Raw genomic sequence first — 116,596 nt, 5'->3', positions numbered from 1 at the left:
CGATGGCTTTGTGGGTGTACACGTATGTCAACCATCACGTTGCACACTCAAATGTGCGCATCGAGCGTGCGTCCATCACCCCTCAGCAAACCTACAGGCCGTAATGCCCCAGACATGCGCAATGGCCCGTTTGCAAATGGCAGCTCTCGCGGTATGAATCACGTGGCTGCACCTAAACGATTCCTTGTTGGAATTCATCTTCTCCGCTGGAATACAGCCTCAGCTCAGTTTTGCTAACTGTGTTCCCGGTCCCTGGCACTTAGTAGGTGCTCATTAAATAGTTGTGGCTGGAAAACGAAGAGTCTATGGCCCTGCTACTTGCTCCCAGGCCACTTTCGAATTCAGCGGGTAAACTAACCCCAAGCAGGGTAGACTCAGGATTCCGAGTCCCGATGAATGAGAAACAGACAAGCCAGTCCCACAGCACGGGGCAGTCACTGTCTGCACCCCAGGGGGGCGGGGTGGGGTCAAAACAAGGTATCGGGACCCGTGATGAAATGCGGTGGACATTTGTCCCCCACCCCACTACCAAGAGAGGGGTTGGGGCCACACACAAGGCCGTGGTGAGAGTGTGGGGAGGATTACTCGTGGTTGCGGACCGGCTGGCGCCTGTACCTGCGCATGCGCACGGAGCACCTGCTGTGCATCAGATGCTGTGCCGAGTGGTGGGGAGACGTTGGAGCGCGGTGCCCCAGGCCCCTTTCCTTGTGGGCTTTGCATCCTGGTGGTGACAGTTGTCCGGTGGTAACAGGGTGACAGTTGCCCTGCTCAAGTTTCAGAAACTCTGATTTAATTGGTCTGGGTGGCGTCTGGGAGTCAGGGTTTTTCTTTTAGAGAGAGAGGGGGAAACAAAGGGCAAGAAACAGTGATGTATGTGCAAAAGACGCATGACTGCCTTCTGGACCTGTAACCCAAGCATGTGCCCTGACTGGGAATTGAACCAGCAACCTTTCAGTGTGTGGAACGATGCCCAACCAACCGAGACACACCGGCCTGGCTGGGAGCCAGGACTTTTTTAAAGCTCCCAGGTCATCCCATTGTGCAAGTGGAGACCCCTCCTGGTGGAGGGGTCCAGACTTAGGACCATCTCCATGTACACATGGCAACGGTGGCCCAGGGAGGTGAGGTGAACTGGCCAAGGCCACACAGCCAGGAAAAGGTGGAGTCATCATTGACCCCCACGTCTCGCTGCGGGGGCCCATCCACCTTAACCACCCCAGAGGGCGGAAGGTGAGGTGCCCAGGGCAGAGCTGCTGGCCAGGGACTCGTGAGCTCCATCCCTCATGCTCTGGCCCTGGACAGAATGCCCAGCCAGCAAACGCCCAGCCACTAAGGCTGACCAGAGCTGGGTACAGGGAAGGGGGCTCTTCTGCACCCCACCCCCGCCACACACCCCCAGAAGCCCCCATGCCCACACTGAGCTGGGGCCCCTGTCTGGGGGCAGTGTTACTCTCTCTCTCCCCCTTCATGGCAACAGCCGACCCCCCCCCCCCCCCCCGACAGGCTTCCAGGCCGGGGGGCAGCTGTGCGGTTTTACAAGCCCTGGGACAGTGGGGAGCTGTTCAGGCCCTGGAAGGTCTCTGGACCCCTGGGAACAGGGAACCCCTCGCCCCTCCCCACCCTCAAACCCCACTGTCCCCGCTGGCCCAGCCACAGCCACAGCTAAACACGCCCCCCAACCGCTGTCCCCCTCCGTGGCTCACTCCCCTCTGGTGCCCAGACCAGTGAGTGCCCGTAAAAGGCTCTTCCTGGGTAATTCTACCGCAGATTGAAGGAGCCCTACGCAGAAGTGGGGCCCTGCTGTTTCCTCCCCCGAAGGCTTCATTCCTTCATCCACTCATTCATTTGGAAAAAAGCAGTAGAGCCCCGTGCGGGACTCAGACTAGGGAGTCAGACACAGGGCTGGAATCCTGGCTGTGTGACCGGGGCAACTGACTTCACCTCTCTGGGCCTCAGTTTTTCCATCAGTGATACTGGGAATAATAATAGTTCCCGTCTCATGGGGGCACAAGTCTCAAATAGTTCATGATGTCCAACCAGAGCTTAGAGCAGTGCCTGGCACATGGCAGGTGCTCATCGACTGTGGACAGTCATTATTACCCCTAGGGAAGGGGCTATCAGGGAGGACTCCCCGGAGGAGGGACATCTAGGTTATAAGCTGAAGAGTGAGGAGTTAGCAAGGAAGGGGTGGAACGGTGTTATAGGCAGAAGGAATAGTAGCTATAAAAGCTCAGAGGTGAGGGAGAGGTGGACTCCTGCACTGGGGCTCAGACCACAGTTCCAAGGGACACCAGCTATGACGAGGGCCCAGGGGAGCCACTGACCAGGGAGCAGCTGCTGGGGAAATGCACCCCTGCCTGCCCCAGAATCTCCGATGCCTGCTCCTGTCTTCCTTGGGTTTCCCGGTCCCGGGGCAGCGTAATGCCCTTCCCAGCCACAGCCGCCCAGGAGCCTGGGAGCCAGCGGAGAGCTTGTCACACCCAGAGAGGTTGAGTGGTGCGTTCAGAGCCACACAGTATCTGGGTGTCCAGTGAGGGTATTGGATGCTCCCTGTGTTCTTGGGCGGAGCCGGTCTGGGCTTGGAGGGGGCGGGCCCTTCCCCACTGAGCGAGACAGAGGCGGTTGTGTGCTGTGAAACCCAAACAAACCCCAGCCCCCTCCGGACGGACGTGGGGTCGAAGGAGGAGAGGGGAGGCAGGGGGTTAGCCTCCCTGCCCCCATCGCCTCGGGGATCTGGCATGTGCCGGGCCCAGCCACATCTGGATTCCAGCTGGCAGCTCGGGGCAGTGGCCACAGAAACTTGCCATCAAAGGCGAGGAGGAGCCTGCTGGTGAGCAGACAAAGGCCAGGGCTGCCTCCAGCCCCGGCCCCCGAGAGGGAGTGGTGCCGAGACCCACCCCATCCTCAGCCACCCTGCGGGGGCACCAGACAGAAGCCTCAGCTGGGGGCCCCTCCACCGCCATACCTCCTCGGGGACACAGGGAGTGGGTGGTTCCCCTGTGGCCACAGTGAGTGGCAGAGCTGCCACAAGTCAGGGCTAGAGCTCAGTCTTGGGGACATGAGTTACCACCCCCGCTCCCCTGAGACATCCCATCCGGATTTCAGCCCCTAAGGCCTGGATGAGGTGTCTCCCCCAGAAAGTCGCCCCACCCCCATGGAACAGCCCAGGGGAAATGCCCCCATCTCTCAGAAAACCAGTGAGACTCGGGACAGGATAAAGGTTTATTGTGCTGGTTCCTTATAGCTCAGCACCGGGGGGAGCTGCACAGAGGTGGAGTGGCCCCCCATGGAGGGATGGGGAAGAGGACCCCCCAAGAGCCTCCCCAAGTCAGGACGGAGCTCAGGCTCCCTGGTCAAGGACTAAAGAATCGGGTGGACACAGGCTGCCGGACACCAGTGTGCAAGCAGGGGGCAGGGACCAGCACCCGCTGCTCCAGGCCGGGCGTCAAAAACCCTGCGCCCTCCCTCGGGTTCCCTGAGAGCACGCTGTCCCCATGCTCACCCCAGGGCTCCAGGCTGCTAGGGGATTCCGACCAAAAGGTATAATTCATTTGCCCCGTCTCCACGGCCACGGCAGGATGAGAGGCAGTCCTTGGGGGGCCCAGGCCCTCACAGCCCGCACCCAGGACCAGCAGACACTGGGGGCACCTTCAGGAGAGCAATAATTTCCAAAGTGTGCTCTGCAGCGTTTTTACACTAGCTGCTAAACAACAAAAAATACTGTACGGTCAAAAGCAGTTTGGGAAAGGCTAAGTGAAACCAGACTCCACGGCCCTTTGCTGCAGGACTTGCGAGAGCCCCTGGCGCTCCGGGGGTGGGGGGCGGGGCGTCCAGACACAGTGCTTCTGCACCTCCCGCTGGACTCCAAAATCTTTTTATCCACAGGGGACCCCAGGGGACCCGGTTTGGGAAATGCTCGTGGAAGGCCCTGTCGTGAGCGGTGCAGGGGCCCCTCGAAGAAGCCACTTGTTGCATCAGGCCCATTTCTGCGTCCCCACCGAGGGCACCAGCCCCGGACATGTCTGTGTCTCCCATATAAAGTCTTCCAACGCTGCTGGTTCATCTGCTTTCCTTCGCTACCTCAGTGAAAAGCGCTGGTGTTGGCCCTGCCACGAGGGACCCTCGAAGCTTGTTTGCTAATGGACGGGATGTAACGGGGATACCCGCCCCAGGCCCTGCCTCCCCAGAGGAGCTGTGCTTGGGGATGGAGCCCTTTGGGGCTGCAGGGACAAACGTTCTGGAACATGGCGGGACTCCGGGGGTGGACCGGAGACCATGCCCACTGTAGGCTCGGGACATGCTGGGATTTGCAGCTGGGGGTGGGCAAGGAGGGGGCTTCAGGGAGCGTTAAGGGCCTTTCTATGCCCAAGGAGGGGACCCCTAGGGATCCGATAGTCAGGGCCACAGCTCTGGGGGCCCATTAGACGCTAGGGGTGGCACTGCCACAAGCACAGGGGCTTTCTGGGGGGCCAGCTGGGTCCCCAGCTTCCTGGGCCGCTGAGGAAGCTGCTTCTGGCTCCCCAGGGCCCTCGCTGGCCCCAGCAGCCCCCTCTACCGGCACTGATGAGCACAGTGCTTCCTCCGGTGCTTGTGGGGTCTCTGCTGGGGCCCCAGGGCCCTGGGCCTCCGGGTGCCCCTCCTGGCCGCCTGCCTCCTCTTCCTCTGACTTGCCCTCTGTCATCCTGGCTCCGTCTCCACTGCCTGGGGCCGCCCTGGTGGGAGACTTGAGGTTCTGGGTGGCGGCAAGGATGTCCGCCTGGAGCTGCTGGGAAGAATCCAGGGCCTCCTCGGGCCGGCCGTCGGGAGCCCTGTCGGGGACCTCGCTGAAGGCCTGGGGGCCTCCGGCCCGGTCCCTCTGGTCCACATACTTCTTTTTGGGGAAGGATGAGGGGTAGTAGGCGGAGGCCTTGTGCTTCTGGCGGGTGATGAGGGCGGCACAGACGATGAACATGACCAAGAACACCAGGGAGCCCACCACGGCGATGAGCATCACGTACTGGCGGAAGAAGTCCACGATGCCGTCCAGGAAGTTGGTGGGCGGCTTGGGGCCCGCCAGGGGCGTGGGCTGGGGCCCCACCGACGTGGGGCTGAGGTCTGGGGTCTGGGGTGGCGGGAGGCTCGGCGAGGAGGCCGAAGAGCCGTCAGCCTCCCCGCTACCCCCCAGGTCCTCCGGGAAGGTGTCCTGCAGGGACACAGAGTGGACCACCGAGGGCAGGACCCTGGGGAGCAGCAGCAGAGACAGGAAGAGGCTGGAGGCCGTGGCAGAAAGCATGTTGCCCGGGACCTACGGGGAAGCAAGGCCGGAGAGAGGTCAGGGAGGGACTCCAGGGTCTCGGGGGACCCCGAGGAGGTGCAGGAAACACACAATGTATTCTAGCAAGTCGCCCCCCTTTCCCAGGCCTGAGACTCCCCACCATACAATGGACCCCGTGCCTTCATGGGTGGGGTTCACGCCTCCCCCCTCCGCTCCACTCTGAGACCCTGGAGAACAGGGGCTGAATCTCATTTATCTTGGCATCCTCAGGTATACAGTAAGTGCATGTATCTTGACTCAGTTCACTGAATTAATAATAATCATTTACCCTTTTCCTGCTTGTGCTTTGCCAGGTACTATTTTAAGTTTTTTACATGGAATTTCTCATTGAATCTGGAGAGCCACCCGATGGGGGAGGCCCTATTATTGTCCCCATTTTCCAGGTATGGAAACTGAGGTTCAGAGGGGTTCAGCGACTTGCAGAGAAAGAGCAGGCTTTGGAGATGGTGGGGCTGAGTAAGTGAGAAACCAAGTCAGTGTCGGCTGAACGCTCTCCTCTGGGGAGCTTCCCCAGCAGCCCCCAGCCTCTCTGTGGCCCCCTTCCCTTCTCCGGAAGATTCCGGGGCCTCGACGCCTGCCCACTTTCTGAGCCCCACAGAGGCCCGCCTGCAAGGAGTATGCTGGGGGCATCAGCCCCATGGATGGGGCCGACCTCGCCTCAAGGCCCGAAGCAAGACCTGGAGGCCGCAGGGGGACCCGCCCCCAGGCCGGAGACAAAGCTGGAGCCCGAGTACCACCACCACATGCGAACCAGTGCACCCTGCCCCCCTCTGTTGGAAAGCTGCTTGCAGCGTGAACCCCCAGACCCGAACTGGCCCAGAGAGCCGTCTGACTGATAAATTCCTCACGGCCCAGGTTTACGGAGGAGCCTGGCTTCTAACACAGAAACCCTCCTGGCCAGTCTGAGTGGGCCTAGCGCTCTGATGAACCCAGGACCACTTCCTGTGCCCCCCAGGTCACCCACAGATAACCCCATCCTGACCCAGGGGAGGGCCCAGGACCCTGATAACTGGGTGAGGCTAGAATCTCCAAGACAGAAAGGCCTTAGGGTCCTCAGGGGACTGAGATAGGGAGACCGGGGCCCAGAGAAGGCAAGGAGCGGGCCCCAAGCCACACAGCAGGCTCCGGGCCGGAGAAGGAGGCCAGGTGTCCAGCTCCTCAACTGCAGCTGCCCCCGAGTGCCTCGGCCTGGAGCCCTACTGTGTGCAACGGGCAACTCTGGGACTCTGGGGCTGAGGCAGGAGTAGCACTAGGTCATTGAGTGACTTGTTCCAAGTGCCCCGGGGCCTCCCAACCAAAGTGCCATGGATTGAAATGAACTGTACCGACATGAATTCGGACAAACGGGCTCAGATGGCAAGAACAAAAGATAATTCAGGACATAAAAAGAGGCAACACTACTCAGGGGTTCTTTTTTTTTTAATCTTCACCTAAGGATATATTTTATTGATTTTACAGAGAGAGAGAGAGACAGAGAGGCAGAGAGAGGGGGAGACAGGGAGAGAGAGCAAGAGAACTACCGATCAGTTGCCCCTGCACACACCCTGACTGGGAATCGAACCTGCAGCCTTCTGGAGCACGGGATGGCATCCCAACCAACCGAGCCACCTGGCCAGGCCTCGGGGGCTCATTTTTAGTGAGCTGGCCGCTGTCCCTTCATCTCAGGCCACTCATCTGAGCCCCCCTGAGGGTGCCGCTCTGCAGAAGCCCTGGCATCGTCTCCAATTTTCAGACCAGAAACCGAGTTCAGAGACGAACAGTGATTTGCCCAAGGACACACAGATGGTGAGTGTCAGAGCTGGGATTCGAACCTTCTGTGTGACACCAAGTGTCTGTCTCTCTCTCTCTCCCCCGCCCCTTCCCTCCCTCCTGCCCTTCCTCTCCCTCTTGCCCAGGGCTGGCCTCACACCCCCTGGTCGATGTCACTTGTCAGCTGGAAAAAAGGTTTGAGATGCCACATGATCTGCAGGAGCCGTCCCGGCCCTCCCCTCCCTGGCACTTGTTGGCAAAGTTTCCACAGACAGCTTGGACCTGGGGGTCTTTGTCTCACGGGTCCCCACCCTGCCTTCTGCCTCCAGTCCAGCCTCAGGAGAGACCTTTCCCGGTGGCCGTGGAAGCTTCTCACGGCAGACTGTGACCAGTGGTGGCTGAAGATCAGGGGGCTTTCCCAAGGGGTCAACTGGGAAGTTCCCTGCCGCGGCAGGGTCGGGGGGCCAGGGAGGCCGGGATTCCAGTCCTGGCTCCATCTCGGCCCAACTCTTTTGTCTGGCCCTTCTGGGCCTCAGTCTCCCCGTCTGTAAATTGGGGACATGCTGGGGAGGGGACCCCGGTCCTGCTTGGTATAGAGTAGCTGCTCACAGAGGAAGCATCTTCCCACCAAAGCCAACAGGTGAGCCCCCCACCAGAGGTGTACATTTGGTCAGCATCGCCGCCCCCCCCCGCCTCCAGCTTTCTCACCTCATTGGGTGGAATCTCTTCAACTCTGATCACACATACGTGCTTGCACACACACATGAACACACACATGCACACACTCATGTGTGTAGGCGCAGCAGACAGCTGGACGGAGAAAAGGGCCCCCTGCCCCTGAAGCTTCGGGGCGAGGGGACAGCGGATCAAGATGCCACACGAAAAATCTCTTGCTCCTAAAGACCAAGACCCCAACTCTCAGAGTCCCCCATACCCCACACCCCATCCTGGCTCCCCAGAAAATGTTCGGGCAAACTGAGGAGCTGGCCGGGCCCCGTGGGAGGTGGCTGTGTGACCCTGCATGGCCAGCCCCTTGCCTTCCCTGGGCCTCAGTTTCCCCAGCTGCAGGATGGGCACACTAGCCCTGCCCTACCTCCTTTCCGGGACTAGCTCTTCCAGGACTCGGGAACTCACAGACCACTGAGAGCTGGCATCAGGCCACCGCTCTCGTTTCTCCCAGAGGCAGCTGGGCTGAGTTGGGGTCGGCCTGCCCAGGGCCGCACAGCCTGTCAGCGTGGGGTCCGGAACGGGGCCCTGGACAGAGAGGCCACTCAGAACGCCCTGCACAGGAAGTCCTGTGTGTCTCCTCCGGGCCTCGGTTTCCACGTCTACACAGTGGGGATGGGGGCCGCCCCCTGGGCTGGTGTCAGGACGAGAAACAGCAGGGCCTGGAGCACGGCGGGTGTCGACTGGTGGGCACCGGGTGACGGTCCAGGACCCCCAGCCTGGGGCAGGGCCTCTCTTTAGGGCCCATCTCACTCGGGGAGCGCGTTGTTGTAAAACGTAGGGGCCCCAGATGAGGTCAGGAATATGCATATGATGCAAAATCCACCCCTAAAACCTTGGTACCCCAAGTCCCGAGGCTGAGGGGCCGTGGCAACAGCTCCACCCCCACCCAGAGACTGGCAGCCGAGGGGGAAGGGCAGCCGCAAAAACCTGGCTTCAATTAGCGGCCTTGGGGGGAGGGGGCCCGGCTGAAGCCCTGCACCCCCTGCTCGGGGCAGCCGAGGACAGGGCCCTGGGTCCCTTGGAGGGCAGGCCTGGGGAGGGATGGGGGTCCCGAGGGCTCAAAACACACACACACACACACAAAGAACAGCAGCTGTGTAGACACACAACATACATTTGCACACACACACAACATCCAGACACAACATCCAGACACCCCAGAGGGTGCACACTGCACTGACACTCAGGCCACGGACACGAACACACAGCGGCCACTTCCCCGACCACACGTGCACACATGCAACCCCAGGCACACCGCGGACCCCCCCCCCCACAGGACAGGACAGTCCGGGTCACGCCACCCTCCCACTTGCTGGAAGTGACCACCCCGGCGTCCACTTTCAAGAATGACATGTCCCCTTAGAGGGAGGCCACCGTGGCACCCAGACAACGCTCAGGCACGCAGGGCCATTGACGGCGCCCGCACCGTTTGCCCCTCACCCTCGGCACACATCACACATACACAGCACCCAGCACACCGTCGAAACTCGCACACACTTAGAGACGCTCCCACAGAGCTCTCCCACCAGCCCGGTGCCTAAACTGCAAGGCACCCTCAGGCTCCCAGGACAGAAGAGGGGACCCCAGGACTCACCAGTCCCTCCGCACTCAGGCCTGGTGCTCCCGCCAGGTGGAGCGAGAGAGAGACGGTGCCGTGCCCTGCGCTGCTCTGGGCTGGCCGCCCCGCCCTCCTCCCGCCCCCTCCCTCCCTCCCTCCCTCCCTGCCCGGCTGCGGGGGCCAGCTTGATCTCATTAAGGGGTTTGGGGTGGGGACAGGGGAGGGGTGGGGCCGCGCTTGGCCACACACATCCCGCCTCTGCTCCCACCCTGGCAGGCGCCCCCTCGAAGCTCGGGGAAGCCCAGATGGGGCACTTCCTCCCTGACCGCAGGTCCCCAGGGTAGGTCGCAGCATACAGACAGACAGACAAGGTTGTCCCACAGTGCCCCCCAAAACAGCAAGGTGGGGTCCTACCCTTTTTCCAAAGAAGAGCAGGTCAGGAAAGCTCGGAATACCCCAGAAGTGAGGAGGAAAGTGCCCGGTCCTTGGTCTGCACTGTGACCCAGGTTTTTCGGGGCTCAGGGTGCGGAGTGGAAGCTGGGGTGCCTGTGAGGCCCAGCATCAGTGGTGGCCTGACGGAGGGTCCAGGGCTGAGGCAGAGAGCACGTCTGGCACCCACTGAGCAGCCCTAGTTGGGCCCTTGCCTCCTCAAAGCCTCAGCTTCCCCACCGGCAGGGGCGGGCAGGAAGCTTTCTGGGCTCTCTCTGGTTCTGATGGGGCATTCTAGATCAGTGGCCTCACTCTACCCCAGGGGGTGTGGCCAGCGTAGGTGTCAGGGAGCAGCCCGCTCAGGGGCTGTGGCCCTAGGGCACAGATGGGAACACTGATGAGTCCCAGGGGCTCAACCAGGGGACTGAGGCAGGTCGGTAGCGGCCCTGGAACTGGGCCCTCTGGCTGGCCCGAGGAATCCAGGGGGTCAGTGGCCCCTGCATCCGTTCTTTCACACACTCATTCATTTGTTCGTTGAAGGAATGTCCTAGGTGTCCTCCATGAATTCCTACAGCGCACCGGGCGCCCTGCCAAGCAGGCCTCAGAGGCGAATCAGACTCAGCCCAGTGCCTGGGGGGCTCAAAGACTTCCAGGGAGAAGGACACACACAAAAATTACGCTTTCGCAAAACAAAAATGGGCTCGTGGCAGGAGAGCGGCCAGGCCAAGGGCTCAGGGGCCCCGGAGCAAAGAGAGGCCCACAGAGAGAGAGGCAGGGACGTGGTCCCACAGGACTGGGCTGTGAACGAGCACAGCGTGATGGAGAGGAGGCCCGAGAGGCGCTGCAGGGGAAAGTCCCCGTGTGCGTGGAAGACCCCGTGTGCGCAGGGGCAGAGCAGCTGCAGCGGTAACGAGGGCTGGGCAAGTCTGCAGGAGCTCGGCTGAGGTCTCAGGATGCCGTTCATCCAGCCTAAGACAGGGCCCATTCTGTGCTCCCGCTTTGGGGGCACGGCAGCTCCCACAAGGACTATGGGACCCAGAGGCAGATAGACCCACGTTCAAATCCTGCCCCACGGGATTTGGAGGCCTCGGGGCCTCTGAGGAGAGGGATGGAGGGCGTGAGCATGCTGGGCGGCAGCGGCCAGAGGTGGGGTGCCTGGGTTTATCCCTGCTACCGCTACCAATCCATCACCACGCACCTGTCGGCTTCAAACAACACACATTTATTCTCCCACAGTTCTTTTTCTGAAATATAGTTTATTGTTATTCTATTACAGTTGTCCCAGTTTCTGCCCCTTTGCTCTCCCCCACCCAATCCACCCCCTGCTCCCGCAGTCAGTCCCCACCCTGTTGCCCATGTCCGTGGGTCATTCGTGCATGTTCTTTAATCAGTCCCCTCCCCTTCTTTCTGCCCTTACCCCTCAGTCTGTCCCATGGCCCCATGCTTGTAGTTCTGCTTTCCTCATTAGTTTATTTTTGTTCATTAAGTTCCTCTTTATAGAGGAGAGCATAGGGCATTTGTCTTTGACTGGCTTATTTCATTTAGCACAATATTCTCCAGGTTCCCCCGTGCTGTCACGAAGGGCAGGGCTCCTTTCTCTCTGCTGCGTGGTATTCCACTGTGTGAATGTGCCACAGTTCTTCGATCCACTCATTTACTGATGGGCACTTGGGCTGTTTCCAGCACTTGGCTGTTGGAAATAGTGCTGTTCTGAACATAGGGGTGCATGGGTTCTTTTGAATTGGGGTTTTGTGATTCTTCCAGGATAATCCCAGCAGTGGGCTCGCTGGGTCGTAGGGCAGATCCATTTTAAGTTTTTTGAGGACACGCCACACCGCTTTCCACAGTGGCTGCACCAGTCTGCATTCCCACCGGCAGAGCACCAAGGTCCCCGTTCCTCCACGGCCTCTCCAGCACTTGCTGTTTGTTGATTGACTGACTGACTGACTGATTGATTGATTTTCATGGTCGTTCAGTTACGGTTGTCCCGTTTCCCTCCCCCATTGCTCTCTCTCCTACAGTCCGGCAGCCAGAAGTCGACGATGGCCAACAGCAAGGTGTCGGCATCACTGTGTCCGCCCAGCATCCTCGGGGGCAGAGTCTGCCTCCTTGCCTATTTTCTTTTAAATCCCCACCTGAGGACATCGTTTTCATTGTTGTTATGTTTAGTTTTTAAAGATTGTATTTATTTCTTTTTAGAGAAGGGAAGGGAGAGAGGGAGAGAAACATCAATGTGTGGTTGCCTCTCGCACGCCCCCTACTGGGGACTTGGCCCACAACCAGGCATGTGCCCTGACTGGGAATCCAACCAATGACCTTTTGATTCACAGGCCAGCACTCAATCCACTGAGCCACAGCAGCCAGGGCCTGTGTTTCATTGCTTTTAGAGAGAAGAAGGGAGAGAGAGAGAAACACTGCTTGTGGTAGGAACATCGGCGGTTTGCCTCCTGTACGTTCCGGACCAGGGATCGAATACGCCCAGACTGGGAATCAAAGCCACGACCCTTAAGTTACGGGAGGACGCTCCTGGCAATGGAGCCACTCCGGCCAGTGCTGTTTCTTTGTCTTTTTAAGCTTCTAGAAACCACCTGCATTCCCCGGCTCACAGGCCTTTGCCTCTGCCTCACCGCTGGCTGCTGTGGCCCGCGTTCCTGTCACTCTGCCACCTCCGGTTCTCTCTTCCAGTCCCTCTCCCACTTCCAAGGTCCCTCGGGATGACATCAGCCCACGTCGATCATCCAGGACAGTCACCCCGTCTAAGGACCTCGATGTAATGCCACCCACAGATAAACCCTTTTTGCCATGTAAGGTGACGTATTCACACTCAGGTTCCAGGGACTGAACCTCTCTGGGGGAGGGGCAGCATTCTGTCCCCCACACTGTGGTCAAATACTGTCACTCGTACCCTGGGGAGCCAGAATCGTCCGCCCTCCAAACCCTGGGGTTCCTCCTCCCATCCAGCCTTCCCCTGCGCAGGCTCCGTGAGTGCTTTGGGACAGGTGGAAGATTAAGGGACGCCCAAATGACAGGTGCAGAAACTGAGGTTGGCACCAGGGTGACCTACTGAGTTCCGACAGTGCGGCGAGGATCACACCCCTTTCTTCCTCCTCCAGCCCCTGGGTCTTACCTGGAAGTGAAACTCCAGGCCAGTGACCCCCACCACCAGGGGCTCTGCCCCACGAGAGGGCTGTCTGACCATATTCATGTGCACGCCCTGCTTCAGCCAACCCACCACCTGAGGCTAGAACAGCAAGTACCTTGGACACAGGCCCAGCTCCCTCATCCCTGTGCGGGGTCGGGGTACAGGACTGATCGCTGCTCCTTCTCTGCACTGCTGCTAAATGCGGGGTTGTCTGCCCCGGGCCCGCCAGCATGAAGCTCCCCACACGCTGACATTCTACATTTTCTTCATTCTACGATCATTTCTTTCAGCATTTACTTTGCAGCCAGGCCAGAGTCAGGCCCTGGGGGACGGTGATGAGCAAACAAAGGCACGGAGTTTACAGAGTAGAGGGGAGACCTGCTGTAAGTAAGGAGACAAACGAGTGAATATCTCACCACAAACCGGGCTAAGAGTTGAAATGAGACGTCTTGGGGACAGAGGAAGGCTAGACTTGGGGGGGCTGGTTTGGTCCCGAAGGTCATGGAGGCCGCCGTGAGGAAGTGATTGTAGAGCTGAGGATGAGGAGGAGGTATTTAGGAAGGCAATGATGCAAGAGGACCCTCAGTGGTGAGAACAGCCCGTGCAAAGGCCCTGAGGTGGATGGGAACCCAGCAGCTTCACGGCAGCTCCTAAAGATTATCATTGAGTAAGAGATGAGTCAGATCTGCGGGGACCACAGACTTTGCCCATATTGTGCACTGCCTTCCTCCAGCATCTAAGACAGTGCCTGGAACACAGTAGGTGCTCAATAAATGCTTGTCGCTGTGTCAGTGGCTACTCTGACCTCCACTCTGGCATTCCCGTGTTTTGACAACCTGACACTCTGAGATTTTGCTCCAGCCACTCCTGTCCTCTCCGAGGGTCTCACAACCCCTGTTCTCTGGTTCCAGGGCCTGCTCCCGGGCCCAGCTGGATGGTCCCTGTGGCCTGAACTGCCACGGCTCCAACGGGGCACAGGCAGGCCTGTGGCAGGCAGCGGGCCCGGCCACCCGTTTGCAGCCTGTAATTTCAGAGGCACAGAGCAGCGGGCCCTCTGCCCAGCCTTCGGGCCTCACCCTGTGCCTAACATGCAATTAGCAGCGGTGCCCCCCGCCCTGCTGAGCAGCCACAGCCGAGGGGACAGGGAGGGCGAGGGCCAAACCCACCCGCCTCGAGCCTCTGCCAGGGTCCTCCCCGTTGAGCCTAGGGCGGGCGCCTGGTCCACCACAGCCCCCAGCTCCAGCCTGTCATGCACTCAGAGCCCCCTCTAATTACATAGCTCCTGGGGCCACTGGGGCCTGCACTCTGGGAAAAAAATAGCCCAAGCCTTTCATGTGGCCTGAGAGGCCGGGGCTGCAGCCGCACAGGCCTGGCCTTCGGAGGGACACCCGTGGAGCAGCCTCCCGTTGGGTGCTCCAGGGAGGCATGGCGGGCTTCATCCAGGCAGGGCAGAGCTCCAGGTGTGCTGTGAAACCTCCCTGGGCCTCAGTTTCCCCATTTCTAAATGCAGGACGCTCCCTTATTTCTCAGCTCTGCCCAGCTGCCAGGCGCAGACAGACCCATGAACAAGACGGGCCACACCTTGGCACGGGCTGTTCTCTCTGCCTGCAGCACCATCCTCCGTGTTCCCACGCCTAGCCTGACCACCTCCCTGCACGTCTTGTGGCTCAGTCATCACCACCTCCAGGAAGCCCTCCCTGAGCCCCAGCCTCTGGGGAGAGAGAGCAGTGGCCTCCTCTAAGGTCCTGCACCCCAGACTTCGCACTCAGAGCACTGAGCAGATGTGGCTGTAACGGCCTGTGTGCATGTGTCTCCACACTATCCACTTCTCCGCCCAGAATCGGGGACTTTTCTGTCCAGGCATCCCTAGCACCAGTGCCTGGAACACAGCAGATGCTCCGTAAATTTCCTCCACCGGCCGAAGGACCCTGGTCCAACCCGCCCATGTTACAGTTGGGAAAACAGAGCCCCAGGGAGGGGATGCACTGACCCTATTTTGCTCTGCACCAGCTCCTGCCTCAGGGACTACTTGCAGGGGAGACAGATGAGAAACAACTCAATGGGCAAATTGGGAAGATAATCTAATACTGCAAAATGTTATCGAAAAGGCAAAAAGGATGAGAGACAGGACGCAGCGTTAGAGGGGCATCTGAAGAGGCATTGGAATGAATACCTGCAGAGAATAAGGGAAATCACACAAGGAGCAGGAGGAATAGCATCCGGGGCCTAGGAACCAGCGCATGCAAAGGCCCTGAGGTGGGGAAGGGCGTGGTGTAGGTCTCCTCCCAGGAAACAAGACTGGGTGCTGATGCGTTCTCCCGAGGGAGCAGTCAGAGCTCGGAAATGCGAGCCTTAGCTCCGGGTTCTGCCCCTCAGGCACGGTGTGCCCAGGGCCTCAGTCCCCTTCCTGGTATCAGGGGCTCCTCCTCCAAGTTCTGCCATCCTGGGATTCTAGGTAAATGTTCCACCTGGTTTCCTGCCCCCCCCCCCTCCCAGCAAAGTACCAGATGCTCGGCCACTACTGTTGGCGGAGAGTGCAGCGGAGCAGGCTGCGCAGCGTTATGCACAGGTTTCCAGGAAGACCCAGCAACCTGACCCCCTCGGTCTGCTTTCCCGAGAGACGTGAACACGCACAGACATTCAAAAAGCGATGTGCGTGGTTGCTTCCTCCACCCCAGGAAAAAAATAAAACGAAAACTGGCGACAACTCAAAAGCCACCGCAGAAGGCCGGGTGGGCAGGCTGTGGCGCCCCGACCTGGCGGGACTCGTCTGGGCAGGAGCAGAAGAGGCGCTGCCGCCGCTGGGGTGAATCCCGCAGGCACCCCCCCCCCCCCAGCAGAGGAACCAGGCCCCAAGGGTCGTTTTCACCACGATTCCAGCTACGTGGTTCTAGAACGAACGCAAAGCTAAGCTCTGGGGACAGAAGTCCAAAAAGCAGTCACCTGTGGTGGGTACGGAGCAGAAGGGGGAACAAGGGGACCTCCAGGGCTGGAAGCGTGGGACACCGCACCTCGTGGTGGTGACGTGGGTGCGTGGAAAAACCAGGGTGCCCTCTTCAGACGTGCGCACTTCCATAGGCCGGGGCTCCCCTAACAGTTCTCTTAGGAGCCCCGGCTGGTCTAGCTCAGTGGACTGAGCGTGGGCCTGCAAACCAAAGGATCGCGCTTGGATTCCCAATCAGGGCACGTGCCTGGGTTGCAGGCCAGTTCCCAGCAGGGGACACACAAGAGGCAACCATACATTGATATTTCTCTCCCTCTCTCCTTCCCTTTCCCTCTAAAGATAAAGAAATAACATCTTTTTTTAAAAAAAGTTCTCTTAAGAAAGATAAAGAACCCTGCATCCCTCTCTTCTGGGCGGGGAGGGTAGTGTGGGGGACCAGATCTGATAGGATCTCTGGCTTGCTGTGGCGTTGGTGGCCCGTCCAGCTGCGCACAGCCTTGTAAACATTTACATTCCCCAGGGCCTGTGTGGGGAGGGGCTTCAGCAGCCCTGAGTGGAAGCCGCTGGTAGGGGCGGGAATGTAAACACGCACCACCCCCGCAGACCTGGCCTCCGGCTCCTGCCCCACCAATGCTCCCTGCCCCCCGGGTGTCCGGGAGCCTCCACCGCCCACCTCTTACTCCACCTGACCCCCATCAGGAGAAAGAATTGAGATGATGCTCTGAACTTCCTTTGCAGGTCTGTTGGCAGTAGGGGGGTCTCTCCCCAGCTTTGAGGATCGGGGCTGGCCAGGAGTGAGAGATGGGGAGGGACTGGAGATGAACTTCAGAGCCCGAAGTCCCCGGAACACTGGGTCTGCCCTCACATCTCTCCTGCTCTCCTCGCTCACTGTACACGGAGACCTTCTGTCCCATCTTTTCCCTTCTCCTGCCCCCTCCCTCATTCCTTTCTTGTACCCTTCCCTTCCCTCCCCTTCGCTCCCCTCCCCCCACCCAAGCAAGGAAGACGATTACAAAGATAACTCGGCAGTGTGTGTAAGACATGGCCCATGGTGACAAGGGGCAGGGAGAAAAACCAAGTGGGGAAAGGGTGGTATCGGAGCAAAGGGTGGACGGACCTGAGATAGGGGTCAGGGAGGTAATGAGAGGAAGAACTTTGCAGGCACGGGGAGGGCCACTCGAAGTCCTGGGGGTGGGGGGCGCCCTGCTCTTTCCAGGGAGTGGAGAAGAACCATATGTGATGTGTCTGGAACCCAGTGAGCGAGGGGAGAGTGGGAGGAAGTGAGGTCGCCCCCGCCCCCACTGCGGGCACCTACAGGGGTTTGGCTTTTCCCAGGAGTGGAGAGGGCCGGCCACGGTCCTGCATCTGCGACCCCCTTCGCCACGGCCCCTCTCCTTGCATCAGGCCCCTGTCCTCTATGCCCATCAACCCCTTCTCTCCGGGCCCTCGACCAAGAGACGGCTCTGGGTCTCATCTCTGGAGAGAGGAAGGGGCTCCACGGGAGGCCCCCAAGAAGGCCACACAGATCCCCAGCCCAGAGCACCAGCTTTGGACGCAGCAGGAACCAGGAACCGGGCTCCCAGACACTGCCAATGAACCACCACCTCTTGGCGTGAATCGGCCTTCCGTACCTGGGTGGGGGGCCCCTCACAGCGCGGGTCTTCCGACACCCAGATCCACCCACCACGGCAGGGAGGGAAAGGGCCATGTGGGGGTGACTGCGAGGGGGTCCAGCCCACCGAGGAGAAGCCAAGCCCACCTGGCCTCCAGGGAGCTCCGGGTTCTGTGGCTGTGGAGCTGCGTGACCTTGGGCTAAGTTACTCAGCCACTCTGGGCCTCAGCTTTCTCATCTGAAAAATGGCAGTAATAATTACACCCCTATGCCTGCACCACTGTGAGAAGACAGTGAGCCTTGGCACCTGGCATTAAATAATAATAATAATAACAATAATAAAAACAACAGCAACACAAGTGACATCTGGGACTGGGACTCTGTCACGCCATCTGGAAAGAGCACACGCAAACCCCTGGCACAGAGCAGGCGCCCCCCAAGGTGCTGGATGGAAAGGAGCAGAGCGATTAGCAGCCCCACCCACCAGCAGGTGGGTCTGCGGTAAGGGAGGGGCGCCCCATCCTAGGAGGAGTGGTGTACCTGGGGCTTCCCTCTACCACCCTTAGCCCCGCCTCCAGCATCCCCCTCCCCCGTCCCCCCCGTGCCAACCCCCGGGCACTCTCTATGCAGCAGCGCAGCGGGGGCTCCTGCCTGCGCTCAGTGGCCGAGTCCCGCCTCCCAGAGCCGGGATTCACGTGGGTGCTGACTGGGGGGGGGATGGGCCCCAGCAGCTGGAAACATCTGGTTTGAATTGTCGGTTGGAAGCACCAGCCAGGCAGCCGAGGAATTTGTGAGCTAATTTTAGGCTAAAAGACAGAGAGCTCGGCGGCAGGGCTGGCTCCCCAAACCACAGGGGCGGAGCTTGCAGGCGAGGGGGGCGTGGAGCCTCCGCGGCGCCCCTCAGCGGGTCCACGCCTGCCCCACGTAGCCAGGGGCTGTCTCCCCGAGGATGGGCACCCACTGGGCAGCTGCAGCATGCCAGCCACTGGAAGGAGGGTGCTTGTTCCACCTCCCACAGCCCCCGGAGGAGAGAGGACGCTGCCCCGCACGTCACAGGTGTGGGAGCCAGCAGGTAGAGGGGGAGGTTGAACCAGGTCTGCTCCACTCCAAGCCTTAAACGGAAGGTCCCCTTGAGCTCTGTCCCTGGCACGCAGATGTTGTCGGCCCCATGTCCTTGCAAAGCCTTCCTAGCACGTGTTTATCCAGTCAGTGTTTCCTGAGCCCCCACGGTGCACCAGGCCCTGTGTGGGGGCAGACAAAGGGCCCATCGCCTGCGTAGCAAGACTCATTGTGTCCACGGTGTCACTGCAGACAGTCACCAGAGAAGAGTTGTGAAGGGTGACTGGGGCAGGGCTGCAGAAGGGGCCTCTCTGAGGGGGTGACATTCAAGCAGAGACTCCAGGGATGAGAAGATGCCGGCCATGCAGACATCTGGGAAGAGAGGACCAGGCAGAAGGAACGGCGAGTGCAAAGGTCCTGGGGCAGGAGCATGTGGCAAAGAACGAGCATGAAGGTCTGTGGGGCCAGAGCAGAGTGAAAGTGAGAGGTGGTGGGAGCTCCCTTCACTTGCCCAACCAACACGTTTGCCAACAGGAGACGTGGGAGTCTGAGGGGGCAGGAGCTGGGGGCCAGAAGCTTTGGCTGGGGGATGAGGGGACCCCCATCCCATTGCACCTGCTGAGCAATTGTTTGCTGGGGTGCTGCTGAAATTCTGGGGGAAATCGCTTGAAGCCTATCCCTCTTGGGGACCTGAAGGCTGGACACGAGTCAGGACAACAGCATCTCCTGAAAGAACTCCTCTTAGAGAGCAGGGCACAGCCAGAAGGGCTGAGGCTGGGGCGGCACACAGGTCACCGGCAGGGTCCACGAGCCTGGGACAGAGGACTGTGCCGGCGCCACCTTGGTGCTCTGGTCTCCTGCCACAGGCTCCTTCTCTCCTTTCTTGGCCAAAGCAGCACCAGGTCTGTCCCACTACGAGGCTCGGTGGCCGACCTTGGTCACGAGGGCGCCGGCTCTGCAGGGCTCTGGGTGGCAAGAGCTGGGGCCGCTATGGTTACAGCCTTCCCCCCACCAAGAGGACAGACACTCCACAACCAAGCCCATGGCCACACAGACGCCGCTCCGGGTTTCCAGATGCTTGGAGGAGGAGAGCTCTGCAGGGCTCTCAGTGCTGGGGGGGGGGGGGTGGGGGGAGCAGCGCCGCTGATGTGTGGGGTCAGGCACCTCTGCGATGCGGGCGGCCGTCCGGTGCCCTCTGGGAGGTTTAGCACCTTCCCCGACCACCTACAGAAGCCCAGTCCCTCCCCACAGCAGGGACAACCAGAAATACCTCCGCACATTGCCCAATGTCCCCTGGGGGCCCAACCCCACCCCACCCCAGGTGAGGACCACCGGCTCAGAGCCCTGTGTGGACGTTAATGGCCACAGGAAGGTGGTCCTCCTCACCAGCTGGGGAGGCCGGGGACCCCCAGATTTCTTAACACGTTTGGGTTCGTTCTGTCCGAGGAGGAGCACCAGGAAAAGACAGGAAACTTGAAAGGAGCAGTCCTCCACTTGGCGGCTGACCCCTCAACAGTTGGGTGTACTTCCTTCTAGTCTTTTTTTGGCATCTGATCGTCCTCACGCGTAGCTCTGGCTGGTTGGGCACTCAGCCCCGTGCCAGGCACTGGGCCAAGTGTTTTCTGTGCCTCATCTCGTCAATCCTGCCAGTGCCCCTACCAAGTGACACTATTATGATCCCGTGTCACGGAGTAGGACACTGAGGCTGAGTTCACTTGGCATCCTCCACACTTCCTTGGAAAACACCATTTTCAGCGGCTGAACAACGCTCTGTGAGAGGCTGGGTGGGCTGTGCCCCCTAAAGCCCAGCAGTCAGCACCTCGCCCACCTGTGCCCACTAAGTTGGGGGCAGAGCGGTACTCATGTCCTCAAGGTCAACCCTGTTTGGACCCTGAATTCACACATGTGCCTCACACACAGTTTTTGGCCCTCCCCAGTTATGTCTCCAGTCTGTGCTTTCTTTGCATCTCCTCTCCGGCCAGGGCCCCCCTCATCCTCACACAGCCTCGCCCCCCTCCCTGCAGCCAGCCAGGCCCGGTCCGTGCCCCCAGCGCACCTCCTGCTCTCCACGCTGTTCTCTATGCCCCGAACACCCTTCTCCTTATACCTTCCCTCCCACGTCAACAGTTCTGCACCTTTCAGGTCTCCAACCTTCTCCTGGCTCCTCCGCACCCCACCCCCAAGGTCTGGCCACATCGCACATGCTCAAAGCCACTAGCCCCTTTCCTCTGGACTCTGGGCCCAGCCACAATCTGGGTGAGTACGTGCTTCATCTCTCTCTCTCCCTCTAGACTCGTGAGCCCCCAAAGGGCATCACCAGTGCTGATCTGCTGTCCAGGCATCCGAGGACCTAGCATGAGGCCTGGCACAGAGTGAACATGCCGCAGCCATCAAGTTGTGGGCTCGGCTGAGTGCCAGCGAGGGTGGGATGGGAAAGATGAGTTTGGGGAGCCCGTGCCCAGATCGGCCGCTGAATGAACCAGCCAGTGCCCGGAAGGGAAAGGGACCTGGAATAAACTTAGCATGCCCCCCAGACCCACTTCCTGTCTACCCGCCTTCCTTCCCCGCCATCGGAGCTGAAGTCAGCAGAGTCTGCTTGCTCAGCGGTGTGTCCTGGTGGAGTGAGCATCCAGCTCTCTGCACCCCAGTTCCCCTGCAGTAAAATGGGGTGATCATTGTACCACATCACAGGGTTTTTATGAAGCCAAATGAGATCACCCAGATAAACGGTTAGGCACGGGGCTGGGCACGCAGTCACGGCCCAGGAAAAGCCAGCTTTTTGTCCCTGAACATCTTGTCCTGGTGTCCTAGGCCCCGGCTCTGCTGTGTCCTGCTCTCAGCAAGGAGGGTGACTGGGTTCAACTTTGTCACCCCCCCCCCAAGTGCCACTGTCTTCCCTTTAGCAGCCAGGAGCTACAAAGGGCAACTGATGGGGACTTCCAGGAGCCAGGGCTGCTCAGCAGGGGTGAGCATTTGGGACATGGGATTCCCCTAGAACCCCACTGAGGACTCCAGGATGGGGTGACACAGCGGTAAGAACGTGGCTTCCTGATTCAGGCCCGGGTCCCAGATCCTCACGCATGACCCTGTTTTCTCCACCGTAAAGGGGGGAGGATGCTGGTGCCTCCTCCCCAGGCTGTTTGCAGGGACTCAGGGGGGATGCTGCAGGTGTCTGCGCTCAGGCTGTCTCTGCTCATTCGGGTGCCGCGGGAGGGCAGGGCAGGAGGAAGGGGGCAGCGGCATGCAGGAGCCGGCCTGACTCTGAGAGCCAAGAGTCAAATAAATGTTCAGAATTTGGTGAGCCCGTTGTCTCCTAAGTTAAATCATATTACATTGAAAACCAAGGTCCTCAGTACTCAGAACTCATCACATCCTACTTATCTCACTACATTCGACTATTACCTATGCTCTTTGGGCGATTCGCTCATAGTGTATCATCCATCTACCACAGGAAGGGCTCATTGCTCAAAATCGGCCATGGGACATTTTGCACCAAGGAAATTAATTGGCAGGCACTACACAACATGGTTTGGGTGCTAATCCACCAAGGAAGCCAGTTGTTAAGCCTTTACCTGCACCCCATTGGGTTTGCAGCTCCCACAGTCCCTTGTCCTTCATCCTCAAACCCTGGACCAAGGTAGCACCAGGCTGCCGATGGCGTCAAGAGCTGGTACCGGGTGCCCCCTGGTGGCTGCTTTAAGCACCTGTCGTCACTGACTGACAAACTGTACATGGAGAAACAGATAGAAAATCATTCCAGGATGTGAGGGCGATCTGGCTGTGACATGTGTCACCCCATTGATGGCCAGGGTTGAAAATCAGATGTTCCAGGACCCCTAGGACAAAGAGAAACCTGCTCCCTGCCTGAAAGGATGGGATAGCAGGACCCCGGCAGAACTGCCCAGATGTGTCCCAAGTCCCCAGCCCCATGATGGTCCCCCAGCTGATTTTTCGGATCCCTCCCTAGGGGGAAGTGACTGCCGTGTTGCTCCTAATGTGTCAGGTGTCCTTCCCACGGGCGGGCAGCCCCAGACCACCACCGACACCCCTCTTCCATCAGAGCGCCTTGAACACACCTTCCCTGCATTTCACGCTTGTTCTAGAGGCTCAAGGTGGGGGGGGGGGGCGGGGGGGACAGGCATTCCTCCTCTTCCCACTGACCCTGTTGCTCACCGTTCTCCCTCCCGCCTTCCCCAGTCCCTCCCCTTCCCCCCAAGGCCCGTCTACCGAGTGGCGGCCAGTACCTCCAGACAGGCCTCTCTGAACTCTCCCTTTGGAGATGATGTCCTGGAGTGGAGGGGTCCTTCGCTTCCACAGAGGCCATTGGAGACATTTTTCTGCAAGAGAAAAGTCTCCCGAGAGAAATGTTATTACTCTTCTGGAAGGTAGACCAGTGCGCCCTTTGTGCAGCAGCAGGTTTGGGGGGGGGCGGGGCTGGGGAGTGGGGGTGCTTTTCCTGCAGGAAAAAGGCTGCAAGGCTCTGGGAGGCAGGGGGATGGAGAGCTTGAGGCCCCGCTCAGCCACTGTTGGGGGCCGGTTGCCTCACCTCCGTAAGCCTTGGCTTTCTGCTCCGATCCTCAGGATCAAGGTGGGCTTCCAGAGCCGCAATGCACGCACGTGGTAAGGGCTACGTAAAGAGGACAGCCAATGTCCTGATTTGCTGGGGCTGCATTTTTCCCACGATGTGGGACTTCCAGGGCCAAAATCAGAAAAGTCTCAGGCAAGCTGGGACCTCCGGTCACCCTGCACTTACATCAAATCAGGGGTCCGCAAACTTACAGAGACTCATTCAGCCAGCCGCCTGTTTATAAATAAAGTTTTATTAGAACTCAGCCAAACATATTTATTCATGACATATTACCATCACTGCATTCACGTGCTGCAAACAGAGTGGAGAAGTTGCAACAGAGACCGTGTGGCCTGCAAAGCCTAAAATATTTACTGCCTGGCCCTTTAAAGAAAAGTCTGCTGGCCCCACACTTTAAATGACAGAGCCCCAGCCCTGCAGCTTGGACACAGGGGCAGGCAAGAGAGGGCAGAAGGGGGGTTACTCTGTCACCGGAAGGATGTTTGCTGGTCCCCACGGCATCAGAAAAGTGTGTAGCCTTCGGCTCACCAAGCCTGCCGCAGCCTTCCAGGGCAAGGCCTCACCCTGGGCTCTGTGGAGGGGTATCTGGGAAAATTCAAGCTGCCCTCCAGTGGGGCAGCAGCAGAAAGTGGCCTGGGGAACCCAACACCACTCAGTACCTGTCCCCAAAAATGCATGATGAATGTGGCCACTAGGGGGCAACAGTGGTGGGGCGAGGGCAGGGGCCGGAGTCTTCCCTGGGCTCAGGAGAGAGAGGCTCCAGTGGTCAGGAGGAGGGGAGACCGTGGCTGCCTTTGGGCCTGTGGGAGTGGCCAGAGGCCGGGCCCTGGATGTCCCTGTCCGTGGGGGACTTCGATGATGCCCAGATGTACGGCCCAAGCCTGGTGCGTGGCGGTGGCTGGTGGCCTGAAGGGCAGCCGGAGTGGGAGATGGAGGTCCTGCTCCAGCGGCCGGGCAGGGGGAGCTAAGGGAGAAAGCTGTGCAGGGTGAGGTCGTCCCCTTCGCGGTTCTCCCCAGACCCTTCCTTTAGGCCTGGCTTCCTGATGGCGGGCAGGCTGCCATTGGCGGTGACCACAGGTCCCTCATCCCCCTCGGGCAGCAGGGCCGAGATGCAGACCATCTCGGTGGGCGAGTAGCTGCGCACGGGGTACATGTGGTTCTTGCGGGAAAGGCGGACGGCCAGCACCACGGTGCACACGAGGAAGGTGGTGGCCACCAGGGCCAGCACGAGGATGGCCAGCAGGCAGTGCTTCACCGGGATGTAGTCCAGGCCACTGGTGGAGCTGGAGGACACAGGGCTCCTGGGGGAGAGAACCTGGCTGTTTTCCTGCTGTTTGATGAAGCCATCGGACGAACTGCTGACTGCCACGGCGGTGCTCCCGGGGGGATCAGAGGGCACAGGACGGGCTGTGGTTAGGCCCCGGATGGTAGCGGGTTGTGTGGATGGGGCCTCCGTGGCCTGAGGTTGTGTGGTCAGGGCCTCCGTGGCCTCGGGCTGTGTGGTCAGGGCCTCCGTGGCCTGAGGTTGTGTGGTCAGAGCCTCCGTGGCCTCGGGCTGTGTGGTCAGGGCCTCCGTGGCCTGAGGTTGTGTGGTCAGAGCCTCCGGAGCCTCGGGCTGTGTGGACAGGGCCTCCGTGGCCTCGGGTTGTGTGGTCAGGGCCTCCGTGGCCTCAGGTTGTGTGGTCAGGGCCTCTGTGGCCACAGGTTGCGTGGTCAGGGTCTCCGTGGCAGCTGGCCCCAGGAACAGGGCATTCACGGAGGCCAGCTCTGTGGATGGAGCCCCCTGTGTGGATGGAGCCTCCACGATGGGAGGGATTGACGTGACCAGCTCTTGGGGCAGAGAGACCGGTGTGATGGGAATCCCCGCTGTCACAAATTCCGTGCTGAGGTCCCCAGTGGCTGCCCCTCCTGCATCCAGGCCGGCAGAGACGCCTCCGGCCACCCCCGGAGTGGCTGGCTCAGGAGTACCAGGTCCTGTAGAGTCCCTCTGCCCTGGCAGTCCCGTCGCAGCCTGGAGGTGGGGGCTCCGGGTCACAGCCTCTGTGCCATCACTTTCCAGCATTTCTGGAGGGTCTGTGTTATAAGACACATCGTACACGTCGACGTCCTCGTCCCCGAGGTCCACCTGCCTCCGGCCCCGGTCGAGCAGGTGGCCTGGAGCCTCTTTGGCCTCATTCTCCCAGACGTCCCACGGCTGGAGGCTGCTGCCAGGGCCCAACAGGGTCAGCAATAGGAGGAGTGGCAGAGGCATGGCACCTGGAGGGAGACACAGACAGAGGGGACATCAGTACAGCTTGACCCCTGGGCTTGCTGGGTGCCCTGGACTGTGGTTCTGGATGGCCGCAGCTGGGCGTGTGTCTGGCCTGGGCAGACGTGTAGGTTTAGGCTCCTGGCGACCAAGCCCGTGCCCGCAGCACAGCAGGCCCTCAGCAACTAGCAGCTGCTGCTGTTTATCACCATGAATAAACCCTCGTTGGGGAGCTTCCACCTCCTCTCTTCCGTGCACAGAAACCACTCGCCTCCCTACCGTTTTCAATGAAAGCTTTTTATTTGTGGGCAAGGCAGTCCACAGGGGTGCAGGCAGAAAATATTAGATCTTCTAGTTACGTGAACTTTTATGGCACCCCTTCTTGGTTTTCATGTGTGTATGTATGTATAATATAACATGAATAGAGTAGTACCTGTATACAACTTATAAGGAGATCCATGGACTCATTCACTGATGGCGTCTTAAGAGCAAAAGATTTTGGAGACCACAGATCTTCAGCACAAAGCTGCTTGTTTGGACTCCTGAGGCCTCTCAGGGTCTGATCCTGTCTTGGATCAGACTTCTACTTCCCCAGTCTTGGCTCCTGCCCCACGCAGCCCTGGCCTGTGCCTCAGATGCTCAGTTTTTCTCGTCTTTCTCAGGATCAGTCTCAGCTGGGTCTGGCCCCCCTTGGCTATGCCTTCGAGTCCACAGTGGGGAAGGCAGCCCCCACCTCAGGGGCTGCAGTGAAATTGAAATGAGGTGATACCCACGAAGCCCTTAGTACTTTGTTCCCACGAGCTCCAGCCAAGGGCAGCCACTTCCATTCTTTCAGAAACCCTATCCCATAAGTCCCCCAGGGCCCAGAGCCATTGGCTGCACTCTCTGGGGCCAGAGAAAAACCTTCTCAGACCAGCTCTGCCCTCAGGGAGCTGACAGCCACCTCATTTGCCTGTGGGTAGGTCACTGTACATTCTGGTATTGCCTTCCGCCTCCAAACCAGGTAGCCCAAAAGGCCAGTGCCTCTCCTCCGGGCCGGCTCCCTGGTCTTTCTTCTTGGCATTGTGACCGCCTGTGCTTTCTTGTTTTCTCTCTCCCCACACTTCCCGGTCCTGGCTGGAGTTTGTGCAATTCAGAATCTTGCCTTAGAGGGGTACAGCTTTGTTCCAGGGCAGGCTTTGGGTATTTCTGCGTCCCCGGACATAAGACCTTCCCACAGTGTGTCACCCCTGACACAGCGCCTGGGGCGCAGTGAGCTGGGATGACTTCCAGTACCTTCCCTATGGAGCAAGGAGCAGTTGCCTGGAGCCCCATGAGTAACTGTCACTTACTCACAGTTCCCTCGGTGTCCAGCCTCAACCTGATCTCTTTCATCTGTTGCTGAGAATTACTTTGGTTTCTAAAATGCCAGTCTGAGCATATCTTAAAATAATTTCTTAAACCAAACTTCACCATCTTTGCACTAGACACACCTGGTGCTTGCAATTACCGGTATCCTCATTTTACTGAGGAGGGATGAGGTTCAGAGAGGTGAAGCAATTTGCCCAAAGACACACAGCTGGAGAGTGGCAGAGCTCAGCTTTGAACCCAGGGAGGGTACAGGAAGGCTGTGTGTGGAGACCTAACCTAGCTGTGGGGGCAGATGGAGCGAAGGCTGAGCAGAGAGCGCAGCTCACTGGGTTTGGGACTGGGGTTGGGAACCCAGCTGGGAGGGGGAGGGCAGAGTAGGGATAAGGAGGACCTTGAAGGCCAGCTCCCTTTGTACTGGGTGCTGTGCAGGGCACAGGATTGGGGGCACGGACTACGGGGTCCGACGGAAAGGCATTTGAGTCCTGGCTGAGCCTCTTACACTCTGGATGACCTTCACACAGATCTTTGCCTCTCTGAGCCTTGGTTTTCTCATCTGTAAAATGGAACCACAAACAGTCCCTGTCTCATGGGGCTGTTGAGAGAATGCAGTGAGATGATGTGGATTCAAAAGTTCCAGGTTCACAGTCGGCGCTTAATAAATGTGTCGCACACACATGCACACAAACGAGCGCACGCACGTTCTTTGCCCCCTTGACCTCCCTTCCAGAGGTGCAGTTCCTACTGGGGGAGGAGTGTATGGCCTAACCTTGGCCCCACTTTCCCAGGGGTAGAGGAATTTAGGAGGAAGCCACCAGCTCAGAGCCTTGCTTCCTAATTATGAAAAGACTCACTCCCCACCCCCACTCACACAGTTGTCAGTTCCTGGAAGGCTGGGCTGTCAGTCACTTCCTGGAGGCAGAGCCAGAGGGGGCAAACACTCGAGGCCCAACCCGCCAGCTCCGGGCTGGGGAGAGGTCTCTGATCGAGCCAGGGGCCCCTCTTTCTGCAGGCTGGTGGCTGGGAGGATACCATGGAGGGCGGGGGTCTGTTCCCAAGGTAGACCCTCAACCTTGCTCCCATCCTCACTGTCCCCTGCATACAGAGGGGTGGGGGGGACACCCCTTAGCTGCTGTGTGACCCGGGCAGGTCACTTCCCAATCTCTGAGTCTCAGTTTCCTCACCTGTAGAATGGGTACAATTGGTTCAAACAATGGTCGCAAGAATGCGATGGGGTGCCGCAGGGCAGGTCCCCAGGGCTGGCATCCAGCAGGGGTATTTTGTTTGGGGGCCTCTCTCCAGGCCTGTGGGCAGAGAAGCAGAGGAAAGGTACACCCAGGGAGGGTAGAGATGGCAACCTCCCCCTCCCCCACAGAGAGTTAGGGAAGCTTCGGGGTCCGTGTGAGAGCCCAGGCCTCCCCCGCCAGGTGGCTCAGCTGGTTGGAGCATCATCCCGTGCCCCGAAAGGTTGTGGGTTCGATTCCCAGTCAGGGCACGTACCCAGGTTGCAGGTCCAGTCCCTGCTCTTGGGTGCATACAGGAGGCATCCAATCGATGCTTCTCTCTCACATCAATACTCCTCCCCACCCCGACTTCCTCTCTCTTTACTAAAGTCAGTGGACTTGTCCTCGGGTGAGGATTTTTAAAAAACAGGTAAGCCCATATCTCCCCGCCTGGGCCTGTGTAGGGCCACCGTCTTGTCCTGGGTGTCCCTCACATGAAACCCCCCCGTCCTGGAACCCACGCCCCAGTCCCAGGCAAGCCAGGGCAGCTGGGCACCCCATCCTGGGGCCTGCTGTCCTGTCCCACAGGCTTCAGAGGGAAGGGGCCGCACCAGGCCAAGGCTGGGCCAGCTCCGGCCCATGGAACGGGAAGAAAAGCAGCTCCCAGGGGTTCTGTGGGTCTGAGGGGCCGCAGGCACTGGGTGTGAAAGTAACTCAGACGTTGGCTGAAATAAAGTTAGTGTAATACAACGAAAGCTGTATTACGAAGCGCTCACTGTGCGGGGGGGTGGGGGAGCTCTGTTACCTTCTTACGGTCTGAGGGGACCTGGTCCCTCCTCACTCCACCCTGGGGGTGAGGGGGTACGCCCATCAGGCAGATCAGGAAAACGAGGCTCCAAGCCACTCCGTCCAGGCCCCGCCTTCCACCTGTCTGTCTACAGCTGGCAGGAAGCCGGCCACTCACCGAGGGAGGGGCTGGGTGGGGCTCCTCCAAGGCGGGCAAAGAGCTGTCACATCTTTTTTGTCTCCTACTTACCTAGGGGAGGAGGCCAGACTCTGCCGCCTGGTTCCTATCTTTTGCCCTAAAATCAGGTTGGGCTCAGCAAGGTGGGCAGCCTGCTGGGGTACCCACACCCTGGCTCCAGGGACCCACACTGTGCAGCCACCCTGGGCTCAGGAAAGATGCCCATGGGACTCCCAGACACTCGGGAGCTCCCATTCAGAACCTTGGACCCCAGGAGCCCGGATGTTCAAGTTCTTGGAAACTTAGGATCTGAAAGATGGAGGCTCTCGGGGTGTGGGCTGAGCAGCTTCAGGAGAGGGGAAGGCTCCGAATTCACAAGGCGGCCAAACCGAGGCCCAGGTGACCCCCCACCCACCAGACCCCCAATCCTACTGCAGGTCCAAGCCTCCTCAGACTGGACGGGGCCTGGCCCAACTTGGGATCAAATCCAGTATCAAACCAGATCCGATCCCAGCCCTGTCGCTTACAAGCTGTGTGACCTTGGGCAACTGAACTCACCTCTCTGAGCCCCAGGTTCCTGGCTGGAACACGGGGGCAACGGCAGCACTTGCCCCACGTGGGGCTGGGGGTTGAAGTGAGCAGGTGCAGGCTGCCTGTTTAGCACGTAGTAAGTGCTCAATAAAGGCCAGCTTTTCTCATCGTCATTCTGCATTTAGGGTCACGTCCCTGAAAAGTCCCCAACCCTAGGACAGCTTTGCCACAAGCCTGACACTGTCGGTCAGAGAGGGCCAGGAGGAAGCCCTGGGTGCAGGGTAGAGCCTCGGCCTCCTCTGGCTTGTAAATCACATACAGGTCCGGCACAAGTGACACCCCTTTTTTATCCCAACATCATAAGCATGTAATTCTGTAACATAACAACAGCACACTCAATCACGCGCTATGACATTTTAGGTGACATATTCAAATTCAAACTACGAAGTATTACACCCACGTTATCACCCTACTGACCACACTCAAGCAGGACTTGCTCCTGCTGGACGCTGCCGGTGTCCGTGGAGTGTCGACCCCTCACCAGGCCCTGGTCTAAGAGCTCTACATGAATTGTTACCTCACTGGGGCCCTACATCCTGAAGCAGCGGCTTGTCCCTTCTGAGCCCCGGTTTTCTCATTGCTAAGAAGGGGGGACGGGGTTCTCAGACGGCTCCTGGGCCCCTCTGAAGGCCCTGCTCTGGCCTGGCCAAGGTTCCCCGGGGGCGCGGCCAGGAGCCTGGCAGCCCAGCCCTCCCCACATCCGGGTTTTGCTCTCCTGAGGCTACTGGTCAAGCCTGGTGAGGTGGCATTTGCCACTTGGGGTGTGGCCAGCCCAGGGAACCCCCTGAGAAAGCCACTCCTGGGACTCGAGGCCGGGGGGCCACTTCCTGAGCCCTCTGCCCAGGGATGTAAGGGGCTTGGCCTGGGGAACTCAAAGTCAGAGGTAGGAGGGGAAGCAAGCAAGAGGGTGCGGGAAGGAAGAAGGAGAACCCCAGGTAACCAGGGCCCTGACCCTCGTCCATGGCGTGCGTGCACAGGGGGCCCTGCTTTGGCCACCAGCCCCCCATTTTCCTTTTTGTCCCTAAGGCACCCCAATATAAGGGTTTTTTTTGCTAGCAATAGTATCCTAATTCTAATATTTAAAAAATGGGCTATTAACACATGTCATTTCCTCGATCTTATTAAGAACACAGAAAGCGCCAAGAGCCCTGGCCAGGTGGCTCTGCTGGCTGGAGCGTCGTCCCGGACGCCAGGAGTCTGGTCAGGGCACATATAGAAAGCAGTAGTTCGAGGTTTCTCTCTCACATCAGTGTCTCTCTCTCTCTCTCTGCCTCCCTCTCTCTCTAGAGCCAAGGCACACATCCTCGGGTGAGGATTAAAAAAAATAAACAAACACACAATTAACATGCAACAGCACGGAGGAGCCTGCAGCCCTCCAAGGAGTCGACCAGGCCCCACCCCAGCTCCACGTCTGAGCAAATCCCTTCACCTGTCTGGGCCCTGGACTCCTACCCAAGGGAGGGGGGGTAGGATGGTTTTTAGGGAAATGCTCCCCGTTTCCCCAGTATTTTGAATTCAGAATATTCCCAAGCCATGAGGGCAGATGGCAGGAGAGGGTAGCAGGCCCCAGTGGAGACAGCAGAATGAGACCACGCACTCCAGGGAGACCTCGGTCCCACGCGCCCTGACTTTTGGGTGGCCCTCCCTCCCCAGGGGCCACAGCTCAGGGCCTGGCCCCACCTGCCCTCAGCTGGCAGGCAGGGCTGCTGGCTCCTGGGGTCCCCCCAGCCACTCCCTGTGGTTTTAGAAGCCAGCCAGCACTTACCGTGCTCAGTAGAGCATGGGACAGTTGCCTTGTGGGCCCAGCAGAAGTGGCTTCTCTGTTTTAGCGACAAGGACCCAGCGGCACCCCCTGCCGTGGTCCTAGACCCTGCCAACGCCCAACGGCCGAGTGTGAAAAGAGGAAGCGAGAATGTGGTTACTCAGAGCCACGTGACGGCCCATACCTCCTTGTTTGTGACAGCTCCAGTGACACTGCTGACTGCACAGGGTAGGGGTGGGAGGCAGGGCCCTGCGGGCCTGATGTCACATCTGGGTTCCAGTAACCATGCAAACACTGAGGACCACGTGGAAATCTGGGGAGCAGAGGTTGAGGGGACCCAGCAGTGGAAGGCCACAGCATTACACCACAGCTGAAGGACAGCGGTGGTGACAATGGACACCGCCCTTGTAGCCAGAGGCAAAAGAGGGCGGGTGTCGCTTTTGGCCCAGGAAGGGAGTGGGCGTAGAGAACGTATGACCCCAGGCCCTTCCCGAAGTTTGTGAACCTAATGGGGTCCCTCTTTTGTGATCCAAATGTTCTGAGTGCACAGGGGCCCCCTCTGGCTGCAGCCCAGAATCTCCCTGTGGACTTACACTGCCAGGTCCCCAGGGGCCAGGCCTGCTTGTTTTCTTTTCCAACTTGTTTGTTTAGGCCGCCCGGGCACCCCAGGCTGCATGCGCCCAGATCCAAAGCCAAGCCATTTCAGACTCCCACCCTCCCGTAGCTGTTTGTCGGGTGGGGAAGCTGTCAAAAAAACAGACCACAACAACACTGTGTGATGACAGAGGCACCCTGTGGCGAGCCAGGGAGGGGCCCCACCCTAACCTGGGTGGGTGGGGGTGTCAGGAGACTCTTCCAAGGAGAAGTGGCCCTTGAGATGACAGGTAGGGTGCCCTGGTGGGGGGCAGCCCAGGCACAGAGCAGAGCACAGGCTGGGAGGCCTCGGAATGCAGAGCTCTTGAGAAAGGGGCTGCACTTGGCAGCAGGCGGGGCTCAGACCGCGCAGAGAGGCTCACTGGCCGCCACGCACACGGCTTGTTTCCACAGGAAAACTGCAGCCCCACTGGGTGGGGTCCCTGTACTGACCTACCTCGCTTGATTGTACCCGCTTTAGGGAGCCCCACTTTATTGCACCTCGGTTTATGGCACTTCCCAGACACACTGAGCAGGGGGTTTGGTTTGTGTGCTTGTTCTTCTGGGCGTGTTACCAACGAAAGCGAGTGGTGACCCTGCAGTGGGCAGGGATCTCGGTGCCATCTGCTCCCTGCTTGTCTCCGTGTCACATTTCTGGTACTTCTGGCAAGAGTTCAGACCTTCTCCTTATTGTATTTGTTGTGGTGCTTTTGTAACCAGTGACCTTTGAGGGGTCGTTCGTGAGAAGACTCGGTGTTGTCTTATTTTAAGGCACCACCACGGCCGCCTCCCCCTTCAGCAACCGACCCCCTGATAGGTCAGCAGCATCAACTCGGAGGCCAGACCCTCCAAAAGATTACAATTTGCTGAAGGCTCCGATGGCTGGCGTTTTTTGGCAGTGCAGTATTTCTGAACTAAGACATTGTTATTTATTTATTGATCCTCCCCCGAGGACATGCTTATTAGCTTTAGAGGAGGGGTAGGGAGAAAGAGAAGAAACATTGACGTGAGAAATAAATATCAATTTGCCTCTTGCACACACCCTGAGTAGAGACCAAATCCGTGACCTTTCCGTTTACAGGATGACACTCCAGCCGAGCCACACCAGCCAGGGTGTGTTTTTTAAACACACTTAATACACGACAGTATAGTGTAAACGTAATTTTTACATGCACTGGGGAATCCCCCAAATTCGTGTGATCTGCTGTATTGTGGGGGTCTGGAACCCAACCTGCAGCCCATCCGCGGTCTGCCTGTATGGGGACACACCTAATGGGGGTCACCCGTGAGCCACACGGTCTCACCACAGCACCTGTCACCACGGCCTGCCCAGCTGTGCTTGTGCAGTGTGGTCTGTTTGGTCGCATGCTGCTCCTCTGCGGTGCCTGGGTGGGCAGCGGACTGGGGAACTGTTCACACCAGTGACGAGAATAGTCCTCAAAAACTTAATACCGTAGAGCAAGACAAAGAAAGGAAGCATGAGGTGGCCAAAGCCAACCAAGTTTAGCTTCCACCACCTGGCATTTACCAGGCACCAGCTGGCCACGTATGCCTTCAGTTATTAAGGAAAACGGGGTTGGGGGAATTAAACACTTGTGGGATCCTGCAAATTTGTGCCTGGGCCAATTTGTGACGGGCCGGGTACAGGTGAGATCTGACCGCCTATTCGTAATTCGCTGGGAGCACTCTGCGGCTCCTTCCCCACGATGCCCACTTCCTGCGGCCTTTCTGCTCATCTCCCTGAAAACTGCAGGAAAACAGGGGCTTTCACAGGGCCACGCCTGCCTTCCCCAGCGCGACTAGGAGGCTGAGGCCCAGGGAAGGGCCCAGGGCACCCAGCCGGCCAAGCCTGCCTACACTTTCTCCCAAACCAGAGTCCAGCTGGCCGGACAGCCCCAGCTATGCAGCCCCTTTCTACAGGGCAGCACTTTCTGAGTTTGCCTGCCAGCCATGGGACCTTTGATCAATGAAAGCCAAGGTCTCATAGAGAACCGAGCTGCTGTAATGAAAGGCCCAGCCCCGGGAGGGAAGGGAGGCCTGATACCCAGCTGTGGCCCCCTATCCTCCTCTGCCATTGAAGGGAGAGCTCCCAGGCTGAGATTTGTGTATTGGAACCATTTAAAGGGGAAATAGCCACGCTGAAGCCACTGCAGCTGGGGTGCAATTCCTCTTCTGAAATGGGAACAGAACTGCAGGGAGTTTCTGTTTGGCCCAGCTTCTGGCTGTCCACCTGGGGCTGCCGGGTTCTGGCTGTCGCATCTGGGATGAGAGCTCGCGGGGTGAAGCCGGCTCTCCAGAGTGAAGAGCAGGGCTCCTCAGGGGTCACTGGGTCAGCATGGGCACCGAGGGGTGGACCTCAGGGACTGCTCCAAAACCTAGAAGGTCAGAGGGCAATCTAATCTAGAAACGTGTTCCAGACTCAGTGGTTGCTCAAGAACAGTTTAGCAGCTGCAGGAATCCATGCCTGCAACGGCCAACCCTGGCGTGAGGCTTTGGCAGCATGGGGATGAACAACCCTGAGTCTCAGGCCTCAAGGGGCTCCGAAGCAGACCCGCATGAGGAGGGGGTCGATTCAAACTGGCTTAGGTGGCAGTAGGATTCTGGGGTATCTCATGGAATTTAAGGTCAGAAAAACAGCTAGATGTTAGGTGTGGACTTAGGGAGCAAAGGGACCCAGAAGCCCTTCCTCTGTCACTGTGCACCTGCTCTGTCTGCTGGCTCCCTAGTCCCCAACTCCCAGGCCCCTGAGAACAAAAACTCAGATATGATGCACTGGAGGTAATGAACTCCCAAGGGGCTCACTGGCCCAGCCTGGGGTGACCCGTGGTCAGGAGAGGGCTGTATTCTGCAAATTTCTGCCACACTGATAATCCAATAGGTGCCCCATACCCAGATATCTGTATTTTCAACTCATTCATTCAACATTTATTGACACAATGTGCCAGATCCTAGGGACACCATAGAGAATGAAAAAAGTGCCTGTCCACATTGTTTACCTTGAACTTGGGGGAGACAGTCAAAAACTCAACAAGCTGACAGATCTGACAATAATAATAAAGTATAATGGGGAAGATGGCAGGGGAACGAGCTGTGCAGATGCTGGTGGTGGGGGAAGGGCGGGAGGTCCAAGGAACAGCACATGCAAAGGCTCAGAGGCAGTGGGGCCTCCGGAGAGGAGGTTAGGGGTCTGCAGGAACAGGGTGCCTCTGCCGATCATGAGGATTTTAGCTCGTATCCTGAGTGGGACGAGAAGTCATGAAGAATCAAAGTATAGGGGGTCAGCAAGCTTTTTCTTAACGGGCCAGAGTAAATACTTCACTTTGGGCCATAGGGTCTCTGTCACAACTACTGAACTCTACAAATGTGGAAGGGCAGCCACGGATGGTCCTTAAACAGATGGGTGTGGGTGTGTTCCCACTCTATTTATGGACACTAAAATTTGAATTTCATGTAACTTTCCCTTGTCACTATCCTTTCGTTTTTCCCCAACCACTTAAAAATGTAAAATCGGCCCTGGCTGGTGTAGCTCAGTGGATTGAGCGCGGGCCTGGGAACCAAACAACCATGGTTCGATTCCCAGTCAGGGCACATGCCTGGTTTGCAGACCAGTTCCCAGCAGGGGATGCAGGAGAGGCAACCATACATTGATACGTCTCTTCTCTCTCCTTCCCTTCCCCTCCAGATAATAAATAAAATCTTTAAAAAAAAAATGTAAAACCGGTTCTCAGCTTGTGGGCAGGGGACAACAGAAGCTGTTTGGGAAGCTCTGCCAGCTACATCACGGGTCAACCTGACTGGGCCCCAATGTGCTCAGACATTTGGTCAGACTGTGAGGGCATTGTTGGGTGAGATGAACATGACTGGGTACACTGAGAGGGGCGGACTGGCTTCCGCACTGTGGGGGGGCCTCACCCAATCCGTCGAAGGCCAGGAGGGGCCTCCTTGCCTGACAGCCTGTGAGCACTGGCGTTTTGGCTGCCTTCACACTCAAACTGGAACGCCTTTTTGGGGTCTCCAGTTTGCCAACTGGAGATCTCGGGACTCAGCCCCCATAATTGCGTGAGCCAGTTCCTTATAATGAATCTCTCTATAAATGAGTATCTTTGGACCCTTCCTATCTGAGATCCCTACTACAGGAGATAAGTCCACACCAGAGATGAGAAGGGTTAACAGTGAAAGTGTGAGAAGTAGCTGGCAAAGTGTGAGAAGTAGCCATGCCCTGATTGGTATGGCTCAGTGGGGCGGGCATCCTCCTGCAAACCAAAAGGTTGCCAGTTTGATTCCAGGTCAGGGCACATGCCTGGGTTGTGGGACAGGTCCCCAGTTGGGGGTGTGCAAGAGGTAACTGATCAATGTTTCTCTCTCACACCAATGCTGCTCTCCCTCTCTCTCTCCCTCCCTTCCCTTCTCTCTAAAAATCAAATCTTAAAAAAAAAAAAGTAGCTAGAATAGGATGTAGTTGGAAGCTGGCACCAACACGCACAGTCAACAGCCTGTGTGTGTGATCTGAGAGATTGGAACCAGGTAGGGTGGGAGGCTGGGGCTCAAGGGGCCCTCATAGAAAAGGCTGAAGAGGGTGGACTTGGGCCTCCCTGTGAAATCTTGACAGATTCTGTTCCAGAACACATCACTCTGGAAGCAAAAAAGGGAACAAACAAGTGGGTGGAGGTAGAGGAACCAGGTTTAAAAATGGCCTGGTCTGTATAAGGAAAGGTGTTTGGCAGGGGCTCAGATAAGAATCTCCACCCAGCAATGTCACTCCAATAAATTAAAAAAACCTTCACTTTGCCATCTTTGCTGATATTCTGATACGCCGCCTCTAGTAGAAACCAGCCAGGGTGATAACTCACTTGTCATTCTGAAACCGTAGTTGAGGGCGGCAGGACACAGCCAAGGCATCTGGTAACCATGAGATGCTCAGTCTGCCTCCTACGACCCAAAGAGCACCTTGACGTGGAAACAAGTCTGCAGCAACTTCCTGTTATTTACTGGGCAGCCTCCCAGCTCTCAGGTTCCTCACCGCAGCCTCGGCTCTTGGATTTCATTCTGAAATCCCGATGGTTGACTTCTCAACCCTCAGGGCACGGAGCTCAAACCCCTTTCCTTGCTGGACCATTAGGCCATTCGCTCCCCAGTTTTCTCCAGGACCTTTATACTGTCACTATAAAAAAATACTCACTTGGCGAATGCCAGGATGAACAGAACCATGTCCAGTGGGTGGATGGGATTACGTAGGATCAGGAATGAGACAGGGTTATGATGGTGAGCCCTGCTCCTAGGACCTGAGAGCACCTGGTGAAGGTGAAGTTCAAATCTGGCAACCTGCACCCCGCTCAGGGCGCCCAGGCACCTGAGTGATCCCTTTACACTGCAGTCTATTTGCATCGCAGGCTGGCCGTGAAGGTGGGGAAAGTGCCTCATGTATCTGAAGCCTTGGCACCTGCACACAGCGCCTGGTACCAGGTGAGCCCTGGCTCCTCCCCTTTGTAACACTGACAACTTTGTCTCCATCACCCTAAAGCTTTCCCAGAACTGCCCGCTGGGGTCCCATTGGAATCACCTCTCCATGGTGCTGTTCCAAAACCCCAAAATCCTTTCCCCCAAAATCCACTTAGTCTTTGAAATGTGAATAAGCCGCCATTGAAAGAAGAGCAAAACCTAAGCACCCAGTGGCCAGTCCCCAAACTCGAGCGCACATGAGTTTCCTTTGGTGACAGAAGAGACACCCCCCCCCCCCCGTCCACTTGCATTTCAAATGCCGACCTCTGCACTGAGCACTGGAATGGAGTCCCTTCTCGTCTCCTGACTCCAGACGTCTGGGCCATGGAGACTTTACCTGCCAAGGTCCCTTACCATGCAGTCTGTCATGTGAACCGAGTTCCTCACCCCCAACTTCCATGCCTCCCCCAATTTACTCAGGCTCTTAAAATGTTTTCTTACCCAGTTTCAATTCCATGCAACAAAATAACACTGCGTTTCAAAGATCCCACCAGCCTAAAACCACCTTCCTCCACATGTCAACCACTCCTACAAACTTAGCAGCTATCTTATCTTCTAGTAGCTTCCGAGGGGGAGCAATTTCTCACGCCCCACTTCTCCCTTCCACCCCCTCCAGAAACTTGAGACGGGAGGAAGTTCATAGAGCACGCTGCGGCCAGTGTCTCCTAGTGAAGTCCTTCCACCTCCAAGTCCGGGACAATCCATTTGCTGGTGGATGCCCTTGATGAGGCGGGGGGACCAAAAATGCTGCCTTTGGGACTTAAAATCAGACACTCTCTACCCAGGTGGTGACGCCATCCCTGTGTCAGTCAGAGGCGGCGGCTGGGACTGGGAGCAAGCACTAAAATATACTGTCCCATGTCACATGGGTTGAAAATGTCTTTCCCAGTTTGCACGGCCTTCGTTTTTTGACATCTAAGTCTTACATAATTTGATTTTTATGGAGCCAGTGTATCTCTTCCTATGTGATTTATTCTATTGCTTCGGGACTTAAAAGGCTCTCCCCAGTCTGAAGTCTAGAATAAGAAGGAACTTACTTCTTGCTTATAGATTTGCAAAAAAAAAAAGTTTCCTCTCATTAACTATCGACTCCATTAAGAATGTACAGTGTGTCACCAGGAGGCTCTGCACCCAGCGCCACTTAATGGAGCCACAGCGTTTCCTTCCCTCCACTGACGTAGGATGCCACTTTCAATGTGCTACTCATTACCTTGCATACATTACTTTAACTGTTCCTTTCTGGGAATGAAGACGTTTATAGGACATTCAGAAATTCAGAAAACTCCAATTACACAAAGATTACTCAACATTGCTAAGTCCACATAGTAACATTTGTGGCATTTACTCTACACATAAATATACAGCACATAGTCCTGTGATGTATATGTATGTGTAGGTTGGTGTGGCTCAGTGGACTGAGTGCAGGCCAGTGAACCAAAGGGTAACTGGTTTGATTCCCAGTCAGGGCACATGCCTGGGCTGCAGGCCAGGTCCTCAGTGGCGGGCGTGTGAGGCAACCACACATTGATGTTTCTTTCCCTCTCTAAAAATAAGTAAAAATCTACATAAACCCCCCTTTAAAATATACATCTTATATACTTATGCCCTTAAAAGGGTTTGCCAAAAAACGATCCCTTCTGGTGTGGTTATTCGATTTTCTCTGTCTTCGTTCACAGCACTCGGCCTGGCCTCCTGACTCAAGTCTGGTCTTTTACTTTTGCATGAACATGTCTAATGGACTTGACACCCCTCCCCCACCTCACTTTTGAAAAAGTACTTTGATAAGCCAACTAACATCATTTACCTCAAAGTGACTTCATGGCAGGGAGTTGAAGAGAATTCTTTTCAAGCACAGACTTTACTGTTCTGAGGACATCAGCAGAACCGTTCACTGTGGGGCACTGGGAATAGAGCAGGTGGCAGCCACCCAACACCCTGAAACAATACTCAGCGACTTCAAGTAACTACGCAGCAGGGGTGTCAAACCCATTTTCACTGGGGGCCACACCAGCCTTGAGGTTGCCTTCAAAGGGCCGAATGTAACTTGAAGACTGTGTAAATGTACCTGCTCCTTAACTGGGGGCAAGGAGCTCGGCGCTGCTGCCGGGCAGAAACGGTGCCGGGCCGGATAAAACACAGTGGAGGGGTGGATTCGGGCCTCATGCTTGCCACCTGTGCTACCCAGCACCACAGTATATGAATGTGACAAGTAAATTAACCAATCTTGCTGGACTTATTGTTTTACTCTTCTAATTCCTGAATGTATCTCCCATTAGTTTCTTTGGAACAAAATCCTGGGTCAAAAGAAAGAACATCTAAGACTTCTGATACTTCCTGTGCTGCCCTCTTGAAAGGTTGTACCAATTTCCATAAACTTCCTCTAACAGTGGAGGAAAAGACATTTTTTTAATTAAAAAAAAAAAAAAAAAAGGGAACAACGGGCCCTGTCCGGGTTGGGTAAGGAAAGGTGTGTCCCCGGGGACAACTCAGGTAGTGACCCAACGACGGCTGTGGGACATTCCAACATGCCAGCAAAAGGAGACGGACCGGGCCACTTAGCGTGAACAGATTCTCAGGAGCCGACAGTTTTTCTAGACACAACATCAAGTACAGCAAGGGAAGTCACCTTTAAAGAAAGGGAAGTCCTCCCTCAGCAGGGCCTGTCTGGGGCCAACACCGAGATCTGTTTGTTAGCTCTGCTGGCAAAGAAACAAGGTGCCAAGTGGGCAAACCAGCCAGTCGTAAACATCCCATACCACACGTCTCCCCCCGACCCCGGGCTCGGAGGGGCTGCAGACAGCATCTGCCAACTTCCGCTTCTTGCAACCACGCACTGACCACGGGCCTGGCCGCCGCTCTTCTCCAACACGACGGTGCATTTAGAAGGTATTTGAGGAAGGGCAGCTGTGTGCCAAGTGGCCATCACACTTATACTATTTAGAAAAACTGAACAGTGGGAAATTCTTCACCACAATCACTGAAGTGCCGTGAGGCAATGTTTTAGTGCAAAAAGGGAAGCCCTTGAAAGAGGGCCATGACATTCAAATGACCCTGAAAACCTTCTGCTGGAATAAAAATCACAACCAGTTTTCCTTCTACTGAAGGAAAAAAAAAAATGCTTTCAAAGGCCCGGACCGGAAATGTGCTCCCAGCAGTAACAATGGCAGCCACGCAAAGAGGGGCACTCAAGCCGCCGGACCCAGGTATTGGTCTCATCCACACTGGAATGGAATTTCGTCATGCAGGATGAGAGAAGGGGCCACCCAGATCAGGGAGTCTGCCCAGGCCCCACCCCGGGGAGGCTGCAGCAGCCCTCGAACATCCGGGCCTGCTGGGGTCGGGCCCGTCGGCACTCCCCACGGCCCCACTACGCGTCCCCTCTTGCTGGGGCTTCGCGGCCCACCCACACTTCTCCTGCACTTGTACACACCGTTGGAGAGGAAAAAGTCACCTGGCAAGTTCCGCTGAGTCAGAGAGCTGTGACAGAGGGCGTGGGCTGCCTCAAAGACCGCTATGTGTGAAATAAACACAGACACAGTTTTGTAATCAATGATTTTTTTTTTTTAATCTTTGAAAATGGAAGCAAGTGTTTTGACAGAATACTATGGCCGCTCTATAAGAGCCGATCTAGGAGTAATTCACTGGTTCTTCTCTGGGATAGCACGGCTTAAAAAAAAAAAGACACAACAGGAAAAATACACCACAGTGCTGCGGGCGCCGACTCTGAGCCCGGCTGGGCGTCGCTCCTGAGACAAGTCACAAGCCACACACTAAGGCCAGGACAGCTTTTCCTTGCCTCCCTCTTCGCTCTGAACCGCAGTCCCTGTGGCATTTCACCAGCATCAGCAACAATTTTGTTCACTTAATTCGTTTGACATCGGAACCTTAAAACATTTCTGAATCTTAAAAACAAAGGCCCTCAGCAGATTATATTGGTAAAGAAACATGTACAAGTCACTGTAATTACTGTTTTCTTTACATCTCATCATCCACATCAATATTAAAATACACACACACACACACACAAAACCACACCGAACATTCAGATGCCCTGAAGTCACGGAGACGGCGATTCCAACCTCGGTTAAGAACACGGCACCTCTTCTAGGCAGACGTCACTCCCAGTGTGGCTGTGCATGCCAATCCCCGTGCGCACCCTACCTCCATCCTGGTTCCCTGCATTCAGACGCATCCGGCCAGTCCTGTCCCCACACCAGCAGGAACGTATGCAAGCGAGTTCCCGTCGTGGTCCCAATGGCACTATACGTTTCATGTTCAATCACAGACACTCACTCCTTGCAAAACAGAGGCTCCTTAGATCTTGTTTCTCAAACATGCAGTATGAAAAATTGGAAGCGGAGAGAAGTTCTAGCTAACCCTGGGATGGGCAGGTGATCAGAGCTCAGCCTCTGGCCTCCCCGAGTTGGGGGAGCCTCTGTGCTTTGACATAGCCTGGCTGCACGCAGGAGGGGTAGAGCGGGTTAGTTTGTGTGGAGGGTGCAGAGGGACACACTTGTGCACATAAAAGCTACAGCAGAGATCTGCGTTCCTGGTCTTGCTCCATTCTAGACCATTCTCCTAAGTCTCAGTATTCAGTAGCACCCCCTGGCCTCACTTAGCGGAATGCAGTCAGGGCTGAAAGGCAGGATGGAGAGGGGAATGGTGGGGGGAGCCCTGAGAGAGGTGGCTGCCTACATGAGGAAGAGGGCAGGGCAGGCGCTCTGGTGGCGCGCACGAGAGCACTTCTTCCTCCAGCACAACACGGGGACAGCATGGGACACGCAGGAAAGCAGAGATCACAAGGGGCCAATGCTCCCTTCCCGGTTCCCTAGTCTGTGGTCCCCCATGTACCCGAGAGCTACGTAAGCTGCTGAAATGGGCAAGAAGGAACACTCCACAGTACAGGCGTCCTCCTGTCCCGGCGCCCTTGTCAAGTACTGACTGAAACCCGAAACACGATGTTTGGAGTGATGACTGCGACAGAGCCCACGTGGGTAACAAAACGGCAGAAACACATGCTAGTTTAGGTTAGGTTATAATCATCTGAAGCACAGGGCAACCAAGAGGCGAAATTCCATTCTGGTACAACCACCCAACTGCTAGGAAAGAGAAGGGAGAGAAAGGAAATGACAGGATGAGCATTTCTGATCAGAAGACTCAATGCAACGAGAGGGGTGGTGACACGAATCCACGTGATTTTTCAAGTCTTCCTTGTGTACAGTCATCAAGATGACCAGGTTTGTGCTGCGGACGAGCCAGCACGATGTGGCTACTGCTCTGATTGTTCTCAGATGAGTGTTTATACAAAATAATATCTTATCTTCATTTAGTTTATAAACATACACAGTGCTGTCCCTTTCAAATTAAGGAAAAAAAACCACACACAAATACTGCAAAGTAGCAAAATACAAAGGAAAAAAAAGTTACTTTTGGTTTTGGCAACATTAAAAAAAAAAGAAATATAAAAAGCAATGTGGCATTGGTCCCTATTTGTTAAAAAAAGGTACTTGGGCACGACACTGAATCAGAATTGGTTGGGTTTCTAAAATTCAGAGTATCTTGGATTTTAAAAGTAGCACTTTTGTCTTTTAAAAGTTCAACAAGTCACATAAACACTTAAAACATCAAAAAAGCTTTCTGATAAAAAGCCCAGCTTTTAAATCACATTTTGTTTCTGCAAATTTGGGAGACGAATTGAGTTCTTACTGGAATGCGGCCCATCGCTGGCTGACAAACCGGAAATGAATGTCTCCAAACGGCAGAGCCCCCCTCGCGCCCTCCCTGGGACCACACCAACGACCAGCTACCAAGCACAAGTTCTTGCTCCCGTTCTGGGGGGTGGGGGTTGACCTTCAGGCAGCTATCTTTGCCATCTGCTCTTCTAACTTGGAAATACGCTCATCTTGATTGCAGATTGTGTCTTTTATAGATTTGATCTCTTTTAAAATCTCGTCCAGCTTGGCTTCATTTTGCTAAGAGAACAAAAAAAGGAGGGAAGGGAAGAGGTGACTAAAAAGCAGTCCACGAAGTCCAAAGCAGTTGAGAAGTATAAGGCATTCAATGGGATTTTCCATTTTGGAAGTGGCAAGCCACAACTGCCAGGTTGGGCCTCATCAGCAAGGAATTAGTGCTGGTTGGCCCACCTGACGGCCCCAGCCGAACAGCAGCAGGCCGCAGTGCTGCTTCCCATCCCTGCGCCTGCGCACTGACCTGGGCCTGCTCTCAGGACACAGTTAAACTCCAGGACAAGGCTCATTCCTTTGAGGCTGCCCTAACTCCCAATCCTGCAGCTCTGCCAGAAGTGGCTTCGATGTGACCCGGGTGAGGGGTGAACTTCTAGAGGCCACAGAGCTCCTACCATTTTCCAGGGAGGAACATTCTTGGGAGTGAAATCTGTTGCCCTGTCTACTAACTGTTCTAAAGAGCCCGAGCCTCACCAGCGTGGAAATGATTCCTTTAGAAACCTTGAAATCAACGCAGTGCACAAACAAGGCTGCGCTCGTGTGCTTCCCCAATCACGCCAAAACACCCGCTCTCTGCCTCTCCGTTCCGCTTACCTTCCCACCGACGATTCACTGCCCTCCCCATCTCCTGCCCGCCCCCTGCCGTGGCAGCGCTCTCCCGTGCCATGCCGGTCTTCAACGTCAGGTGGCAGTTTCCATCACTCCACTGAAATGGTTCTTGCCGGGGTGCCCAAGATCATCTCTGTGGCTAAACACTACTCACTGCCAGGTCCTTCTGTCACTCAGACCCTCAACAACATCTGACCCACCTGGCACGCCCTCTTTCCCAGGGCCTTCTCCTCCTAGCAGCTGTGACCCCACGCCCTCATGTTTCACTTTATCCAAATTGGAGAAGGGTGAGGTGTACACAGTTTGGGGAAAGACGGTTAAGAAGAACCCAGGGGCTTTGGTTTACTACCGAAGACACAGAAGACCAAGTCGTTGTAAGAAAGAAGCCAAACTTGGCCACAATTCCAATGTCGTGACTGAGGAGACTCATAAATAAGCTACCATTTACTGAGATCCCCTTCTGTCCACGGCTGGGACATCACCAGCTGGTGCGCAGGACCGGAAGAAGCTTTCAAGAGGACGAGGCCTGAGCCAGGCAAGCCCACCCCTCAACTGCCTGTGGTCCTTACCACACTGGTCGTGTCTGTGGTTTTCTTGGAGACAGTGATCAGGTCACACTTCTTGTTTGCAGTGGGCTTGCTATCCAGAATGTTCTTCTTGACCACCTTGAGGTCCCTGTTTTTGCCTGGAATGTATCCATGCTTCAAGGAGATAAGGATTGGGTCTGCGTTCTTCCCCTCGAACCATTCCTCTGCCTCCAGAGCGGCTTCGGGCCCTGCAGTGTCTGGGTACAGGTCGTCCTGGAAAAGGTCCGACTATAAGAGACATTTTGGGGAAACACTTAGGTAAGGGAAGGTAGGTCGGAGATTTTGAAAAACTCTTTAAAACAAAGATTGCTCAGAAAACCGGACACTTACCTTTCTGGGAACAGTCATGATAATAGGCTCACACTTTCTCTCATGAAGTTTGAAGAATCTTCAAAAGGCAAATAAAGGCAAAAGTTGCATTAAGTGAAATAGGAGGTCAAGTAGTAAACGGGCTCTATAACAACCACTTTTCTACAATGCCGTATGGGATGGGGAATGCTCTGCCCATCGCCTCGGCTGCCCCGCCCCAAGGAGTAGGTAGAATTTAGGATTCCCAGTGTACAGACAAGAAAACAGAAGCCGAGAGTGTCTACGCTACGAAGTGGTGCACTGGAGACCAGACCCAGAAGTGGCCCTACCCATGACAGTAACAGTAAAATCCCCATGATCTGGGGGTAGATCAGCTGGGGTGGAAATGACACCACCACTGACGATGATTCAGTTGTGAAAAATCACCAGACCACAGGCAGGAGAGAACGAAACCTGCAAATCAGACAATATCTAGGACTTGATGCCAGGTCTTCTGCCAACCCGAGGTGGCCAGACTAAGCACAAAAATGACTTTTTCTAAAGAAAAAAGAAAGTATCCTTACCCTAGGAATTAAAATTTTGGCATTCAAGCAAGCCACAACATAGTCAACACTCAGAAATCTGAAACTGTCTCCAATGTGGAAAGAATAGGAACATAAAGCACGAAACCTCTGCAGTCAGTACAGATGACCTGGGTTTGATGTCTAGCTCAACTACCGCAGTGCTGGAGCGTGTGACTGCCTCACCCACCCTCAAGACCCTCCTCCTCACCATGGAGGTGACAGCGCGCCAGCCGCACAGGCGTTATGTGAGGTAAAGGGGGACCCATGCAGCCCCTCCTCCTCACCTGGAGGTGAGAGCACACCTGCCGCCCAGGGCGTTACTCGAGGTAAAGGGGGACCCATACACCATGCCATGCGGTGCCCGACACTGGGTGAATGCTCAAGACAATAAATAGGAGGGGTCCTGAATGGTTCTATGGCTTTTTAAACTTTTAGGTGACAAGAAAATCAATGTGTTCCCAAACACTGAATATAATCTTAAATTCAAATTCAATATATTTTTAAATACATTTGATTAGTTTGGTTTAAACCACAATTTCGAATTAATTGTGAGACCTTTCCTTCATTACTCTAGCTACAGAGAGTTGAATGTGTTTAAAAAAAAACCCCACACTGATTAATATAAAAAGAGCTTAAAATTCTTCTTTTTAAAGATGTGTCAATTACTTCAAAACGGTGTGGCCTCCACAGAAGGGCAGCGTTGCATCATGGGAACTGGGGTCTTAGCCTGGGAACGTGGTGCTACTTGTTCTGTTGTTCCAAATGGCCGAGCACCTGTGTTCGCCAGTATGAAAGGAGAGCCTGCCCCTCAGGAAGCCCCCTAGCACTATGGAATGTAACGTATTTTTCGGACTGTAAGACCCACCTAGATTTTACAGAAAATAAGAAAAAAAATTGAAGCAAAAAAATGTGACAAAATAGTTAACATAAATAACATAATATTCCGCCAATGTAAAAATGTAAATGTAAACAGAACTCAACAGCAGCATTAATAACTATTATTCCTCCCAAATTGCGGGGGGTGGGGGTGCATCTTACAGTCTGAAAAATATGGTGCATTTTTTAAGGATCCAGAGCAATACAGAGAGGCGGGGATTCTATAGCACTTCCCACACCCAGTGACCCCAACCCAACTCCCTGCTGCAGGTCTTTGCCTTCTCTCGTTTAGGCCCACGGCATCCACAAGCCACGTTGCAACCTGGTTTGTCCCCTCACAGGGCAGGAAAACCACCCCTTATTTCCACCTCAGGGGCAGGCTCTCCCCTGCTTCCTCCCAGGGGACACCGGCCACAGCCTCAACCTGAAGACAAGAGATGACAGTTTCACTATTCAAGTAAGTGTCCGACACACGCAGGCTAAGCCACTTAACTGCCGCACAGCTAGTTATACAATCTGAAGAACGGAGAGGGACACAGTTAGATTAAATGATTTGGAAAGGTCCCCCCTGCCCTCTATGCCGCACACGAGGGAAGGAAGACCCGGGCACCAGAGAATCACAGAAGCAGTTGTGCTGCTCCCGTGGACCACAGACAGTGTAAGCAGTCCCAACGCTTCACGTGCCGATTCTTTACCTGGCAATCTCACATTTGTTGACATCAAGCCCCCTCTTGGGCATGTAACCCATCCCTCTCTGAGGCTCCTTGCTGCTGAATGTGTTGAGGTAGTGGACATAGGGGGATTCATCCGTGATCTCGAAATAGCGGATGCTGCTGTCACCCTACAAGAAATGAGAGACCGGTTTGTGTTCACTATTAACTGAAACAGCTCATGTAAGTGGGTATCTCTCTCCCCTATAAACCATGTATTAATTAGGGCTCTGCTCCAGCGGCTGACTTTTCTTCCTCTTAAGAGGCTTGCCGAAAGCACATGGTGCATTCTCATCCTGGCAGAGTAAGCGCTCGCTTACCAAACACCAGCATGCCCTTTAAACAGTCTCCTCTGCCCCCTGCTGAAGGCTCAAGGTTACTTCACGGAGTCTGGGCTCCAAGTCAGAGTCAGGGCAAAAATGTTCCCACCTCCGTCAAACACCTGCACTGCAATTCGACTTCAAAAGGCAAACAAAAGAGCAGGACTGTCGAGAGGGCAACCACTGGTCTAAGTTATACATTCACAGGCACAGGGCAGTGTCGTTCAGGGACCTGAGGGCACTAATGACAGTCAGATAATAATAAAAACCAAGATTTTCCTGGTTAATAAACTTCAGTTGTATTTAACTCTACAAGGTTTGCTGTCTCATTGCAATGTATAAATTTCTACAATGATCTTGCTTGGAATGGTCAGATCTCTTTTGGAGATCTGACGCACATGCTAGTCCGAGAACAAAGAACTGTCACACAGTTATACCAACCTGAACAATGAGGGCAATTCTGCCTGGTGGGAGACGTGAGTATGTGTGTATGGAGACACACATACACAGCTGGGCGGTATCGCACCCTAACAATCCTGTCTGTCTTCGTGATTTCCATTTGTTTCAATCATATAAATAAATGTCTAAAGCAACGGAAAAAAAGCTGAACACACACTATTTGTTCTGTGCAAACTAAAAATAATTTTCCGCCTACTGCTAACGACCCCTGGGGAACAGGTCCTTTGTTTGTCTCGATGCAGTCTATGGTAGCCGTTAACATCTGAGCAAAAAGGACTCTCAAGGAAGCAGACAAGATCTCGTTTCCAAGTAACTGACCTATAAAAATGTGAAGCAGCTCCGCAGCAGCTCAGCCAACCACAACAAGAAGGGAGACATTCTGGGCTTCGCCCAGCAAGGGGTATCCTCACAGCTTTGAGGGCCTACCTCACTCAATTTTTATTAATTCATTTATTCCAACTACACACAGTTCTAAGGAAAAAAATCTACAAAGTCATAATGAGGTTAGCACCTAGTAAAAAAAATGTCCTTTTAAGTAATAATAATAAAACCACCACCGGTTTAGTTAGGCAGAGAGCAATAAGCAGGAGGAAAGCTCCTTGCTACAGTGTGGGACAACTGTCACTTCCTGGAGCTTTAATCAGGCCGCACGTTTTCAAGCCCAGAACCCTAACACGGGGTGGCTGTAGGCCCTCAAAAGCTCACTCCCCGAAAACCCTTCTCTTTAAGAGCATGGCATGTAGTCTTAAGTATTCAACGCCAATCCTGACCTATCCCGGTTTCGGCATTACATGTGGCGAACTGGTTACTCATCCCCGATACCAATGGAGAGAAATCTAAAATCACCAGCCACACAGCACCAGCAGGCAAGTATGAGACACCAACACATAAAAACAAATACATACACACACAAACAAGAACACAAACGACAAAAGCAAAACATAAAATTTGCCAAGGAACAAACAAAACAGAGTACCAGCACGCACTCTCTGGGTCTCACTAGACAGCGTGCTGGAGCAGCTCCCTGCCGGCCTGCACCCCAGAGCCAGTGCCTGAGCCCGAGCCCGAGCCCTGCTTCGGTCAGAGGTATGAGCATGGCCTGTTACTGCCACGCAACTGGCAGGTTACAAACTGTCTGGTCTCACCTAAAACACAACAAGATCATTGTCTTTATTTTACCTTCAGACACTCACACATCAACTTCATTGAAATGACACAATACGCTGCCCAGCTACTAAATCTCTGGAGAATAACCTTTTCCTCCCACAGGATGAAATTTAACATTAAACGTCAGAATTGCTGCTCACCTTTCCACACAGGTAAATGATACTGGTGTCGGGGTCATAGAAAGGTAGCAACACCCCATTGCTAGTGTCCATTTCATGAAGAGCAATCGGTTCCTGCATGTTTTTCTGGGGAAAAAAAATATGCGCACACACACTTGTTAAGTATCAATTTTTGTAATCTTACTATGCATTCTTTACCCCTAATTAAGCTATTTTCCTAGAATAATGAAAGTGTGAACAGTGCACATAAGATATTCATACATGTAACTACCAACAGGGACACTAAACGGGATCCAACCCACTGAAAATTCTGCTGACGTGGTAACATCACAGGTGCCACTTCAGTGTCATTCTGTGACCAAGAACTCCCTTCTCCTGTGCAACTTTTATTTTTTAGGCACTTTTTTCTTATTATAAAATAAATGTATGTTCTTTAAAAAGTTACATGGAAACCCATAAAAATCGTCTCATATACCATCATCCCACAGAAGCGATGACCATTTTGGTCTGTTTCCTCCCGACACATGTACACACACAGCTAGGGAACACAACATGTGTATAGTTTAGTATTTTTCCACTTACTCTTTTTTTTAAAGATTTTATGTATTTAATTTGAAAGAAAGGAGTAGGGAGGGACAAGAAGAGGAAGGGAAACGTTAACATAAGAGAGAAATATCGATCGTCGACTCTCTTGTGTGCCACAACCAGGGACCAAACCCACAACCCAGGCATGTGCCCCGACTGGGAATTGAACCAGTGACCTTTCAATTGCAAGAAGACATCCAGCCAACTGAGCCACGCTGGTCAGGCCTTCATTTAGTTATTAATAATCAAGTTTAAAACTCATTTCCCAAGTCTGGATTCCTCATGCATTCCTGTCTTTTTAAAAAACACAGTCGACATAGACTCCTTGAGGGTATTACAATGCATTTTTGAAAGACATTTAGCAAAAAGTCTCCAGTGAGGATGAGAACTTCACATCCCAATTTAAGACAAGTGGGAGTTCAGAAAACTATATTGAGGACCCCACGATCTATGTACCAACCCGAAAACCCACTGAGAAAAGAGAGAAGGATAGATCAAGCTGGCAGAAAGGCTGGGACGGGCATACCGGGTTCCAGAGAGCCAGCTGCCGCTCGCTCATGCGGCTGAAACCGGTGGTGAAGACGTTGCCGTCAGCCAGAAAGATGGCTCTCATGGGCCGCGCGCCCTCGTGTGCTTTCTCCTTTTCCTGGAGGACAGAGAGCAAAGAGGCACATGACACACATTCAAATCGCAGGAAGGAAGGTCGGGTAGAAGGGTGGGGGCCCATACCCCAAACCCCACCACATCCTGCAGGCCATTCATGCTGACGGGGTATGTATGTGTATCTCACATTAATAACCATCTCTCCTCCCCAGGTGAGGAAGGAGACACTGGATGATTTGGTCAAGGTCCCTCAGCTCAGGTTAGGGCCTGACTCAAAAGCCTCAATCCTTCCACCATGCCCTGCTGCCCACCCAAGTCTGTGCACTGCAAAAATAAAACACGTGACAGATCCCTGCCAAATGTCTGTTTCTCAAGAGAATAATAAGCTTAAGGTTGGACATGCCTACAGTGTCTACCAACCTCACAGGACAGAGAGTCTAGTCTAGTTAGTCCCTCCCCTAACCTTCTCTGTTCAATGACAGTGCGCTACTAGTACCACCCCTGGAAGGTCCTAGCAGAGAAGGCACTCTGCACAGGGCCAGCGAGTCCCGACGCTCCAAGAGCACTAGCCACAGCTGCTGCCCACTCTGGAGAAGCACTGTAGCCACAGAACCCCCGCATCCCCAAGAAGGGCAATTTAGGACCTCAGACGGGGAGTAAGGCATTCTTGGATTCACCGCTTTCAGTCTCAACCCTGATTTAAGTCCCAAATGTCCACCTTTTGTCACTACCTGATTTTGCAGAGGCCTGGTTTAGGTGGCAGAAGCTAAGACACCGAGCTGATGACAGAACTTGCTGCATCTTTGTGAGACTTTAACAGTCATTTTTGGAACAGGGTGGGAATCAATTCATCAATATTTAGCACTAAGCTGGTAATGCAGTTAACTGGGTTAGCTGATCTAGACTTGTCAATTCTTTACCCAACTAGTGAACTAATACAAATCTTTTATTTCTTTGTGAAAAGTGGTCACCGAATGAGAGGTAAGACTTGGGTAAAAGCTGGAAACGTACAACTCTGAAGTGACTGAGAGAGCCCAGACAAGCCTTTTCTGATCCACAGGCATCTGCACCCAGCAAGGGTCTGCCGGCCAGCAGCCCCTGCAGCCTGCCTTAAAAAGCAGACAGTTCACACTCACTCAGGTGCCACAGATACTGGGGGTTTTGTCCCAAGAGTACTTACAGCAACAATTTCCTGTTTCCTAGGATCGATTACCCTCACTTTCTTGTCTTTGGAAGCCGTGCAGATCAGACTGCCATTCCGGTTCCAGCTCACATTGTAAATCATGTCCGAATGCATGTCGTCCAGGTTTATCAGGGCCTCCCCGGTCCCCACATTCCAGATGATGATGGCGTTATCACAGCCTGAGAGCAAGCACACCCCCCCCCCCCAGATATTAGAAATACCTGTACAACAGCACACTTGTGAAAACTCCGAAGACATGCATTGAGAGAAGGGTGCTGACAAGGGGGCCTTACTTACTAGGAGTTAAAAACTGAAGTGACCAAAAAAATGACAGTTGTGTAAAGGAAATCCATGTTAAAGGAAAAATACAACCTATTAAGTCTGGGTTTGTATGAAACAAACACAACCACCAAACAAAACAAAGAACTGCAAGAAAATGGAATCCTATGTTTTTTAAAGAGTTAACTGGGCGAGTGGACACCAAGTAATTGTCAGTTTCCTTTCCTAGTAAAACAAGTGTCAGGATGAATACAGCTCACTTCTTTTCCAGAGGAACTAAAAATAAAGAGCTGAAATAACTGTTTAGGACACTCAACAGAGGTGGTGGGGGGGCAGGCTAGTCAAATCAATGACGCTGTACAAGGTGGTCTTGGATTAAATGCACAGCAAATTACAGTAAGTTTAAGTAAAGGGGAGAGAACACAGGCCAAGACCGGCCTGATCTGAGAAGCCCAAACTAATCACACGGGCATGGATATAGAGAAACTGTCCCCTAAGAGGCCATACTGCTGACTCAGTCACAACCCCTAGGCTCATCCACATCCCTCCGTCAAGGGTCTGCCCGGAGTCTCTGAGACCCCTTTAAAAACAGCATCATTTGTTGCTTCCAGGACATTATCTCAAGGATGGAGAAAAAATAAGGAATGGACATGCTGAAAGTGAATTCTTGCCAATAAACCAATTTTGCAAGCATTTCAGGAAAATTAGCCACTAATAATACCCAGAACACCGAAGTTACCCAAGAGGGAGGAGGAGGAAAGGGCGGAAATACCGCATAGCACTACGAGAAGCGGGAGTGGAACTCGAGGGCAGAGACCTGACCCTCCCTCTGCCTTCTTCATCACAGGCAAACAGGTAACTTCAGCCACCAAGGATGGATCACATAGTCTTAAAATATGCAGAACGCAGCAACCAACCATTCTTCTCCTTCGCTTGTAAAGGGGAGCATGGGGATCAGCCTGCTGATAATGCTGTAAGTTTGACCTCAATGAGAAGATGAGCGGGACATTTACCATGATGGAATTCCACCTTGGGAACTGTTTTCTCTCCTTATCAAACTGAGGTCCTGAGTAGAACAATGGAAGGGTTCCCAGGCATAGTCAACGTGATTTAAAAAAAAAGCGAATCCTACATAGTGTCTTTTTGAAAAGTAGTCCTTGGTTTCAATAGGTACCTGGCCTCACATTTTTCATGTAACTCACTATATCATAAACATCCTTTATTCCCAGTTAAAAACTGAACTGCCCCCCTCCTCTTCACTGGTCAAGGGAAAGCACTTTAAAACTCCACCACTAGCATTAGCGTCCCTTTTTTATGAGCCAATTGTATTAAGTTGTAATTTGCACACAACACAGTGCACCCATCTGACATATACATTAAGTTCTGACAAACGTGTGTTCATGTAGCCACCATGACAACCACAATACAGGGCATTTCCACCACCCCACGAAGCTTCCTCTTGCCCTTTGTACTGCTTCTCTTTTAAAAGAAGATAAAATCTAAAGTGCTTTAAAAGTGAAAAATTAGAAACAATTGCAAAGTCCAGAAATGAGGGGCTGATTTATAAAACTGAGGTATCCCAACAATGGACTCTTCACGGAGTCATTGAAAATATCACAGGAAGACCATTTAAAGGCCCATGGAGAGACCACCTATGCCAAGTTTCTGAATTCATCCTCATGATTAACAACGCGTGTGTGTGCGGAAACAGCTTCCAGAAAGAAGCACCAAATGGCAATAATGATGATCCCTCTGGGTGGTGGGATTACAAGGGATTTTTCTTTTCTTCTTTTTGTTTATATGTATTCTCTATAACATACACATACCACTTCTATAAGGAGAAAAATGTAAGTGCTTCTTAAAAGGAAGAAGGATGTTTGCCTAACTGGGCTGCCCGGAAGTTGGCAGCAACACCAGAGCTGGAGCCTGGAGCTCCTGGCTGCCCTCTGTGTCCCACCTGCTACCTCAGGAATGACTAAAACTGTGGTCCGTGGAGGGCCCCAGCTGGAACCACACACCTGCTGAAATTACAGGCAAATAAATAAGCAGGCATCTGTTCACCTTTTAAAGCAGGAAGTCTTCACCTCCCACCGGACTGTCAGAGTGGCCTCAGCACACGTGGTCTGGGGAACCCCTGTGTCTAGCCCCTCACCATGGATTCCTAATGACCCACTTCAAAACTGCTCAGAACTCAGTCACACACATCTGCTGCTCCCTCCACAAAAAGAGATGCGAGAAGCAATGACAAGGGCAAAGAGAGGACTGTGCGGCCCCTACCTGCGCTAAGAAGCACATTGCGGGCGGTCGGGTGCCAGGCCACAATGCCCACTCTCTTTGAGTGGCCTTCTAAAATCACCACAGGTTCGGTCAGGGAAAGGGTGAGCCCATTTTCTGGAATCTGCCACACCTGTTGGAAAAGGAAGACAAAGATGATCCATCTTTCATGACCACATTTACGGTGATTGTCCAGCTGGGAGACTTGTTCTGCATGAATGGAACATAAAACACTGGTCTCAGAACAAAACGCAGAACAACGTGAAATGACTGTGTACAGGTGTCCTTCAAAATGTAGTCAGGTATTCAAGACCAGAATGTCAGTAAGGCCTACAAAATGTCACTCTCCACTTTTATTTAATATTTTAAATTCCCTGTTAAGTTCAACACTCCAAGTCATAACCATGCAAAAAAAAAAAGGAAAGAAAGAAAAGAAAAATACAAAAGCACTGAAGCACCCATGAGAAGCAGCAGAGGGTGAGATCCTCTATGTCCATGGTTCCTGAGGAAAAGAGCAAAATTGACCCATCAAGGGCTCTTTGGGAGTGGTGTGGTTTTGTTTTTATTTAAGTACTTATTGATTTGAGAGAGAGGGAGGGGAAGAGAGAGGCAGGGGGAGAGACAGGGAGAGAAACGTCGCCTGGTTGCCTCCCACACCTGCCCTGACCGGGGGATCAACTCTGCAACCTAGGAATGTGCACCAACCAGGAATTGAACCCCCAACCTTTCGGTGTACGGGACAACGCTTCAGCCAACTGAGCCACACCAGTCAGGGTGGGTATGCAACAGTTTTAAAAAACATCATATTTTTTATAATTTTAGATTTAGAAAATAAAAATATACCTAATAGTTTTGCAATATATTATCACAGAAAACCAATTCTCTTACAAAAGCAAAAACAAATAAAGCGGACCTCCTCAAAATTAAACTTTTGTGTTTCCAAGGATACCATCAAGAAAGTGAAAGACAACCCACAGAAAGAGAAAAAGTTGTAAGTGATACACCTGATAAGGGACTTCTCTCTAGAATATATAAATAACTTCTACTACCCAGAAAAGAAGTTCAACATTTTTAGTCATTAGGGAAGTGGAAATGAAAAACCACCATAAAACATCGCTTCCCACCGACTAGGAGACTGGGATGAAAAAGACAGACAATAACAAGTATTGGTGCAGAGGGAGAGACATCAGTCCTCAGACACCGCTGGGAGGAACGTAAAACGGTGCAGCACTATGTGCAACAGTCTGGAAGTTACACAGCTGATGAAACAGTTATCACACAACCCAGGGACACCACTCCCAGGTAAGGGAAGTAATACCACTTCTACCCAACAGAAATGAAACGTGTGCCTGAAGGTTCATAGTAGCATTATCTGTAATAGCCGAAAGGTAAAAAAACAACCCAAATGCAGCAACGGACACAGTTAATAAACAAAATACGGTATGTCTATACAATGGAGTTCTACTGAGTCATAAGAGGAATGAAGTACTGTCCCGGCCAGTGTGGCTCAGTTGGTTAGAGCATCATCTCGTAAACCAAAAGGTGGCAGCTTTGATTCCTGGTCGGGGCACATGCCTGGGTTGCAGATTCTGTCCCCGGTCAGGGAATGTATAGCAGGCAACCAATTTTGATGCTTCTCTCCCTATCTGCCCCTCCCTTCCCCTCTCTCTAAAATCAGTAAGTATATCCTCGGGTGAAGATTAAAAAAAAAAAGCTATTACAAAGGAATAAAGTACTGATAGTGCTACAACATGGACAGTGCTTGAAAACATTATGCTAAGTAAAAGAAGCCAGTCACAAAAAAACACAGATGGTAGGTTCCGTGTACATGGTAGGTCCAGAGTAGGAAAAGATACAAAGACAGAAAGTAGATTAGTGGTTACTTCATGCTAGGGAATTGGGGAACGGTAATAGCTGGAAGACATGGGGATTCTCTTGAAGGTATTGAAAATATTCAAAATTGTCTATGGTGATGGTTGTACATATCTGTAACTATACTAAAAACCACTGAATTGTACACTCTACATAGGTGAACTATATCTCAATAATGCTGTTTTAAAATTCCTCTTGATGGAAAACCCGGAAGATTCACTGTATCTTACTGGGGACATGCCTGGGGACAAGAGCACAGAAAAGCATCAGAATATGTTTAACAATGGAAGACCTGGGTTTTCCCAGACCTGAGAACCGCCCTCTAAGAACAAAGGGGCTGAGTCACAGCTAACCTAAACAGCACCAAGAACCCTGTAGAAAACCAGACATTAGGATATATAAGTTTGTGAAAAGGCTCATATTAAAAATAATCATCTTACATATAAAAATTAAAATAAGTAATTTACCAGCAAAAAAAAAAAAAGATTTTAAAGAACTAGTTCATGCAAAATTTAGAACTTGCCAGTAAAAAGTCATGTTCAACAGTGGAACAAGTGAGAAACAGAATTTTCCTTTCTTGGGGATTTTTAAGACGCAAACAACTATCTGTTTTCAATTGCTTAGTGGAAGAGAGAGAGGGAGTAGCTGAGCACTTAGGGTTCAGCCCAATTCCGTTGTCCTGTAAAAACATTAGAACAAAAAGTTTTCCATTCTGAAGACTGGGAAAAGTTGTGAGTTAAGTGACCACTCATTTTTACAGCTAAATACAACTGCTTATGCAAATCACAGCAAAGTAAATACGGCTTTTGAAGCCCATGTTTAGGATGTCACTTATCTCCCCTAAACCCTCATCATTCAGCAAAATTTAAACAAAACAGATGCAAACAAGCACAGAAGGCGAACGGAAAACCTGCCTTGCCTCCTTCTCTGTCCTTCACCCAGACCACAGCCTCTCCCCTGGGGGAGGGTGGACTTCCACTCCCCCTCCCCATCCGCCCAGCACCAAACATGCTTTCATCCTGATAAGCAGTATTTCAATCCCAGGGTTTATGATTAGTAAAACCACTCCAAACTGAACTTGGCTATCTAATATAAAGGGAGGCTGAAATTTTGAACAGAACGAACAGGAAATGACCACTAATTTGATCAAAGCACTAAGTGGGCAGAGAAACAATCTCGAAATGAGACTTTAGTGACTCAACAGGAAATGCATCCTGCAAGATGAATTTCTGACCCAGGCTTAGAGTGGAACGAGTGGTAATACCACCTACTACCTCCAGATGGCATCATAACCATGAGCTGCTGGGTTTTCTTGCAATGATTGCAAAATCTGTGTCTGATTGACCACGATTAAATAAATAGTGTGCTTTCTAAGTCCTTAATGAAGCATGGAGTGATGGGATGCTCTGGTTATAATCAGCATTTCCAGATTAAATATTAGGATGGAAGCAGAGCTCACAATGGCACTTCACTTTTCCCTTTCTCTAGCTTTTTCAGCCATCTTTTCCATGAACTGTGAGGAAATTTTAATGCTGAAGCAAAACACTTATTATACAACTTTTAAAATAAGACATTCTTTTCCTTCTACATGTCATTGCTGGAAGATTCAATGGTTCCTTCAACTAGGTCTACACATTAAATACAGGCCTCTAACCCCTTTTACTCCTTAGTTGCTCATTCACGCAACACATCTCTGGAGCACCCACTACGAGGCAGTCATTATCAAGCAGGGTGGGAAAGGGTGCAGAAAGCAGAACCGTCTGTGAGACCGAAAGCAAAGACAGCAAGGGCAAAGGCTGCGACACACAGGGCTGGAGCATGTGCTCTGGAGCCAAAGGGATCTTAGTTCAGATTCTGCCAGGGCCACTGACTGTGATGGTCCTGGGCAGACGACTCGACAGCACTGTGCACAGAGGCGACATCAGCACCTACACTTCCTAGGGCTGCTGTACTTGGTATATACAACCAGTGCCCCCAAAATATAGAGACAGCACAGTGCAGGGGTTAAGAATATGGGCTCCCAAAGTTGAACAGACCATTCAATTCCTGATTCGCCCACGCATCATCTGTATGACCTTGGGGACATTCACCTAACCTGTCTGGGCCTTAAGTTTCCTCATCCATAAAATGAAGTCATGATAAAGCTGCCCTTATGGAGCCTAAGGTGTTTTGAATAACCCCTGGCATAAGGCCGGCTCTGGATAAGGGCTAACTACTGGTATTACCAGGAAGCCACACAGCACATGTAACAAGGTGATGCTGGTATAATTCAAGTGCTCAGCAAAAATACAAGTGTCATGAGGTTAGCTTCTTGCTGTCCAAGTTTGCTATGTCCAGGAAGGCTCTCTAGGGAGATGACCTCTAAGGACAAAAAGGAATCTGGTGACAGGAGGAAGAAGGAAAGAAGGAAGGGGAGGAGGAAGGAAATCCAGAACACAAATGCATATAGCAATTTTCTAAAAACTGAATGCCCCAAGGAGGATGACTGAGCAGCTGACAGGAAAAGGCCAGCGTAACAAAGATAGCACAGGCACGAGGACTTACAGTGGGAGGAGAAAGGGACTGGAAAAGCCTGTAAAACTAAATGAAAAGATGATGGAACCCTCGCCTCTGCTGGTAAATAAAGGTGGTGTTGTTCTCCATGGTGGACTGTGGAAAGGAGCCGGCAGAGCCGTAAGTCTTTCCACACGAAGCGTGCACACCCCATGGTTGGCGCCCGCTGGCCCTACCCACAGGCCTGTCATTACGTGGCTCTTTGCCCTTTTAGGACTGCCTGCTGCTTCCGGGCACTGACCTTCCAGTGCGAACTGAAAAGGTCTTGCTTTCTGCACAACAGACAGCACAGGAGGAGACACTTGGTACGTGTTCAGTGCTCTTGTGGGCAACCTGGGACGCATCCTGATGTGGCAGAAAGGACGCTGGCCTGGGTGTCCCAAGTCACATGGGCTCCAGGGCTCCCATCAGAGCTGGGACACTAACGAGGCTAACTGGCCATGTTAGCATTAAAAAGGGACTTCACAGCCTTGGCCTTGCAGCTCAGCTGGTTAGAGCAGCCTCCAGATGTGCCAAGGTATCCAGGTTTGATTCCTGGTCAGGGCACATACAAGAATCGACCAGTGAATGCATAAGTAAGTGGAACAACAAATCGATTTCTCTAAAATTGATCAATAAAATAGAATAATTAAATACCTTTTTAAAAAAGGGACTTCACATCTTGGAGCCTCAGTTTCCTTGTTTGATACTGGGGACAGCACAGGCTCAGCTTCCAATGGGGTTATTGGAAAGGTCCAATGAGCTAAAACATTTTGCACACGCAAGCACTACCTTAGCGTGAAATACTCAAATAGGGTGACCTTTGACAAAACTGTCACTCCCTGGGCCTGTGTTTCCTAAGTTGTAAAATGGGAGATACTTAGCTTTGCTGGTATAATGATTCAGTATAATCACACACATTAATCAGGCTTAGAAACAGCACTTAGCAAAAGAAAGTCCCTGCTATATGTTCATGACTATTTTTCTTCCTGTTACTATGACCACTATGACCCGTGTGTATTTTTAAGAGTGAACATAATTTCCTGGAATGAGTTTTATCTTCCGAGTTAATTCAGCACAGTACCCAAGAGTCTAATTTACGTCCCCAAAATCACATGTATGGAGGCTCCAGTTCACACACAGGCCAATTAGCACAGATGAGGACAGCTCTGGTCTCCCCAGGCAGGTCCATGAGCTTTTCTCTGTCTCACAGCCACAGGCTAGTGCTCTAATGCCCCGCAGCTTTTCAAAAATACACAGTGAGTAGACAGAAGACAGGTACCAAACACTCTCCACTGTGCAGGGAACGGGCATCTCAGCCCAGCAGGGGACTGTAAGCTCCATCTCCCCTCCAGTCGATTCTTGTTTTTGTTTTTAAAATAATAATGTGTGTTTCTGAAATTTTCTATTTGGACAACACATTACTATGGCAATGTTTTGCTTTGTTTTGCTTTGAAAGAAAGGAAAAAATGCCATCAGTCCCAAGGGCTTCCAGATGAAAAAGTGAATCAATCAGTGAAAACCCATCACGGTTCTGGAAGGAAAAACAACTTCAAGCATATGTTCGGAAACGACTGTTATCACCACCATCCTTTTCACAAGTGAAGTTCTAACTGTGAAAAAAGGACAGCTCAGGTGAACATTTCCAACAAGAAAAAGGGAAAATTAAGAAACGTAGGCTTCTTTCAAGTAGTGATTTTGAAGTGCAATTTGTTTGCTGGTTTTACTTCTGACACACAGGGCAGAGTTAAAGCACACAAAGTGACTCCTGACCCTGCTGCCCTGGCTCACACACCCATCCGGAACCTGCCACTGGGCTAGGCACTGGAGTTACAGCCATGAAAAGGGCTATTCCCCGAAAAGCTGTGTTTTTTAAATGTGAAGGAAACCAACTCCAAAGGGAAAACGAAGGAAAGCGATGATCTTAAGAGGCAGGAAGAGGCGCACAGATTTTTGCAGCAGCTGCAGAGCACACAGCCCCAAGGGGTAGGACACACCGAGTCACAGCATTCATAAGTGACCCATGACATTAAGAACAACATTAGTTTGGGGAAGATCAAGGACTGATTTGGGTCAGCTGGGTTCTGACTTGCCAAGGCTCTCAGTCCCACTGGCAGACGGCCCGGGTGTAACATGTACAAGAAGAAACGACCTGAAGCGCCACTGAAGCACTGAGGGGCAGGGATCCTGAGGAACACGCTCTCATCACCGACATCACCACCATTTTTATTTCCAAACAAAAACTGTACTAGAAAAAGTTACATCAGAAGCAAAAATGTGTCAAAGAGGGAGTTTGTTTTTGTTGATTTCCACGGAAGTGTGTGACTGAGGAAAATGGAAGTGTCCATTTCAACATGATCATTTGGGACTGTTTAGATTAGAACATCCAGCCGGGGACAAACAAGGAGACACCTACTCTGCCTTCAAGATCTTTCCCTCTCCCGGACCCCGTAAGAACCAGCTGTGCAACCCCACTGAATTAGCCAGTTTTTACATTTGTGTTTGATTACTACCCTGCAGACAGAGGACGAGGTGGAGTCAACACCATTTACAAAACTTAGTTGGGCTGCTCTCTGTATTATTTACAGCCCTATTCTTTTCTTGGAGCTAAAAGTTTCCCAAGAACGATATAGTGGCCACAATCTCTAAAATTCTCTGTGAGAAGACACTGTTGGAGAAAAAAACTTACAGTACCAAAAATAGGAAAAACCTAGGAGTGAAGCGTAGTTTCTAGGAGGAAGGTTTGCATAATTGAATTTGCTGGTAAAAAACAAATGGAAGTACATTAAAAGTATTGATAGTACCTTAAATGCACATTAAAGTACATTTAATTATGCCAGCATAATTTACTTTTAGGCTGCTTAAAGAAGCCATCTCTGAAAGATGGAGGACCATAAGGCCAGTACCATAAAGCCAGTACCATAAAGCCAGCTCCTTCTCCTGAGACTTCAATCAAAGTGACATCACCGTCATGAAATCAATGCTCACAGAATAGCAAATTAATGCTTAAATGCTGAGGACTTAATGGAATTATCCCATAAATATAAAAAGCCGTTTTTTAATGAATTTAATCAGTTTATAATTCATTTCATAAACCAGTTCTGTTGTATTTTTTCTACTGAATATTTGCTAAAGATATTCTTATGCTGCAAATTCACTTACAGGTAGATATCAAAACTCACTGCAAAAATGACTAATTCTACATTTATACCTTCCTTGACCCCTTCGACTGGCATGTTCATCATATCATCATTATTACAAGCTTACAACAACGTAAGGCAACTGAGACTGAAGCGTTTGTGCAACCTGCACATGCTCGGAAGTCCCAGTCTCGGGCTTTTCTCAGTGCCCTTCTTCCACTAGAACCTGGCCTTGACACACTAGCCACTATTTGTAGCTCACAGGTCACTACCAATAGCCTAGGCTTGGGAAACTACAGAGAACTTTTCTTTTTTTTTTTAGTGGGTGTTGTTTGAAACCATTCAATCTACTGTGTGAAATTCTTTTACCTTCAGGAGAGCAAAGTGGAACATCAGGTATTAAGAAGCAAGTGGGGTAGGAGATGATCAACTATTTCTTTCAAATTTCATTTCACCTGCTAAGCTTTAAAAACTTCCTGTAATTACCCCAATAACAGTAACAAGTGAGTCGAGGGACATGAAGCGATTAAAATCAGCGCCATACTTAAGGGCCTAACGGGAACGAGGAGGAGGGTTTATCCCGAAGCATTACATATTACTTAATTCACAAAACGGTCACTGGGGATACCGATACAGACACAGTGTTGGACGGTTCTGGGAAGGTGCCAGGATAGTTTTGAGATCATCCTAAGTCCCTCCATAAAAACAGAGAGAGAGCGGATAACAAAACGAACACCCAGGAACAGCATTTACACAAAACTAGGTGATAATCTCCAAATTCAGGTCAGTGGAGAAACCTCACTAACAGCAAGGTAACCTGCGCGTTTGTTATCTGCTGCTGTGGGGAAAAATCACTGGGCACCAGTGAGGCACCTCCCACTGAGAACAGAAGGCCAACGTGAGACGCGCCACGGGAACTGGGAGCAGGCGCGCCCTCTCCAGCAACGGGTGAATTTAATAAGGGCCTGAGCAGTCTAGACCCCAACGGTCTAAGAAACCAAACAGAGGACAGGCCTCCTTTCCAAGACAGGCCCCACACTGAGGAGACATTTTAAGAACTGAAGTCAAATCTGAAGAGGATAGAAATAAGAGGGACAGAAGGATGAGGAAGGCCAAATAAAGGCAGACCAGAAAAATCTTGGAAAATAAGCTACCACGTTTCAGAACACTACCTGGAAATGACAGAAGGTGGAGCTCTGTGAAGTTAAATCAGCTGGGTGCACCACGCCTCTCAAAAAGTCTTGCCGAAGGGCTGGAACCTGAATCTGATCACACTTCAGGATCCAGCAGCCAATTTGCACAAAGGACGGAGAGTATGCTGAACTGTACCATAAGGGTACAATCAGTGAAATCACACTGTTGAAAGATACAGGTCAAAGGTCAGGCTTCTTCAACAGATATCAATACACTGATAAGGACAAGAAAAGGAGGGAGGAAGATTGTGAAAGACTTAAAAGACATACCAAGTTTTTAAAACTCGCAAGACTAAGCTAGAGTGTCTAGAGATGCACAATTGAGTGATTAAAACCATAAAGAAAGGCAAGGACTTGGGTCCTGGACTGTTTCTTCCTGGGGAGAAGAGGAGGCCTGGCCAACCACACTTGGGCAGAACAAGCAAAAACATGAACCTCAGGAACCGGTAACAGAGCCTGGAATGTGCACATTGATGGCAGGACCCCAAGTAGCTTGTCTGGGACCATGAGGCAGCCTTGAAGGTGGCAGCCAGCACTACAGTGGTAATAGTGAAAGGTACTAAACTGAGTAAAACAGGATGAGTGAGGCCTAAGTCTCTCTCTTAGACTCTAGAACAAAACAAAGTTCCTTGGCTCATAGAGTTGCTTTCTAAAGAGAAACATGGACAATAAGCAAACCAGGAAATAAATACATAATATAAAAGATACCATGAATAAAAATGAGTTAGGCTACGGTGGACGGAGAGTAAATGGGGTATCTTTTTATGTTGGGTGGTCAGAGGAAGTCTCTCTGATGATATAGCCAAATGGCTACGAATCTCAAATTGTATGTCAGTGGGCATTTATCTCAGAGAAATGAAAACTCGTATCTACATAAAAATATGCATAAAGCATTATTTAGAGTAGCCGAACCAGGAAACAACCCAAATGGCCTTCAGCAGTGAACACTTAGACTGTGGCACGTCCATGCCATGGAATACTTCTCAGCAATAAAAAGGAATGAACCACTGAACTGAAACACACAGCAGCTTGGATGGCTCTGGAGGGAACCCTGCTAAGTGGAAAAAGTCAATCTCAAAATGTTACATTGTGTACGATTCTACTCCTAACATTCTTTTTTTTATTTTTTTATTTTTTAAAATATATTTTATTGATTATGCCATTACAGTTGTCCCATTCCCCCCACCCTGCACACCCCTCCCCCACCATTCCCCCCTTTAGTTTATGACCATGTGTCTCAAGTCCTTTAGATTCTGTATTTCCCCTACTATTCTTGCCTCCCCCCTATCTGTTTTCTACCTACCATCTATGCTACTTATTCTCTGTACCTTCTCCCCCCTTCTCCTCCTCCCACTCCCCTGTTGCTAACCCTCCATGTGATCTTCATTTCTATGTTTCTGCTCCTGATCTAGCTGCTCTCTTAGTTTGCTTTTGTTTTAGGTGTGGTTCTTAGTAACTGTGAGTTTGCTGTCCTTTCACTGTTCAATCTTTTTTATCTTCTTTTTCTTAGGTAAGTCCCTTTAACATTTCATATAATAAGGGCTCGGTAGTGATGAACTTCTTGAATTTGTTCTTATCTGAGAAGCACTTTATCTGCCCTTCCAATTCTAAATGAAAGTTTTGCTGGATAGAGCAATCTTGGATGTAGGTGTTTGGATTTCATGACCTGGAATACTTCTTTCCAGCCCCTTCTTGCCTGTAAGGTCTCTTGAGAAATCCTCTGACAGTCTGATGGGCACTCCTTTGTAGGTGACTGTCCCCTTATCTCTTGCTGCTTCTAGGATTCTCTCTTTCATTTTAATCTTGGCTGATGTAATGATGATGTGCCTTGGTGTGTTCCTTCTTGGGTTCAACTTCTTTGGGACTCTCTGAGCTTCCTGGATTTCCTGGAAGTCTATTTCCTTTGCCAGATTGGGGGAGTTCTCCTTTATTATTTGTTCAAATAAGTTTTCCACTGGTGGCTGTTCCTCTTCCCCTTCTGGTACCCCTATAATTTGGATGTTGGAACGTTTAAAGATGTCCTGGAGGTTCCTAAGCCTCTCCTCATTTTTTTGAATTCTTGTTTTTTCATCCTTTTCTGTTTGGCCATTTTTTTCCTCCTTCTGGTCCACTCCTTTGATTTGAGTCCCAGTTTTCTTTCCATTACTATTGGTTTCCTGTGCATTTCCCTTCATTTCAATTAGTTTAGCCTTCATATGTTCCTCTAATTTGTGACTAAAATCAAGCAGTTCTGTGAGCATCCTGATCACCAGTGTTTTGAACTGTGCATCTGAAAGTTGGCTATTTCTTGGTCACTTAGATTTATTGGCTCTGGGGCTTTGAGCTCTTTTTCTGCTTGAGCCATAATGTTTTGGTCAGGTTGCACCTGTTAAGTATGAGGAGCAGAGCCTTAGGTGTTCACCCAGGCAGGGCCACCCAGGTCACTGGTTTGTGACGCTGTATGTGGGGGCGGGGTCAGAGAGGGACAATGGCGGGTCCCTCTGCCACTTCCTGCCGCTGGGGCCTGCGTGTTCCGTCTCACTGCATGCTCCCTCACTGGTTTATCTGCGCGAGAATGTGTGACCGCGATCAGCCCTCAGTGGGTCGGCCCGCTTCTCCACACCTGGGATCCGCCCACGGCTGCTGGCGCACCTGGTCACGTGCCCCGGTCAGTCCGGTGGATCTTTCCTGCCCGACCTGGCTCTGCTGCTGGCTCTGGCCCTCTTACCAGTTTGGCTGAAGGGTTCGTTGTTGTCAGACTTCCGTGTAGTTCAATTTCCTGTGGTTTGGCTGCGTTTTTGTTGCTAAAACTTTGTTGTTTTTAAACTTGGTTGTGCAAGAAGGTGCAGTGCTTCCACCTATGCCTCCATCTCGGCGGAAGTCTCTACTCCTAACATTCTTGAAATGACAACATTATACAGATAAATAACAGACCAGTGGTTGTCATGGTATAAGAAGCAAAGGGCAAAGGAGGTGACTATACAAGGATGGCATCAGGGATCACCCTTGTGATGGAACTGTATCTTGGCTGTGGTATTGGTCAAATGTGATATCTACACATATGATAAAATCACAAAGAACTAAATACACACACATGAGAGTGCACACAAAAATGAGTGAAGTCTGAATAGGGTGAGTGGGTTACATCAATGTCCATTTCCTGCTTCTGATATTACACTGTAGTTATGCAAGATGTTACCACTGGAGGAAACTGGGTGAAGAGGGTGCTGGGTGTCTAATATTTCTTACACCTATATGTGAACCTATAATAATTCCAAAATAAAAAGTTAAAAAACATTTTTTTTCTGCAAAAGAAAAAAGGAAAAGCAAGGCAGTACTAGAAAAGTTGGGATAGTCATTACCTTTCGGGAGGGAAGGGGCTATGATTGGGATGGGATGCATGGTTAAGAAAGACTTTTTCTTTTTAATTTTTAAAAGGATTTTATTTACTTATTTTTAGAGAGGAGGTACGGAGGGAGAAAGACAGAGAGAGAAACATTGATGTGTGAGACATACATTGATCAGCCTGCAACCCAAGCATGTGCCCTGACTGGGAATCAAACTGGCGACCTTTTGGTTTGCAGGACGGCACTCAATCCATTGAGCCACACCAGCCAGGGTGAAAGTTTTTTTTCTTGACTGGCATGGTGGATCCAGAGTATTCACTCCGTAATAATAAATCACTATCTCAATTCACTAAACTTTAGTGTTTTTTATAATACGAGTTCTTGGGGTTTTTTAAAAAGGGGCAACATGACCAATAATGCTAGCGACAGAGATGGACCAAACCTGCTTCTTCAAGAGAGAGTAAGACTCTCGGTGCAAGATTTTGGCATTAGGTCAAAATGCTGTTCCTTTTCCTCAGCAAAATGTGTCTGTGACCATTAAAATGGTCAATTTAGCAAGGCACATTAAACAGAACAATTCCTTTTAACAGCAGCGTATTTCTTTCATATGCTCTGAATGCCAAAATTATGAGATCACAGGAGGAGCTATCCTCAGCCAAAAAGTCCATGAGGAAGAATGAGTAAATGTTTAAATGACACAATTCAGGGATTAACTTGTGCTTATGCACAATAATTTTTATTAATAAAGGCTTCCAAACAATGTTTCTTAGCCTGGTTCAGTCCACAGAAAGTGAAGAGGGAAATAAAAGGAGAGGGGTCCTCCCAGCTCCCCACCTGATGTGCGTGGGACTGCCTGCAACTTGATACCGGGACCACCTGTACCTAATTCCCTACCAATTTCAGTAACTCCCCACCCGTGCCGTGCCTCACCTTTCAACATATTTTGAGCTACGATTAAAAACTGATAAAATCAATAATTACATTTTAAGGCTAAGAAGAACATAATCCAGAACCAGAAGCTGTACATTAAAAAGCACCCCAAAGCCTGGTTTCATATGTAACCTACTTTTGGAATCCAAATGAGGGAATATAAAGAACCGACTCTCAAAATCTTTCAAAATGTTTGGATAGCTGCGTAAAAAGGAATTTCTTAAGCAGCATCCACAAGACAGAACATATCGTCTGGCATATTAGCCTAGAAAACAGCACATGCAACAACTCTTCACCATCTCTCAGTACCTGTTACGTACTGCTTCGAAACCCTCATATACCTCGGGGATCTTTATTTTCAGTGGGATGTAAAATTTTTGGTAGCAGTTTTTTCTCTCCTTTTTGGAGGGTGGGGGGAGCACATGGTCCAATGGCATTCACTGAATTACTGGAAAGTCATTTCAGTTTCTCTAAAATCTTCCCACAGAACCGTCAATAAGCAAGCACAAACAGTTATAACAAAAGAAAAAAGACAACCTCGATATAAGGGGTATAAAAGGCTTATCTGCTGTTAAACTTTACCGTCACTAAATCTTTTATAATCCAATGGACAAAACTGCTATGACTTTGTGCTTGTTAAGCCTCTACACACTCTCCCCCTCCCTCCCCCTCCCTCCCTCTCTCTCTGAAGGCAGTAGGTGAGTCGTGCAGCCTGTGTGTATGCCATGCCCTGGGAGCTTACCATAACCGTGCAGTCCTCGGAACCACTGGCAATGACCTGGTCGTTGTGTGGGCACCAATCTATGTCAAGCACTGGTCCTGTGTGGCCACATACTGTAGGGTAGGATTTGTCAATTCGACCAGTCTGAAAATAGAGAGCAAATTCATTATGTAACATCGATGCCACAGAGTGTGTGTTTTCTCAGATCCACTTCTTCTTTATTACCTCCATCCAGAAGTCTCAAAGGCACACATATGACCACCTTCATATCAGTTAACATTAACTAGTAAGAACTGTTAATTTTCATTTCTAAAAATAGTTACTACTGAGGACACGCCACCAAATTAAGAATCCAAATTTCTAGTATCAGTTTATTTAATCAACTGCACTGACATAGCAAGAAAATACAAGTCTTTTACCAAAATATTTTTCTATGATAACCAAATTATAAATTATATGTGTTTCTACTGTAAAAAAACCTAGTACTATTCAAAATGCAACATATAACTTTTAATATAATAGGCTAATATTTCTGAATATACAAATGAACACTTCTGGAAATGAACAGCACTGTGAGCAAGCAACGATAAGGTAATCAAAAGAAATGGTTTAGCCCTGGCTGGGTGGCACAGTTGGTTAGAGTGTCGTCCTGATATGACAAGGTTGTGGGTTCGATCCCTGGTCAGAGCACACATGCGAATCAACCAATAAATGTATAAATAAGTGAAACAACAATTTGATGCTTCTATCTCCCTGTCTCCCTCCCTCCCTAAAATCAATTAATTTTTAAAAAATTGAAAAATGCTTTAGCTATTGCTTAGGGACTATAGGACATACTACATTTTAATGTCTCTCCCTCTTCAATCAACAGAAATGCCAGCTGGACAGTGTAATTAAATTAACATCAACCAAGACCTCATCCATTACACAATTCCACATCTCACTAAGAATACGGTTGTTAATGTTGGTCGTAATTTGCCATCACAATTTGCACATTTTTTTAAAAGATTTCAGATTTCCTCACAACACACATTTGAATCAGAGGAGATGATCTGGCTCAGACCAATTTTGTGTTACTGGGGCAAATGCTGTCACAACGACAGGCGTACAAAAGCTACTCCCGGTTTCACACAGGTTAATGTCGGTCCATGCTGAGGTTCCACATGCTCTAACAGCAGGGGAACAAAAAGGAATTGCTGAGACTCAAACCTGAACCCACTCGCTGTTGCTGTCGCTCTCTTGTTCTGGCAAGACAGCATGACACTGGGGCAGGCGCTTGGCAGTATTTCAAGATCAATGAAGTCTATGGTTCTGCCACTTTAACTCGGCTGTGGAAATCTCCAGGGAATCAGCTCACTAAAATGCAAAGACCATCGGCTCCAGACTCAAACAGATAAGGTTCCAAGGCAGGCTCTCTTACTTATTAAACTGTGTGTGACCTCGGGCAAGTCAGGTAATCTCTCTGAGTTTCAGATCCTCATTTGTAAAATTAGTAATAATCATACTTATTTCCCAGGATTACTGTGAGGATTAAATGAGATAATATTTTTAGGTAAATCTTAACTGAGTATTATAATGACTTGTACAGGGGATATAAAAAATCTAATTCTAGTAGTACCTAAAATATAGTAAATACTCAATAAAAACGACTTATTATTAGCTCTTTGAACAGAGTATATGGATCGACTCCATCCTTAGGAAGAACAAACGTGTTATTTGTGTGCTTCTAGGGACCAGCCAGGGTGCTGAGTGTCGGAGCCACAGAAGTGAACAGGGCAGCCCTATCCTGGCTGAGCATGGATTCCAGGAAGAGGAGAGAAGACATTTAAACCACTAATTACAACAGAACAGCCTGAGACGTGCTCCACCAGAACGGGCACCAGGGTGGCAGGAACACACACAGGAGGGCACTCAACCTGGGGGTCACAGTCTTTGGGGAGGTTTCCTACAGAGAAAGGTTAGTTTTAAGTTTAGGCATGAAGATGAATGGACCTGTCTACAGACCTATGGTCTGAGTTTTCTCACATGCTTCCCCTTTTTTCTCTTGCAAAATTAATTAAGTCCACTTTGAATCTCCTGAATTACATCCCCCATAAAGGAACTCAGAGAAGAAAATGTCAACGAACAAGTACAAAATTATACAGAGGCCGGCTGTTTCCAGAGAAGCCACATGGCTGGTAGACAGACAAGCACCAACAGTCGGGAACCAGACTGTCTGGGCTGAAGCTGGGGCCCTGGCATTTTCTAGTTCAGCTCTGAGGTCCTGGCCAAATTATTTCAGCTCTCAACCTCAGTTCCTCACTTGTAAAATGAGAACAGAGTTCATTCTTCAAGAGCTGATGTGAGGATTAACTGAGACAATCAAGGTCAAGTATTTATTTGGTACTGCCCCAGTACCTGAAGTGCTCAATAAATGTTACCCCAAATTTAATGACTGCCAGAACCCACTCTGCCACAACCCTGTTCGTCTCTTTCCTTAACAGAGAAATTGCTACTAAGTACCTCCTGGGTGGTTTTTACCCAGGAGGTACTTAGTCCCCTTGTAACATCCTCACAAGTACCACGTGAGTGCTTCACCCCTGGAGCCACGACCCCAAGCAATGTTCAGCTGCTCACGGAGCTGCTGGTGGTGGACTCAGGCATCATTTTACAATGACATTATTAATGCATCTCTGTACAATATTATTATTGTTGTTATTTAAACTACAGATAGTTACTCTTTTGAATGTGTGGCATTTCATAATTTAAAACCTTCTGAGACAAGAAGGCCAGCATGAGATCTGATGCACACTAAATAGACATTCCAGAGAGAGGGAACAGAGAATGGAAACTGAAGAGATAATGGCTAAGAATTTTCCAGGTTGGATTAAAGGCATAAGTCTTCAGATTCAAGAGGAGCAAGTCCCAGGCAGAGTAAGTAAAAATAAATCCACATCTATTGGCATGCTTATACAATTCAGAACACTGAAAACAGAGATAAAGTCTCAAGAGTAGTCACAGAGGAAAAACAGATTACCTACAGGGAAAGTAATTTGACTATCTGTGGGCAGAGTCTCAAAAGCAATTACAGAAACAAAGCCCCGGAGGGGATATAAAAATATGCATCGGGTAGTTATACTAGAACAAACAGATTTTAAAATAAAATGCAATATTAAAGATTAATGTTACATTTGAACATCCAAAGAAACAATTCACAAGGAAGCTACAGTCACTCTGAATTTTAAAGTCATCTAACTACATAGCTTCAAAGTTATTAAAGCAAAAACAGACAAAATGTGGACTAAGAAATGTCCAAACCCATAGAAAATTTTTATGAGTTTAATTTAGCCAAACTTATGACATGTCAGGAAGCAAGAGCACAAATGCTCCAGAGAACACCAATTTTGCAGTCTTTATACATTTGGAATTAAGGAGGGAACATAAGGAACATTTTCTTGAACATCAGAGAAAGCCAGGCAGGGAAATCTCTGTGACTAGATTACAGGATAGTTAATAAGATCACATTAATCATACGGTTTATGCTTCTGAGGGCTCTGAAAAAGAGGCATTTAAAATGTGTTAGCACAGATGCACAGAAACAATGACAGGGAATCACATAAGGGGAAAAAATCACACAAGGAATAGACGACTTTTTATAGGGAAGTTACAGACCTAAGGCAGGGCTTCCGATTACCCTGTGAGATTATCTTTGATTAGATTAGCCCCTTTTTTCTCCACAAGAACTATAAGGAGAATTTAAAGAACTTGAGATTTTAATAAATATGTAAGAGATCAAGCAGACAAAATTAATATAAATATAGAAGACCAACAAAAGTTAGTCGATCTAATGATTATATACAACCTTGCAGCCAACATTTAAAATATATATTTGTTTCAAGCAAACATTAAACATTTTTTTAATGATTAAGACACCACAAAACAAGTCTCAAAAAAATACCGAGGAATCAATCAATACCCTGTTGAGAATGTTCTGAGCTTAATGGGATACAATTAAAACCAGAAAAACAGAAACCAAAAATCTCTGACGCATCTAAGAAGTTTTAAATATACTAAATAATTCACACAGAAAAGTATAAAGGCCAACAGACATTAAAACCGATAATAAATATATGACTGTGATATTGTGGTTTATAAGATATTTGGTCTCCATCCACAGTTTCTGGTTCACAGCTCCCCAAACCCTAAAAAACGTCCTAAGTGTTGAGAGTGATAAAGGTATCTTTTGTTATGCCAATGAGGTGACACTTGGATCCCAACCAAGGGTGGGGACTAGTCCTCAGGAAAACCAACCAGGTGATTAAAGGTTAGTCCCGCCCCCTGACCTCTGGGAAGGGGAGAGGGTGCAGATTGAGTTCAACTGCTAATGGCCAATGACTCAGTCCATCACAACTAGGTAATGGAACCTCCATAAAACCGAGGAAGACAGCAGGCTGATCTCTTGAGGTACACTTCCAATGCCATCATGCCAGGCCCCAAGCTCCAAAGGACAGATGCTCCTTTGTTGGGGACCTCGTTCAATGTATCTGGGCTATTAACCCGTATCTTTTACTGTCCTTTGTAATAAATCTGTCATCTAGTGAGTAAAGGAGTTTTCCTGAGTTCTGTGAACCATTCTAGTAAATTAACCAAACCCAAGGAGGGGGGTCTTTGGAGTATCTAACCTGTGAGTCAGAAGCCCAGGTAACAACCCAGGCTGCTGACCAGCATCTGAAGTATGTGTTGGGGGAGGAGGGCACTCTCGTAAGACTGAACCTTTAACCCGGGGAATGTGATGCTATCTCTGGGGAGATAGTATCAGAAGTGCGTTGAATTCAGAAACATCCTGCTGGTGTGGAGAAGCCTACATGCACACACAGACGTTGGATCTGAAAACCCTTTTTAATAACCTATCAAAACTTGTAGGATATAGTTAAAACAGACCTTCAGGGAAATTTTATACCTTAAATGCATGTATGAGAAAGGACTGAAAATTAATGAGTTAAGAATCTAACCCAAGAAGTTAGAAAATAAACGAGTAAACCCAAAGAACATAAAATTATGAGAAGAAACGAGAACAAAAGCAATAAACCGAATCAATAAAATTAGATATGGAAGAAAGAAGGCACAAACACCAGGAATAAAAAAAAGGCACAAACACAAATACAGTAGAAATTTACATGATATGAATGAATACACGAGGTATAACATTTGATAATAAATTTGAAAACTCTAGATGAAATAAGCAATCTCCTGGATAAAAATCTAACTTATCGAAATTTGCTCAATTAAAAGAAAATCTGAATAGAACTATAACCAAAACAACCAGTTAAGTATATGGCACACACTCCCATAAATCAAGCAGTCACTAAAAACCAAAAATCACTAGGCCCAGATGGTTTTACAGGTGAACTTTACCAAACATTCAAACAAATGTTCCCAGAAAAGAGTAAAAAGAGGAGCACCACTGAACTCATTACATAAGGAAAATATACCTTCACACCAAAAGACAATATAAAGAGGAAAAATTGAAGTCTATGCAAACTCCCCTAAAAAAAATTTAACCAAATCCAGCCATGTGGGTTGGTTTCAAAAAACGTAAGTGAAAAAGCAATTTGCAGGCTGGGAGAAGATGTATATGCAATACACAGACAAAGTCAACAGCAACCTCACAGAAAAAAGGGCAAGTGATATGGGCAGAGAAATCACGGGGCAGGAAACCTGAAAAGCCAATAGATATATGAAAAGATAGTCTCACTGGAATCAGGGAACTGCAAATTAAAACAACAAGGTAACACTTTATACCTACTGAAACTGGTGACAATTCTGAAGTCTAAATACAACTGCTGACAAGTATGCTGGGAAATAGGAACTCGTAACTGATCACAGACGAGACCATCCTACCACCCCACTTTGAGGGCAATCCGGAAAGGGCTGGACATGAAGAGCCCCACCCCCCAAAGTCCCGCTTCTAGGTGGTCTGTGAGAGAAAAGCCTCAGATTTTGCACAAGAAAGATTTTAATTGCAGAACTGCTGGGAATAGTGGGAAAAGCCAAACAAAACAACCAGAGGCAATTTAACTGTCCTTTGGTTTGGGAATAAGTATCATATGAGTTCAACACACACAAAATAATAGTCCATTTAGATACATACACATGTAACAAAAGTTTAAAAATATGATATATACCAACTTTGAGGAAACAAGTACCTCTGGGGAAGAAGATAGGAGTACAGGGGAATGGTATTTTATTTTTTTAAGACTTTATTTATTTATCTTTAGAGGGGAAGGGAAGGAGAGAGGGAGAGAAACATCAATGTGTGGTTGCCTCTCATGTGCCCCTGCTGAGAAGTGGCCTGCAACCTAGGCATGTGTCCTGACTGGGAATCGAACCACGATCCTTTGGTTCGCAGGCCAGCGCTCAATCCACTAAGCTACGCCAGCCAAGGCGGGGGAATGGTATTTTAGGCACATCTGTTATGCTTTATTGTTTTTCAAAATAGGTATGAAACAAACTTGGCAAAATATTAACATCTGTTTAATCTCATGGGTGACATTTTATTTTTTGTCTGTGTGATTTGTTTCCTTTTTTAAAAAAATTTCTTTCTCTCTTTTTAGAGAGGTGGGAAGGGAGGGAAAAAGAGAGAGAAACATTGATCAATTGCCCCCCATATATACCCAACTGGGGACCTGGCCCGAAACCCAGGAATCGAACCAGTGACCTTGTGGTTTGCAGTCTGGTGCTGAACCCACTGAACCATACCAGGGTTGTTCCTATTTCTTTTAAAAATTTAATAAAATAATAAAGGTCAGAAACACCAATGTCTTGTTACTAACTTTACATTTTTTAATAATCTTTACTCTCAAGGAAAAAAGTTTTTCTAGCTGAATTGTTTTACTTTATCCCAAGCACCTGGCATTCTTAGGCTCTCCCCAGCAACTCACATCTGGTATCTTGATGGCAGAGTGCTGAATTCTGAACTTCCAAGGACACCAAATAATTTTATTTTCCAATCCAGGCTAAGAGCTGTTACTCAGACATAAAGCAATTTTGAGGGAAATCTGGAAGTGCTAATACTCGTTCTTAATTACAAACTGAGAAGCTCACTAAATGACTTTTTCAGGTTAAAATTAAGCAACCCTGGCTAAAAGTTAATAGATGCTAACCAGTACTGTCAGTCAGGTAAGATATTTAAGAATAGTAATAAAGCGCTTCTGCCTTTCTCAACTCAGCCCCATAAGTCTCCAGCATAAAAGCGCTAGAGGTCCACTGCTTTCATCAGAATTTGAATGTCATTTAAAGGGTGACTGCTGTGTATTTCCTTCCTTTCAATCAAAAACAAATAATAATAACAACTAACACTTTTAGAGTGCTTACATTACATGACAGAAGTTCTTTGAAAGACCTTACACCTTCATTCTCACAAGCACCTTCATGATACAGGGACTTCATTATCCCCATTTTCTAAATAAGGGAACTGAAGTACAGAGAAAGTTAAGAAGCAGAGCTCTAAAACCTCACTAGATTTCTATAGGGAAAGAAATTTCCACTAAGCCATGGGGATGTGAAAAAGGCACAAAAGTAATACTGAAATGATTGACAGCTGGTCACCAGAAACAAGGAGTTAATAAAAAACCCTGCAAACAGCTGCTTCCTCTGGTTGTGACATCATCATAAAGCCTTATGACAAATAAAATGGGGAAAGTAGAATCATATCGCAACACGACAGAAAGGGAATTGACCAAATGTCTAAGAGTGATAAAGGAACAAAAAGGAGACAAAGTGTGAGAAAACTGGCATTTTTAACGTCACTGATACACACTGATAGTTCTGTACACAGGATGTTCACAACATAGTTAAGTATCCGCTATCTTGCTTTCAAAGGCTAGTATCTCTCCATCTTTTCCTACCAATAACAAAATCGAATTTTTAAAAAAGCACAACATAGTTCACCCAATGAGAATACATTATTAAGAGGGTGGAACTGGGCAATTAGAAGCTGCTGAGAGCTCAAGTTCACGGAAACTGAAGGCAGCCATACAATATGGCCTTATATGGTAAAGAGGAGGACACATGGTTTCAGAAAGACATTCTGCACCAGGATCTAAATGAGAATGCATTTCTCATCCAGACCCGTGACACGGCCCCATTTGTCATCCAGTTAATAAACCAAGGAACCCATGTCGAATCCACTAGACTGCGAAGGACCGTCCAGAAAGACATCCCGCAAAGCTGGAGTGACAACATAGCTTACTGGTACCTCTCAGCAGCAAATTTAAATGAATGCTGAGGCTGGAAGGAAGGCTTACAAGAATTTAATGCCTGCATTTAATGGTTTCTGACTAACTGGTGATATTTTAAGAACTATGCATCAATTTTCCAAGGCTTACATATAGCATAATTTCTCTTTCTGACAAATTGGTCCACTGTTTCATTAGAGATGCGTCACCTCAGTTGCATCATCTAGGGTAGTACTTACTTTTCTAGCATGGAAATGAACATTTAGCCGAGAATAAATAGCCATTTAGACTCCCCCCCTTAAAAAAAAACACAGTTTTTTATTTACTGATTACTTACTGGTCCCAGTCACGTGCCACAGGAGACCTTTTATTGTACCACTTTAGCTACAACTCTAAATGGTGGGCATTACCAGGGAGTCAACTCAAGTGGTAGCAATGACCAACATCAAGGTCCCCAAAGGCTTTGGCCCAGAGTCCAATTCAAAACTTGTGGGACATCAGTGAAATAGGTCAGGGCACTAGCTTACAGACATTATCTAAAAGATCCAATGGCCTGCCAAGGGCCAAGCAACATGAGCCCCAGGGAAAATTCCGCCTCCAAAGTGTGCGTACAGCTGGCACAAGAGAGAGGTGTGACAGCACAATTTCCATGTGGCTGGCCCGAGCGGAGACTGGTGGCTTTGACGTTTTCCAGCAACCCTCACAGTGGCAGAAAACCTCTTAGACACCAGCACTATCATTTGTTTTAGGTTTGGGGAACGTCCGCAAACATTTCAAAGCAGAAAAAGAAAAACAACGACAAAAAACCCTCAGCAGAGCTCCTAGAGACTGATGCTTCAGCTAAACCCCCAGAGTTAATTAGGCTACACTTCTCCCCAATGGACATTTTTTAAAAGGGAGGGAGGGGTGCATGATATAAGAGTGTAAGCATCGGTCAATACGTCACTTCATCTAACTTCTCTAAGAAAGAATGTTCGTAATTTTCAACAACTTTACAAAAACATTCCTCCTTGGCATACAAAATTCAATGTAACTCTCATGAAATATTTCCAGTTGTAAGGATACTTGCCACCCATTTCAATGGAAAAGCACCACTGCTTCTATTTCATGTAACTGTGTTTTACTTCTCACACCTTTCAAAAAAGAATCCACACTTAAGAAGTGCACTCACCCTCCATGTCTAGGCCAGTACATGCAATCAATATTCTAAATACATACTAACAAACACAGATAGAAATCTTCTCAGACTCCTTCTACAGAGGAGTCGCACTCTGGGATGTGGTTTGAAAGGAACTAACGGTGTATTACAGATGTACCCACAGACACTGGATGCTTCCAACATGACCTATGCATTACATTACATTAAGGATCATTCAGAATGATTATTTCTTAGTATAAGAGTGGCCCCTTATGTGATAACTGTTTTCAACCCACACTTTGGTTTGTTCAGGCTGAAGACATTACTAACCTGGTGCTAAGGAGAATCAATCTAATAATCACTGGTTCCTTCCAAATGTCACACACTGTTAAAGCCACACAACCGCTACCCAGTAGCCTTACTCATCGAGGTCATAACTAGCATGTTTTCACACAGCTAATCAACTCCCAGGGTGATGGAAAGCGCCCCACACTAATGTTATCGGTCACATCAAACATTACCCTCTCAGACACTCAAGGTATTCCACATGCCCTGTCCCTCTAGTTCACATGCTGGATTCAAGCACAGAAGCCAGAGACCTTCTAGGGTGCTGGGCTCTGACTGCTTTCTATAGGTCTCCTTATCTAGTCTGGCACAGGCAGCTTGCCAGTACTTCTCCAACTTCTAATCTACAGTCATCCTGTTATCTAGCCATTTTATAATCCATTATTATGCTCTGTGTTCATTAGCTGGACTAATTCCAGCACCCCCTGCTGTAAGGGCCTAAACAACCCTACCCCACCCTGACTCAGGGAATAACGTATAAAGACTTTCCAAACTGTCCCTCCCCACCTTATATTCATTAAAGTTTTCATTTTAGGACAAAATGCTAATCAAAATCCCTTTATATGCCCACGTTTCAAAAACTCTATCATACTGTTCCTAAATTAAGAGATCTTTTCAGAGGCACTGGAATAACTCCTTACTGGCCTTGGTGTAACACAATGAGGATTTCTGAACTCCCAGCAAGGATAATGGCTGAAGTCAAACATGTGCTCGGAAGCAAAGGAAAAGTTTCCAGCCCAAGCCTAAGGGCCCCATTCACACTGTGCAGAGTTCAAAGGAGTCAGAAAAGGATGTCTATTGAAGTGGGTTTCCCTTTTTACTCAACTTCCTTTTTCTTGTAACAGTATTATATATATGTGGATACGTGTTCTGTTGAAATCTTAAGGCCCTGCTGCCCCACAGGGAGGAGCTCCAGTGAGTGTGGTCCAGCAACAGGGGAGAAGGGGCTCAGACATGGAGACAGGAACTTCTGCAGCAGACCGTAAAGACTGATGCATGCGACACGTGACTTGTCGACAGGCTGGTCACCGAAAAGTGACAGCTCATGGCCCAGGAATAAAACATTCTGAGCAGCCTTTACTTTAAATGGACCAGAAATACCACCCTAAGAGAAGGTGCTCCCAATGAAAACACAGATTGGGTTACCCAGTCCTGTAAGATAAACTAAGCACAAAAGTGCCAGGGAGGGGCAGTGTGGTTCTGCAGAGACCTCACCTGCCTGTGAGTAAAACAAGGCGTCTACAGGCACAGCGAAAATGCCAAGCAAATCATTTTGCCATCACGGGTTCTCTTTACAACTGATTTCAGTATCGAATAGACCACTGTCAAGAACCTGAAGGAAGTTACTCTAAAATGATGGATATTTTATTATCAGAAAGTCCAAGAGTAGAAGAGTTAACTCCTCCTTAGCCACACCTAAATTTGCAATGGCGACCAGAGAAGTTGTATTTCCTAACTTCCTGACTTAACAAAAAATTTCATGAAGAAAAAAACCTCATCATTGCAGACAAGTAATTTCATATGGTACTTTCAGTCTGAGAACAAAAAACTAGGAACCCAAGATGAGGGAGAACCAAGTCAAAATAAAATTCAGCTTCGAAGCAAAAGCTGAAAAATGAAAGAACTATTGATGCAAGTACAAATATAGGAAATTAAAAACAAAGCGTTCAGCATCACATTAGAAAGGAGAGTGACCGCTGCCCGGCCCCTTGTGCCAAGCAAAGGACACTGGAGATCATCTCCCCCGGGACACTCTGAGAAGGATCAGGGGCTCCAGGGCTCCCCCCTCCAATCCCAGCTTTGCACTGGTGTGCCCACAGCCTCAGAATAAAAATCTCTCCTCTTTGAAGTGGGGATGAAAAACAGAAAAAATTACAACTATTTTAGGTAAATGCCTTGGACCCCGTGGCTGAGGCAGTTCACATCTTGCAGCAGTGGTTGTAACACAAGGCAGCGGTTGTAAACAAGCAGGAGGCCAGGAGTAGAGACCCAATTCAGTAGCCTGTATCATTTACTCTCGACTTAAAGCTCAGCCAGAAAGAAACCCAAGTCCCCGCTCCTCTGCGAGCACCAACACGTGCTCCTAGCTCAGCCTTCCCTGCACTCAACTCAGGTCCCACCTCTAACACTGATACTCAACTTGTTAGGAACAGAAAACTTGCTCCCTATGGTTACAAGGTGGCTTTTGGACAAATTGGGACCGCAGAAATTTGTTCATTAAACCTTAAAGTCTGTTGCAGAGTAATCTGCATACAGGAACCTTTTCTCTGCTGCTTTCCCAGACCTGGACTCATATTTACAAGCCCAGGGCTCCTGCCGGCAGCCCCTGCCTGTGTGTACAGTCCGGACTCCAGAAAACCATGAAAGAGTTAAACGGTCTTTGCACTTGACTCAGTGGCTTCCCTTCACCACACTCTCCCAGATCCCACCATTCTCTGAGCCACTGTGCAGCCAATCAAAGCAAAGGAAGGAAATTATCCTGGCCAGCTGACAGCCCCAGAGCTCTGCTGGCCATATATGGTAAAAACCACTGTCAGAGCCCTGTCAAGCCTGCGGGCCGCTGCTGTGGACATATCAGTGAACTGCAGCAGCGTGAGGAGCCAGCCAAGGAAACGCACAAAGGACAGGCTGCCTGCTCATCTCCAGGGGAGGAGGGAGGGGGAGGGAGGGTGGAAGCCGTCATCTGCTAGGGCACACTCTGAGTCACTGTCACTCACTGTAATCAAAAATAGCCCCAGGGTACATTGTGTGGTTCCTTCTGCCAGGACTTTGTGCTCCATTGTTAACTGAGGTTGAGTTGAGTCCCCCCCTCCTCCTCCACAGCAAGACTGTGGAAAACAGAGTCACTGGGAGAAAATGAAAAGGCCCTTCTGTGGCACTTCATGTGGTAATGAGGCCATGCGGGGCTCACTCGTGTAGCTGGCAGCTCGTGACATTATTTGGAAGTCATTGTTCTGCACCTGGTGCTCTCCCCCTGCATCCGCCACCACCGCCCCCCCCCCCAACACTCCCCTACCCCACTCCCGCCTCCCCGCCTTTCACAGCCCATACTATTGACAGTTTAAGGTGTTAGGGGCATCAGACAGCTTCTATTTCAGGAGGCAGTGAACAGGCCTTCCGGACACATCAGGGCACTGACAAGAATAAACCCCCCTGCCCTTAACACCAAAGCCACCAGGGGCCCAAAGCCCACATCTGTACAAAGGGCTACTGGCATTGCTACCCTTGTCCCAGTGGAGCACCTCTCCTTGTGGGAATGGATAGGGCCTGTTAGCAATGTACAGTAAGGGGGTGCAGCCAGTGAAAATCCAGCAGGTGCTGGTTAAAAGCACCATTGAGAGACTGCCACTCCTTTTGCACTAGTCCACGAAAGAAGGCCACTATCACCACGGCTCCTGGCACTTAAAGAAGCCCTCAAGAACGTGAACTGCTGCGATTTCATCATTGTTGCTGTTTCCACACAAGGCACAGTATAGACAAAGTACTTTCCAAACCTTAAGACAATTTTCCGAGCTGACAGAATCAAAGCCCTGACTAGCTAGTGTTTTTGTTAGTAAGTCTTCTAATCCCAGAGAAAGATGCACAGGATTACGTGTCAATTACACTGCAGTTTCTATACAAAAAAATCTTTCACACTCAGTGGGAAAAAATGTGAATAAAAAATATACATGTACAAGTCAAACAAAGACTCAGAGACCTAACTTCTAATCCCTGAAAGACCCACAGCCCTGGGCAATCACTCCATTTGCGTCTTGATTCCTGCAGCTGAAGAGCAGGCAGCAGAGCAGTCCTACCACATGTGAAACCAACACTGTCTAGGGAAGCCCCTCAAGCACATTCTGATGCCATTCGGGGTCTCATTCTTCAGACTGTGACATGAAGTCACTCTCTTTTCCTGAAGCCTGTACAGAGGAAACGTGCAATGTTGTTCCAGTTATAGCAATAATCCAAGAAATGAAAGAACAGTGCTTATTCTGGTCCCCCTCCATAAAATGATCACGGAAAACACCAATTTTGCACTATTTACAATGGAAGAGAAGGGGGGGAAGCCAAGAAATGTGATTTTCTATCAAAAAGCTACCCTTCAGCTCTTCTTAGTCACCCTCCAATCAAACCTGCCATTTTTCCAATACTGGAAAAGTCCATCTAAGTAGCCAGAGACCCAGGCATGCAAAGGCGGAATGTGGCTCCCACCTCATTCTTTGCTCTCTGAGAACAGAACGACTCTTCTAACTCATCAATGCAGAGGGCTGGCGGGGCTCCTCTCCTGTTTCATCTCTAGCTCCCACACACAGGAAAAACCTGAGTTCCAACGGAAACGCTCTGTGATGTCTTCCTGGATGTCTGAGCCTCAGGTGGAACTCATCTCTCATCACTCAGAATGCTTTATGCACACACAAAGCTCCCCGCTGGAGAGATCAAGGTCAACTGTTATCAAAGCTTGTTAAGAACAAGAACCCAGCACCAGGGCATAGCACAGAGCAGATGCTCAAATGTCTAAGGAACAAGTACGTGAATGAATGAATGCAGGTGATTTTTTAAAGTACTGTTTTAGATTTCACTAAAGCTTAAACAACAACTAGCTCTTCATATATGCTCTGGTGATATTACTGACAATACTTTTAAAATAATCTTAATATTAAAATAATGTAGTAAGTTAGTTCATTGTAAGGCATTTTGAAAAAAGGACAGGTATTATAAAGAAGAAAACAGAAATCCCCTTTAGACCCACCACCAATCTTAACATCCCAGACTTTCTCCCAAAACCAATAACACAATTTGAAGTTATATATGAGATAGTGACTATTGACCTTGTAACACATTTTTCAGGTTACATGACAGTATCATGGAACATAAGGATATTGCCATATAACAAATTTCTGTTGCTACTGTATAGAACCCACCAATTAGTTATTTAAGATGTTATAAGAATGTTGTGTATCTATATGTATTGATATATTTACTAATTTTTTTAAGAAGAGGAAAGAGTAGCCCTGGCTGGTATAGCTCAGTGAGTTGAGCGTGGGACTGCAAACCAAATGATCGCAGTTCGATTCCCAGTCAGGGCACACGCCTGGGTTGCAGGTCAGTTCCCAGCAGGGGACACATGAGACGCATACATTGGTATTTCTCTCTTTCCCTTCCCCTCTAAAGATAAATAAATTAAATCTTAAAAAAAAAAGAAGTGGAAAGAGTACTTAAACATACTAGATGGCTTTTTAAGTCATTGTGAAGTACTCATTTATTTATCCATTATGTGACCTAACATTATGGATCAAGCACCATATTCTGAGATTACAAGGAACTGCTGCTTAACTCTAAAACTTACCTACCTGAAACAACAAACACTTATTACCTCACAGAGTTTCTGAGGGCCAGGAGTATAAAAGCAGCAGTTATCTGGGGGGTTCTGGCTCCGGCTCTCCTGAGACAAGGTGTCAGCCGGTGCTACAGGATGCACTTGCAAGACGGCTCCCTCGCGTTTGCTAAGTTGGTGTTGGCGCCTGGTGTAAGTCCTATGGACCCCTCCACGGAGCTGCCTGGAGCATGGAGCCTCCAAAAGAGACCAAGTGAAAGACAATACGCTTTTATGACCTAGCTTCAGAGTCAAACTCCACCAGTGCAGCATATCCTAACAGTTACGCAGCCAGCCCCATTTAATACGGGAGGGGATGCACGACGTGGGCAGGAAGACAAGGAGGTGAGAACCACTGGGGGCTACCTTAGGGGCTGCTACCACAACAGAGCAGAGTAAGGCCAGATTTCAGAGAGCCTTGTTATCAGGAGCTACCAATCAAACAGCCATCCGGTTTGTATCTTCCATGCAAGTGAGATCAAGAGCGTGTCATTCTAACTGCCTTCCCCTTATCTGTTAAGTAACGAGGAAAATGATGACAATACATTGTCATAATGTGGCCCGTGGTACTAGCAGCATGGACAAGCAGCTAAGAGAACCCCAAGAATGGTTGCCACTGGCTCAGTGAATTAGAGGTAGCACATGAGCCAGACACTGAACAGTTAGAGAAGACACTCAGAATACTGACTACAATGAATCAGTATTTCTTCCTCAATAACTACGGCAGAAAAATGCTCTAAAGCAGCCCCGCCAACCCAAGCTTTGTGAGAGAATTAAAGCCTAATGCCCTAAGAGAGGTGCTATAAGTAATTAATTTCTTTCCTACGCATCTTGAAGGCATGGCTATATCCCATCCTTGAGAGAACTAAGCAAATATTCACTGAAGTGATTTCCTTAGGGCTAAAGGTTTTCACAAAAGCCTAGTTAAAATTGCAAAATGAACTGAAAAGATCATTCACAGACATAAATACAGCAAGATCTCAATATTCCCATGCACAGTTCCTAAAATAAATGGCAGAATCATCACTATATATAAGGTATAATACACAGCTACACCTGAGGAGCTAGCAGGAGAAAGAGATAGTGACCCCAAAGGCCAACAGAGCCCTGGCCATACCCATCCCATTGGGGCCCAGAGCAGAGCTGCTCTCCCAGGCAATTAAAGGGAGGATGAAATTAGCCATCACTCCAATATTCCCAGGTAAGAACAGTCACGGGAGGAAGGGAGAAAGAAATCAGGGGAGGTAGGAGCCCTCCATCTTGTCCATCCAAGTAACTTTCTCCATCCAAGTGACTTTGCATTCTCCATCTCAGTGACTGCTGAGAGATCAAAGGTGTATAATTCTAACCAGCTCCCCTCACCCTGTTTGCCGAAGTTTAGGATGTGCAGGTTCACTGTGATCTGAAGTTCCGGCGCCTGTGTGCACGTGCACCCAACCACAAACACTGGTGTGTCTGAATGTCCCACATGATTCATTCACAACGGGGATGGGAATGCCTCAGTCCCACATCACGAGTGTGGCTACTCAACACAGGAGAGGTTTGTTCATGCCCACGTGGTCTGGTGCACAGGGGGCTGGGACAAGGCAGTTTATGCGGCTGTAGGGAAAAAAAACCCTACAGCCAAAACCACAAAGCCAACTTCTGTTCAGCAAGACTGCCACCATTCAGCCTGTGAAAGAACAAAGAATAAGAAAATGTACTAAGCCACACCTTGAAAAGTCAGGACAGAGTGGCATGCCGCAGCTTGAAGGGAGCATTACAAAAGAGATCCCGAGTCACGTGTGCTAGCCTAAACCGCCCCACCTCTGGCTTGAGTGCTTTCCCTATTCCTCTGGCAGTGACTCCTAAAATCCTGCTCTCTCTAATGGAACCTCCCTAATAGAAACCTCATAAACCATTCGGTTAAAATAAGCACATGCTTATTCCTAAGCTTACCTCTTGCTATGTATGTGTTTAATGTATGTGTCCCTACCCGTCTCTCGATTTTTTAAGTCGAGACCTGGACCATGATCCTCCCAGAATCTCACCACAAACTTCATGAGGTTGTGATAATGAACCCTACTTACTGCTAACACAGACTAGCCTTGAAGAGAAATTCATGGAAGACCATGGTTTTAAATGGGAGCCTTTCTGAAAGTGACACAATACATCTTCAGGTCAATTATGTATTTTCAATATTAATGTGTACAGAGAGCCATAGCATCAGCAAGCCCAACCTGCCTGCTAATAATAATAATAATAATAATAATAATAATAAAAAGCAGGGGGAAACTTACCAGAAGTCTCTGCAATAGTTATTAAAAACCATGTCCCTAACTGAAAAATAAAATTTAAAAAATACTCATTCCCGAAAATTCATGTTTAGAGTAATCCCAGATGCTATCGACAGATACTGGAGCCCAATACACACCCTAGAGCACCATTTCTTGTGGCCCTGATTTCAAGCGTCACTTCATATTATATGTGGGAATTTGGTTTTTCTTCACTTTTAAACAAAAGCAGCACCTCATTATAAAACTATTTCAAAGTTGCTAAAATACTGAAGTTGCAGGATCTCTTTTCCAGGGCTGAGCCCTACATTAGGATTAATGGGTTCCCCATGTTCTTGGGGTCCCCACCGCATTGACCCTTCAAGGCTGCTAAGAGGACACGAACAGCTCAGCAGCGACAATCTTCTAACCACAGAGAAACTCGATGCGAGGGCTCCTGGAAGGCAGAGATGCTGGCAACCAGGAGACACTTGGTTTATAGATGTTCCAACCAACTGACACGTGTGAACAGTCAAAGACAATGAAAGGCTTTGTACTGTATGAACATCTGTAAAAATGGAAAACTTATGGCACTTATTCAAAGGTAGATAGATAGGTATCAGGACAGCAGTTGGCAGATGGAAATGCCGTAGGTTTCCTGACAATGTGGAACACAGTTCTATTTTTTAGCAGCAGCTGATGCCCAATTTAGATAATAACTAGTCCAGAGATGGTTCTTGGGAAGAAAAGGAAGGGAAGCATCACCGACACTTCAGGGCTCATGGGCGGGGCCCTGCCATCCCAGCAGATCCTTCTAAGGGCTCCAGGCACAGAACTGTCTACAGGCCACGGGACCGCTCTTTCTTTGTCAGGCTCAGCACTGGCTTTGGTGGAACAGCAGCCACAAATAAAAAGGTTTCTGCTTTCCAAAGTTACGTGTTGGCACTAAGGAGGGCGAAGAAGTCAAACGACACTGTGGCCTTTGTTAATTCTGGGTACCAAAGCAGATGTACTAGAAATTAATTTACAACTGAGAACCACAGGAGAGTCACTTCTGAGATGATCTACAATTTCCAAGGCAGAAAATCACTTTTACATACAACCCTTCATGTTACAGACGGAAAAATGGAAAAGCAGGAGGACAGACTGACATATCCAGGTCCCACTATAAGTTAGTGACTGAGCCAGGACCGAACCCCAGGCCCTGGCTCCCCAATTCCTAGATCTTTGATCTTTCCTCCATACCACACTGACCCTAAGGGCTAAATATACTAATTCACAAAAATCCCACACAGTACATGTAAATCCATCAACTGTAAAAGTCAATAATCCCAAATACTGACCTTATTTCCAACGGCTATCATCTGGCTTAGTTTATACTAATGTTACCACCTTCAAAATAAATTAATATTTAAGGAGCAAAGCCACACGGACAGCATTACAGCCTGGGAAAGACCCTTGAGGCTCCTCCAAAAATCAACACTTCATCCAAACATGACTATTTTTAAAACAACTTATTCTATCCTAACCCCCATATAGCTCGTTAAAGAACAAAATGCTAAATTCTATTTATTAAGTGTAGTCCACTTAATGCAAGTGAAAACCAAACTGTAAGATACAGTTCGCTTAGGAACTACATACAGGCCTCCCTTAAATGGCATAAACGAAAATCAGTTTCCCATGGTTTGTAAAAGCCAAGATGGACTCCCAGAGCCTTTTGGGGATGCAGAACTTGAAGAGAACTATCTAAACTCAGAGGAAGATTTAAAAGTTTATTTTGGGCCCTGGATGGTGTATAGTGCTGCCCTGTGAATCAGAGGACCACCAGTTCAATTCCCAGTCAGGGCATATGCCTGGGTTGCAGGCCAGGTCCCCAGAAGGGGGCATGTGAGAGGCAACCACATTTTGATGTTTCTCTCCCTCTCTTTCTCCCTCCTTTCCCCTCTCTAAAAATAAGTAAAATCTTTTTAAAAAAATGTTTATCTTGGGCTTCTTAATTGGCTTAGTTTCTTTGAAGCACTGCCCCCCGCCCCCACAACCTTAAATCCATCTCTCTGTCTATAAAAGATGAAATAAAAATTCTTAACTCCTCCCTGGCCAGGTGGCTCAGCTGGTTCGAGTGTCAACCCATACACCAAAAGGTTGTAGGTTCAATCCCTGGGTGAGGAATGTATGAGAGGCAACCAATCAATGTTTCTCTATTGATGTTTCCTTCCCTGTCTCTGTCTCTCTCTTGGTCTCTTGAAATCAATAAACATATCCTCTGGTGAGGATTAAAAAAAAAAAGACAAGAAAAAATACCTCTAACTGCAAAACAGATCACGTCACTCCAATGCCTTATCTCGGCCTACAAAGCCAAAACATCTGCTCATCTGGCCGCCAAACCCACCACTAAAAAGTCGGGTTTCCAAATGCTCCTTGCACTCTGTGAACAAATCAAGTGAAAAGTTGTGAAGACCAAATGTAACTGGCATTAAATTCAAACTCCGACTCCAAGATCAGGTTTAAGTCCACTTATAATAATGTCATGTATTATTTGCCACTAAACAACCATGCTCTCCATAGAAATCAATGTATCCAAGTAGAAAATTAAATTTCAATTTAATGCAAACATTCTCCTTTAAACTATCATCACCGACTCTGCCATAGGAGATACATTTGAAAACACATATCAAATGTGTTCCCCAAAGTCAGCCATCCCCTATTTCTGTAGTGAAATGGCCCTACTGTGAAATATCACATCAAACCAGTCACTAAAGTAGAAATCAGATGTTAAAACAAGTTAGTCATGAGCATCGGAGAGCAAAGTACAAGAAAATTGGAGCTTTTCCCAGTGAGAGTTTTTCCGAAGGAAAAAACACCAAGATGGGAAACAATACTGTGACAGAAAACTGCTTTATGGTAGCCGCGGTCAGAATCGCACGGCCCATGATGACGAGAGGCATCCCCAATGCACACGGCTTGGACTCAGGAAGACCCACTGCTCCCAGCAGAGTGGAAACAGCTGGGATGCGACCCGACACCTGCATCCTCACCAGCACTGAGACCTTATCATAGAGCTCAGGGCCCACCAGACTTTCTCCTCCTAAAAGCTAAACTAGAAAATTACTCTTTCCAGGTTCTTTCTCACCACAGAAATCCCCATTCCCCGGTCCCCCCCTACCCCCAATTATTTGTGACTTTGGGATTTCCTGCTAAAACAAGTACAGATTTTTGTCTATGATATTCGAGAATAGTCAGCCCTGGCTGGTGTAGCTCAGTGGACTGAGCATGGGTCTGCAAACCAAAGGGTCACTGGTTCAGTTCCCAGTCAGGGAACGTGCCTGGGTTGCGGGCCAGGTCCCCAGTAGGGGACATGTGAGAGGCAACCACACATTGATGTTTCTCTCCCACTCTTTCTCCTTCCCTTCCCCTCTCTCTAAAAATAAATAAATAAAATATTTAAAAAAAAAAGAATAATCAGAAAACCACCTATCTTCTATCTTCTCCCTCTCCTATCCTATTAGCGATGGCCCTCTGGATAGACACGAAACACTTTCACTAATGATCCTTTATTGCTACACTTATTCACTTATTAACGCTGTTTAGGTCCCACGCTGAAACTTACCGTTTTCCAGACTTGAAATCGGCATTACTGAGGACATTTCCTTGTGCTCTCATCCCACTTACCATTAAAAAAAAAACAAAAAGTCTTAGTCCTCATGACTTTACACAGAAAAAAAGGATTTTAGAAATTTCTGCACATGTAAAAACAAGTGTTTTTAAACCGTACTTTTTGGAAAAACATGTTTGTGAAAAGCAGATGCCTACTAACCAATCATAAAATTCCTTGCCTGCCCCTGCTCACGGCATCATTATAATAATCTTTTTCATCCACAGAGGGCATGCCCAGAACAGAGTTCCCCATTCTGTTTAATGACTCTCTGTTAGAGAAAAACTGATGTGGTTGTAAACAGTCTGGAATGAAATCTCAGTTACATCAGAGTCTAATGGTCTGGGCAGTCACGTGATTCTTGGTGAACTGTCAATCTCTCTCTTCCGGTGTGTAAGAGAATGGAAAGTCAGGCTGCTTACCTTGTGCAAAGGGAGCACCAGGAACGCGCCTCCCCCACTCGCTTCTATGATTATGGCAACAAATCTGGGATTGACAGCACAAAAGGAACTGTCCCAGGTCACTCGAGAAACCCGGATGTCATCATAACACTGGTCATTTTTCACCGCTTGTCCAAATACATGCCGAAACTTGCTCTGTCGTACCACTCGCCTCATTGTGTCTGTAGAAGAACAAAATTATGTTAAAATCATGCAACTAACTGAAAGCTTTACTTTTATAAATGAAAAGCTCAAGTAGAAAAAACCAGAATGGTACGGCACTCTTGTCTGCTCTCCTAAAAAGTAGCCAAATGGCAAATCCAAAATTCCTTTAGCAGCACATACCCGGAGAAAACTGAAAAATGCGTCAGGGAAAGAATTACAAAGAAATGAAAGTTTCCTAATTCAAGGTCCAGAAACTGCTCACCAGTTTTAATTTCAGGAAAAAGATCAAGGCAAAGAATGAAGGAAATTAGCCTTTCACAACTGGATGGGAAGTGAAAGATAATTAACTCCAGCCCTCCCTTTTTGTAAATAAGAAAACTCCAAAGTTAAGTTATATGGTAGATTTGAAGCTCAAGAAACCCTCTCAAAAAAGTTATAATATTGTGACTTTTCCCCTCATCCGCCAAGGTAATTTTTCAGAGTAATTTTTGCTTGTTTGTTTTGGGTTTTGTTTTTTTTTTTTGGTAGGCCACTGAGAAGCTGGTTTTATTAGAAGAGGATCAATTCGGCATCCCTGGCATATGACAGATGCTAGACTGAGGTTTGTAGAAGAAAAGTAACCTGCCCAAGGTCAGTCAGCTGGTCAGTGCTGGATTCCAGAGACTGAGGTTTCCTGGTGTGTAACTTTTCAGTTTTCAGCATTTTCCCCAGACATCAGCACTCTGCTGTCTGAGAACTGGGCCCACTCAGAAATATTTCTGTAAGACCAACTATGTGTAGTGGAGAATTCAAGAAACACTAGGCAACCACCCTTGTCTTCAAGAGCTTCCAACACAGGCTTAATAATCAGAGCAACTCAGAACCAAACTCCTGGTGCTGAATGCAACCAGCAGTCTGACTAAGGTCAAAAGGCAGGTCTCAGCAAAGAGCATCAAGGGTTTAAGTGGAGAGTAAGGTGATAAACATGGCGTGTATAGGACAAGAGGTCAAACAGTGGCATACTAGACGTATTAGACAGGAGGAAGCTAAAAGCAAGGTGCAGGGCTAAGTAAGCACTGTGACAATAAACTTGGCCTGGAGAGGCCTGGAAGGACTGTGGCAGTAGTGGTTGGGCAGAGGATGCCCCTTAGGGAGAGGAAATAAAACCAGGATGGGTTTTCCCATTGGAGCCGATCATTCACCTGGGAGCAGGGTAGTATTCCTGGACTTACTCATGGGTCCTTTCAGACTCCAAATTCCACTAGGGTGTCGGACAGACACGTGCACTGAAAGCTCATGCTTCAGGATCAACAGGCCCCAGCTGGTGGTTTCCTAGCCTTCATCCAACGTCATTTTCCTACCTGCTAATGTAGGACATTCTGTTCATACTGGCTAGGATAGAAGGGGCCTGGAAAAAAACTTAAGTGGAAATGGAACATGTTTGAACCTTGACAACTCAGCTGAAAACCAGTCACCCTGACCCCCATGCACAGAGGAGGGCTGGCACCAGCCATGCCACAAGGGGCACGGGGCAGGATGCTGCTGACTCCTCCCCTCCAGGTCCCTTTCTCACGGCTCTGGGACCACTGCTAAATGCAGAGGGAGTGCGTCTATTTTTGCCAGAGCCTCTTTCTACCCTTCCGAGGAATGTGCAAAAGTAACCTCTCTCCTAGCCCAGGGCATGTCACTGGGCTAAGCAATGGACCCCGGGCAGGCAGTTGAGCACCCATGTTCCTCAGCCTAGCTGTTGCCTGACCTTTCCAGCTGACTACCAGACCAGACATTTAAACTATCAGGTAGGGGAGATGGCAAATAATCTGCTTCCACTTGGCCAGGGTCCTTCATATGTTAAACAGTGCAAATAATTCTCAAGCATGAGGAGCTTCCATGAGGTGGTGAAACCACAAGAAAAGCACATCCACACAAAAGCCAATGCACAGCCAGCCGGTTTCAGGACCCATTTCCCGACACGACCATCTGTACCGGTTAGCGAAAGCTCAGATCCCCACCTGCACACCTTCCACCAAGTGTTTCAAAAGTAAGTTAACATAGAACTAAGAATTGCACCATATGTCAGAGTTGTTATCCTTCACATATAAAATTTTCACAAGTTCAAAACATGAAAATCCCAATAGAAAGTTATACAAAGGACAAGAAGAGGTAATTTACAAAAGAAATACAAATCGCATTTATCTCCACTCCTTCCTGAGAACCTAACAAAATGACAGCCAAGGAATAAAAGCAGGTATAAACACAGAAGGACGAGGGAAAGGACACTGGAAAGGGGACTAATGAGACAACACAATCTGGGAAGATGGAAAGCTATCAAGTCCGGTAACTGATGAGTGTGAATGTTCTCTACTCAGCCAAGTGCCTCAGGAGGAGAGGCGCATAAAAGGATGCCAAGGCCCACTGCAAACCCCAGAGCATTCAGGGAAACTGTGTCTCTAAAGACAGGGACGGGGGAAGAAGGGGGCTTCTGGCTGAAGCCTAAGTCAGAAGCAGCTAAACACCCCAGTCACCTCCTCTACTACTGCACAATCAGAGACTGCCCTGCACCTGCTCTAGCAGAAGCCAGACTGCATGCCCTGGGCAGCACGACACATAGCACAGGTGGGCACAGGTATGAACAGGTGTCACACGACACTGTGGTTCTGTACTGTGGAGCTTCCTGCCCCTTGTTCCTGGGGCTTCCAGAACCTTGGCTGCCAGGCCTAGACACCAACCGCCCTACCTGGTAGATCAGAACCTACCTCTTACTGTGACGTCCCCCATTAGATAAGCCAGATACCATCTAATCTCACCAATGACATAAACATTAATAAATATAAATATGTGAAGTGGTTCAAATGTGTTCATCAAAAGATATTACACAAATCTGCTGGCTGACTTACATACTAAAATACTTTAAAAAGTCATTCTATATTATACATACTGACGACTTACTTTCATTCTACCTACATGGAGTCAGAATGATATACTGGTTCTTTTGCTACAGCCATGGATTAGAGTATTAGCTACAGAGCAGAGACAGTGAGAAAAGTCAGTGCTTCCTGAGCTGTGCTGACTGAGCCAGGCATGTCCAAGTGCAGCTTGAAAGGCAGTGTGAGCCCACTCACATCCAAGGTTGAACCTGATCTGGGTTAGCTATCCACATGGCACAGCTGCTTTTGCTGCGCGAAATAGAGAAAAGCAATTAAGAGGGCAGGCTCCAAAGTCTGACAGCCCTGTGAGTGAGAAGCACAGCTGTACCATTTACTTCCTGGCCATGGCTCAGTAGGGCAAGTCAATGAATCTCCCTAAGTGTCAGATTCTCTATCTGAAAATGGTAGAGTACGTAAAAAGCGATCATTAAACAAGCACTCGGTAGCGGGAGATTCAAATGTTAAAGCACCTCGTATGGTTAGAGATACGTATCTAATTATACAATAAATGTCAGCTAGAAGGTAATCCAGATTCAAATCCTAGCTGTCATTTATTAGTAAATTACTTAACCTTTCTTAGCCTCAGTCTCCTGATCAATAAAATGAAGGGAATGATACCTATAATAAGAACTAAAAACATCTAACAAAACCCAGGTCCAGGTGGCTTCACCACCGAAGTCCATCAAACACTTAAAGAATGCCAATTCTACACAAATTCTTCCCAAGAACAGAAGAAGAGGAAGCACTTCAAAAATAATTTTATGAGACCAGTACTAATCTGATACCAAAATCAGATAAAGACATGACCAAAAAAAAGTGGACAAATATCTCTCATGAATATAGATGCAAAAATCCTGAACAGAATACTAGCAGACCAAATCTAGCAACGTGTAAAATGCATTATTGTACAATATGACCAAGTGGGACCTATCCCAAGAATGCAAGGTTGGTTCAACATCTAAAAATCAATGTAACATGTATCAATAGAATTCAAAAACACAGCTCACAGAACACCTCACACAGAAAAGCGTTGGATAAAATCCAACATTCTTGCATGATAAAATCACTCAACAAGCTAGAAGGAAACTTCCTCAAGCTGAGTTTTTAAAAACATCAATTGGCCCTGGCTAGTATGGCTCAGTGGATTAAGCACCGGCTTGTGAATCAAAGGGTTGCTGGTTTGATTCCCAGTCAGGTTGTATGCCTGGGTTGTGGGCCAGGTCTCCAGTAGGTGGCACTCAAGAGGCAACCACACATTGACATTTCCCTCTCTCTCTCCCTTCTCTGTCTAAAAATAAATAAATGAAATATTTTTTAAAAATCAATTGTATTTCTGTACATTCATTACCAATGACCTAAAAAATGAAATTAAGGAAACAATTCCATTCAGAATATTATCAAAAAGAATAAAATATTCAAGAATAAACCTACCCAAGAAGGTGAAAGACTTATATACAGGCACACCTCATTTTATTATGTTTGGCTTTACAACACTACACAGATGTTGCGTTCTTTAAAAATTAGAGGGAAGACCCTCCACTAGCAAAAAGATTACAACTCGCTTTATTGCAATACTGGCTTTGTTGTAGTGGTCTAGAACTGTACCCGCAATATCTCTGAGGTATGCCTGTACTAAAAAACTATAAAACATTGCTGAAAGAAATGACAGAAGACACAATTAAATGTAAAGACATCTTGTGTTCATGGATCAGAAGACTTAACATTACTCAAATACTCAAAATTAAGCTACAGATGCAATTCAATCCCTATCAGAATCCCAACTGACTTTGTGGAAACCGACAAATTGATTCTACTGGGTTGGCCAAAAAATCCATTTAGTTTTTTCCATAAAGTAAAAGACACAGTTTTCATTTTCACCAGTAATTTTATTGACTCAGATATTTTGAGTATACTGTCTGTCTCCTGCTATTGGCTTCTAGTGGGGAGAGGCCAGGGGTGCCACTAAACACCTTCCAATGCGTAAGACAGCCCCACAGCAAAGTTACTTGCCCAAAATGTCAATAGTACCAAAAAACTTCGCAAACCATTTCTGACATGTTCGATCAGCCAGAGCACCTTCTCTATACACTACACAAATCTTTTTGCATTTCACTTGCATTTTTACCTGAATGCATTTTTAATAAAGCATAATATCCTGGAAATGTTGCATATTTTCTTCCATCTTCAAAATTACAATGGCTGTACAAAAGTTCACCAATTTTGGTAAGTTTTTAAAATGAATACTGATATGACAGCTGTTACAATACAATCTAACAAAATTGTTTCGAATGTAGTTAAAGACAACTAAATATTACTAGAGCCATCATATGGAAAAAAATTAAAGGAACTTTTTGGCCAACCCAATAAAATTTATTATGAATTGCTAGGGACCCAAAAGTAGCCAAATCACTTCTCGGCCTTTTGGCTAAGATCAAGTGTAGTATCTGTTCTTAAGAGTTTAATATCTGATATGTCTTCCATCCAAAAGTAGCCAAAACAACCTTGAAAGAAAAGAACAAATTAGGATTGGAATATTATTTAGCAATTAGGAAGATTCAAACTTCCTGATTATAAACTTACTACAAAGCAACGCAAATCAAGACAGTGAGGTATCAGAAGAACTGACACATAGATCAGTGGAAGAAAATTGAAAATCCAGAAATTCACACATCTTTAGTCTTAAGTGATTTTCAACAAGGTACCAAACCATTCACTGGGGAAAGAATAATCTTTGCAACAAATAGTACTGGGATCACTGGACAGCCACATGCAGAAGAGGTTGGATCCTGACCTCACACCATGGAAAATAATTAACTCAAAATGCACCAAAGACACAGCTACTAAGAGCTGTAAAAACCATAAAACTCTTAGAAGAGGACATAGAAGTAAATCTTCATGATCTTGGATCTGGCAAAGGATTCTTAGATTAGACACCAAAAACACAAGCAACAAAATAAACAGTAAGTAAACCGGACTTCATCAAAATTCAAAAGTTTTGTGCTTTAAAGGGCACTATCCAAAGAAACAGAATGGGAAAAATTTTGCAAATCATGTATTTGATAAGGCACTTTATCTATAATATATAAAGAATCCCTAAAACTCGATAATGAAAGACAAATAATCCAATTTTAAAAATGGGCAAAGAACTTGATTTTCTTCCAGAGAAGATATACAAATGCCCAATAAACCCACGAAAAGATACTGGACATCATTAGTCACTAGGAATGCAAAGCAAAACCACAATAAAATACCATTTCAAACCCACTAAAATGGCTAGAATTGAAAAGTCAAAATATCAATGTTAACGAGAATACAGAGAAATCAGAACCCTCAGAACCACACTGCTTGTGGGAATGTAAGATGGTGCTGCTGCTTTGGAAAGCAGTCTGGAAGTTCCTGAAATGATTATGCAAAGAATTACCATATGACCCAGATATTCCACCTCCAGGAACATGCCCCTAAGAATGGAAAGCAGGTATTCAAACAAATATTTGTACATCAATGTTCACAGTGGCATCCTCATAAGAGCCAAAGGAAACAACTCATGTTAGATATCCATTAGATGAGTAGAAAAACAAAGTGTCATACATAGGTACAATGGAATATTATTTACCAATAAAAAGGAATGAAGTACTAATACTCCTAATACATGCTACAACTTGGATTAACCTTGAAAATATTACACAAAGGGAAAGAAGCCAGTCACAAAACCCTACACATTAAGATTACATTTATATGAAAGTCCAGAACAGGCAAATCTACAAAGAAAGTACTCGTAAATTAGTGCTCGCATGAGAAGGGGGCTGGTTCGGGGGGATAGAAAGTTATGGCTACCGTGCACAGGGTTTCTTTTTAAAGTGATAAAAATGTTCTAAAACTGACTGTAATGGTAGTTGCGCATATTTGCAAATATACTAAAAAGACACTGAAGTGTATATTTTAAATGGGTAAACTGTATGATTATGTGAATTATATCTCAATAAAGATGGTTCTTTTTTAATCTGCAAAGTGCTCAGCATAGACTCTGATAAATGTCAGCAATTATTATTTAAGAGCCCACGAACAGGTTTCTCTACCCAAGGGGGGAAAAATAAATTCTCTACTGATTATGGGCGAAGAGTGTAATTTTCACTTAACAAAACCAGCATCAATTTTCAAGGAGACTTTGCAAAATTTCTTGTTCTCTCACGGCAGCATGGCGTTCACTATACTTAAATGTCTCCTCTAACAAAGGGAAAAACGGGAACTATCTCAAATAGAAAAACTCCTCTCTTCTTAAGACAGCTGCCAAAATAATATTCGTGTTTCACCAATTTTCTAAATGTTTAGCTATAAATTGCTAAATTGCAATGTCATACTATCAAACTTAGTTCTTTTATTAAATATCTTGTTCTAAACTACACAAGTATCCCCCAACAAAAGCACTTTATAAATTAATTTCTCAATTATATTTAAAAAAATGAAAGAAAAACTAAGGAAATACTGGGTACAATTTTAAATGTCTAATCAGACAGAATTCAACCTTGGAGAACTTGCCTACTCATGATGTCTTTCAAGTACAAATTCCTAAAACCGCACAGCACCTCTTCCTCACATTTGGATAATCTGAAGAATCGTAACAGTATTAAAGAAGGAGATGATGTAGCAATTAAGTCACTCATTAAACGAATCAAAGAATGTTTACAAGTGTCAAAACAAATTGATTTCAGATAGGAGAAAAATGCAACACGGTTTGTAAGTTCCACAAAACGTGGGAATTACAAACCTTATCTTAGGCCTTACAACATGCAATTTATCATTCTGCCCATATTTTCAGTAAGAGTGGCATCATTCTAGAATGGTTTTCATGATGCTAAAAACTGGCATGCCTCTGAAAGACAGTGTGAGGACAGGTCGGGAGTACAGGCGCAACTATGCAATGCACTCTCTAGAATTTGGCTGAAACCTCTATTTTAGAAACAGGGACAGCTGTCTCCCCAGCCCAATTTTCCAGGAGATACTGAAAGACAAAGAAAGGGGATTAAGAGTTAGGTCTTGATTGTCCAGCAACTATCATAATAAATCTTTTTCTTTTATTTTATCTTTTCCATAGTCACCATGCTGTACATTACATCCTCAGGACTTATTCATCTTGTCATGCTAAGCCTGTAATTTTGACCACCAACACCCATTTCACCCACCCCCACTCACCTGACTCCGGCAACCACTGATCTGTTCTGTTTCTATGAGTTCCAGTTTTCCTTTAATTTTTAGAGTCAATGTATAAGTGATACATATAGTACTTGTCTTCTCTGTCTGACACATTTCACTTAGCATAATGCCCCCAAGATCCATCCATGTGGACACAAATGGCAGGATTTCCATCTTTTTTATGGGTAAATAATATTCCACCACGTTATGTTATATATCTCTCGCATTTTCTTTATCCATTCATTTGTCAATGCACACCTATGTTGTTTCCATATCTTAGCTATATGTAAATAATGCTGCAATGAACATGCAGGTGCAGATAACTTTTCAAGACAGTGATTTCATTTCCTTCGGATAAATACCCAGAAGCAGAATTGCTGGATCATATGGTAGTTCTATTTTTAATTTTTTGGGGAAAAACTTTCATACTGTTTTTCCATATTAGCTACATCAAATTATATTCCTACACAAGTCTCTATTCAGTAGATTATATACTTCTGTTTTTGGCTTCAAATAAGAAAATATAAAGCTGACTACCCATATTCATGATACTTAGTAACTCATCTATAGACAAAAATATTGAAATTTTCTTTACATGTTGGGTGAACATCTCAACCAAGAACAAACTGTAAAAATAAGGTCTACCTCTATGGTTTAAGGACTTACTTGTGTCAGAGGAAAGTTTGCTAGAAATCATTCTCAGAATAAAATAGGTACATTCAACTGATAATCCTCAACTGTTAGAAGACTGTAAAGGCATGTTTCTTACCGCCAAGTCAAGTTATACACATAAAATTTATTTATTTCACAGGCCATACCTAAGAAATTTGCTGGGTGTGAGGGGGGAAAATGTATACAAGACAGGGTGTTTATATTGTAATGACACCAAATAAAATACACTCAAAGCACCTGAGTAAATGTTACTGCATTTTCTCTATTCTGCCTACTTCCATCAATCTCATAAAAAATGACCACAATTTTGACATTTCCTTGTTTATTGAGAACTTATCTGTTTAAAGATCCCAGCAGATGTACTTCTATGGTTCACATGGAAGCAACACATCCTGCTAGAAACACATGCAGGAAAACCCCTACCAGCAGCAAAATCCTGCTCAGCACAGTTGCTGAGACCATTCCAGAGCATCAATTACTCCAGCGCTCACTAGGCTGAGAATGCTCCCTGGCCAGGACCACAGGAAGACTCCAGGATATCCCAACGGGGAGAGAAAATGTTCCCTCTAAGTCGCTGCCCTGATGGTAGGCACTTTTTAATGTGCAAGAGTTTTGGATAAGTCCTTTAATAGAAAATGGCAAGTAAAATAACAAACGAGGCAACAAATGTCCCAAACTCAGCTAGGACATTTAAATGGCAATCGCTCAAGTGAAAAATTCCTTTAACAAGTTGGAAATGTAATATGTAAGCCTACATACAACATACACTCACAAAAGAGCAGACACCCAAAGCAAATATAGGAGGTGCTATGATTAAACACAAAAATTCAATATTCGTCATTTCTGGATATGAGTTGGCTGAACTTTTTTTTGAATTTTCTTAAACAAAACCTACCAGACTCGAAGAGTTCAGCTTAACAAATCATTTTTCACTGTATGTATTTCCTTAATTAACAGATTCATATATGAGACATCCCAAGAAAAAAAATTCCTAATTTACCTACTTTAACAGAAGTTATTTTAAAAAGAAAAAGAGCCCTGGCCAGGTAGCTCAGTTGAGTAGTGTCACCCTGATACTGCAAGGATGCAGGTTTGATCCCCAGTGAGGGCACATACAAGAAGCAACCAATGAATGCATAAATAAGTGGAACAACAAATTGATTCTCTCTCTCTCTCTCTCCAATTAATCAATAAAAATCTAAAAAAAAAAAAAAAGAAGAAGAAGAAGAAGAAAAAAGACCACAGTACAGTATTTGGTATAAAACATAGCACAGCCCTGACCAGCATGGTTCGGTTGGTTGAACATTATCCCACAAAACCAAACGCTGCCAATTAGATTCTGGTCAGGGCACAGGCCTGGGCTGTGACCCACTTCTGGTTGGGGCGTATGCGAGAGGCAACCAATCGATGTTTCTCTCTCATATCAGTGTTTCTCTTCCTCTCTTTCTCCCTCTCCTCTCTCTAAAAATAAATGAATAAAATATTTTTTAAAAATAGCAGAAAAGTCAGACATACAACAGACCTCGTTCATGGCAGCTATGGCAGAAAAGGATTTGTACTCCACACTGATGACTTTGAGGCATTAGGGGGAAAATGATTTTTTTCTAGAAAAAGGGCTGACCGCTTAAGATAACTGACTGAAAGCCTAGATGTTGGTTCAATTTATCATGACACCAAGAATGGTAAGAATAAGGGGTGGCGGGGAGGAGACAAGTTAAGAAAAAAAAGAATAAAGGGGAAAAAACATAGCCTTCCAAATAGTAACACTCCATTATTTATCCGAGTAATAGGTATGATGCCAAAAATGAGGCATATCAATCATAAATGATCTGTTTTAACTTAATAACCAAATATTATTTTTTAAATGTTTCTAGGAACAAAAAGACAAGAAAATGCAAGATCTACCAAAGCGTATCCAGGCTCAGCCCTCCCAGAAGCCTGGAGTAAGAGGCTTCCAAAACTTGTCAATTCCAGGCCCTTCATTTTCAGCCCAGAGACATTCTGTGACTCGCCCAAAGATAAAGGACATCTGAGAGAGAGACACAATGACCTCAAACCACAAAGTAGAGGGCAGTTCAAACTCTCCGCCCCCTGAACTTTCCACAGCTTGTCATGACAGGCTCCCAGTCATACAGAGCATCTGGCTTCCCCACATCAGCCCAGAGTGCCATTCAGAGCTTGTTCATGGGCGTGCTGCCTCAACTGAGTTCCACACTTGGCCTGCTCGTGCAATTTTTAAATATGAAATTGCATTTTGCTCACTTTGTAAACATGACTTGACATGGAAAAACCAAATACAGAGGCTGGCTGCAGCATCCGAATACACTGAGACAGACAACAGAGAGCCGTGGGTAGGCCACGTCTTTACTCCTAACCGAAACCTCTAGGTTGAAGCCAGAGGCCCATGTGCTCAACCATCCAAAAGAACAGCATGAAAGGACACGCAGAAAGTTCTGGAAATTACATATATATGTAACAATGGCAGTTTCTAAAAGGCAAGATATAATGAAGAGGTTTATAAAGCTTTCTGAGAGCTCCAAATTTTCCTTTTTATAATTTTGTACTTACTTTAGAAATTTGTTACAAAGAAAAGCTGGGGACCACCTAATGTCTGCACAAACACTGATGATTTACAATAGAATATGAAACTATGAAAATGACAGCCAAAAATGAAGTCTGACAAGAAATGAGATGTGCACAAAAATCCAATCACCACAATAAACACTTTAAATATCTTACATTTTATGTCAAGTGCATCTCAATGTAGCTGACATTTTCAAAAACTGAAATGAGCATATGATCAACAAAACAGCAACATAAACATCCTAAATACAAAAACAGAAATCTCCAAATTAGCTCCCATTTGTATGACAGAGAGACCCTTCATCACTAAAACACGCCCTAATGGGGCCTGGAACACACTTCAGTAGGAATGACACTACAGAAATTTTGCAGTTACTAAAACATGAGATTATAAGGTTTTAGGGGCCACCTCTGGGTCTTCAATGACAGAAATACACATTTTTATTTCACTATCAAAATAAGAACACATCTCCCCCAAGATATCGTACAAGGGTGATGTGTCTCCGATCCCCCACCTCGCCCTATTTTCTGCTTGTCACCAGCACCTTTATAAACACAACAATCTCCACCCACCCCAGGAGCTTCAAGAAGGACTGAAGAAATCTCCATCGAGGAGGCGGAGGCGGAGGCAGAGGCAGAGGCGGGCACTATCTGCCCAGAGAACCCCGTGGAACTGCAGAAATTTGTCTGAGGCCGCAGCCATCTCCCTAAGTGCCCCACAAGAGACTTGACTCAAGAAGCTGAACTCTCTGCCTCTCTCTTCAAAGAGCCAAATTAATCCCAAGAGTTCTCATACCAAATGCAGAACTTTTACAGACATGGCTGACACTGTAATCTCACTTAAAAATTAATGATGAATGTGTTTCAAAATACTCCCTATGCGGATGATCTCTTTTTCCTACCAACAACTGCTAAAAGGCACACTGTGTAGGACCAAACTTGCTAAGTCTGTTTCCACTACTTGGTCAGGCGGGAGTTTCTCTTGGAATAAAATTTTAGTAATTTTTTGGCAAGTCTGATATGAAATTACCTGTGACTCCAAGATCTTTTTGTTGTTGCTGTTTTAAGGCATTTTTATGAAGATGCTCATAAGGCTGGTCACAGGCAAAATTAACAAAATCAAAATACAAAGTAATCGCCTTCAACTGAAGAATTTCAGTCTTGTCCTGACTGGTGTGGCTCAGTTGGTTGGGGGTCATCGCCCCCCAAGTGGTAGGTTGCCAGGTTGATACCCAGAGGTCAGGGCACATGCCCAGGCTGTGGGTTCAGTGCCCAGCTGGGGTGTGTACAGTTACAACCAACTGGTGTTTCTCTCTCACACTGATGTTTCTCTCCCTCTCTTTCTCCCTCCCTTCCCCACTCTCTAAAAATAAATAATAAATAAAATCTTTTTTAAAAATTTCACTCTTCCTTTTTTAATACCCTATACTGTGGGCAAACTGTGACAAAATGTGTGTGTGTGTATATATATATGTACATATATATATATATACACACACACACTCTTGACAATGCTTCAAGTGAATGGTAAAGTACAGTAGGAAAACTCTAACCTGGATGTCAGACACACAAGTTAATCCTCACACACAGTCATTTACCCACTGAACCATTTTGGTTCCACAGTTCTTGGTTTCTTCTATAAAATGGGAGAACTAAAATATAAAGCCCTACAAATCTATTCTAAAGCATACAAATCTTATAGGAAATGGTTCTTTCACTGGGCTCCAGTCCACATCCCCCAGTAAAACACGCAATTCACTAAGAACTGAATTCTGAATTAGATACTAGCACAGGGTTATACATATAACACGTGCACTCATCTGTGAATGTTGAATAGATCCTTAATCTCAATCATTCCTTGTTCATTTATTCAACATTGTATTATTTATTGAGCTTTGTCCATGTACCTGGCATTATGCTATACACTGGAGACACGATGGTGAGCAAGTAAACCTGGCCCTTACTCTCACGGAGCTTACAGTCCACTGGAGGAGACACACCATCATCAAATACCGACCCAAACATCAACGTCAGCGGGGACAGACACTGGGATGATGAAGTATCTGGGGAACATATCGACAACCAGGTCAGAGAACCTCTACTTTGTATTAGCACCCACGAGCCTTCTCTTTACAAGCAGGATGTCTGAAAGGAGTAAAAACGGAGGAAAAAATATTTAAATACACACTGTACCTTTTCAGATTAACAACTGGATCTGCAGCTTTAAAATTAAGGAAGTTTGCCAAGCAAGATGCCTGAAGCTTGAAGGTAAAATACATGGAGCATGAAAATGAAACTAACATGATTCAAAACAAAAATCTCCCGATGTTTCCAAAATTTTCAGACATCCTACAGAAACAGGAAAGTGCACCTCTTAAAATCTTACTGCAACTTATAACAGATCATTTTGTCTATCTGATCATTTTTGGTAAAATTATAAACTATTTCCTTATCAGTACACATCTATCTTCTAAAGGAGGAAAAGAAATAAACACAGAATATCAGTATCCACCACAGAGTACAGAAAATTGTAACAATGTAGCTCACTAGGGAAAATGTAGTTACAACCAAATAAATACTTTCTGCAATCTTTAAAAACTGCCAGAAATAACACACTATTACAGAAACAATTTTTTGTGTGATCACTTATCACAACATCAATCACTAAGTATTTTAAAACAAAGCCTGTCATTTTTGAAAGTTTAATATATCACACAAATGACATCTTAAATGATGAGACCATTCAGCAATTGAAACGGTGCACAATTTGCAATATTTTAACTTACTCAGTCCCTGCCAACTTCTCAAGTCAAATCAATCCACAGTGAATCCGTGAAGCTCCAGGAGCCACTCAAGTGCCCTGAGACCTACCCTTTGATTCCTCTGGAGCTGGTCCTGGAGCCTCCGTCAGGTCAGGACAAACCACCAAGTAGGACAACACTTACCAGTCAGTCAAGGCATTAAAAGATGAGAAACCAGACAAAGACAGTAAAGGGAAACTCCGCCGTTACATGGCTACCTTAACTTTAAATCCTCATCCTGATACAAATTATGGTTCTTTCCATATCTGTTTTCACAAAAACTCTTTAAGATGAAAGCATGCTTCCCTGAGGATGTGGCTTCACGGATTCTTTCTGAAGGCAAAGTCACTAACCGGACTACAAAACAAAGCCCCAAGAACCCCATGCTACCAATATTTTCAATTTATTTAGTAAGTCAGTTAAGTAAATTTGCAAGAAAGCACCAAAATGTAGTGTTACTCTATTTTTCACCAGAATTCATGCTTTAAGTAACCAAAATGCCAAGATTTGCTTTGCAAATAAAATGTTTCAATAAAGAAATGTATAGAGCCCTGGCTGGCGTACCTCAGTGGATTGAGTGTGGGCCTGCGAACCAAAGGATTGCGGTTTGATTCCCAGTCAGGGCATATGCCTGGGTTGCAGGCCAGGTCGCGAGTGGGAGGCATGTGAGAGGCAACTACACACTGATGTTTCTCTCCCTCTCTCCTTCCCTTCCCTTCTCCTCTCTCTAAAAATAAATGAATAAAATCATTTCAAAAAAAGAAATGTATATACACACACTTTGCTAACATTTATTTATAATGAAAATTATAAGGTTAGCTTATCATAAGATAATTTAATAAAGCAAATGTTTACAATTAGCAGGCCTACACCATAGAAAACTTCATCTTTATTCGTTCCATCTTCTGGGAAAATGGGAAGGCTGACAACCCCTAACACAAGTGTATCATGTAAAACTGAAATTCAATTATTCAACTAACATTCACTGAGCACCGGGAAATGGAAGCACAGAAAATGTAAGGTATTTGCTTCCTTTCAGGAAGTTCACTTTCACAAACTAGAAAAATAATAACTCCATATTTATATTTACTTTTTAATTTCTACTCATAGAACCCAAGATGTAATTAGTATTAGCATAGAAATCATTAACAGGAGTGACACCTACAAATTACATTTGCATATACCATGTCTATACTATATTTACATTTGACTCAAATATATGATACAAATGTATACTCCATTATCATGACTTTCCACAGTCTGGGCCCTCCCACCTATCTGATACCACTCTTCCCCAATTATACCTGTTTTGAGTCGACCTGGTGCTATTTTGCTCACCCACAGGCAGGGCCTCACTGTTAATTTCCCACAAATACTGACCCTCCAATGCCCTGTCCTCTTAACTCCCAGAGCTCAGTCCCCAAACAGAACTCAGCACAAAGAATCATATACTTGAGGGTTAGCAGAAGTTTGTAGTCTATTTTTTTAACTCTTGCACATTTTTAAAGTAAATCAAAAACATTAAGCTTGTCATTAACACTTTGTGAAGACCTTTTTCTTAATTGTACCAGAAAAAGCAGGTCCCAATCCTTATTCCACTCAGCATCATAAAGTGTTTGAATGAGCAGAGTTCTTGGAAACCAGGTAGTCCAAACCCTTCAGAAAGGCAATAACCAAAAGAAGATGTCAATTATTTCCCACTGTCTGCACAAGAAGGGGCTTCTTGGTAAGAGTTTACAAAGAAACAGAAATACAGCTGGAGATCAGCACCTAGCTCTGGCCAGTTGGTAGCAACTGCCTCAAATTACAACCTTCAGCCTGCCCTGATCCACTTCTCAAGGGTCACAGAAACCAAGCTGCTTTGCTAAAACCTAAGAGCCTTTCCAGCTTTGATTCCTAAATGGCAAGAGGGGGGGAAAAAGGGTCATGAGTATCTGGGGGACAAATGTGGCAGATTCACTGTTTTAGAGGTAACAGGAAGGACCTTTCTAAGCAGGCAGGGCTTCTTCTTAATTTCAGGTGCCAGGGCTAGCCTCTTCACTTGGGCTCTGCCTGACCCCACGTGCCTCTGCTCAGCTCTCCCCTGGAAACCGCACCATACTGACTGAATGCCAAAATGTCACTAAGACAATCTGTCCACCAATAAGGAGCCTCCCTTTTAAATATATTAATTTTGTACCCCTACAAGGGTTAAGGAATGTGAGTGAGTGAACATAAGTAAGGCCTGTAGTTATCTTAACACTGAGTAACAGTGATGGTTTAGCAACAACCGTGGCCGTCCAGGAACATATTCGTGGAAATAAATTTTAGCCATTTACTTTGCTACTACTATTTAAAGGAGATCAGACTAACCAGGGGAGTGGAAGCTTCAAATGAAGAGAGAGGACGAAGAACTTGGAGGACTGCTGTGGCATGAGGCTGCTGGATGTCACACAGCCTGGAACAGGCAGCTAGGATGTGAATCCTTACTTCCATTTCATGGACTCCCAGCTCCAGAATCCCATTATCACCATCAACAGTCTCAAAAGCTGTGCTGTGAATTGAACAGGTTTCCTCATTCTTCAGTGTAGGCTGAGAACTTACCCACCACTTGTAATACTGAATCTACACCAAAAAATGCTATCTGCATTCCAAATAACTGAGTTACTCTTTGGAACATAACCCAGTCGTGGGTTGGGGACTGAATATACACACTGCCTCTAAAACAGAAACTACATCTGGGCTCGCCAACCGTTCACTTTCAGAAAACCACGTGGTCCACAACTATCCTTCATCGGTAAGATGCATCCTTTGTTCCACCTGACAACATCACTCAGCCCAGAACGTCCAAGATATCTCTACCTTGCATAAGATCAAACTGGAAGTGTTAGGGTTAAAAAAAAAATCCCCACCAAACTTCCCATTTATCTTCTATAGTAGCACTGTAAAGCAACAGTAGCCCACATAAGAGACAGAGCCTAAGGAAAATTACTCTATTTCTAAAACAGACAACACGCATCTTATTATCACCCCTAAAGAGCTGTGGCCAGCACACGTTGGCTCCAGCCGCTCGCTTGCTTGCCAAGAAAAACTAAGATGACAATGTTAAACTAAAGACACTACTAACCACAAAATTAATTTACCACCGAGCTTGTAAAGTGACTAGTCTCCTAATAAATCCTTCTGCTTAATGGAGATGATGGCTCCAGTGTATACGTGTCTCCCAGTCACCACTCAGACCACATTTGAGTTTTTGTATTAATAAATCAGCCTCGACTCTTTAAGTTCCTAAGAATGAAAGGAATTAGAATCTTTAACTAGAAAAGAATGCTTGACCATTATGAAAAGGAATTTAAGTATCTTTCAAGTGAAGTACGCAAATAATGGTAATTAAACATTTGTCTTACGGAGGGGGTGCTTGTGAACTTTGTGAAGAACCCCTACAATGCCAGCAGAAAATACACCCCAAAGGTTTCACCCTCCCAACACTCCCTTTCCCAAGCGTGTCACGGCGTTTCACGAAGCTGAAAAAAGCACGGCTCTATTCATCCAGGATAAAGGCCTCAGCAGGTGTCAGGACGTGTGGGCACACATCTGATTCCACAGTGGGTCAAAAAGGCCCCTCTCCAGAAGTGCCTAGATTCCCAGTGTGGCGTGGTGCCACAGGGACAGAATGACCACACTGTGGGGCAATGATCACCTTCTACTAACCCCAAGCGGTTTGCATTTTACCTTTACAATCTGTGTGGTTTAGTGCTGGACATGTTGTTCCTGTCAGACTTAGCATTTGCATATGTAAACGGCCTAATGGTGCCAATTATTCAGGGAAAACCTGATGCTGCGGCTTCTTTGCAATATTAACTGGTCTTTGAAACATTTGAGGTAAGTCCCTATAACCATGAATAGGTTATAAGATTGAAGAAATAAAAATGGACAAATAAAACACTGTCAAGGAATTTCATATTAAAACTAGAAAATCAGGTACACCAAAGGCTTATGCGACAGATTCCACGTACTTAAGTTTCCCCAAAATTGCATCTAAAAAACCTTCTGAAAATGTGGACCACGCTTAGCAGTTTCACACATGTGCAAAAAGGTGAAAAGATGAGGAAAACGAAAACACTGTGATAAGGAACTGAAGAAACTGGGAGTAGGCTCACGCTGTAGGTCTGGCAAAAGACAACAGTGGAAGGTTAAGAGGGGACTGCTGCATTATGTCAGAACTAAATATCAGGTTCACACTGTAAAAAAAAAAAGGGGTTTTCAAATCCACACTATACTATAAACCTGCCCGACCAATTATAAAAACAAATTCATGCTTCTCATAGAAACAGGTGGAGGGAGGAAGGAAGGGGACAGTTAAGTTCCTGATCTTAGGCAAGTCTCTCAAAGCTCCTGCGACCACACTTCCCGCATCTGGAAGATCAGATGGGTACTTCCCACCCTGGCTGTGACTCAGGGTCCCGAGCGAGCTGCAGTCCAGGCAGCTGTATTCATAAAGGTCTACAGCTGATCCTCGGAGACTTTCAAGAACGAGAGAACCTCTGGACCTGAGAAGTAAATCTTCCAAATCCCCCTAAATTATAATTTTTTACAAGGTGTTTGAGACACTGGTATTAAAATATAATCCATTATTCATATTTTTAAATGTGTATCAGTGCATGAACAAAGGGGAAAAATAAATATGTAATACTGTGAAGTTACTCCCTTCTTCATACGAAATACAAGCCTCCTACTCCCACTTATATTCCAGTTTCTCTTTCTCTGGCCTATGCATCCATCTGATTTCATTTCTCTTTACTGTGGCAAACAGAAGGACCCGCTTTTGTTACTAATATAAGATTCAAATGATAGGCCCAATTTAACATCCCATGAAACTACTGTGGCTCTTTTCCCACACAGAGTGTCACGCTTTATCACAATGCTGCCATCCGCATTATAACCAGATGAGTATCTCAAAGTCTGCAGTTCAATCTCTCAAACCCTAACATGCATCATTTGCCAGGAACTAACCCTTTTTCCTTAACAGATAAATACATAAACACAGACTGAACACAAGAATAAGGATAAGTAAGAAAAGCTTGTCTGCACAGGCATTTCCAATTCAGATAGATGGCAAAATACTACTTCATTTTTACCACCTTCCTATCCTAAAATTAGACACTCTTTTTCCCTCTTCAGTGATTCTTTGATTCAAAGTCTAAATGCTGAGGTGGGAGTGGGAAGCCATTCATGAATAGCTTAGCATCAGAAATAAAACCTACTCTACTACATTCTCTGCAGTTCCATTCATTAGCAGACAAGTAAGAGTGAAGGGCGAGGGAACACAAATTTATCTCATGCTACTCATTACTAAGCACTTTACCTACATTTTCTCATTTAAGGTTGACAATAACCCATCAAGGCAGTCATTAGCATGGCCATCTGACAGGAAACTGAGGCTGGGTGGGTGACATCACGGTTAACTAAGAAATGGAGTCAAGGGTGAAATCCAGCTCAGTCTGGCCCTGAAAGCCTGTGCCCTTCCTTGCCTCCGATTTTCTAAATACAAAACTCTCTTACAGCTAGAAATGACACAAGGTGTTTTTCTTCTCTTCTTTATACCTTGCCACCACCCAACCACGTCAATGAACCCAAAGCCGAAAATGTATCCCAAATGGCCAATGAGTTTCTTCTAATTCTCAGGAAGAAATTAAGCGTTTTTAATTAAAGTAGTAAAAGTGAACATAACAACACAGAATATAACTAGACTACCACTTGAGTTAGATCAGGGGCGTCAAACTCATTTCCACCGGGTGCCACATCAGCCTGGCAGTTGCCCTTCCAAGGGCCAAATGTAATTTTAACTCCTTAACAGTTGAGGAGTAAGTTACATTTAAACAGTCCCTAAAATTATTTTGACCCTTGGAAGGCAACCGCAAGGCTGACATGGTCCCCGGTGAAAATCAGTTTGACACCCCTGAGTTAGATGCTCTGAGAGAAGCAGGAGAGCACACACAAAAGAATGAAAGGAAAGAATGTGTCCTTACAACCCAGCTTACACCCTTTACGAGGCCAATGTAGGGGTAGTTCCCGCACTGGCGACCTATTACCACCAGAGCTGACCTGCTGCATTTGCAAAAGCTAAATGTACCAAATTCCAAGTGCTCCCTGGCCACCTGCCCTACTAACACTGTGGGCCAGTCATTACTGTGCATTAGAGGGAAGAACCTGGATGATAATGTTCTGCCCTCCAGAAAACATTTCAAAGACTGGTTTTAAAATTCGAGCAATTTTTTGGTAAGAGCTAGACTTGGATGCCCTAAAGGCAGAGGAGAATTACTTCTGCCCTTCATGTTATTCTAACACAGGCAACAAAACCATGAATAAGAATCAGAGAAAGCCACCGACCTCAGGATTTTTCCAGTTAACATCAATAATCATTCATTCAGCAAATACCCAGTAGGCACTGAAGACCAAGCTGTGATCAAGAAAACCTGGTTTGCCTTCCATGTCAATTTCTCTCTTGCATTCCACCTTGGGTGAGAAGGCATCTTTCAGACTGTAAAGTCAAGGTCAAGTCCAGTTCTTCTAGCAGACAGGAGTAATGAACAGATGACGCATCAGAGCGGGAACAATGTCTGCCCGAGAGAACGAGTAAGGTTTCACGGAGGATCCCAAAGGGCAAATGGGATACGGCAAGTGGAAAAGGGGGCAGAAGAGTAATCACATCACAAGAAGATCTGAAGGCTGGGATGTTGTGGGGCAGATATATAAGGGCAGTAGTGAGAGATAAGGCAGCCTGAAATGAGAGACACCTTGACCCTCAGCCACATTAACAAGCCTGAACTTTAACCACAGACACAGGGCTAGGAGACAATCAGAGGATTTAAACAGCAAAATGACATTGTTCCCTGATGTACCCTTTTTTGCTGTTGGACTAACTCAAATGTTTTCCTAGCCCTTCACCTTTGGCTTTTAATTTATATAATCAAAATATTGATTAGAATGTGATTTAAGGTCTAAATAATTTCTAACTCCATTATTATCCATTTTGACTCCGTTATGCATAAATTGGACTTCACCAGAATTAAAAACTTTTGTGCTTCAGTGACACCATCAAGAAAATGAGCCCTGGCTGGTGTGGCTCAGTGGACTGAGTACAGGCCTGAGAACCAAAAGGTCACTGTTTCAATTCCCAGTGAGGGCACATACCTGGGTTGCGGTCCAGGTCCCCAGTTGGGGCATGTAAGAGGCAACCAGTCAACATCTCTCTCACACATCAATGTTTCTCTCCCTCCTTCTCTCTCCCTTCTCTCTCTAAAAGTAAATACATAAAATCTGAAGGAAAGAGGGAAGGGAGGAAAGGAGGGAGGGAGGACAGGAAAGAAAAGGAAAAGAGAAAGAAAAGCCCCCCGGCAGGTGTGGCTCAGTTGGTTGCAACGTCATCCCATAAACTGAAGGTTTGCAGGTTCGATTCCTGGTCAGGGCACATGCCTAGGTTGCAGGTTTGGTCCTTGGTTGGGGCATACACGAGAGGCAACCGATCAATATTTCTCTCCAGCATCAATGTTTCCCTCCCTCTTTTTCTCCATCTTTCCCTTCCTTCCATTCTCCCTAAAATCAATAAGCATGTCCTCCAGAGAGGATTAAAAAAAAGAAAGTGAAAAGACAACTTTCTTTTGGAGGCAATTTTTGCAAATTATATATCTGATAAGGTACTTGTTTCTAGACTATAACTCATAACTTAACGATAGAAAAATAACCCAATTTTAAAATGGGCAAAACATTTGAACAGACATATCTCCAAAGAAAATATACAGTTGTCCGCTAATCACATAAGATGCTAAATACATCATTAGTCATCAGTGAAATGCAAATCAAAACCACAATGAGATATTACTTCACACCCACAAGGATGGCCAAAATCAAAAAGTCAGAGAATAACAAGTGTTGACAAGGATGTGGAAAAACTGAACCCTTATACACAGCTGGTGGGATTGTAAAATGGTATAGCTGATTTAGAAAACAATCTGGCAGTTCCTTTAACAGCTATACACAGAGTTACCAGTAAGACCTAGCAATTCCCAAGAGAAATGAAAATATATGTCCATACAGAAACTTGTACATGTATGTTCACAGCAACATTACTCCTCATGGCCAATAAGGGGAAACATTCAATGTTGATTGACTGATGAATGGATAAACAAAACATTACATGTATCCATACAATGTAATATTATTCAATCATAAAAAAAAAGAATGAAGTACAGATACATGCTACAACATATATAAACCTTGAAAACATTATGCTTAATAAAAGACAGATACAAAAGACCCCTTACTGTGTGATTCCACTTACATGAAATGTCCCAAATCAGCAAATCCAGAGACAAAAAGTAGATTAGTGGTTGCCTAGGGCAGGGGAGGCAGGAGAATGAGGCAGAAGAGATTGCTAATGGGTGTGGGTTTTCCTTGGGGGCTGATAAAAATATTCTACAACTGTAGTGATGACTGCACAACTCTGTGAGTGGACTAAAAACCAATGAACTGTACACTTCAAATGAGTGAATTGTATGGCATGTGAATTATAACTCAATAAAGTGGTTATAAAACAAAAAAGAGCCCTGAATGCTGTGGCTCAGTTGGTTGAGCACCCTCTCACAAAGCAAAAGATCACAGGTTCAATTTCCAGTCCAGGAACATACCTAGGATGCAGGTTCAGTCCCTGGTCAGGGCACATATGAGAGGCGACCAATTGATGTTTCCCTCTCACATTGAGGTTTCTCTCCCTTCCTTTCTCCCTCCCTTACCCTCTCTTTAAAAATAAACAAAAATCTTTTAAAAAATTAAAAAACAAAAAAGACTCCATTATACACTATTAAAATACAAAATAAGGTCTCAAAAAGGAGTATATAATCTTGTTCACTCACTTTAAAGGATCTGAACCAGGGCAATGAAAACCCAGGGAGATTCTGTTACTTAACATTCTAGGTACTAGGTCATACTGAAATATTCATGACGATTCCCATGTTTTAATACAGAAAAGGCATCCTAAGTTTTAAAAGTCACATAAGTGTCAGAAAAGAGTTCATAATTCAAAACAACACAGGGAACTCATCAAATAGAAAACACACACACAGATCTGTACCCCAAATATGAAGCTGGCACTCAATTTATTACTTTTCCACCTCTGAAAAAGAAGTCAAAGATAAAACAGTCCAGTTAGTAATAATATTTCCAGAGCACCAGTTTGTGGTGAATCAAAGTATTAAGAAATAATTTGCCATTACATAAAGAACTGAATCTTCCATTCTCCATCATGTAGCTAAAAACTAATAGTTTATCCCCTGGAACATTCTATTTCATAGACAAGAGAGTGATCCTCCTTCTCCTGGTTGGCGTGGATCTCCAAGGGTATAGATGTATTAAGTGTAAAACTTACCTAAGAAAAAAATCCAACAGTGTTTAAAAAGTGCTACATCTCAATCCTAAATCTAATCCTAATCTATATATAAAGTAATAGACATAGATGCTGGTTAGCACAATCTACAGGCAAAGTAACAAAAATTTCAATACTGGTCCTGGCCACATAGCTCAGTTGTTTAGAGTGTCATCCCAATACACCAAAATTGCAGGTTTCATCTCAAGTCAGGGAACATACAACAGTCAACCAATGAATGCATAAATAAGTGGACAAAAGTCAATCTTTCTCTCTCTCTAAAGTTAATAAATTAAAAAATAAAATTTAAAGGAAAATTTGCCCGGACTGGTGTGGCTCAGTGGATTGGACGTCATACTACAAACCACAGGGTCACAGGTTTGATTCCCAGTCAGGGCACATGCCTGGATTGTGGGCCAGACCCCCCGTTGGAGGGGGTGGGAAGCAACAGAACAATGTTTCTCTCTCTTTCTTCCTTCTATCCCCTCTCTAAAAATAAATAAAATCTTTTTTAAAAATTAAAAAAGGGAAATTCAATACTGTGTGCAATGATATCTCATTGGTATGTATCTATTAAAATTCATCAGACTTAATTACCTTCCACAAATAATCAAAAACAAATAGAGACAGGGCACGTTCCAGATTTGTCATAAAGGTGTGTATCCGACCTTTATACCAATCTTTGTTCATTCCTCAGTACACCTGACTACTATTACCTACCACAAAACATTGTCCTCAAGACCTAACACACAACACAATTTCCAGTTTTATTTGACTTTTTTTACCTCTATTTATTTATGCAACCTCTCAGACCTAAAGGTTACTATTAGGTTTCATATCCAAAAACTGCAACTCTGAAATGTATCTCCAAGCCAAAAACATTAGTTTCCTTAAATTCGTTTTCTGAAATATACAGAATCAAGTCCAAAATACATACACCCATCTCTCTGCCTTCACAATTGAACAGACGGTACAAAACAACTGCTTATACTTAATCATGTCTCTGACTATTCTAGCATGCCCTGGTGTCAGGAGAGAGTTTTGCCAGAGGAGGACAATGAAATTCATTATTATATAGAGTGACTAAGAGCCCTACAAGTACGGTTTTAGAATGTAATCCCAGGCAAGAAGGCTCCGGTAGGAGAGCCCTAGTATTTCGTGATAACTATTTCCAAAAGTAAATATATTCGCCACCCAGTACCAGTTTAAAAACACACACTGTGTTAAATTCTTTTCAAATGTCTTATAGGTAAGCAAGGCCTTTGTATCTTGCTATCCTGAGAGAGATGAACAACTTGTAATTTGCCTCTCACACCAAATCCCACGTTTGCAACATGTAGAGCAAGGGCTTCAGACACCACAAAACAAGGGCAGCCTACATTAAGGCCAAATATAGGATGTGTTTCTAAACCACCATGCAGTAAAGCTTACGTTTCCTTTTCCAGCGATCAAAACCCTTTGAACACTCCCAAAAAAGGACGGCAGGGCCAGCGCCTCTCTCCAAGAGGAAGCCCCTTTCTTCTCAGCTCTCCCGCAGCCTGCCACTTCCCCCAACACGTTCAAATCGTTTAAGACAGGGAGAGCTGATGTGTGTGCGCCTGTGTCGACCGGCGGGAGAGCTCGGTTCCTGCATTTCCACCCTCAACATCTGACCTCATCCTCAGTCATTTAAGCGCAGGGAAGCCCCACCTGCACCTTGCTCCTTTTTACTGCGTCCCTCGCCAGCTGCTTCGCTATTAGGGGAGCACATCTCTGAATCACCCAGGTCACCCAGACACTCCAGGCCCCCCGACCCTGCAGCATTCCTGCTTCATTCTTCCTCTCCCGACCGCCCTTCCCCACCACCACCCCCTCCAGTCCCAGCCCTCCGCTCCCAACGCCGGGCTCATCCCCTTCCCAAACCGCCCCCACCCACATTACTCTAGCTCTGGCCCTGTTCCGCCCTTTCTGACCCCTAACCCAGATCTTCAGGGCCCGGAGCCAGCCTCGCACCCAAAGCTAGGCAACCCCCCGGGCCAGAGTCACCCTCACCCCTCCTACGCAGGGCCCAGCTCGCCCCCGCCACACATGAACCCGAACGCTGCCCACCCCCACCCACTTGCTCCCAAGAGCCCCTCCAACTCCGTCCCCAGGTCTGACGCCCCGTGACTCTACGCCCTAGCCTCTAGCAGCCCCTCCCCATCCAAAACCCCACCCAATCAGACAGGTCCCGGACCCCTAAAAACCTTCCTCGGCCAGCACAGACCGCACTCAGTCCGCAGCTCCTCACGCGGCAGGAAGGTTTCCGAACCCCTAAAAGCCTCCCTTGGGCAATCTCCCCTCCAAAAGGGACCCGGGTTCACTCTCCCCCAGCCAGGCGCTTCTGTCCCCAACTCTCTCCTCACCCAGGCCCCGAGCCTCCGGCAGCAGCCCTGACCCCAAACCCCCGCACACCGCCCAGGGTGAGCCCCGGGTCCAAGGACCCGCACCCCGTGCAGCCACCCAGTCCACTCCCCTACACCCGGCCCTGCCCGCAGCCCCGCCGGTTCCTGTCAGCTGGCGCCAGCACTTGCTGAGAGGACAGGTCCGCCCGCCCGGCTCGCTCCCAAGCGGCCCCGCCAGGCGCGCGCTGCTCACCAGGGCCGAGGTGCCTCAGGCGCCGCCGCCAAAGTCCCCGCTGCAAATCCCGACGAAGCCTCCAACCGCTGTCGCCTCCCGCCTGGCACTGAGAGCGGCGCGGGGGAGGGGCGTGGGCAGCCGCCCCCGCCCCCACCGCCACACGCAGGCTCCACCCCGCGCCGCACCGCGCCCAACCAGAACCGTCGGGCTGAGGCGCGCCACGCCCACTTCCGGCAGGAAAGTGCTGATCCCACCCGGCGATCCACGCCTCACTCTCTCTAACGCCCCCTCTGGTCGCTCTGAGGGATGCAGGAGGGCCGCAGAGGAAGGCCCGGCCCAGGCGCACTTACCGCCCGCTAATCAGCTAGGAGGCCGGAGGGCCACGCCCACTGCTCCTCCTAACCGGGAGCGGCGGTCTTAGAGCCCCGCCCACTGACCTGCTTGGCTTTGCAGGGCCACATGCGGGGCTCTTCGAAGATTCCTCCAGAGCTCTTTAAAAACCGGAACATCAGGTCCACTGAGCCCCGCCCACTAACCCAACCAACCCCTCAGCCAGCCTCCAGGCTCCCGGAGCTGGGGTCCCCGCCCATTGCTTCAGAACCGACCTATCGGCACCACAAAACTCCGAAGCAAATTCTAGAAGACCCGCCCATAGACTAAGCACCCAACTTGCAAGCCCCGCCCACTTCCAATCTAAATGCTTAGAACGCCAAACTCCGCCCCAAGTTCTCGAATCCCCGCCTCTGGCGGCCTAAGCTCCTCCTTTGCTCCCTGTATCCCTTCCCACCGCCGCCTCTGGGGACTCCAGTTACTCTGGCTCTACCCCCACTTTCCATTGTTGTATTCCTAGTACAGGGTGGCTGAACCTGAGCTGGGCCACTCCCATATATCCCCCGCCCCTGAAAGGAGGGCCTGTCTTGACCCCATTTCGCAGGTGAGGAAGTGAAGAATGCACGGTCCCTCCCTTCCTTTTCCTGGTCAAAGTCCCTCAGTCTTTTGCTTAATAATTAGACTGCCCCAGCCTGAAAGTCTGGGCACCGGGATTGAGCGCCAGCTCTGCTGCTGTCAGACTGTGTCCTGGGGGCAGTTTCTTTCACCTCTACAAGTCCAAATTTCCTGATCGTTAGCGTAAAATTGTCTTAATAATAGCCAGAGTCCCCTTCTAAAATACCAA

General features: G+C 48.1%; 3 protein-coding genes and 1 pseudogene across 7 annotated transcripts; 1 reads left to right on the top strand and 3 right to left on the bottom strand.

The window, feature by feature from the left end:
• Nucleotides 1-3,219: 3,219 nt before the first annotated feature.
• Nucleotides 3,220-9,446, bottom strand: TMEM119 (transmembrane protein 119). 2 transcript variants are annotated; one of them, XM_037156191.2, is made up of 2 exons: nt 9,387-9,446; nt 3,220-5,284 (listed from the first exon to the last, which is right to left on the bottom strand). In XM_037156191.2, the coding sequence occupies exon 2, from the start codon at nt 5,270-5,272 to the stop codon at nt 4,421-4,423; it is 852 nt and encodes a 283-aa protein (XP_037012086.2). In that variant the 5' UTR covers nt 5,273-5,284; nt 9,387-9,446; the 3' UTR covers nt 3,220-4,420. The 2 variants fall into 2 exon arrangements, with proteins under 2 accessions (XP_037012086.2, XP_037012087.2); XM_037156192.2 differs by lacking the exon at nt 9,387-9,446 and adding an exon at nt 8,157-8,207.
• A 13,890-nt stretch (nt 9,447-23,336) lies between these two features.
• SELPLG (selectin P ligand) lies at nt 23,337-31,408 on the bottom strand. 2 transcript variants are annotated; one of them, XM_037156268.2, is made up of 3 exons: nt 31,263-31,408; nt 27,904-28,023; nt 23,337-25,380 (listed from the first exon to the last, which is right to left on the bottom strand). In XM_037156268.2, exon 3 carries the CDS (start codon nt 25,373-25,375, stop codon nt 24,089-24,091), a length of 1,287 nt encoding a protein of 428 aa, XP_037012163.2. In that variant the 5' UTR covers nt 25,376-25,380; nt 27,904-28,023; nt 31,263-31,408; the 3' UTR covers nt 23,337-24,088. The 2 variants fall into 2 exon arrangements, with proteins under 2 accessions (XP_037012163.2, XP_037012162.2); XM_037156267.2 differs by lacking the exon at nt 27,904-28,023.
• Nucleotides 31,409-40,937: 9,529 nt separating this feature from the next.
• On the bottom strand, nt 40,938-115,965 carry CORO1C (coronin 1C). 3 transcript variants are annotated; one of them, XM_037156162.2, is made up of 11 exons: nt 115,773-115,848; nt 89,093-89,292; nt 67,733-67,855; nt 54,001-54,130; nt 51,442-51,623; nt 50,185-50,304; nt 49,095-49,199; nt 46,994-47,139; nt 44,881-44,938; nt 44,533-44,778; nt 40,938-43,363 (listed from the first exon to the last, which is right to left on the bottom strand). In XM_037156162.2, the coding sequence occupies exons 2-11, from the start codon at nt 89,285-89,287 to the stop codon at nt 43,244-43,246; spliced, it is 1,425 nt and encodes a 474-aa protein (XP_037012057.2). In that variant the 5' UTR covers nt 89,288-89,292; nt 115,773-115,848; the 3' UTR covers nt 40,938-43,243. The 3 variants fall into 3 exon arrangements, with proteins under 3 accessions (XP_037012057.2, XP_037012056.2, XP_037012058.2); XM_037156161.2 differs by lacking the exon at nt 115,773-115,848 and adding an exon at nt 115,860-115,965 and having other exon boundaries at nt 40,939-43,363; XM_037156163.2 differs by lacking the exon at nt 115,773-115,848 and adding an exon at nt 115,441-115,555 and having other exon boundaries at nt 40,939-43,363.
• Nucleotides 94,584-94,744, top strand: LOC119057499 (uncharacterized; annotated as a pseudogene).
• Nucleotides 115,966-116,596: the final 631 nt, after the last annotated feature.

Source organism: Artibeus jamaicensis, unplaced genomic scaffold, assembly GCF_021234435.1.
Source record: "Artibeus jamaicensis isolate MK-2021 breed Jamaican fruit bat unplaced genomic scaffold, CSHL_Jam_final contig_525, whole genome shotgun sequence".
Taxonomy (NCBI): Eukaryota; Metazoa; Chordata; class Mammalia; order Chiroptera; family Phyllostomidae; genus Artibeus; species Artibeus jamaicensis.
Note: the sequence above shows the minus strand (reverse complement) of the source record. Positions and strands in the feature narration are given on the sequence as shown.

What these genes read in the sequence shown, in the direction of transcription:
- TMEM119 (XM_037156191.2), bottom strand. Translation starts at nt 5,272, where the DNA reads ATGCTTTCTGCCACGGCCTCCAGCCTCTTCCTGTCTCTGCTGCTGCTC.
- SELPLG (XM_037156268.2), bottom strand. Translation starts at nt 25,375, where the DNA reads ATGCCTCTGCCACTCCTCCTATTGCTGACCCTGTTGGGCCCTGGCAGC.
- CORO1C (XM_037156161.2), bottom strand. Translation starts at nt 89,287, where the DNA reads ATGAGGCGAGTGGTACGACAGAGCAAGTTTCGGCATGTATTTGGACAA. An exon ending in AGCTGGCTCTCTGGAACCCG is followed by an intron (nt 49,200 to 50,184) that starts GTATGCCCGTCC and finishes TTTTTTCCCCAG; the next exon opens with AAAAACATGCAGGAACCGAT. An exon ending in TCATTTACCTGTGTGGAAAG is followed by an intron (nt 47,140 to 49,094) that starts GTGAGCAGCAAT and finishes CATTTCTTGTAG; the next exon opens with GGTGACAGCAGCATCCGCTA.